General features: G+C 39.7%; 1 protein-coding gene across 1 annotated transcript; it reads left to right on the forward strand.

The window, feature by feature from the left end:
• The first annotated feature begins 919 nt into the window (after positions 1-919).
• TMEM178A (transmembrane protein 178A) lies at positions 920-112,105 on the forward strand. The gene is made up of 4 exons (XM_063443639.1): positions 920-1,596; positions 90,835-90,948; positions 108,757-108,894; positions 110,982-112,105. The coding sequence occupies exons 1-4, from the start codon at positions 1,107-1,109 to the stop codon at positions 111,221-111,223; spliced, it is 984 nt and encodes a 327-aa protein (XP_063299709.1). The 5' UTR covers positions 920-1,106; the 3' UTR covers positions 111,224-112,105.
• Positions 112,106-144,179: the final 32,074 nt, after the last annotated feature.

The following is a 144,179-nucleotide window of genomic DNA, read 5'->3' on the forward strand; positions in this document are numbered from 1 at the left end:
GGCATACTGTCTTTAATAGCCGTACATTGCCATAACAAAATCTGAAAGCTGTAAGACCATAAACTCCGGGAGCAGTGGCATAGTTCTAATAATTTTTGCTAGAGGTATTTCTAAATTGAAAGTGCCATTGTAAAAAAAAAAAACCTGGAAAGCCCTAGACTATCTCTATTACCTGAAGAACAAAATGAAGGAAGTGCTTAAAACCTATGCCATTTCCAAGTGCTCCATCTTGTACTTCCAGACACTTAGTATAATGGAAGAACTTTTAGAGTGCCACAGGGTGAACTATTTTCTTCTTTTATGTTTGTTACCACTCTATTGTCACAGAAAAAAAAGTTTTAGACTCAAATATGAAATTCCTAAAGTTTTAGGAGAACCCTGGATATACTGTTTGTTCAAATTGTTAATAGACATTGAAATATGATTCAGCTGTGCTATATGTGTTCATGTGATGCATGTATGGATCTTTCTACTTTGTAATATGTGTCTAGGTGACCTTGTAGCAAGCAACACAAGGCCTGACAAGGGCACACACAGTGGGGAGAAGATCATTATAATGATTGATCACTACATTATTCATTCACTTAGCAGGTACATAAATACCCAACTATCCATAGCTTTTATTAACACAAAAGGGGCTTTATAGACACACTGCATTGACTGCTGCTCATTCTGAACATGTGACTATAGGATGTGGAGAATTCTAAAGAAAATAGAAAGGGGAAAAAAAGAAGTCAAGGGAGAGAATTAGACAGAGGGGGAGAGAAAAAGAGTGTGAGAGAGGAGACAGGGAGACAGAGAAAGAGAGAAAAGGAATGTCAGAGAGGAGAGAGGGAAAGACAGAGAAAGAAAAAAGGTGGGGCAAGGAGGAGTGAGGAGATGAGGTTAGGAGAAAAAGGAGGGAGATAGAAAGAGAGGGGCTGAGAAGGATAGCTGGCTGTGAGTGTGGCTGAGTGGTGCCAAGCAGGCCAGCACGGTGCGACCTCCCAGTGGGTCTGATGACATCCTAGGAGATGGGAAGGAAGCAGAGAGCTGGCTGCGGTGCCTGCAGATCACAGAAGGGGTGGCTTAGCGTTTGGTGTGAGAGGAGGGAGTGCTCTGCCTGAATGAGAGCAGCTCCCTGCCAGCCCGTGCCACCGCCGCCGCCGCCTGGCTGTGATGCTGCACAGGGAGCCATGGACACCCGGGGCTTGGTTACCACTGTCAGCCTGTCTCTCAGCCTCTGCTCGCTGATCCTGCTGGTCACGGCCATCTTCACCGACCACTGGTACGAGACGGACACCCGCCGGCACAAGGAGATCTGCGAGAGCCAGGGGAACTCGGACCCCAATGACCAGAAGAACAGGCTCATGCCGCTCTACCAGCTGCCCTTCCGGGGGGACTCTTCCAAGACCCGCAAGATGGGGCTCCTGTCCCCGGCGCCGGCCGGAGGGGTGAGGGAGCCCGAGGATTTACTGGAGAACTGGAGGTCCTTACTGGGACTTGGGGTGCTGGAGTCAGACTGCGGGCGCCCAATCTTCTCCACCTACTCCGGACTGTGGAGAAAGTGCTACACAATGGGCATCGACAAGGACATAGACAACCTCATCCTGAAAGGTGGGCACAGGGCATCCATGGGGGGAAGGGGGACAGGGCAAGAGGGTTTAGAGGGCAAGTACATCCATAAACACCTCCACTGATATTGTGTACATTTATTACCGTCTCTACAGTGTGTGATACAATTACATTATAAATACAAATTTATTTTATCTAGCCATCTATCTATCCATCTATCTATCTACTCTTTTTATACATGTTCCACCCTTTATTTTATGATTCTTTGTATCACATTGTCAGTGTAACAGAAAGCAACCATGCCAACCATATCATTATAATTCCCCAGTATCCCCACACCTCCTATTTCATTGTGCTCCTGTGTATTCCTTCAATGCAGATTGCTGTCCAAAATAAACACTGTGGGAGTAAAGGAGGCAATCCATATGGTGTGTCATCCCATGAAGACACAAGTTCACAATATCACTTTTAATGCGTCTATGGGAGGACAGTGCAAAAAGCCAATTCATTAATTCATTTCAATTCCCTGGTTTAAGCCAATAGGAGCAGAAGGGAATGTGATTCTTAGCTGTGTATTATAGCCCAGGACGGCTATCAGTATGAAAAATAGCATAAATATGTTCACAAAAAAATATCTGTATTACCTTTATTTCCGGATACAGTCCCTCTAGTAGAACACATTCCCTTGGGAATTATTATGAGTTATTCTTGTGACATACAGAATGAGGTAAGCTCACAGGCACTACATCTCCCTTTTTGTGTTCAATAGTTGTTTCACTGCATGATTTCCATAGAGAAGGAGACAATTCCATCACATGTCTAGCTGTAGATAGACAGACAGACAGACAGACAGTCAGACAAACAGTCAGACAGTTGTAAAATCCAAGGAGCCATGTTAAATGCCAGTGTCTATGTTATGGATTATTTTGTAAAGAGGTCTGTGATCTTACTTTATCCCCAATGTCAGAAAATTCTGTTTTACTGCAAAATCCTAATGAACAATTGTAGAGAAAAGTTCTAAAAGTGGAGCAGAAACCAAGAAGATTCGATTAGCTTATTTAATGACTGCTCTACAACTGTTCCTTACTCCTTCTATCCTTTTATCTCCCTTATTACCTTATTGTAAGCTAGTGCTTGCCAAAAGTCAATACATATGTTCACAATTGAACATTTTCAGTATAGAAATGATTGTAAATAATAGGCTGTGTATGAAATAACCGTAAAGTAGGTTAAATAAAGGAGCTGTTCATTCTATTGTAAGAATGTGAAAGATGGAAAGAAACAGGGTGGGTTATTCACTAAACTGAGAATTTTCAGAAATAGAATTTTAAATTATATTACGAAATACCAAGCAGGAACATTTTCAGACTTTGAAAATTATTTCCAGTGTAGCTATTTTGGCCTTAAAATGTTTTATTTTCTGGTCAAACCTTGGCTTAGTGATGAATCTTGCTTGTTTTTTTTTTGTTTTTTTTTAACATTTACAGCCATCATATTGCATTTAAAGTATGCATAGCTTTTTAAAAAATATATATTTACTGCCATCATACTGCATTTAAAGCACTTTAAGCATTATCAGTATTTCTAAAACACCAATATATTCTATGTCGCTGAACAACTGACTAATTCATGGGGTATAATGAATGTATATACCTGTATTCATTCATTTATTCATTCATTCTATTTATCTATCTGTCACCTATCTCAAAATGATAACATATTCCACGGTTTATTTTTGAAACTTGATTTCTCTACTTAAAAACGGAGGAATATGATACAAAATGCAATTATACATAGCAATTTTACTGACGTGTACATGGCAGAGCAAATAAAAGTACACAACATAAAGTAAATAGTATTATTAAAAAAAAAGCGTATATTATTAAATATAAGCTTATAAAATAAAATACTAAGTGTAAGATATTAACCTATTTTTCCTGTTATGATTTCTGGTAGGTCTATAATGTGCTGTTTTACATCCTTTGTGAAATTGTAAAGCACCGCAGAATATGTTGTCTTCATAATAATAATAATTATATGTATATCAGCTGTCATGATAAATGCTAGCAACAAAGACTAGAGGTGGGCTGGCCGTCCCCGGCCTTATGTTATATTACCAGGCAATATTACCAGGCAAGCCACTTAGTCTGAGTAGTGGAGTGAGTAAAGGCAGGATTACGCAAACTCTGGAAAGACATAGAGACGCACCAAGTGGGTAGACCATTATCAGCACTCCTGTGGTTAAATCCCAATGTGGGCCAACAACTATCCCTCTCCCAACCCTTTGTTAGGACCACAATGCCGGTTTGGTATGCCCTGGCACCAAAACTAGGTCTTCCCTCCTTCCCTTCCCCCTTTTGCCTCTGACACACAATCCAGACTTTGCCCCAGGCGAGAGCAGGAGAGGATTAACTGACATATTAAAACCACTAGACAAACTTACAAACTGCCCTAATGCCACCTTCCTGATACGATTCAGGTACGCCCAGTTAAGGGACTATGTTACCAAGATCCCACAACAACCCAACATATTCAGAGACCTTACTTCATTTGAACTCATCTGCCAGGATCCTGACACCTTGCCCCATGGCATTTCCTACCTATAATTAAAAATAAACAAGGTGATTTGATACACATAGTGTAATCTGTATACAACATGTATGAATATTTGACGATAATCAGCAAACACACACTTTTCAGAGCCTATTAAAAGTTGGCTTGGGACTTGTAGCGCATTTCATCTCATCAAGGAGATATTAGATGGAATTTCCAGTGATCACACTTCTCAGGATCTCGGTGCTACCCTTAAACAGGAACTCCAGAGTCCAAGGGGAACATTTTAAAAGGTAGGTATTTATTAACAATTACTTAAAAAAACAAATTAAGCAACGCAATTAACGTGTTTCAACCTGTGACAGGTCTTCCTCAGGTGCAGATATCCTTTGGAATGAACATGTATGGCTTTATATATCATACAAGTAATTTAAAAAACATTTACACGTGTGTAATACGGAATTAGCAGACCCTTCCAAATAAGGTCCAGGCCGGATATGCACCGCCATCCCCAATATGGCGGCATATCTGGTCTCGAACATTGTCCTTATCCCACTCCAATATGTCAGTTTGGTTTTATCACCATTTTCGGCGTATACGCCGATACGTCACCTTATGTGACGCACTTCCGGCATTGTCTGTCGTCGCGTACTTGTCTTTTTTTTGGTACTAACAATTCGTCACTTCCTCTGACGTTCTTCTAGCACTTGACGTATGACATGATCGGGCTGATAATGGTGGTTATGGATCTCTTGCTCCATTTTCATAAAGGGCATCGAAGCCCATAGTTCATCTTGAACAAACAATTTGCGATGCAATAAAAAATAGTAAGAATAAAAACAGGCAATTAGTGAAATCTCTTTCATACACTTAGGTTTTTTTGTTTAAAAAAATAGGAAAACTCAATAGAATATATACACTAGTGGTGACAAGAGGCATAAACATATATAATATAAATATATATAAAATTATATATTTTAAAAACCCATACATTTAGGGAAGGTAGGTCTATCATAAAGAGGGGGATAAAACATAATAAACAAAATTTTATAAAAAATGGAATGTAGCAAGTATTAAAAAAATATAACAAGTATTAAAACGCTTTTAAAACCAATCATTTTTATAAAACACAGTTAATTTCAAAATCTACATTGAGACCCATGGGGTTAGAGTTCATATTTCAAAAATCCATTTTGCCTCCTGGGGACTCAATTTTTTTGCTAAGTCACCTCCTCTCATTTTTGGGTCTGATCCATGTTTTTCTAAAAAGTGTTTTCACACACTGTGGTTAATGAACCCCCTTTTTATATTTCTAATAGGTCTTGACATTTTGCATATATGTGGATTAGCCGCATGCACATTTTAGTAGTACTAGAGTGACAAGTGATAAGTGATTTGATTTTGTGGCGGGCCACCGCCACTAAGTACCATACCCACTGCTTATTTGTGTGTTCCCTCTGTGTTTTTTCCCATTGTATTGTGTGTTCCCTCTGTGTTTTTTCATGTATCTGTATGTATTTCATGTATTTTGCCTGTTCCCTGTTTAGTAGAGCTCATACGAACGGAACCCATTCGTCTCCCGAACGGGGACCACAATGATTTCCCATTTAGAACGCTTATTAGAACATTCTGAAACCGCAAAGTAAATAATTTACGAATGCTCCCCTACCAGGGAGGCATTCATCTCCTGAACGGGCCTTTTTTTTTAAACAAGTAGATGTAAACAGCTACATTGAAATAAAAAGCTGCCATTATCAGCCCTAGCTTTCTAATATTCCTAAGGTGCAGTTCTTAAGAATGCGGAGGAACTGCTCAAACCAACAGGATTTCTTTACACAATCATGCACTTTAACCCCTTAAGGACACATGACGTGTCTGACACGTCATGTGTCCTTAAGGGGTTAAAAGAGCAATTTATACAAAAGGGGTGGGACAGTGAAATCCTTGAGCAACATATCAAAGAAATTGCACTTTTGGATAGATCCCCCCTTTTAGAATACAAGAAAAGTAATACTGAAAAAATAAAAGATCAAATTCCATTTATTTTTAACTATTCAAGTAATGCGGGTATTATGAAAAAAAACTCATAAAAGAGAATTGGTAAATCTTGAAACAGGAAGATGAAATAAAAGTTTCTTGGTGAAAAAACTAAATTTGTTTTTAGGGGGGCAAAACAAATGATTTTTTTTTAACTAAAAGATTTTAGATAAGGAAGTCCCTAATAATATTTTATCCAACTGGTCACAAAAACAAAACATTTTTTCCACTGTGGTATGTGCAATGCATGGAAATACTCTAATATATTGAACAAAAAATGTAACAGAGTTTAGTTCATTCTTGACAAAAAAAAAAAATATATAAAATCTGTGGTAACCCGACCGGTAACCCTTGCTAAAGCCTTCCTTCAGCCATTCAGGAACCCTTACAACAAGCAGGTATCCATTAACCCCTCAGTAACTGGACAAAACACAACTCTGGAGGTTACAATACTGCGAATCCTTTATGTGGTACACACAGCTTTTAAAACATGGACTCCCCAAGGGTTTTCCTCAGTACAATTTCCTTTGTCCCGGGCAGGAGAAGGGGAATGAGTTACAGATGACCATCTCCCGCTCTGGGAGATACCAACAGGACACAGTTGAATACATTAAAACCTATTACAAACAGTAAAACACATTACATAAATGGGGGAACACTTAGGGGCTCTGCGCCCCGGGAAGGGAATGGGGTACACACATAAAACACACATCACCTGGATAGCCCCGGGTCCCGTCTAGGATCCCTGCAAAAACGGGGCTATTGGATGTACAGAGCCCGAGAAATCATCATCATCTAAAGTCTGAGGCTTGACACTCTGTGCATCCTCGTAATTAGTTCCATAGAGTTGATTGGTTTAGTCCGGTGAATTCAAACTTTCCGCCTAAACCAAACATCTCATACCCCTGCATTGGAAAAGGGACATAGTTCCTCCATCCTTGTGAACCAAAGTGACATTGGTGGCATTAAGGGCTTTAGAGGACTTATGGTTCACCGCACATGACAGGACAGGACGGAGGCTTATAGGGACATCTTAACACCATGGCTAATCATGGCACTTACCCCGAATTTAACAACCAACAAATCGAGGAACCAGATGAAATATAGAGATAAGCACCAAATAAAGGGTTTGCTCCCCTGGGAGGAGGGGAGCCTTGGCACACAAGAGACGGGACACAGGGCACAGCATCTCCCCATCTTTCTCCCCCCCTTTTTTTAATTTGCTTTTATTTCCCCCACTCCTTTCCCTTCCCCTCCATCCCCTCACTCCCCACTCCTTTCCCTTCCCCTCCATCCCATTCCCACACTCCCTTCTCTCTCCTCCCTGACCTCAATCCATCCCAGATCAATCCAATGATAGATTCTACACGACGGATGCCGTTAGCTCCCTCATTCCTTAACCCTATAAGCGCCCCCTACCGAGAAAGCAGGAGAGTGGAGGTAGAGGGCATGAACCAGACCACACATATCACGAGTAGAGACCATACTTCTAGGGGAAAGGTGGACACAGTACATACACAGGCTCTGGCCTTGATAGGCATGTGGTCAGTACTGATTATGGTTATCGTATTGTTATGCTACTACCACAGAGACCTGCGAGTCTCATTGTTACATGCTTGTTATTTTCCATTACAAAAAAAAAAAGATATTTAAAAAAAACAAAAAAGGCACACTAAAGTGCTAGGAATACAAAACTGTAATCCTAACACTACAGTGTTCCCTTGTTACTGCTGCCCTTTCCTGGTCCCACCCAGTCATGAAAGCATTCAAAAATCCTTTAAACACTTACCTGATCACTCTCCGCCTTCTCTGACCTCATCACAATCTAGGAACCTAATGCAGATGAGTGCCGAGCTTCACACATGCATTAAGCCATCCCACATGCATTAAAGCACTGCTTTCCTATAGGGTTTTGTAAGACGCTGGATGTCCTCATGCACAGTATGTGGATGTACAGCGTCATTTCACTGAGTCAAACTTGTGGTTTTCCATGAAACTAGTGGCTTTCTGGGAGACCGCCACTAGAGGCTGTCTTAACCCTGCAATATAAACTCTGTAGTTTCTCTAAAACTGCTATATTTTCAATTGCAGAATTAACCCCTTAAGGACACATGATGGAAATATCCATCATGATTCCCTTTTATTCCAGAAGTTGTGTCCTTAAGGGGTTAAAGAGACTAGGATTCTACACCCAGACTTTAGTGAGATGAAGTGGTCTGCATGCCAATAGTGTCCCTTTAACACTCACTGGATGCTGCTTACTTACCAGAAATCTCTTGAAATACTTGAAGTATGTAACATTCATTGGCTCCTTTCTGCTTCCTAGTAATCACTTGGAATGTTGGTAATGTAATGCTTACTGGATGCTCTATAGTTCCTTGTAACATCATGGAGCACTGGTGATATTTAACATTCTTTGCTGTTTACTTCACAATACTTTCTTGGAATTTAGTTGATATTTAATACTCATTGGCTGCTGTCTACTACCTAGTAATCTCTTGGAATACCATTGATATTTAATACTTATTGGCTGCTTTCTTCTTCATAGTGATCTCTTGGAATACTGTTGATATTTAATATTCATTGGCTGCTGTCTACTTTCTACTAATCCCATGTAGTACTGTTGTTATTTAATACTCATTTTCTGCTGTCTACTTCCTAACAATCCCATGGAATACTGTTGATATTTAATATTCATTGGCTGCTGTCTACTTCCTAACAATCCCATGGAATACTGTTGATATTTAATATTCATTGGCTGCTGTCTACTTCCTAACAATCTCATGGAATACTGTTGATATTTAATATTCATTGGCTGCTGTCTACTACCTAGTGATCTCTTGGAATACTGTTGATATTTAATATTCATTGGCTGCTGTCTACTTTCTACTAATCTCATGTAGTACTGTTGTTATTTAATATTCATTTTCTGCTGTCTACTTCCTAACAATCCCATGGAATACTGTTGATATTTAATATTCATTGGCTGCTGTCTACTTCCTAACAATCCCATGGAATACTGTTAATATTTAATATTCATTGGCTGCTGTCTACTTCCTAACAATCCCATGGAATACTGTTGATATTTAATATTCATTGGCTGCTGTCTACTTCCTAGTAATCCCATGGAATATTGCTGACATTTAATACTCATTGTCTTCTTTCTACTCCCTAGTAATCTCTTGGAATATTGTTGCTTGCTATTTAATATTCATATGCTGCTGTCTACGTCCCAGTGACCTCTGGAATACTTGTGATATTTAGTGCTATAATTAGTTAATAGCCGAGATGATTTGCATATATTAGTAAGAGGTGCCAAGACAATCAATGGGAAAATACTATCTATACCCAAATAACACCAGGAAGAACATAAATGCCCACAATGCCACAATAGCAGCAGCAGGCATAGTAATAACATTTAGAAACATAGGTATGGCATAATAAATAATGTTTTTTAATTTTTTTTGTAGTACAATGGTTTCAACAATCTAATTTCATAGCATAAACTGGTTAATTAATAAAGGTATATTGTACTTAAGTATTGAAGTGGTTATAGTGTGCATTCTATATTTTATATATATCCAGATATTTTAACACTTGAGGAAGTGTTTGTATAGTTTGCACCTGGTTGATTCAAATATAATTGTGTCTCTTCATGTGATTTTGATTTTTGATTCCGGCTTTTATCCCACAAATGTATCTTTAACACTAATTCAAAGTTAAACACTACAGCTACAGCTTGATGCAGTTGTTCTGCCGAGTAGAATCTTTCCCTTCAGGCATTTTCAGTAGTGTTTACCTTGACCACTAGGGACACCTCCAGTTACCACTCCTCAGATGGCCACTGAAGGTGCTTCCTGGGGCAGTGCTGCACAGTGCATGGAGATGCTAAACTCTCCTCATAGAGATGCATGGATTCAATACATCTCTATGAGGAGGAGCTGACTGGCCAATTTGGCTTTTGGCCCCGCCCACTCCGCCTCCTCGCCAATTTCTCTAGGAAAAGGCACTGGATTGGCTAAAATTCATAAATTCTGAAGATGTCAGCAAGGAGGCGGATCAGGGTGGCGGGGGCAGGTCTAGCGCCAGCGGACCCTCGCTTCTTTGGAAATAAGTATGTTTTATTATCTTACGAGGGGGAGGTGGGGGCGGGGCAAGCCACCTAAATGGTGGTTTTAACATTAAAGGGTCAGGAATACATGTTTGTGTTCCTGACCCTACAGTGTTCCTTTAATGGGGTATGTGGAACAATGCATGCTTTAAAGTAAAATCTACAGTTAGAACCCATCGGAAACAGAATGAATACTGGAATAGAGAAAAATAAACTTGTTTTATTTATTTTAGCATTTTAATTATAGCAGCTTTTTTTAACATAAAGCATAAAAAATATAAAATATGAAATGGTTTTCAATGAAGAATAAATAAATTAATGTATGTTGCCCTGGAGATGGTCACACAATTAAATCTACAGTATAATAAAACAATCTATTTTTAAATTATAAATGCATGAAATTGGTATATTGTCTTGCATTAGTTATATGCATTGCTGTTTAAGCAATTTTTTCTTTCAACTTTTAGGAAACTTAAAAACAGAAATAGAAATAAAATCGCTTTGTTAGAGCCCCCCAAAGCTTTCCCTTTTCTCAAACACAACCACATACGGAAGCAAGGAGATTGTGTATTGATGTATTCAGCAGTTCTAGAGGTTGTTACAATGTCGTACCAAGCAATTATGAGAAGGATTAACCCCAAGAATGCTGAGATGGTTTAAAAAAAAAATGCTGAATTCCTTTGATACGCTAAGACTTTTTCAGTAAACACTCATGAAAGACAGAGCAGGATTCAATGATTATACAATATGACATCTTACATACTTTTGTTTCCAAATTAAATGTAAATGGTATGGGCATATCAAACAGATTGCTGTTATTACTAATAATTTATTTCAAAGCATCTGCAAGTGTCACAGAACTGTAAGATGGGTAGGCAGAAAATGTAAAATATTGAAAATAATAGAAAAACTATGTGTGACTAGCTGCAACTCTTAATCATCTTTTATTTAAACATTTAGTTAACAATTTTATATATCAATGATATATAAAACATTGTAGAAGGAAGAGGGAAATACAGATCTAACAGTTACTGTTAAACACAGACAGTTGGGAAAAGACTTTAGAGTTTTGCAGAGCTTACAATTTAGCTTGTAATTTGGTTAAATTGCATTTTCCTGTGTTTTTTTTTTTTTAATTCTTTTTTTTGACAGATCCTAAGCAATTAATTAATGTGTTGATGTCTTATCATTTCTGATGGACATATCATATTTGGTCATATTCTTCATTACCTATGTGGGCACTCTGCAGCCGCTGTCAAATCAGGTCTTTATTTATTTAGAACCCAAAGCGTTGCACCTGTTTTTAGCAACCCCGGACCTAGAATCCTAGGCCCATGACTTTTTCTCAAGCTATGGGAATGTCCTTTATGCAGAAATGTTCCATGACCCCATTAAGAAGCTTCAGCTAGTGCAGAATACAGCAACTGGAGCTCTATAGCCCCTTTGGTGATTTAAATATATTAGTCTGCATTAGGTTTCATTAAGGTCCAGGCCCCAATAATATTGCCCTGTTGGGATCTCAATGATTAGCTTTCTCATCAATTTTTGGTTGAAACCAATTTTTCCTTAAGTTGAGTAAATTTACTCCTCTCACTTTCCATACTGAATATATTAATATATTAATTTTGAAATTCAATGTACATGTGGCGCAATGCTGTACTTGGGAATAGCAAAAATCCATAAATTGTTGTTTTTTGGAGAAGTAGGACACATAGGTAATATTGTAAAGCGCTACGGAATCTGTTGGCGCTATATAAATGGCAATAATAATAATAATAATAATAATAGATCTTTGATATTCACCATTATAATACATGATATAAGGGATTTGTATTAAAAATATTTACTGATACATTTAGCAGAAATTGGCTATAGAATGGCAAAGTGAAAAAAAACTGCAATTTTGGAAGAAGTTGGTGATAAAATGGTTACATTAATGGTTACAAAATAATATTCTTAAATAACCTAATATTTTTAATTTCTACAAATATATGTATATATTTTTGTGTAGCATTTCTGGATTCTGCATATCCACAATCAGGGCTAATAAATCTATTTTAAAGTATTTTTCACTCAAGTTACACAAGTTGTGTAAAAAATAGCTAGGCTGTGAAATTATTACTTTATTCACACCCAATATAGTGATCTTATAATTTATAATGGCATTAGAAAAAAGTATTTTCTGTCCTTTAACCCCTTTACTACCTAGCATTTTTTTAATTGGAAAAATATTAGTTTAACATTTATTTGAAGCAAAAAGTATATAGCTAACATATAAGGATATCATAACACAGCAGTCTTGTGTCCAGATTGCTTTACAGACAGACAAACTGAAAAAAAATATGTAAATTAAAATATGTAAATTCAAAATTCTTTATTTTTAATACTTCGTAAGAAATATTTAGGAAATTAAAAGTGTTAGACAGTTTACAGTGTCCTTTTACTTGCAATATTCACCCATGCTGAAATGTTAGTATAAAAGCAAAAATGCATTTTTTTTCCCTCACATACCGTAGGTGTGACAAAAATATATAAATAAAATAGTCAAAAACCTTGCACCCCGACTGCAAGAAAAAGCAGTGTTTACATCATAAAACCTGCTGGGCCCGACTATACTCACCAGAACAACTACATTAAGCTGTAGATGTTCTGGTGACTATAGTGTCCCTTTAAGGATATTTATCAACATCATCGTTTAGTTTATTTGCCACCTGATTTTATTTGTTTATGTCAGAATGATGAGTCTCAGATTTTCTAGTGTGAAAGCTCTGTAGCAGGGATTAAATACGTTACGTTATTATTACGCTGACATGTGAAGAACTAGTGAATGTGGTCACTTTAACCCCTTAAGGACACATGACTGGAATATTCCGTCATGAATCCCTTTTATACCAGAAGTTGTATCCTTAAGGGGTTAAAAATATAATACTAAAACGTTGAAAACACTGCCTAATATATATATATATATATATATATATATATATATATTTTTTTTTTTTTACATAATTACACAACTTGAAAAAAAAGAGACATGCCTCCATCAAGTTCAGCCTTTCTTACATCTGTTTTGTTGATGATCCAAACAAAGCCAAAAATCCCAGTTTGAAGCGCTTTCCAGTTCATAAACAAACTAGGAAAAAAAAATCCTTGGATCTCTCCTTGGATAAAGAAGCTGTTACCCCACATATCAAAACATTATATCAGTGAATATAATTTTTTTCAAGTATTCATTCATTTGCTGTCTATACATCTGTATAGAGTCTGATAAAACCAACTCTTCAGGCAGAGAATTCCACATCCTTTTGTTCTCACTGTAAAAAAAAACCCTTTCATTTGCCTTAGACTAAATCTCCCTTCTTTCAGTCTAAATGCATGACCTTGTGTCCTATGTATAGTCCTATTTATGAATAGATTTGTAAAAATCTATCATATCCCCTCTGAAACTCCCTTTTTCTAAACTAAGCAGATTTAAGTTTGTTAACCTTTCTTCATTACTAAAATGTTCCATTCCTTTTAATATTTTTGTAGCCTGCCTCTGCACTTTTTCTAGTGCCATTATATCCTTCTGTAGAATAGGTGCTTAAAATTTCACAACATATTCAAGGTGTGGTCTTACCGTTTATTTATTAGGAGGCAAAATTATATTTTTGTTCCTAGAATCAATTCCCAGATTTTACTATTAACATGATGTAAAGTCATGATTTTATTAATGACACAGAGACCAGTTTTATGCTGCACTTTTTCTTTAATTCCCTCAGCAGCAAGAAATAACAAAAGAAAATCAATAGAAAAAACAGGCATAAACATCATAATCACAATATCCGCCTAGTAACACGAACAGCCAATCAGCGACATCCTTATCCTATAGCAGGCAGTACATAGGTAAACACTTCCCCTTTCATGTGAAGCAAAAGGAGAATGTAACACTAGAAGCCGGAAAACAACCAAAAAAGCAAGAGACCAACAGGGCCGGAACAGAGAATAGGATCCAGAAGGGTCTTGCAAGCAAGGTCAGTCTAAAAGAAACAAGAAAAATATGGTAATACCATGTAATTATGGAACGTCAATATAATAGAAACACAATTGTCTGGCTTATCAATGACAATGACTCTGGAAATTTCTAATACAATGAGAACCATCTAACTGTACTCTAGATTAAACTGTACTAGACTTAAAGGTGAGTAACTTACCTTGACATACAACATAGCCGCCTAAGGGCATGTGGGTGGGATAATACTCACCTCATTAATCCTGGGAAAATGCATTCGTAGCCAATGCAGCAGGATCCGGACTACAACTGAAAAAATTCTGAAGCTGGGCATTCAACCGAGACGCGAACAAGTCTATTTGCAAAGGACCTCAAACATCCCAAATGCAGTGAAAAATTTGGGGATCTAGTTGCCAGTCGCTGGAATCTCGAAGATGGAGGGAATACCAATCTTACGTAATGTTGGATAGTCCTGGGATGTATTCTGCACTGACGGTGATATTGTGCTGAACAAAAAATTGCCAAAAATCTTGGGCCAAATTTGCCAGAACATTGGACTTTGTGCTTCCTAGATGATTGATATAAGGAAAGCCAGGATGTTGTCCATCTTCAATATGATAGAACACTAGGATAGAGCTGGAGACAGGCTGCGAACCGCAAAGGATCCTGCTAGGACTCCAGTTCCGACCATCTTCCGCCTGTGGAGACATCTCCAAAGCATTCACCCCAGCCGTAAGAACTTGCGTCGCATTCTATGACAACGTCTGGATTCGAGATGAAAATGGCCCTGCCATTCTACTCCTCCATGTGTAGGAGCCACCAATGGATTTCTTCCATCGCCTCCGCATCTAGTATCATGATATCCTCGTATGAAGCGCCGCCCCCGAAGTACGATGCTTGTAGATGTTGTAGGGCTCTGTAGTGAAGAGGGCCCTGAAAAATGACTTGTATGGAGGCAGCCAGGAGCCCGATCACACGGGCCAGGTGCTTAAAGGAAAATTGTGCAGTGGGAAGAATGTGTCGTATCTCTTTTTTCATGTTCTTCAGTCTCGACATCTGAGTCTTCAGAGATGAGTCCACAATAAGACCTAGAAACTCTGTTGAGTGGGAATGAGTATGGGCTTTTCCCAGTTTATAATGAAGCCCAAATTCTGCAGTAAGGTTGTGGTCCAACCGAGATGAGTATGAAGTAGAGGGACCGACTGGGATAATAGAAGGATATTGTCTAGATCAGTTTCCTAATTGGTGTTCCGTGAGAACAAAATTGGGGTTCCGCGGCGATTTGCCCATTCGGCGGCCCTAAGGGCCACCCGATGGGCATTGCTGCAGAGGGAGGGACTCTGTCAGCGCCGCAACCGATTAATTGTGTGACCGGGTCCCCATAGTATGGGATGATGAAAGGAAGTGACAGACGATCATTTCCTACCAGCTTCATATAGAAAATGCCCCACACACGCACCAGCCTCAGCCAGCAAGTCACCCTCCTGCAGACAACAGGTATGCTTACAGGAGGTTGACTGCAAATATAAAAAATTACATGTGTGTGTATCTGGCAGTGTGTGTATCTGTGTGCAATCAGTGTGTATCTGAGTGTGTGTATTAATGTAAAAAGCTGAGTATCTGAGTGTGTGTATCTGTGTGTCAGGGTTTTTGTCACTGTGTATCTGTGTGTATGTGTCACTGTGTGTACCTGTGTCAGTGTGTATCTGAGTGTATGCGCCAGTGTGTGTGTATGTGAGTGTCAGTGTGTGTATCTTTCAGTGTATGTGTGTATTTGCCACTGTGCATGTGTTTGTCAGTGTGTGTGTGTGTCACTGTGTGTATCTGTGGATCACTGTGTGTATCTGAGTGTCAGTGTGTGTATCTGAGTGTGTGTATATGCTAGTATGTGTGTATGTGCCAGTGTGTGCCTGTGTGTGTGTGCCAGTGTGTATCTGTGTGTCAGTGTGTGTATCTGAGTGTCACTGTGTGTATCTTTCTGTGTGTGTGTGTGTGTGTGTGTGTGTATCTGTGTGTTAAAGGGACTCTCCAGTGCCAGGAAAATAATCAGTTTTCCTGGCACAGCAGGTCCCCTCTCCCTCCCACCTCCCATCCCCGGTTGCTGAAGGCTGCCTTCAGTCACTTACCAGAGGCAGCGAAATGTCCCATGTCGCTGCTTCTTCCTCCGCCGCCGCTCCTCCCCTTCATTACGTCAGCCGGCGGGGGAGACTGATCCCGTCCGCCGGCTGGGGAGACCTAATGCGCATGTGCGGCAATGCCACGCATGCGCATTAGACCTCTCCATAGGAAAGCATTGAAAATGCTTTTCAATGGTTTCCTATGGGGATTTTAGCGACGCTGGAGGTCCTCACACAGTGTGAAGACGTCCAGCGACGCTATAGCACAGATAATCTGGGCTATCATCCGGAAGTGCCCTCTAGTGGCTGTCTAGTAGGCAGCCACTAAGGGAGTACTTAACCCTGCAAGGTAATTATTGCAGTTTATGAAAACTACAATAATTACAGTTGCAGGGTTAAGGGTAGTGGGAGTTGGCACTTAGACTACTCCAATGGGCAGAAGTGGTCTGGGTGCCTGGAGTGTCCCTTTGAGGTGTCACTGTGTATCTGAGTGTGTGTATATGTCTGTGTATATGTGTGTATCTGCGTCAGTGTGTGTATCTGTGTGCCAAGATGTGTTCTTGTGTCAGTGTGTATCTTTGTGTTAATGTGTATGTATATCTGTGCAAGTATGTATGTGGCAGTGTGTGTGCATACATCCCAGCAATCAAACACCAACACAACATGCAAACACACCCCTACAAACACAAACATTACATACAAAAACACCCCTGAATTTATATTCCAAAATTATATACAAACACACCCTTCACTCAAACGCCAATACTACACATATGCATTTAAAAGCCAACACTACATCCAAATCACACCCCTACATGCAAATGCAAACATTACATACAAACACTAACTCTACACACAAAAGCACACCTGCTCCTAAGTACTACAATCTGTTAGCCATCTGTAAAAATAATTGTATACATACCAAAAAAAAGACATTTGAAAAACAAGAAAACATTACACTCTGCTAATTAAAGGTGATTGTAGTAACTTACCATAAGGACGTCGTCCCAAAGGAGCACCTCCTGTGCCTCTTGACACCCAGGGTCTGCCTCGTTGAGGGAAAAAGGTTGGTGTGACCTCTGTTCATAAAAGGAACCTCTGTTCAGGAACCTCTACTAACTCTTCCAGACAGACGGCCCCTTGTTCTGCTGGCCCCAGCAAAAACCTTAGGTTGGAACACCCTCCTCATTTGTTTTTGCCTTGTCTAAGGCCGTGAATGTTTCGACATAGGATCCCAGGTCTTTCACCAAAGACTGATCAAACAGGAAACCTTTCGCCTGACCTCCTGGCTCTGTAATTGCCAAATTAACTAGTTTTGGTAAAAGTTTTAAGAGGATTGATTTACGACGCTCTGTGGCACGCGCAGTATTTGCATTGCCAATTAAGCAACTCAACCTCTGGGTCTAACCTCTATTGGTGAGACGAACTAGTATATCGTCTTGAGGCAAAGATTCTTCTACAGCTTCGAAAATCTTGGTCGCTGGACCCAAAATATCTAAAATTTTGACCTGGCAAATGTGCAGGGAAAAATCTAAATCATTCTTTGGCTTCTACCCAGTCTTGCCCAAGAATTGAACAATGTTTGGGTCAACTTAGGGTGTCTTACAGACATCGTCCGGTACAGTGGGACGTGGGCATTCCAGACGCAATTTGTTACGGGTCACCTTATCAAGAAGCTTGCGGAACCGGGCGCCATCCATGACAGGCTTTAAACTGTCCATCATCATAGGTTTGGGGAAGTGCTTAGTTTTAGCAAAGGCCTTGCAGCCAGAGCGTGGGGGTTGAAAGGTAGGAGGTTTTGCAGCTGGCAGAGTGTCAGGGTGGCGGTCCGGTGCCCGGGACCCAGACACTGTCCAGGCGGCGGTGCAGGACCGGGACCCAGTATGCCTGATGTTCAGAGTGGAGGTGGATTAGCAGGGTCTGGTGCAGGGTAACCGCACGCCCCCTGGTGTTGAGCACCAGCGTTTGTGCAGCCACATACCAAGACCCTGAATCAACTTCAGCGGATACCAGGAACTAGGAGCTTGGAAATTAAGCAGACCTCCCAGGAGCTTAATAGGGAGGCTCTGCAGCAAGATTGTATCCAGTACTAGAAACAAGGCAAGACTAAACATGAAAACAAGTCAGAACTAATAGAACCCAGAACCAGAGAAGGATAGTAAGCTAAACCCAGAACATATACACAAGACATGAGGAAAACATGAACATAACTTGGGCATGACTGAACAGGACTGAGTATACAAACTAAAACAAGACAGGATAACATAGGCAAAACAAGGAGATATAACTAAGTACTACATATGAAAATCATGGGCATTTAGTCACACTATATGATCATACATTGCATAAGCCTGACAACAACGCCAATGTACCCCATATCTGGCAGGTCCTACACTGCCTAACGTATGCTAAAACAACCACAGATTCAGAACACATATATAGCACTTACCTGCAATAAAGGGCAGAAGCTTTGAGCAGCTGCCTGCAGGAACTCTGACACATAATGAATGACTGAAAACAAACGGGTGTGTCACCATAATACAAACATTTAAATGAATCCAAGAGACTGGGAAATCCAGGGGTGGATTATAGGAATGAACCCAGAAACCCAGCGTAAAGAAAACCAGACAGACTAGAAAACCAAAAAACCAAGGAAAACTAAGCAAGAATTGTAACAAGAGTACTGGATACTAGAAGCCAAGGCCAGACATCTCCACAGAACAGAGCAGGACGTGACACAGAGAGGCCAGTGGGACCGACAGCTGGGCCTGTAACAAGACTTGTTTAAAATAATTGGATATAGATGAGGACATATTGGACATGGCAGATGCCAGGGCTTTGGACATAGACTTAGACACAGTAGTTTCCATGATCACCAGAATTTCCTCAGAGGCCAGGAAATCAGCTTCATCCCCAGAAATCCCCAGAAATCATAGGGGGGGAAATCCCAAGGGAACTTGGGGATCAGTTTGTGACCCAGAGGGTCCAGGCAAATCTTTAGAAGATTGCATACTGATTTAGGTTAGAAATACAAATATTAGAATTGTAAAAGAACAATAGTATAATCACAGAAATCAATGGCTGAAACCCAAGGTTAAGTAACCCACAAGAAATAATATTGATGTACAAAAGTACTCACAAAGTTCACTAAATAGTAAAAGGGGGGCAGGAAAAAACAGGGAGCTGTCTGAACACTAACTAATCCTGGACACCAACTCCAATAGGAGGAGGCAATCCAGAGAAAAAAGGCAGGGGGGAAAAAGATGCTGAAAAAACGGTCACCGCGAGGACTTGAAACCAAAAAGATGGCTCGGCTTAAAAAGCGCTGGAGCGTGCGTTCGGGAACGGAACTAGCGCGAACATCGAAAATGTGAGAACAGTGGCCTGCAATCGTGTGGCCTGAAAGGTGCAAATGCAGCTAAGTTCATTTGGGTTTTTATGAACACGAATGCGACAAACAGCCAAATCACAAGATGTCTGCCAGACATGTTCCTGACTAAACGCGTACGTGCGGCTGAACGGGAAGGACCCAGAGAAACGGAGCAGAGAACAGGCAGAGGAAAGTAAGGGGAAAATAGAAGTGGAGAGCAGAGTAGTGCAGTGGAGGTAGGGAAAACCTCCCAAATAACTGTAATGTCCCAGAGGGACAATAAGGAGAGGAATGAAACCCCAATAGAGGGTAGGGAAGAAGAGTCTACATAAGATATACTGCAAATACACAAATATACAGTCAAAATAACAGTACTATAAAGGACCAGAACTTAAGGTACCAGTCACCTGTCAGGATCGGGACAGGGATCCAACACGCAAAGTACAAACAGGTACAGGGTACGTATACCGGTCCTTAGAATGGCCGGGCTAACGTACAGAGAGTATAGAGAATGGTCAGAGACAAGCCGAGGTCGAGGGAACGAGAAGACAGGTAAGCGAGGAACAAGCCGGGTCAAGGATAACGGAGGTAAACAGAGTAAGGAAACAAGCCGGGTCGAAACCAAAAGGATAACTGAGAAACACCAGAGCACTGTGTGACTAGACAGGCTAGAACCACGACAGGGCAATGAGCAACAGGGCGAAGTATGTTTAAATACCCTGGCTAGAGAGGATAGACACGCCTCCGACGAAACCTGATTAGTCTGTCTCGGACTGAGTGACAGGTCGTTCCGGATTGGCGTGATGACGTCGGCCTCCGGGCACCATGCTACAAAAGGAAGAGACTCCCTCGCGGCCGGCGTTTGTGTGACCGGGTCGACCGCGAGGAACAGAGGAAACATGGCGTCCGGACGGATGAACGTCTAAGTCTCTACCTCTCTCGGAGGTAGAGACTTCAGGTACCCTGACAGTACCCCCCCCCTCAGATACGCCCACCGGGCGGAAAGAACCGGGACGAGATGGAAAGCGAGAGTGATACGCCCTGCGGAGACGAGGAGCATGAACATCCTCCTGAGGTACCCAACTCCTCTCCTCAGGACCGTATCCCTTCCAATCGACCAGATATTGTACTTTCCCCCGGGAGATACGAGAATCAATAATAGAGTTAACCTCATACTCCTCCTGACCCTCCACCTGAACAGGACAAGGAGGGGCTGTTGTGGAGGAGAACCTGTTACAAATAAGAGGTTTCAGCAACGACACATGAAACGAGTTAGGGATGCGTAAGGTATCAGGGAGAGCCAGACGATACGCAACTGGATTGATACGAGACAACACCCTGTAAGGTCCAATATAACGGGGAGCGAACTTCATGGAGGGCACCTTTAAACGGATGTTCCTCGTGCTCAACCATACCCTATCACCCGGAACAAAGAGCGGAGCCGCCCTTCTACGTTTATCAGCATGTTTCTTAACCAGCATAGAATTGTGCGTAAGGATTTGCCGAGTTTGATCCCACAACTTCCTCAAATTAGCAACATGAACATCAACCGACGGCACCCCCTGGGAAGGAGAAGCCGAAGGAAGAATAGACGGGTGAAAGCCATAATTCATGAAGAAGGGGCTTGAATGAGTAGAATCGCAAACGAGATTGTTGTGTGCAAACTCTGCCCAAGGAATCAAACCGACCCAATCATCCTGGTGTTCGGAAACAAAACATCGCAAATATTGTTCAATTTTCTGGTTGGTACGTTCAGCAGCTCCATTAGACTGAGGGTGATAGGCAGAAGAAAAGTTCAATTTGATACCAAGTTGCGAACAGAAGGACCTCCAAAAACGGGAAATAAATTGGGAACCTCTGTCAGACACAATTTGAGAGGGTATCCCATGTAGGCGAAAAATCTCCCTAGCGAATATCTCGGCCAATTCGGGAGAAGATGGAAGTTTAGGCAGAGGAATGAAGTGTGCCATCTTAGTGAATCTGTCAACCACGGTGAGGATAACAGTCTGTTTTTTAGAGATAGGTAGATCGACAATAAAGTCCATGGCCAAGCAGGACCACGGCTTCTCTGGAACTTCTAAGGGGTGCAGGAATCCACAAGGAAGCGTATGAGGTTGTTTGGTCTTAGTACAAACCTCACATGCAGCGATGAAATCTTTAGTATCCCTACGTAAAGCAGGCCACCAGAAATCCTTAGAGATCAACGCAAAAGTCTTGCGAATACCAGGATGTCCCGCCATCTTGCTGTTATGGAAACACTGCAACAGTTCCAGTTGAAGAGCAGGAGGAACGAAATGTCGACCCACAGGAGTCTGTCTAGGTGCTAAATGTTGTAGCTTAACGATCTCGGCCAGTAACGGAGAATGAATCCTGAGATTCGTATTAGCAACAATATTGCATTTCGGAACTATAGAGGAAAGGACCGGCTCAGGTACAGTAGAAGGTTCATACTGGCGAGATAAGGCATCGGCTTTAGAATTTTTTGAACCAGGCCTATAAGTCAGCACATAGTTGAAGTGAGTCAGGAATAAGGACCAACGAGCCTGCCTAGAGGACAGGCGCTTAGCCTCCCCAATGTAGGACAAGTTCTTGTGGTCCGTCAGGATAGTAATAGGGTGTAAGGTTCCCTCTAATAAATGTCTCCATTCCTTTAAGGCTTTAATGACTGCTAAGAGTTCTCTGTCGCCGATGTCATATCTGCTCTCAGGGCCCGAAAGTTTCTTAGAAAAAAAACCACATGGGTACAATGGTTTATCTACCCCCAATCTTTGTGACAGAACCGCCCCTACTCCTGTCTCAGAGGCATCGACCTCGAGCAGGAACGGTAAGGTCGTATCCGGATGGACTAGTATTGGAGCAGAAGCAAAAAGTTCTTTGAGACTCTTGAAAGCAGCCAGAGCATCAGTAGACCATGTCTTAGTATCCGCCCCTTGTTTGGTCATATTGGTGATGGGCGCAATAATAGACGAGTAGCCCTTAATGAAGCGTCTATAATAATTAGAGAAGCCAATAAATCTCTGAATAGCTTTGAGTCCCTGAGGCAATGGCCAATCTAAAATAGACTGGAGTTTGTCAGGATCCATCTTAAAGCCCTCCCCAGAAATCACGTATCCAAGAAAGTCTATCTGGGTCTGGTCAAAACTGCATTTCTCAAGTTTACAGTACAAACCATGTTGTAAAAGTTTGTGTAATACCTGTCTGACTTGTCGATGGTGGGTCTCAATCTCTTTAGAGTGTATGAGTATGTCATCCAGGTAGACAATAACACAATCATGTTGAAATTCCCTAAGAACTTCGTTAATCAAATCTTGGAAAACTGCAGGTGCGTTACAGAGACCAAAAGGCATGACCGTATACTCATAATGACCATAGCGGGTATTAAACGCTGTCTTCCACTCATGGCCTTGCTGAATTCTCACCAAGTTGTACGCCCCTCTGAGGTCCAACTTGGTGAAAATCTTAGAGCCCTTTAACCGATCAAAGAGTTCTGTAATCAAGGGGATAGGATAGGCATTCCTGATGGTTATTTTATTCAACCCTCGATAATCGATACAAGGTCTGAGTGACCCATCCTTCTTCTTAACAAAAAAGAACCCAGCCCCGGCAGGAGATGAGGATCTCCTGATAAATCCCTTGTCTAAATTCTCCTGAATATACTCCTCTAAAACAGCATTCTCTTTAGTGGATAGAGGGTATACATTGCCCCTAGGAGGCATGGTACCAGGTAATAGGTTAATTTTACAATCAAAGGACCTGTGTGGAGGTAGAGTATCAGCGTTCTTTTTATCGAATACTGCCTTTAAGTCCATGTACAAAGGAGGTATCTGTCTCTCTTTAGGCTGGGTAGTAGTGTCAGGTGTGTAAATTACAGCCAAAGGGGATACCTTCTGTAAACACCTCTCCTGACAACCCTGACCCCACGAGAGTATCTCCCCTAACTCCCAATCGATAGTAGGGTTATGTCTCTTTAACCATGGATACCCCAGGACTATGGGAACGGAAGGGGACGAAATAAGCATAAGAGATATACTCTCCTCGTGTAAGATACCAACAGACAGGCTCATGGATATAGTCTCACGAGTAATAACAGGCTCGAGTAGTGGTCTACCATCAATGGCCTCAACGGCCAAGGGGGTCTCTCTTAACTGGGAAGGAATAGTGTGCTTAGTGGCAAAGGCTTGATCGATAAAATTCTCAGCAGCGCCGGAATCTATCAATGCCACGGTCTTAAGTACTTCCTTCTTCCATGTTAAAGAAACTGGTAGTAAAAGCCTGTGACTTTTGTAATTATGCGTAGAGGACAAAATAGAAACACCCAAGGCCTGTCCTCTAGAGAAACTTAGGTGCGGGCGTTTCCCGAGCGAACAGGACAATTCAGGCGTAAATGACCTCTGACTCCACAATACATACACAATCCCTCCCTTCTCCTGTACAGTCTCTCCTCTTCTGAGAGATGAGTATTGCCTATCTGCATAGGTTCAGGAATTAGTGAGGTATTGGACTCAGGACTTAGAAATGCAGGTGCTAATTTAAAGGCAGGTCTTAGGTTCCTCTCTCGAGTGTTCTGTCTTTCTCTTATACGTTCATCAATACGAGAAATGAACGAAATTAAGTCCTCTAAATTCTCTGGTAGCTCCCTAGTAGCAATTTCGTCAAGGATAACATCTGATAACCCGTTCAAGAATACATCCATATAAGCCTGTTCATTCCACTTAACTTCTGACGCCAGAGACCTGAACTCTAGTGCATAATCCACTAATGTTCGGTTCTCCTGTCTCAGGCGCAACAGTAATCTGGCTGCATTGACCTTTCTACCAGGGGGGTCAAAAGTTCTTCTAAAAGCAGCTACAAAGGCAGTATAATTGTATACCAACGGGTTATCGTTCTCCCATAATGGGTTAGCCCATCTCAGAGCTTTCTCAATGAGTAAGGTGATAATAAACCCAACCTTTGCCCTATCGGTAGGATAGGAGCGAGGTTGCAATTCAAAGTGAATGCTGATCTGGTTTAAAAAACCACGACACTTCTCAGGTGACCCACCATAACGTACAGGTGGAGTAACACGGGAAGAGGCACCTACAGTAGCTACCTCTAGGCCTGAACCTACAGAGGAAATAGGAGTAGGACGAGTCTCCTCTGGAGGATTATTAGCACGAGACAACAATGCCTGTAGTGCTAAGGCCATTTGGTCCATTCTGTGTTCCATGGCGTCAAACCTGGAATCAGAGGAACCAACCTGACTGTTTGTACCTGCAGGATCCATTGGCCCTGTCGTAATGTCAGGATCGGGACAGGGATCCAACACGCAAAGTACAAACAGGTACAGGGTACGTATACCGGTCCTTAGAATGGCCGGGCTAACGTACAGAGAGTATAGAGAATGGTCAGAGACAAGCCGAGGTCGAGGGAACGAGAAGACAGGTAAGCGAGGAACAAGCCGGGTCAAGGATAACGGAGGTAAACAGAGTAAGGAAACAAGCCGGGTCGAAACCAAAAGGATAACTGAGAAACACCAGAGCACTGTGTGACTAGACAGGCTAGAACCACGACAGGGCAATGAGCAACAGGGCGAAGTATGTTTAAATACCCTGGCTAGAGAGGATAGACACGCCTCCGACGAAACCTGATTAGTCTGTCTCGGACTGAGTGACAGGTCGTTCCGGATTGGCGTGATGACGTCGGCCTCCGGGCACCATGCTACAAAAGGAAGAGACTCCCTCGCGGCCGGCGTTTGTGTGACCGGGTCGACCGCGAGGAACAGAGGAAACATGGCGTCCGGACGGATGAACGTCTAAGTCTCTACCTCTCTCGGAGGTAGAGACTTCAGGTACCCTGACATCACCACAGTTAATACAATTACAAATCATAATAATCACAATAACAAAGATCCCATAGTTAGGAAACCATGAGACAGGTTCTACTTAACTGAGGGAGCAGCAAAGAAAGAGGAAGTGTTTACCTATGTACCGCCTACTATAGTATAAGGATGTCGCTGATTTGCTGTTTGTGTTACTATTCCGATATTGTGATTATGAAGCTAATACGTGGGTTTTTTTTAAATTGTTTTTCATTTGTTATTTCTTTGCTGCTGGGGGAATTAAAGAAGAAGTGCAGCAAATTAGAAGTGTCCATGTCTTTAATAAAATTCCAAATTATTATACATGACAATACCTTACTGACTTTAGCACCTGCTTATTGACATTGCACATTTTGCCTTTTTGCCTTGTTTGTTATCTTTAACAATTCCCATGTTCTACCCAAAAACAAGAACTTCCATCTTGTTCAATCTCTACCTCACATCCTCTGCAACACACCTTCTGCTTACCTCGTTGTAGAAAACAATCAAGTTAGTTTGATATGACCTATGTTTCATAAAACCATGCTGATTTTTGCTAATAACATGTTCTTCACAACAAAATTCCTGAGTTATCTCTTAATAGCCCTCCAAATACTTTCCCAGTCATAGTTCTATAATTTATAAGCAATGACTTTTAAACCTCTTTGAATATAGGAATCACATCTTCCGTCCTCCAATCCTCTGGTACAATTCCTGAAAGAAACAAATCCTGAAAGATTGAAAACAGAGGTTCACTTATTTCCACACTTAGCTTAAGTACTCGTGGCTAAATGCCAACAGGTCCTGAGGCCTTGTTTACATTAACTTTCTTCAGTTGCTGTAGCACCCTGTCTTGATTCATCGAATCACAATTCTTCTGCATATTTTTAAGTAATCATATCATATCTCTTGCCATAAGTTCCTCCTTAAAATATACTTTAAAAATTCTACCTTTTTTTTTGTCTTCATTTACTAATGTTTTCAGTGTGCCTTTTTTAATTTATTTTTTTTTAGCTTTTTTGTGCTTTTACGTTCTTATTTTCTAGTTTAGCCTATCTAATCGCTTTTTTGCATGCATTATTGTCTTCCTTGTATCTTATATGGGATGCCTCTGATTTCTCTGACTTTAGTGCTTTAAATGCCATTTTCTTATTTTTAAATTTCTTGGTTTACCTTGCCACTTAGCCACATTGGTTTCAATTTATTTCTTTTATATTTATGACTCGATGAGAAGTGTACATTTCTAATATGGTTTAAAGATATTCCACTTATCTTTGTTATCAGTTTGTTTTACCAGATTTTATGCCAGTCAATGAGTTGCAAAGCTGTCCTAATCTTATTGAAATTGTTCTTTTAAAAATTATCTGATTTAGTATACCCCATGTGAATCAGCTTTTTTGAGTTTATTTCAAAGGACATCATATTGTAATCACTATTTGCCAAATGCTCCCCTACTTAAAGGTTTGTCAAAAGATCAACATTCTTTGTTATAACCAGATCCAGACAAGCCACATTTTAGGTGGTGCTTGTACTAATTGTGACATGAAGGGGTCATTTAACAGGCTAAAGAACCTGATTCTCTTTTCTGAAATACTAGTCCCTCTATCCCAATTTATGTCCGGGTAATTAAAATCTCCAATAAAGAATATGTCACCCATAAGTGGTTTTCCTAATTTGTTCTAGCAGATGTTCTCTGATCTTCCTCATCAATATCAGCATATCTTTATCAGTTGGTTTATAACATATCCCAACCAATAATTGCTTTTCCTTCTTTAACATCCTTTAATTTTTGATTTAGGGCCACCTATATTTAGTCTTAATTTTTTTTATCAAACTTGATAAAGTTCCGTGATAGGAATGAAATGCGTAGACCACGTCACGAACGTATGAGCTGTTTCTTGTTTTCTCTCCATCCACTGAGAGACTGAGTTATTGCACACCGCATCTTTTTTGAAGATACCGACCACGGTGTTCACTGAATCGGGATCCAGCTAACAAGCCCCTTATCCACCCTCCAGCGATTCTGTCAGTGGTACGGAGATTCTCCACGGCTGAGCGCTCAGTCACCACAGTCAGCCTTCCATCGGAAGTTATCTACAGTTTTTTCTATGACCCATTTTTTGCTGTGGCAGGGGTTTTTCACCTCAGGTGGGTGCCCACACCGAGGTTAAGGTACTTAATACATAGTATACAGAGGTTTTACCATGATGGTTCTGTATTAAGTTGCTGGTTTATGTGGTCTTTTTTCCTATTATATTTCCTTTTTTATTTATCAGTATATTATTTTTATTATTTGTGTGTATACACTTACCCAGCAACAGTATTTATTTTTTGTATCTATATTTGGTACAAACCAATGCAGTGCACCCACACGCCAGGTTGCAACACGCTGCTTCATTTTGGGGAACTGTTGCATTTTTCCTGACGTGAGGGGCTCTGTTAGGAGTTTCTATCTCATGTTTTACAGTAGCAGCTATCCTAAGCCATGAGCACTATATCAATTTATCACAGTGTCATTATTGTTTGCAGTATCATCTAGTGTATATGGAGTGAATTTTAACACTGGTTACTTAGTTTCTATTGTGTGAGAAGCGTAGATTCAACGATATTCTGTAAATTATTGATTTTATCCCTTACAACTAATGTTTCTTGAGAGACATTGTCTGTTATTGGTTCTATATATTACTTAGGAGCGCACATTCTATTTTAGATTAATTTTGGAACTTTTCTTTTTAAGTTGCTTACATATGTATGTAGCTGCCCAAATTATTTTTTAACTTATCACCTTATTTACCAACGATTTACCTTTTTACCTTCTTGCCTGTAATCCAGCACTGTGACTGATGTCCAATCAAGAGATGCATTGGAGACCTCGGGTGCATGCATGGCAACTGCCGCGCTGTAAAAATCCAATGTTATCCTTTTCACAGGGTACAATGCTTTTCTATGAGAAGTATTGACTGTGAGCATCATCACACTGTGTGAGTGAAGACCTTGGATTTTCTATGGTCTTAAGGAGGAAGTGCCTCTTGTGGTTATCAGTATAACTGCCACATTCCCAGACAAATGTAAACATTGCTGTTTCTCGGAAAGGGCAATGTTTTACATTGACCAAGAAAGTGGACAGCATCTATGAATAGAGTGTCCTTTTAAATATGCTATTCTAGCTGAAGAAAACATTAACCAAATGTAAAAAGAATAAAATAAAAATATCAAGGAGCCTATTTCTCATAATCATGTTTCTCGCTCTTTTTAGACACACAAAAAGAACAAAGATTAATTTTCTTTCATCTGGTCAGTAACCTTTCTAGGCATCATGTGACTGCAGGTTCATATCTGACTTAAAGGAAATGTTGTACAAAATTTGACGTGATTTATGTATTTAGTCTGACCAGGATCTAGGCATTAAAAATGAAAAAGGATGATGCTCTCAGTACTATACTTAGTTAAAAACGATTATATTTAGTATCTGGACTGATGCGTCCATAAAAGAACAGTAAACCTCATGTTTTTTTCTCTTGGGGACAGTTAAGTAAATCACAGTCTATCAATGGATTGCAAAGCATGTATGTCTTCTTGAAAGCAAAGGAATAATATTAAAGTAAAGGAGAATATTAAAATGCGAATTTTGTGCTTGACATTTTTTTCTCACGCAACCATGGCAAGAGGAGGTGATGGTAAGGAGTGAAAAAAAAGCTATGCCTGCTGGACCATAGTTGTCCTGCTTCTCAGTTGAACCCAGATCTCACCACTCTTGAATTTGTAAACTATAAAGGTGGGAGAGGAAATCTGGCATCATTTGGGTGTCCATGAAATTACGTGCATGGGGCTCCCACCACTTTTAACACCCAACGGTCCAAGCACCAAAACTACTTTAGCTTAATAAAGTGTTTTTGGTGTATAGATTATGCCTCTGCAGTCCCACTGCTCTATTATCTGCTAGTTCTCCAGAGTTAGATACATTTGTTTATACAGCCCTAGCCATCAGTGGTGGCTGGTGAAGTTTAAAGCTGGTGGGGGGCTATCTCCCTGACTAAATGGGCTCTACCCACCTTAGCCCATGTAAATTGCCCTTCAAGGGCATTGTACATTGAAAAAGAGACAGGAGTCACAAATTGTCTGTCATTATTGTGCTCTATAATAAATATTTGGGGTTTCATGAGTGGCCCATATCAACTAAGCTGTGCATTGTGTATTTCTATTTTTTTAGTTCATATTTCTTCCTGATGATTGAACCAGAGTAGTGTTTGCTTATATGCTGCACTAATTATTTATTTATGATTTTGGCACAGCGTGAGCACACTTTTGCTCATTTTTTTTTACATTTAACTCTATGAGATGACAGCAAAGAGTGATGCACACTGCATAACTGCTAATGCAGCTCTGCTATCAATCATAGCAAAGTGTGACTGGACTAAAGTATACACAGGAGGGCGATTACATTGCAAACAACCCTTCAAACTCCACATGCCCTAAAAGACCCCATTTTCCTTAACTCTAAGTATAGCCCTTTCTAAAACCTAAGAAACCTTATCTTTAGTCCTAAATTCTTAAAGCTTAGACCTAAACAAAACATATTATCTTAATCCTAGGTTTACCTTCTCTTAAAAACTAAACACCTCATATACTCCAAATTTAACTGGTTTCCCTTTTGCCAGCTTTAATGTCGTGCGAAGCTAAAAAGGTGCATTAAGCAGTGGTGGTTCTGCTGCAGAGAGCGCCCCTTTAAGTGAGTGTATCTTTAAAGAAATACATAAATTATCTAAAAATCATTACTCCATTTTTCAATATATTGCTCTTTCCTTGATTTTACATTACATATACATACTATTCTACACTGCCTTATAAAATTATTAGATATTGGTTTTCAACACCAATATATTATCAGATTATCATGTTTTTACAGTTAAAATTACACATTTAATTCTTCCCTCTCCCTCGGCGCTGAACCCCTTCAGCCACTTAACTGAATCCAGCACCTATGTCCCTCTGTGCTGGGTCAGGCTCCGCCCACGCTCCTCCCCACGCTCCTCCTTCCGCTGACGTCAGCCGGTGGGGGAGACTTAATGTGTATGCGCGGCAATGACTGTGTGCGCATTATTCGATCTGATGTTGGAGGTCCATGAGGACGTCCATCAGATAACGGACCAAAAGTCCGTTTGGATTCCGGAACCCTTCTAGTGGCTGTCTGGTAGACAGCCACAGAGGGCATACTTAGAGCTGCAATGTAAACATTGCAGTCTCTCTGGAACTGCTATGTTTTACATTGCAGCACTAAGTGCAAAAGGGTCAGAGCACCCAGACCACTTCAATTAGCTGAAGTGGTCTGGGTGCCTACAGTGTCCCTTTAATGAAAAAACAAAGACAAAGATTACAGTACTGCAGAAAGCCAAATAAGGAGTGATATAGTTGGAACATTAAATATCAGTGTTTCATGCCCGTTATTAATTGTGGGATACATTTTAGAAGCAAATTGTTTCTCACTGTCTGCTTTATGTACAGTTTTATGGTGAAGCGTGTTATGAGCAGCTGTTAAATCGAAGCAAAAGTGCATGAAGGTTGTGAAAATTCATGAGAAATGTGGAAGGATGTTTCTACTGCTATAAATATGATACATGATACACATAGAGTAAACTCATCATATTACCTTTCAATTTGAAAAGTAATGTAACGTAACCTCAGGCATATATTTTGATGGCGGCAGTAAGTATTTTTCATCATCAGTCTTTTCATATAATATAGTTTTATATATATATTATTTAAGAAATCCTATTGCATTTAACACACTACACAGATGTAAAGCATTGGTTACTCTTAATGAAACTTACGTTTGGTCCATTGCCAATCGGTATGTAAAGGTATTACCAAAGGCAAACATTGGGAGAATTGAAACCAGGATATGGGTGGATGGGCCTATAAGAGGTGTGCTAGTGGCATGGCTTGCATCATTGTCAATGCTCGAAAAGAAGGCTAATTGACACATTTATATAGGCCTGGAAGCCTGTTTCTACTTTCATCTACCATACGGTTTGCTGACCATACTTTACTTAGTGTTCTTTCCAAAGACATATGTGGGCTTCCTTGTAGACAGGCCGGTGTTCTATCAAATTCCCCTACCTCGTAAAAATCCCCTACCCTCGTCACTTTCGGTGAGGGGAATCAGCTGGATCCTGTGCTGCACATGCGTGCTAGCACTCTTGCTACTTCTTCACAGCAAGGAAGGTAAGTAAAACTAGTTTTACACTTTCATTATAGTTAGTGCATTCACTAAGCTTAGGACATGGGACATTTAGGTTTAATGTTAGGGTTCAAATTAGGGTTAGGTAAGTGATTTTAACCTCTCTCACACTCCATTCTAGCCCTAACCCTTGGGGAAAGGGTTAAAATAGAGTGTGAGAAATCACAATTAATAGATATTCCCCTAATGTGAAATATCTCTAAATATAAACAAGTCCCTAATCCTAATCCTAATTTGAACCCTAACATTAGCCCTAAATGCCCCATGTCCTGCAAAATAAATTCAGCCTGGTCTTTTTTTTCTAAACACAGTTGCAAGGGGTGGGGGCAGACTCTGAGCTGTCCAGGAACTACCCTCTGGCCACCAGAGGGTAGTTCCTGGACAGCTCACGTGCAGAGCCCTGCTCACATGGGAAAAGGGCACTGCACAGCATAAGCGAATTTAATGACACCTTTGCACTGCATTTGCTTTTGACTAGTCTCTGGTTTCTCCATAAGTGGGATTCCAGAAGACTAAAGGGCCAGGAAAAATTACTGTACATGTGTTTAGAAGCTGCTTGTGGGATTGCATGTGTGTAGAGTTAGCTGATTGACTAGTGGTCTTTTTGTGTTTCGGTTTCAGGTGTGTTTTGTTTGTGGTGCAATGTGTCTGGTTATAGTGACGAGAGAGTTTGTATGAATAGGTGCTGTAGTGTGTGTATAGGGAATGCAGCAGGTAAGTGCATAAGGGCTGTAGTATATGTGTGCATAGGTGACGTGGTGTGTGTGTAGCGACTTTGATAGAAAGGCTGGCTATGCCTGGCTCGGCAGAGGAGATGAAAGGAAAAACCCTGTCGGCCTTTGCACATGGCCATCGCGGCCCACTGGGCATTTGCCCAGTTTGTCTAATGTCCAGTCTGTGCCTGCTTGTAGGCATCCACAGTGCTGAATTGATAAGTCTTCATCATAAAGTTTTCATGGAGTAGATTTGCAAAGTGGCTATGTGGCCCCTCTTGAACAATGTTGTCAGATTTTATCATTTTTATGTTTTTGTGCCCATTGATGGGCAATCTATGGGAAATCATTCCTATTTAGTATTGTGAACATTTTTTTTGCCCATCCTTGCTTATTTGGCTTGTGTTCATACTGTTTGGGCAAAACTTATATATATATTTTTCTCTGATTATTTATTTATGGAGACAGTTTTACATTTAGCACAAGGACATACTATGCAGTAAATGTCACATGCTAGGTCTTATTCGTTTACACATGAAGTGTATTTGCAGTGAATTGAAAAAAAAAAAAATTACATTTATGATTTTAATAGTTCTCCAAATCAGCTATACGTCATAGATTGGCTATTTTAGTTAAAATCGAACACACTGGTTTTCAATGGCAGCTACAATTTGGGTTTAGTGTTTAGCACATTTTTCCATCATATTTCCAGAAACAAAATCAAATATAACTTTGTTTAAAGTCCAATCACAAAAGAAAAGTTCTGTCTTAGCAATCTTGAATTGATGCTTCCACCCTCCGTCCCACTTGAGCTAGAAACATAACTAATATTTAAGGTAACTTTAAAAATTAGATGCCTTTGCTTGCACATCTCGTGATACGCTCCTGTTACAAAATTCTCAAGGCAGCCAGTGTTTGGTAATTTTCCCAGTGACAAATGTCAAAGGTTAGAATCCATGTAATTACAGAAAAAAGTAAGGAGTATGATTTACTTTTATTATTTAAAAGGCATTAACCCAAGAGGCCTCTTTATGCACGACTAACCTCATTTCATATTCCCGCATACACATTCCCACGGTAATGCTTATTTGCAATGAGAAGATTTACCACGCAATACCTTTTCTGCATGCAAACATGGTTAGGTTTATTGCTACTCTGATTATATCACTAACACCTGTTTAGAAGAACAGATAGGACAGTAGGAGCTATGTCAGCAAGTGCTGGCAAATGAAAACATCCCCGAAAAGCTCAAATAATTATTTATTAATTCATTTATTTTTTAACCCCTTAAGGATTGAGATAGCTGTCCCAGTTCTAAAACCAAACCTAGAATTTGTACTATGTATTTGTTCAACTGTAATTTAAGACTTTCTCTTTAAGTATCCCTCACATTAGGGATGTGCCTGGGCAAAAATTTGGTACAATTCGGAAATTCGGTTAAGTAAAAAAAAATTGTCTACTTTGGCAATTCGGACCAATGGCATAAACTGTTTTAAACAAACTATATTTGTTTAAAATTTGTTTAAAATTAAACATGCTATAATTTGTTTCTAAAACCATAAAACATGTACATGGGGGTTACTGTTGTACTCGTGAGACTTTGCCAAGTACAAATATGTGCATTGATGATTTTGACACAGAAAAATGCTTTCCTATTGACACTTTGAATGTGCGCGGCACATTCAAAGTGTCAATAGGAAAGCATTTTTCTGTGTCAAAATCATCAATGCATGTGGGCAGAAGAGCTACTGTAGCTCACATTGCTGACATGCTGGGCATGATAGGTGTCAAAACACACAGTGCATCACAGTTTGCTATGTATGGGGCTGCAAAGTTGCAGACCGGACAGAGTGCCCGTACTGACCCCTGTCCACCACAGTAAAACACCTCCAATACTGAGCATCAGAACAAAACCATGGAGCAATGGAATAAATCATGCTTTTTTTAGATCAGGTGGATGGTTGGAGCTGCGTGTGGGACATTTACCTGGGAACGAGATGGCAGCAAGATGCACTATGGAAACGCAGTTTTATATTCAGGGCAATGTTCTGCTGTTAAACTTTGGGTCCTGGAATTCATGTGGATGCTACTTTGACATGTACCACTTACCTAGATATTGTTGCAGATCATGTACACCTATTCATGGCAATGGTGTTCCTTGATGACAGTGGCCTCTTTCAGCAGGATAATGCACCCTGCCACACTGCAAAAAACGTTCTGACAAAGAGTTCATGGTGTTGCCTTGGAAACCAAATACCACAGATCTCCATCCAATTAAGCATCTTTGGGATGTACTGTAACAACTATCACAATCCATGGAGGCCCCACCTTTCAACTTGCAGAATTTAAAGGATCTGCTGCTAATGTCTTGGTGACACAGGACATGTTTAGAGGTCTTGTTAAATCCATGCCTTGATGCATCAGAGCTCCTTTGGCAGCATTAGGGGGATCTACATGATATTAGGCAGGTGGTTTCAATGTTGGAGCCTGGTCTGTAGGTAAAGGTATAATGCTCCCATCCCCAGTTTTTGTTACAAAAGATTAAATACATCACATTTAAGGTGCACCTACATTTACCCAGACTGATAATGTAGGCGCAAAAGGACCTCTCTGGTAGAGAGTGAATTTAGGATCTGACTCTTATATTATATGTATAAGCCACATATGCCAAAATGTGTCTTAGTAAAGGTTGACATGTTGACATACTGCATACAGAGGCTTTTTAAAGACTCCCTGAGTAGCGAGTCACAGCAGCAGATGACAATTATTAAGAAGCCTGCCATATGTGGGACTATTGTTGGATGTTACAGTTGTGTACAATAAAACAAATAGTATCATTTTCATTACATAGTGTCACTAGGATGCACAATGGATGAATGTCAAAATTTGGACAGGTCTACAATTAAACCAAGACTTCAGATGACGATATGTTAATTAAATATGTAGGTGCATTCAATGAGGAAAAAATGCCAAAAATTGTTTTGGCCACTAGCAGCAAGATAGCTAAAAATAAAAAAATCTTTATTATAAATGGTTTTCAAGAGTTAAACACTATGCTTTAACCCCTTAAGGACACATGACATGTGTGACATGTCATGATTCCCTTTTAATCCAGAAGTTTGGTCCTTAAGGGGTTAAAGAGCATAACAACACATACATGATGAAAAAAAGATGTTGAGACTCTGCAGTACACTGTTAAATCACCATAGGAGCTGCCCAGTGTCTGAAATATAGTTGAAAGAATGCAGTAGGATAGAAGGCAAAAAATTGTATAAAGCAGAAAAGCTAATTGATTCTGAACATTCAAAGCCATCTCTTTTGCTTAGGTCTGCCACTTTAAATCTCCTCCGCCAGTGCTTGGGGACCTGCTTCTCTGCATCACTAATATGAAATATATATTCCTAGTGCACAATCTCCCCCAATGGGCTGTTCTTGGACCTGGCATATGACGCTTAAAGGATGAGATTGTGAACAACACAATCAGCTCACATTCATGTGACCAATTGGGTATATTCTAAGGAACTAAAGGAAATTTTACTCTAGTCATTGAGTATTTAAAATGAACACGTCATCCATAAATCATGGGGATAACAAGTTCACCTTGAGGTAGATATAGATCTAATCTATGTATTGTCCTGAATTTTCAATAAATGTATAGATCGGGGTAGGCAAGCTTCAGTACTTTAGTTGTTGTGGACTACATCTCCCATAATGCTTATACAGTCACAATGCTGGCAAAGTATCAGGGATCATGTAGTCCAGAACATCTTGAGGGCCAAAAGTTGCCTACCCCGGTATAGATCAAACCAGTTACATATCTCTTTTCTATCTGCAGGATGGTAATCTGTAATAGTCAGTGGCTGTACCATTGGCCTCCATAATAAAAATGAGAACATTTGCTACTATCTGGCTAGCACAATGAATAGATTAAATGTTGCTCTTTATACCAATCAATGTTTCAGAAAGGGTATAGGGATAACATTGTTATTCAATATACCAATAATTCTTAAAAATAGCAAAATTACAAACATTTACCCTTCATAGCTACTGTTCCAGCTTTAGCATGAAATACCAAACTCCCTTGTTAATTCTACTTTTATGAATAAACTAAAAAAAGAAAAGGACCCTTGGAAAATTAGGTGTTCTACTTAATTAAGACCTTTTGTTCTCAATTTCAGGGTTATTCATTAGAGTGCACACCTGTGAATAACCCTAAGCATATGTCAGTGGGTCTTTGTATTTAGTTTATTTAGTTTTAGTTTTTAAGAACTACAGAATTTGGGGGGAAATAATCCTTACCCTACTGCACACCGTTTCATCTGATTTGATCTAAAAAAAGAAAACGGAGACAAAATGTTCTTTCTTTTGCAGTTTTCACACAGTAAAATATGGAAAGCAAACAGAATATATATTAAAAGTCCAATGACTGGAAAACACAATCCCACAGTTTATCTCAGTGATGTTTCGTCAAGAATCATTTGTCAAATGTGCCATGTAAACTGCACTGTACATTCCTAGTGAAACAAATAGATGTTAAATAGATGTGAATTCCATATCACCCAGCTATTGTTCTGTATACTTTAGGAGCAAGAGAATGTATTTCATCAGTCGCATCAAAGAACAAAAGGAAATGCGCTTACTGCACGCAGAGCTGGCTCATGCCCTACATCTTGTATCACAGCCAATTGTGTTTTATGCATCAGCTGGATGTAGTAAGGTCACCCTTAATGACACGTTTGCCAGCAACACACATTTTTTTAAAAGGGTAAGTAAAAAAAAAACCCCATGCTACAGGAAGGAGCTTTAATCTGTGTGTATTAAAATACATGTAGTTTTGTATACAAACCCAGATGAATAAATATAATTTAGCACATCATTTATTTGATCTGTAGAATTTGTGACTGAGTTCTTCTAGCTTCCTGGAAAGTAAATTGTCTATCACATTAATAAAATAGTTCCATGTTATTACCCGTTTTCCCTTCAGAGCTATATATTTATATATATATATATGTGTGTGTGTGTGTGTGTGTAAGCATATCTATATACACTGGTCAGCCACAACATTAAAACCACTGACAGGTAAAGTGAACAACATTGATTATATTGTTACAATGGCCCCTGTCAAGGGATGGGATATATTAGGCAGCAAGTGAACAGTCAGTTCTTGAATTCCATGTGTTGAAAGCAGGAAAAATGGGCAAGCGAAAAGATATGAGTGACTTTGCAATGGCCAAATAGAGATGGCAAGTCTTGTGGGGTGTTCTTGGTATTCAGTGGTACGTACCTACCAAAAGTGGTAAAAGGAAGGACAGCCAGTTAGTCGGCTTCAGGATCATGTCTTGGTGAATGTGCATCATTTACCTGGGAAAGAGATGGCAGTAAGATGCACTATGGGAAGAAGGCAGACCAGCGGAGGCAGTGTTATGCTCTGATCAATATTCTGCTGGGAAATCTTGGGTCCTGGCATTCATGTTACTTTGACACATACCACCTATTTAGAGATTGTTGCACACCACGTACACCCCTTCATGACAATGGTATTCCCTGATGGCCTCCAAATTCTCCAGATCTAAATCTGATTGAGCATCTGTGAAATGTGCTGAAACAACAAATCTGATCCATGGAGACCCCACCTCGCAACTTGCAGGACTTAGATGATCTGCTGCTAATGTTTAGGTGCCAGATACCACAGGATATATTCAGAGGTTTTGTGGAGTCCATTCCTGGAGGCATCAGAGCTATTTTGGCTGAACAAGGGGGCCTACACAATATTAGACAGGGGCTTTTAATGTTGTGGTTGATCAGTGTACGCTCTAGGTAAGCAGATCTATGGATATTGAATACCAATTTCCCCATAGAAGGCATGAATCAACTGGTTTTAACTTCCCTGAGTCACTTTTATCTATAAAAGAATCCATCTTTAGGTGTGATATTTTGTGAATCTTTGATATTTATTAAAGAGCTACTCCAAGCACCATGACCATTTCAGTGATTTAAAGTGATCATGGTGACTGGTGTCTGTATGTGCAATGCTTCACTTTGATAATCCGCACCTACAGAGTAACCCCTCTGCTGCTGAAGGTGTTACAGTTTGAACACATAGATTTCACTATTTGTCTATTAGTATTTAAAGACCTGCTGAAGTATACAGCTATACAGCATTTTTTATACTTAAGTCAAAGTAATAACAAAAGGTAACCTTAAAGCTACTGTATGAAATACTCATCTTAACTACTTGGAACTTCCCTTCAACTCCAACGTAATCAAAAGATATCAGGCATAACTACTAGTTTGTCTTATGGGCAAAGCCTAAGTTGTCAAAAGGTGGAGCTTCCACTGTCAACTTTTTTTGAAAGGCTTCTTCTTGTGCATTGTAAGAGTTTGGCAATGGAGAATGATGTGGTCTTGCAGGATTGGCTATAAACCTCAGTGTTGTACTCTCATAATTGCACAAAAATACAAGAGTGACACTTTTCCTGGTGGATGAATCGCTAGGAGCTGAAAAAGATGGTTGCACCAGTGGGGGGAGATCTTTAGATAAGTTATAACTTCTTTAAACTGGGCTGAATGGTGGTCTCCTTAAAGGGTCTTTGTTAAACATTCACAGATCCCAGAAGGTGACAAAGCTGCTTTAAATCACAGTCTCAGTTGTCTTGCAGAGGAAATCAGATTTTCCTCAAGGACATTGCTGCATATTGTTCCACTCACAATAGTTGTAGTCTCTGCCAAGGCGAAGTACAATGCTGCCAGGATCGTGCATTTAGGCAGTGGGGATGATATCTGAGTGATGTGCGTTAGTTTTCAGTATGTGCCAAACAATACACTGCATTGAATGCCAAAGTTCAATTTTAAATGTTGTTAAGAAACAATACTTTTTTTTAATTTTTTTGTTGTGCATGCTAAAATTGCACAATATACACTGGATAGTAATGGATTAGCTTATCAAAGATGGTGAGTGTACATATTCCTCAGCACTTTTTATAAAAAAAGATGAAAGACAAGAGAAGCATAGTGCAGATTAAGGTGATGATTGTAGTATGAGGTGAACAGATTGAATGTGGTAGAGGTAAATGGAAAGTAAATAGCTCTAGAGGGTAACAGGTAACTTATCTGCAAGTAAGACCCCCCAGAACGGCTGATGAAAGTACTGCAAAGATATAGATATAGATAGTAGCAATAGGTGAGCTGCTGACGAAGTTGGATCGGCAGGTCTCTGAAGGAGTCAGAGTGGCACACGGCGTGCACCATTTAGTACATGCTTTAAAGAAACATAGACACATAGAATGTGACGGCAGGTAAGAACCATTCGGCCCATCTAGTCTGCCCAATTTTCTAAATACTTTCATTAGTCCCTGGCCTTATCTTATATCTAGGATAGCCTTATGCCTATCCCATGCATGCTTAAACTCCCTACCAGTTGTGTGTTCAGCAGGTATGCTGCATGTACTCTGCTGTGTAGGGAAGCCTCTACGCTAGACCGGGATCACCTCCACCGGTCCAGAGAGGGGGGGGGGGAAACATGGCACCTATCGTTAGCGCAGGTCAGGAATGGAGATCAACTGCTTCTCCATTCCTCTGGACTTACCAGGCCACCAAGCCTACTCTCAGTGAGTCGGAAACGTGGACCTCCGGGGGCATCAGACACACTTTAATGTCATCCAGATTGGTTCAAGAGCACCCCAAATTTAATAAGATTCACCGAAGAGGGTATACTTTTCGGCAAAAGCTGTGTTTATGAGCGTATACTCCAGGGCTAATGCATGCAAGATGCATGCGTCCAACTTGGCAGACAAGCCCCGCCACCCCAAAACAATACTTTATGACATGCTTATGGAACCTACTGCTAAACTGTTGCTCTGCCAAGATTATCAGTGCCCGTAGATCGTCTGGTCCACTATACTAATCTTCGTGTTGTTCAGTGTTTCTGTTTAGATAGGCGTGGAGGCCTCATTAATGAATGATATTGGCAATAAAATACATTTACTTTTTTTTAAATAATTAGACGGTGGTTAAAAGGCTTTCATTAACTGTTATTAATTAGTTATTTGTGTATCAATAGTTGTCTCCTAAAGCAGCTGTGGCTGCTCTCTGCTAACTAGAGGCTCCCAGAAAGCCTTTTTATGACATCATTTTTTTTCCTAATCAATTACTTCCAGCCATTATTTTCTGGGGCATCCAAAGAAGGAGCTAGCTCCACTCAGCACAGACCATGCAGAGAGTGCTTGTGAAGAGCTCTGTACATGGCCTTAGTGCCCTCAGCGCAGCATGATGTTCTCATGATGCTCTTGTGCTGTGCTATGCTATCTCGGGACACCAAGGATGCCTGACATCAGGATATCAACTGAAGACAGTGTGATAGAAGCCTAAAATTGGCATGGTTATGCTGGATCTTGACTGTACTGAGGAATGTGCACAGCACATACATGTAGAGACTTTTGCATTATTCATTAGATGTTAGAATTGAGAGCTCATTGATATATGTGTGGCATAAACAGAAACCTGACACCTTATCTTGCTATTACAATTATTATTTTCATCTGTCTTATTGCTTGTGCACCGTTTCTGTACGCCACTGTACTTAGGTGCTCTAACTATGCTTCATATTTGTCTTTTTAATCTTTCCTAACACTGGCTCACTGCTGCCTCTCTTGAATTCAGCTTGTAATTATGCTAGAGTAGCTATACTGCCCATATTAAAGAGACACTATTGGCACCCAGTCCACTTTAAAATCTCATGGACCTGTCCACATAGTCCTGCAGCTGCAACTGCAATGCTTACATTGCAGGGTTAGGACAGCCTGGGAGATAGCCACTAGTAGTGCTTCGTATTCCTAACACTAAAGTTTTCCTTTATATCCAACTAGTTCTGTCTGAAACCCTATTCTGCCTTAAAGAGACACTATAGGCCCCCAGACCACTTCGCCTCATTTTAGGGAAACTGCAATGTTTTCATTGCAGTGTTAAGACTACCTCTAATAGCTGTCTACTACACAGGTACTAGATTGACTCCATGAAAAAATGCTGGATGTCCTTATACTTTGAATGAGGATATCCAGTATGTTAGAAAAAAACACAGGAAAGCATTGAGTCAGTGGTTTCTTATGTGAAAGCTGGAATCAGATACGTTTATTAAGTTGTTTTTTTAACCCTTCACATGGCTGGGGGGACTGGAGGGGAGGAAGGAGGGCGCTGGGGCCAAGGGATACTATAGTGCAGGGGAAGACAACCTTTTAGCAGTACTGTGCTGAAATAAGATTGTGATGTCCCGTTGCGTGTCGGTCCTATTTTTTTTACATTGAGGTGTGCATGTTGCCCTATTCTGCTTGTGCTATTTATGCTGCAGCTGCTTTTTATCATGCATGTATGAGCAATTATGTTGTATATGTTCACAAGTAGTTTGTGTTGTTGTGTGTGATATCTATGAATGTGGACTGTGTATGGTGACTGCTGTGTGGATGGAAATGTCACATTGTGTGTTTGGTAGTGTGTGTATGTGTGGGGGCTGTTTGGGAAAATGCATGTGAGAGGCTGCATGTGGGGTTGTGTGCATGTATGTGGATTGTTAGTGGTGTTGAGTTTGTGAGGATTGTGTATATATTTGTGTGTGGGCTGTTCGTATTTATTTAGGGTTATTCTGCATTTCTGTGTATATCTAGCAGTGTGGGTGGCTTCCCTGGGTTCCAGTGGGGACCAGACTGGCCAGGTACAGGCCAAGGAGAGGAGCTGCAATAGGAGCTGCGGTCTGCTCTACTACAGTGTGGATTCCCATTCACAAATGCTGTGAGGAAGTAATCTGAGATTACTTCCTCTACGTGCTGCAATTTCATAAATTGAGGATTGTCCTTCACCACCTTTTCGTATTAGCACATATTAGAAGTTTCCCTGGGACTCCTGATAGGCCAGAGCCTGTTTGGCTCTAGCAGCCTTGAGTGCCGTGCAAAGACACCTCGAGTGCCGTGCATGGCACACATGCCACAGGTTGCCTACCCCTGCTATAGTGTTAGAATCTGTTTGAATGGTCTGCATTTCTTTTCTGCCAGGCATTTCGGTATAACTGGTCATGCAATCCAGTTTCAATTTGGTGTATCATCAAAAACTTTCATAACCCAATAAATGTTTTTCACAGATAGATCTGTTTACATTATGTTAATAATAAGGGTTAATTAAAATAAATATATTAAAGTAAGTATAGTAAAATTTTTGGCTCTACATTTTTCATTCTAGTTTCAACACTATCATTTGGCCGAGCTACCTTACATATTTATTTCCATTATAAACTTATTGTAGCTGTAATTTTCATTATATTGCCAAATTACCATTCTATGTTAAAAATTGCATTACAACTAAAATACATCCTGTGAAATGTAGTCCCTAACGAGAGAAGCAGTGAGACAACAATAGTTTTACCTTCTGGAGGTTGTCTTTTCTTCTCAGGCACACAATACTAATTAGAAAGATATCGCCCAGCTATGGAATGGACTATTCATGACAACAATTAAGTCCAGTGCCAGGAGGTGCCATATTAATTAAAATCACGTAACAATGTAAACTAGTTTCTATTGAAGTACTCATTCTTTTGTCAATATAGAGGCCTTTTCTTGTTCTTTAAATGAGAACTGTCAACTCAAAAAAAAATGTTTTAGATATAATAATCCTTTGATCAAGTATTAATAGGAAATATACCATTTTAAAATGTCAAATATATGTAAAAAGGGAAACAAATCATCCCTACCTTTGGTACATTAAAAGATCCTTCAGCCGTACTCATGCACCTTGGGTCAGACAGTGATAGATTTTAACAATTCGTCGTTGTGATGATGTCAATGTGCTGTGCGGGTAGTGAAGCAAGGAAGACTATAGACACTATATAGAGTTTTTCAAACACTAATTGTCTGAAGATGCATGTGTATGGCTATTAGAACCCAAATATATAACTCCTACCAGCAATGAAAAATACTCACTTTACTGGTATGTGAAACTCAGTGTTAGTCTACGCAAAGAAACCCCCCAGTAGGTCTTCCTTTAGATACAATAGTACACCATATAAAATATATGGGACAAACGATGTTACCTAGAACACAAGTGGACCTAACAGTGTAATACTGCAAATACATATGAAATTTTGTCAAATATATTGTACTCACAGGATTAGAATTTATAAATCAGCATAAATGACAAATAACATGATATTGGGAGACTTTCTAGATGTCTCCAATCCACCTTCTGAAAGGGCTGATCAGCTAGATGTAAGCAAGGACTTCCAGCCGGGTGTAGTTATAAAAATGGCTTCTATTTTAAAAGATGAATAAACAAAAGTGTGGTCCAACGCATTTCTTCTCCTTAGGGACTTCCTCATGGCCTCCTCATACACATGTATATGGCAGAAGGATATGGTATAATACTAAATGTAGAGACGTGTTTTTTTTTCGAATTTATTTTTCATATACTTAATTTAACAAATAACCTATTTATTTTCAAAATTTGATGAAAGGATCATTATATAAAAAATAGAATGGAGGAGACAGAGTCCTATAATTGAGCATCTGTTTTGTGCATACCCTTATAATGCACACCTTAATAATAAATAGGAGTTAAGACATATATAAAATAAACAGATAAGCCCATGGTGGATGTGTCTGGGGTAGCTTTGTGTGTTGTACGTTATGTGGGGACCAGGGTTGGATTAACAGATGGGCCGTCATGCCCGTGAAATAGGCCCACCGCTCCTCTTCTTGCTCTAAAATGATGTGCAGAGTGAATAGAGAATGGTAGCCTAGGAGCGATGTGAACAAAATATTTGTGAACTGTCTAACTAAAAAAATAGCGTACACTGCACTCTGCAAAACCTATTCTTAGATTTAGAGAAGAGAAAAGAGAAAAATATAAAAAAGACGTGTATGTGTGATAAGATGACATTTCATGTATAGTGCTCATCAAGCCAATTGAAGATAGACATAGAACACAAAAAAGCTCCTATTTGCTTAAATGCTTTGTTCATGGTGTGTTACACTGATTGGGATCTACTTGTTCTGGTAAAATATTTAATACAGTTCACTACAGAACATTATGCATATTCTTGGATTGAATATTGGTTTAACGGGACAGTATAGGCACCCAGAACTCTCTGTCTCATTGAAGTGGTCTGTGTGCAGTGCCACTGTCCCCTTAACCCTACAGCTGAAAACATTGCAGTTTTAGAGAAACTGCAATGTTTACTTTGCAGGATTAAGGCTGTGTCTAGTGGCACTTCCTGCAGTTTCATGGAGTTTAACTCCATGAACGGACACTGGACGTCCTCACACTTTGCATGAGGACATTCATAATCTTGCAAATCCCCATAGAAAATAATTGATTGAATGCTTTTCTATGGGGAAGGCCTAATGTCGGCTTGCTGCGCATGTGCATTAAGTCCCCCCTCGCGTTGATGTCAGGCAAGGGTTTAAAGGGTTTTTAGCCCTCAATTGCCATGGGTGGAGCAAAGAGACACTATAGTTTTTGGAAAACAGCTTTGTTTTTCTAGCAATATACTGTTCTAGTGTGCAGAGAATAGTGATTAATGGTTGTAGAAGGTTGATAATGCTCCAGTGTTCTGTTCAGCGTCCACTTCTCTTTAAAAACTCTTTAATCTGCTTAGCAATGATATCGCCACAGAGATGATAAATTGTATATCATTGTTTTCAGGTGATACAAAACTAAATAAGGTAACACAGTCTATACAAGTTGTAATTACAATAAATAAATTAGGTACTAGGCATGCAATTTTTTTTTCGAATTTTGGGATGCGCAATAAACATGCAATATATAATATAAAAATGTGGGCATTGAAACAAGAAGGAGAGAGGATAATTAAAGGAAGCAGAATGAAAAACATTATGACATGTTAGTTGTAAAAACTAGTAACTGTCATGTGTGAAAGGGGTATTAATTCATGTGATGAAAATGTAATATTGACATTTTCTAAATCAAGGTTAAGACCTCACCAGGAAAATGAGGTGCAATTTTGAGCCCTGGTTTTCAAGAAAGATATCATATAACTGGATACAAAATGAATAAGAAAATTGCAAGATTTTAATTATGAAGAGTGGCAATTAAAATGTAGCTGATACTTTTGTTTATTAAAGAAGGAAATATCGAAATATTATTCAAAATATATATTTTTGTATTATTTGTATTGTAAATACAATATCACCATTTTACCAACAAATTATATTTGAAAGAATCTTTTAAAGTCCTTTACAAAACAAAAACAATTGTAACATTTCTCTTCTATTACTCTTTACGAGTGACAAATTATACATACCTCCAATAATGTTTTTTTCACTTAAATTTGATCTAATCCAGGCATCCTAAGTACCACTTACACTATCTGTATTCACTGTCTTAGTGTTCCTAAAAACATGCTAAGTGTAATGGTTTGAGTGTATTATAAGAACAAGAAGTGGTTTCTGAATGCTTTGATCTGTTTTTGTTTTCTTAAAAGCCACAGATTCATATATATAGCTATATGTAATAAATACATTTAGATATTTGTAAGTGTAGGTTTTGGAGTCATTGTCGGAAGTCATAAAGTATATTAAAGGCTATTTTGAGAACAGCTGTGGAAACAATCAATAAAAATGGCAATGGATTCAAGTCAGATTGAATGAGTCAATAGGCAAAGCACAATTAGAATTCAAATAAATTGATGGCTTTTTTTCTTTTTTAATGTATTTTCTTCTAATTCACTTAAATTATGTGCTTTTGTGAGTAAACATTTATTTAAATGTGGTTTTTGAAATATTTCCAGAACGACAAACTTCCATTTACATAAACTTTAAAGCTTTCTTTTATAGTTCAATATTTTGTCTAGTATTAAAAAAAAAACTGAAAAATAAATACACAGCTTGTCAAAAAGAGCCATTGTATACAACAAAGTCCACTGTTCAGAATCCTGCTCCATGAGAGTTTGAGGCTCTCACTAATTTTTCCTACTTCATCCCAGAAAGACTACATTTGGATACACAGTTGGTGCAAATTTCTCCAGATGTGACTCAAAGTAGTCCCACTTCTGAAGAAGAAAGGGACCTATAGGTTTTCAGAAAAGATGGCAGCCCATCTCTCCCTCTAATTGTCATGTTCAGTGACAGGTACCATAAAGCAAAAAAAAAAAAAAGGCAAAACAAGAAAAATATCAACAACAAAACAACAACAACAGTGCCATTCCAGGCCCCCACAGTACGCTGGAAGGGAAAAAATTCTCCTACTTTTTAAAGACCTGAGTGTAGGTGAAGGTGCTCATGAAGGCTTTCAGTGTACCAACAGTTCATCCATCTTCAAGTGTGCAGGTTCCCATACCATGAAAGTAAAGGAAGCGCCTCTAAGGGCATCTGTCTGGGGAATTAAGTTGCACCTCAGGCTTAATGGATTTTCACCAGCCCTGCTGCAGTCAAGGGTATTTTGCATGATCTTAGCCAAAAGGCAGAGAAGTAATTTCATATTATGATAGCTATTACAGTATAGTAAAGGGATACAGCTGTGTTTCTTCAGACACAGTGGACAAAGCATACATGTCTGAAATAGGCTTGTAGCTAATGTTATGGCAAAGTCACCACTCATTACCAATTTATATTCTTCTGGCTAACCTGTGTCATTACAGATGAGAAAATTCCACAAAGTATCAGACTAATTTCATTCACAGAGTAAGTCTATCAACCAAAATCATCTATAAAACTCCATACACATCAAACTCAGCAACCTCTACTATGAGCAATTATGTAAATCATCAGCAAAGAATCCATCACTAGATGTTATAATTTTAACGGGACACTTTGCTATAGCAAATCTAGCTTATTGTAGTGGCTATAATACAATTAGCCCTTCTCCTGGTTTTCTGTCAAATTGCTAAATAGGTTTGACAAAACTATCCTGCACCCAAAGTGCAACCCCTCTGCACCCATCCAGATAAATAGAAGTAATATGTTTGCATTATTCATCCAAAGCAGTCAAACCTTGGATGGCAGTAATGGAGCATTTACAGAGATCTGTGCGTGCCTAAATGTCTGTTCTCCACAACTTTCTTGTCACCAAAACTGCTGTGGTTAAGAATGTCAAGAGCACAGTCTTCTATCACTCTGCAGTCATTTTGAAACAACTCCAGGGACATTATATATATTCACCTCTGTCTGTCAGGATATTCAGTGTCAGATAGTAAAGTCCACCAGGAGGTATCCTAGTGGGCCAGTCCAGGCCTGGTAAGCTTTAAGAGCACAGGCCACCTGCTTATGCAAAAACCTACACAGTGCCAGGTTAGCAAAGGCCCTGGCAACCTCAATCCTGCAGTACTGTAGCAATGCACCATCACTATTTTAACTAGCATAATGGTCTCAGACTACATCCCACATCCCTATTAGCCATCCCTCCCTTCTAATGGCCTAAGGGGAAATGTATACCATCCAATTTGCCAGGCCTCACAGGGCTTTGTCTTTTATATGTACTATTTTTTAATCAGTTAACAATTTGTTTAAAACAATAAGTTAAAACAAAAACAAATTAAATCAACCACTCACAGATGTTTATATCACCTGAATAGAGAATGTCTTTTCAAACCTTTCATATCCCATCATCTAACTTTAGGAGGAAGGATGGTTTTACAATATAAACATATAAGTGATTATTTAGTGTGGATAAGTGTCAATTTACAATTTATTTTTAGTGACAAGAATGTCAAGCTGTGGTTTGAAAGAATGGATAGACAAATAAAATGTGCTTTTACGTTTAGAATTTATCCCTGAAGAGCCATATAGTCAGTCAATCACTGAACAAAATGGATTTAATGTAGAAAAGTGTTTTTAAAAGTGTTTGAAGCTTGTACTTCAGTAATATAAAGACATTGAATCTATGACATATTCAGGGATGCTAAAAGCAATTTTAAGTATCCTATAATTATTTAAAGAGACCAGGCCCACACTGGCCATCTTGCACACCACACAATGCTCAATGGGCCTTCATGGCCATAGACCGAGGCTAACAGGGGAGATCCTTCGATCCAAATGCCGACCTCACTATGTGCCTTCATGGGTAGTCAGTTTAGATTATACATCTCCCTCACTTGCTCTGGGCACTTTTCAGCAAGAGAGAGGAGGACCTGGCCTGAGAGCTGCAGGCCAGCATCACTGAATATCACTGGACCACCAAGGTTGTGGCCACAGTTAAGAACAAGAGAGAGAGGAAGTAATGTTTATTTAAAAAAAAATTAAGTCAATAAAATATATATAAATATCTTAAATGAACACTATACGGTCAGGAACACAAACATGTATTTCTGACCCTTTAGTGTTAAAACCACCATTTAGATGGCTTGCCCCCCCTTAGTCCCTTTAGAAGGGGTTAAAACATACCTTATTTCCAGCGCCGCACAGGTACGCCGGTGATTGCACCGCCCCTGAACTGCCTCATTAGTGACATCATCAGAATTGCCAATTTTTTGCCAATCCAATGCTTTCCCATAGGAAAAGCATTGGATTGGCTGAAATCGGCATGGGGCGGTGCCAAACACCATTTTGGCCAATCAGCACCTCCTCATAAAGATGCGTTGAATCAATGAATCTCTATGAGAAAAATTCTGCGTCTCTGAACATCTGAACAACAGTGCTGCCTACTGTGCAGCACTGCCCAAGGAAGCACCTCCAGTGGCCATCTGAAAAGTGGCCACTGGAGGTGTCCCTAGGGGGCAATGTAAACACTCCTTTTCCCTGAAAAAGCAGTGTTTGCATGAAAATGCCTGAGGGTGATGATTATACTCACCAGAACAAATGTCCCTTTTAATTGCTCTGAGACAAGAAATTGATGTGCCATTTTTTCCCCCAGTCTAGTCCTAAAAGGGACTCAAATAATAGTATACAAATAATCTACACAATTTGTTGGTGCAATTGTCAAAAAACGTGTATTATAATTGGACCTGACTCCTCCAAGGTAGGATAGGCATCGACTTGCAGAGAAATGTTATGGATTGCATCTCAGCACTAACATGAGTCCACTCACTAGTAATTTTGAGATATTGTGTTCTGCATTTAAACAGATGCTCACATGTCTACAATTTTGTTTAGTTTATGGTGTTTGCTAGTACGATATGATACAAATTATGCGCTCCATTAAAGAGGAATCATATTTGTCATTAAAGAGTCCCTATAAGCATATAGTTTGATGTACTAAGAGGAAGTTAAACCTGGTGTATTTGGACTAAACTCAGTCAAGAGCACAATACAATTTCACTGTTCACAGAGTGTTCTATTTTAAAAAGAGGTGCAAAAATGAAAAAAGGGGCTGGAGTCACAATGGAATGTGGTTGCTGGTCCTGTTGCTTTCCATGGTTGTTAACTCACTTTTAGTACTTCAGACAATGTGTTAGAACAGAACGCCTGTACATCTCCCCTTGGGTACCTGACAACTTTCCCATGAATTCAATGTACATAATGTTTTACATAGTTACATAGCTTAAATAAGACATGCATCCATAAAGTTTGGCCCTTCTCACTTCTGTTTTTACTATGGAGCTAATGTAGGCAAATAAAAAAGAGCTTCCAATTTTACAACAAACTATGAAAAAAATCATTGTCCCCAGAATGACAGATATTTTCTTGGATCAAGAAGCTATTACCCCATTCATTAAACATTACATATTTCTGAATGTCATGTTTTTGCAAATATGCATCAAGTTGCTGTGGAAACATCTTTGCCAACTTCGATAAAACCACTTATTCAGGCTGAGAATTCCACATCTTTATTGCTCTTACTGTAAAAATAAAAGAAAAACATCTTATTTGCCTTAGACTTCATCTCCTTTCTTCCAGTCTAAACTCATGACCTTATGTCCTATGTAAAGTCCTGTTTATAGATTTCCAGACAACGGTTTGTATTGGCCCCAAATATATTTGTATATTGCCATCATATCCACTTTTATTTATCCAAAATGAAGAGATTTTAATTTATTAACCTTTCTTCATAACGAAAACGTTTCTTTTATTCATTTTGTAGCCCGTACTTGAAGTGCAATAATATCCTACTTTAGAGCAGGTGTGGTCTTACTATTGCTTTAAAAAGAGGCAAAATTATATTTCCATCCAGAGAATTTATGCCCCTATTTATACATGGCAATACCTTACTGGCCTTAGCAACTGCCGACTGACATTGGCACATTGTTGCCTAGTTTGTTGTCTATAACCATTCCCAAATCCTTCTTGTGTGTTGTTTCGAGCACAAAATAATGATATACCAACTTAGATGAAGTCCAGGTTGATATACCACTGGTGAAGCTGCCAGAAAATGTATAGATTAAACAATATACTTATAATGACCAAAGGAAATTAGTACAAGAGTATGCACATGCAGCCAAACAAATGACTCAGAGAATCCTATAATAAATGATGAATGTATCAATTATAGGTTAGTGGCTGCGCACACAACTGCTGCAAAAACATGCCTTTAGTTTCTCAACTGCGATCTTCCACTGGAAGTGTGTCAGCGCCAGCAAGTATTTTCTATTAAATGTAAATTTTGTAAAAAAAAAATTATCGTTATGTTTGCTAACACCATACACAATTCATAGACAGCATTACACTTTGCAAACAGAAATGTAGTTAACCCCAGGCATTTCTGCTCAACTATGTTCATACTAAATAATCTCAAGAAAGATATCTAGGCACATGTGATTTTTAACAAATATTTAACGTGACATTTTGTTCTTCATGCTTCATATTAGTGGCAACTAATGTAGGTCATTGTTCTTTAAAATGTTTTTGATTGGACATAAATCCATTGGGAGTTATTTTAGAGCACAGGGATTAAGTAAGCATCACTTTCAAATACGATATTGCACAGTCTCAGAGGTATTGTTAGACTGAGCAAAATCCCTTCAACCACCACTTTTCATATTGATTTCCCTACAATCTAAACTTGCTTGGCATTTACTGCAATGCTTGAAAGCCCAAGGCTACATTTAGGGAGCTGCACGCTGGACAGAGGCAAGCACTGAAGAGTAAAAGTAGTTCAGAAATTGCATAAATTGTAGCGGCTAAAATGCTGATCCAGTCTGTACTGTGCAATAAAGGGCAAAATACTATAACATAATTAGACTCTATTTGTCCATAATTAGAAATAAAAGCACTGCACTAGTATTTTTCTGTTTACAAAACCTGGATTAATGTAAAATTGCAACAGACACACATAAAACGTGTTGATTTCAGAACTAAATAATAAACAGTCGATCTGGACCATACTAACTTGGTTCTTTGGGTAGAAGGGTGGAAAAATAAAATCACTCTTTGTCTGTGTAACGGATCACCTGGCACCCCGACCGGATACCTTCCGTTGATTGATGCTCCTAGTGCTTCCCGAGGACTCCAAGCACTCCGCCGGACACTATAACCACTGCAGACCCCACGAACCACCGCAGCTTGGTTGGTGTCTCGCCGTCTCCACCCACTCTGGACCCAAGACCAGGGTCCAGCTCCAGTAGGTCAACCTCTCCAATTCCAGAGAGCAGGAACAAGAACCAGCTCTTAGCAGAGCTTAGTGATTACACCCTGGGGAGTATAGTGATTATAGCAATCCCCAGAGTGTCGTTCTCCAATCCCCCAAACATGAGCCGAAACTTCATGAAGGTCCAAGATGATCTGACTTTAATTAACACTCACAGACTTTTATGCAAGTCCCCATGCAAGGGGACATCCCACAGGGAGGGACAACATGTAACCAATCCCGTACAGTAAAACATAAAACACACCCAGCACAAACACATAAAATCCTCCCCTCTGCCTGTGATATAATTACTGAACACAATGGGTTAATGTAATTTATCACAGGCAGGACAAATACACTTTTTCTACATATACTATAACTTTAAAAATATGCATCACATTCACATAAAAAATTACATATTCACGTCCAATCCATTCCAAATTGGCTATTAAGTTTATTGAGTTTAACAAACAAAACACCTTCATGTACTACAATAATGATGCCAAATCTTTTGTTTTAGTAAAAAAAGAGGGTATAAGCTATTTTGTATTCGCATACGTACACTACAAACATAGACAATATGTTTTCCTTCAAATACTGGACAATGATAGATAGAATTTAGGAAAGAAAACAAAATGCCAAAGAGAAAATAAAATCAAACTTTTGTCCATAGTCATAAACTGTATATTAAAGATTTATAGTAACAGTATGCATATTAAGATTAGCTACTGATCTGTTCTTCTTCCCTGTCTGCTATAAGTTCCCAGCAGTTGTTCCAAATAGATAGTTTCTTACTCATATTTTATTTACTTAGAATTAGTTTCATTTTAATCTGAAATTTGAGTTGGTTTTTAACTTTCTACCAGGGGATGGAATTTCTTGCTATGACGATTTTAGTAGCTAAAAATAGGTGGGTTATTATAATTTTTTTTTCCACAGGCATAAAGGCCAATTTAAATGAAACAGAATTACTTCTGGAGAAAGTTTCAGCTCAAAATTCAGATTTATTAAAATAAATGTATTTATTGCTTCCTACAGATTATTTAATTTCATACAATCCCACCAGATATGTTTGTATGTTCCTGCGGCCAGCCCACATCTCCACCAAAGATGGTCTGTTGTGGGGGACATTTTATTAAATTTTTCTGGAACCAAGTGCCATCTATTTAATACTTTAAAGTGGGATTCCATTAAATTTTACGAATGTGTAATTTTTTAAAGTTTTACGATTGAAGAAACCCAGATTTTAGTGTCTATATTAATATTCAGTTTTTTCTTCCAGATATTTAGAGCCGTGGGTGTTTTTTCCTTATTGCAGGATCTACTTAGAGATAAAGCTTTTGAAAGTGGTTTATCTACTAAATGTGCTTTAAATAATATGGTTATTCTTTTGGAAAGTTGAGAAAGTCCTGGTCATGAATCTAAGTTCAACCTATGCCCTCCTTGGGCTGAACATAATCCCACACTATGACAGGCAGCCAGCTGGTCATAGGTCCAGGTCCGAAGAAGAATCTTCAGGCACTCAGTGCCCAAACTGTTTTTTGTATTTTTTCTATTGTTTTTCATTATTTAAAAGTTTATTTTGGTTTATATATATATATATATATATATATATATATATATATATATATATGTTTCATTTTAATTTTTCCTTTTCTTTGCCATTATCTTATTTTTTAGGTCTACAATATTTTGCACAGTTTGGGAGCCATTTCTTAGTGCAATTATGATTTTTTTAACTCCTTTTTGAGTTATATGCGCATACTTTTAGTTACAGTAGTTGCCAAAGCAGCCTGTTGGGATGCTCCTCTGGTCTAGTTTGCCAAGAGTTCGACACTGCAGACCTGAGGAGTCAAGTAATGGCACTGCATCCATTTTAGGTAACGCAGGACATTTTTCTTGTGCTTTGAGCTGTGTACCTAGCCACAATAACCCGTTGGTTTGTTGGGATAACATTTACTGGTGGGTTGTGTGAATAGGTAGTGGAGATTCAGGCACAGGCTGCTGATAGTAGAGAAATAACGGGTGGGAGGATTGACCGCCTCTCTTTCGCACCTGTTTAGTAGGCCAATTGTAGGCCACAAGCCTGCCTCTCTTAAAATCCCCTGAATATCATCAGAGCTACTTCTAAAAGGTATAATCTGGAGTCAACAAGACTTCCAGGTAGCTTCAAGACACATTCTGTTGCTGAACGCAACAAGTCAGCAAAATGTGAGATTTTCAGCCAGTTCTTGCAGAGTTCTCATGAGGTGCAACTGATCAGCATGGAAGTCATTCATCATCATTTATCTGTGACAGAATGTTTGTGTATAAATTCTTTTAGAGATAGACTATCATTAGATTCTACTCTGTATTGATTGTGGTAGAAAACAATTTTATATAGCACTCTTCTTTTTTTTACTATACTGATACAAATGTATAATCATACGATTTTCCAAAAGCAGTCTTTCTAGATTTTATGGAGTAGGGATATCTTTTTCTTATAGAACCTTTGATAAATCAGGCCCACTGCATTGAATGTGAACGTTTTAATGGCGACAATTTTTCTCGCCACTGAGCTCACGTGAACTCATTTAACCTCAGTCCTTCCATTTCTCAAGCTGTTACAAGCCGACAGTGATTTATTTCTAGAAAGGTTGTCCTTCATACCTAAAGGGACACTCTAAGCACCAAAATTATTACATCTTAATGTAGTGGTTTTGGGGCATAGATTGTATTCCTTTTCTCCATCAAACTAATAGCCAATAGGAGCACTTCGTCTTGATAACATTAGCATGATAACATTGCATGACATTAATCCTTCTCATACAGAACCACTGTATTCAATACTTCTCTAGGAGAAGCATAGGATTGACAGAGATCATCTCAAATAATGACCTTAGAAAAGGCAAAATAGTGCTGAAAGAAGACTGTCCTAATTTTAAAAAGGGGAAGTCTGTAATGTATATGAGTGAACACTTTAAGGTTAAACATGCATTTATTTATTAACTTCGCTATTATTAACTATATATTCCTTTAACTGCATGTAACTTGCAAATTACATTCGACTGCAATGACATTTTAAAACAAGTTAAAAAGGTGAAAGTGAGACTCAAAGAAAAATATTCAATTTGTTTAGCAGCATGTGTTTCAATATGGTGCTAATGAGAATTTAACTCCATCTTAGCACAAATTATATAACAGAAAATGTTCATTATTTTAATTAATAATTTGCAGTTTTTTTTTTTTGAAAATCTATATCTACAAGAAATTACGGTAATTAGACTTTGAGAAAAAAAAGTATTTAACATTTAATGTTTCAGACAAAATATGAACCGTCACAAATGTTTCACACATTGCTTAGTTTGAACTTGATCATAAATAACAGATCAAAAATGACTAATGCATAGGAATTAGATATCCAATATGCATGTTTTCAGTGGCAGTAGCCATCATACCTACTTGAAATAGAATACATTTAAAGTTTATTCATCTGCAATAGGCTGTATCTTTTCTTGTGTCAGAATCTGACAAATTCTAGCAAGACAGAGAAGTATTAAGCCTACCAAGAAAAAAGAAAAAAGACCTTTCACCAGAATTTCCACTATTGGTATTTACTTCCCAGGGCTTTAGAGCAGTGCATTGATCTTCAGGAGAAGAAGAACGAAGGGTATTTCTCCTACTTCAGTAGCGATACGGTTTCTCTTTAATCACTCTCATTTTCTAGACCAGGGAAGACAAATTTTCCTTGTGACTACCATTTTTAAAAAACATATTTGAGGATGCAATGGTTGGTCTTGCAGCCACCATAGTTGCAAGGTTATCAGGTATAATTGGTACATGCGTTTTTATTTGATTTCATTAAAATATCATGGCATACAATTCGAATTGTAAAAGAAAAATTCTTGAAATCCTCAGTGATTGAAAAACAGCAAAAAATAAAAATAACACTGAAAGCATAAAAAATTAGATCCTACTCATGTTTTCCTTTGTTTGCTAACATATGTTCTTTCACTTAATTTGCCATGTTTCAGCCAGCCAATGTAAAACAATGATGATAATAATAATAATAATAATGCCATATTCTATTCGCCATATATAAATTGTTTATGTCATAATTATTCTCATTTCTCATGGTTCACCCCATTTGCTATACTGAATGTAATGTTCTACTGTACTTTATCCAGTATAAAACATGATCAATTGTATTTTCTCATAATTCCGCCAATATGCCATACTTCGTTCCATGTGCCATTATATGTTATAAATGATTGTGCAGTATATCTCTCCTATGCGGTATGACCATATGCCATGTATTATCCAGTCTGTAATGTCATCTCATTTGCCATATGGCGTTACATTGCTATCCCTGAACTAGAGTCACAGGAGGTTTTACAGCATTCTACATTGTAGCTATGCATCTATCCAATTCTGCTAAACAAACTTCTTGCCCCAAGTGTAATGGTGGCTATTTCATCTATACATGGTTCAGAAGTATGACATCATTTTCTATGATCTCATAGCTCTGCTCATTGTGTCATCCAGATAACATTATAAAGGAGACATAGGTCTACACATGCTTTATGTTTCACAAACCCTCTAGTGCAGTCTTTCCCAAACCTGTCCTCAAGACCAACAACAGTGTTTTGGTCAGTATCTCTATTGGAATAAAACAAGAAAATAAATAAATCCTGGACTGTTTGAGGGCCTTGAAAACTAGTTAGGGAACCTCTGCTCTAGAGCCTGTGGACTGCACAATGGTTGGTTGTTTATGAAGGGGGGGGGGGGGGGGGGGGGGGGATCTTCTGTAATAAATGGAGATGCTACAGCAGCCCCACTACTGACTAAACTATGTCATTTTGTATATTTCCTGAAATTTGAAAATAAGCTTTTTACTTTATTATAGAATATAAACAGCATCTACCATAAGTTTACATTTGCAGATAATAATAAAAAAAAAAAAAAAAAAAACAGTTTGGAACATTCTACATTGTGGTCCTTTAAGGGACTTTTTACGAATCTGTCAGCATGTTGGATTCCTTGAAACTCTTTCAACCTTGAAAACACAGTCTGTAGTTGTGCTGGTGTTCATTTCTACACAATAAACAGCAGTGAACTCTGAGAGTCTCATGCTTCGATTAGGGAAATATGTTGAATTGGCTGCAGAAAGTCATTAAATTGCTCAAAGTGAGAACAAGTACAGCTGCCAACTATGTGAAAGGCACATTTTCCTAGATAAGCGACATATTCCCTAGTGATTTACATTTTGGCAAAATAATCTATGTGAACGTAAACAATATCTGTGCTGTTCTGGAAAGTATCAACTTAATAATGTGTGCTGGCACACAAACAGCTGGGTAGGGGTTATAATTATCTTTTGAATGTATTACCCAACATTTCACAGCATATAGTCAGGGCCGTCTTTAATAGTGATTGGACCCTGGGCAAGCATTTGCTTGGGCCCCCTGGACCCTGCTGCCCTCCCACTCCCTGGCATGCAATCATGCCTTACACTCCAACCCAGTGGCGGAACTAATGCAGAGAAGCCCTGGTACAAGAACGTTGTTTGGGCCTCCCCCTCTAGCACAAGAGTGGTGAAAATATACACCCCCATCTGTCATACAACTCCCACAATGCTATGCCAGCTGGGGATCTATACTTTGCCCATCCTTGTAGGGTTGTATTTGTGTGCAGTGTTTGTGCATTTGAATGTAAGCCTGTTTTTGTATAGAGTATATGTGTGCATGTAGAGGTGTATTTGTATGTACTATTACAATTGGAATGCAGAGGTGTACTTGTGTGTAGTCAGGGCCGCCATGAGGGGGTGACAACCGTGACAGTTGTCACGGGCCCGGCGGCCCTGGGGGGCCCGGACTGCTCTGGCAGTCCTGGGCCCCACTTTCCCTCTCTGCACACATAGATAGCGAATATCGCTATCTATGTGTGCAGCCCCGGGCCCCCGGCTTCCCAGTTACCGCAGAGGGGGCCCAGGCAGCACACAGCTTCTCTTCTTCTCGTTTCTGCTAATAACTCTCGCGAGACCCGGTTGCCATGGCAACGCTCCGCGGGTCTCGCGAGAGTTATTGGAGGAGAGAAGAGAAGAGGCTGTGTGCTGCCTGGGCCCCCTCTGCGGTAACTGGGAAGCCGGGGGGCCCCACCATGCCACCGGACCACCAGGGATGGAATCTCCCCCCTCCCTAGACACAGGTAAGCAGGGAGGGGGGAGAAACAATTTAATTTTTTTTTTTATTTTATTATGTTAAAATGCCCCCCCCCTCCCCCACACCCCAGCACATTTACACACACACACACTGCATACACTGACACAACACACACACACACACACACACACACTGCATACACTGACACAACACACACACACACACACACACACTGCATACACTGACACAACACACACACACATACACTGCATACACTGACACAACACACACACACACTGCATACACTGACAACACACACACACACACTGCATACACTGACACAACACACACACACTGCATACACAGACACAACACACACACACTGCATACACTGACACAACACACACACACACTGCATACACTGACACAACACACACACACTGCATACACTGACACAACACACACACACTGCATACACTGACACAACACACACACACACTGCATACACTGACACAACACACACACACACACACACACACTGCATACACTGACACAACACACACACACACACACACACACACACTGCATACACTGACACAACACACACACACACACACACTGCATACACTGACACAACACACACACACACACTGCATACACTGACACAACACACACACACTGCATACACTGACACAACACACACACACACACTGCATACACTGACACAACACACACACACTGCATACACTGACACAACACACACATGCATACACTGACACAACACACACACACACACTGCATACACTGACACAACACAAACACACACACTGCATACACTGACACAACACACACACTGCATACACTGACACAACACACACACACTGCATACACTGACACAACACACACACACACTGCATACACTGACACAACACACACACACACACAAACTGCATACACTGACACAACACACACACACTGCATACACTGACAACACACACTACATACACTGACACAGCACACACAATGCATACACTGACACAACACACACACACTACATACACTGACACAGCACACACACACTACATACACTGACACAACACACACACACTGCATACACTGACACAACACACACACACACACACTGCATACACTGACACAACACACACACACACTGCATACACTGACACAACACACACACACACACTGCATACACTGACACAACACACACACACACTGCATACACTGACACAGCACACACACACTACATACACTGACACAACACACACACATTGCATACACTGACACAACACACACACACACACACACACACATTGCATACACTGACACAACACACACACACACTGCATACACTGACACAACACACACACACACTACATACACTGACACAGCACACACACTGCATACACTGACACAACACACACACACACTATATACAATAACACAACACACACACTCTGCATACACTGACACAACACATTCTGCATACACTAACACAACACACACACTGCATACACTAACACAACACACACTCTGCATACACTGACACAAAACACTATGCATACACTGACACAACACACTCTGCATACACCAACACACTCTGCATACACCAACACACTCTGCATACACCAATACAACACACTCTGCATACACTGACACAACACACTCTGCATACACTGACACAACACACACTGCATACACTAATACAACACACACTGCATACACTAACACACTAACACAACATACATACTGCATACACTAACACAACATACATACTGCATACACTAACACAACAAACACACTGCATACACTAATACAATACACACACTGCATTCACTAATACAACATGCACTCTGCATACACTACACACTAACACACTCACTGCATCCACTATACTGACACACACTCTGCATTCGCTACACATTAACACACTCTGCATTCACTACACTAACACACACTCTGCATCCGCTACACACTAACACACTCTCTGCATTCACTACACATTAACACTCTGCATTCACTACACTAACACACACTCTGCATCCGCTACACACTAACACACTCTCTGCATTCACTACACTAACATACTATGCATCCGCTACACACTAACACACTCTCTGCATTCACTACACATTAACACACTCTCTGCATTCACTACACTAACACACTTTCTGCATTCACTACACATTAACACTCTCTGTATTCGCTACACATTAACACACTCTGCATTCACTACACTAACACACACTCTGCATCCGCTACACACTAACACACTCTCTGCATTCACTACACATTAACACTCTGCATCCGCTACACACTAACACACTCTCTGCATTCACTACACATTAACACACTCTCTGCATTCACTACACTAACACACTTTCTGCATTCACTACACTAACACACTTTCTGCATTCACTACACTAACACACTCTCTGCATACACTAACACACTCTCTGCATTCACTACACATTAACACACTCTCTGCATTCACTACACATTAACACACTCTCTGCATTCACTACACATTAACACACTCTCTGCATTCACTACACATTAACACATACTCTGCATTCACTACAAATTTACACACACACTACATTCATTACAATGACACACTCTGCATTCACTACACCCTAACACACACTCTGCATTTATTACACACTAACACACACTCTGCATTCACTAAACTATGCACACACTCTGCATTCACTACACTAACATACACTCTGCATCAACTGTGCACACAGCATCCACTACACAAACATCCTGTATTCACAGTACACACACTACATCCACCACAAATTGAAACACTCTGCATTCACTATACACAGACACTGTGTCTAACACACACACTACATCCACTACATCCACTAAACACATTTCATCTAGTACATACAAACACTACATTCACAACACAAACACACACTACATCACTGTACACACACTACATCCACTACTCAAACACTCTCTGCATTCACTACACATTAACACTCTGCATTCACTACACATTAACACTCTGCATTCACTACACTAACACACACTCTGCATCCGCTACACACTAACACACCCTCTGCATTGACTACACATTAACACAGTGCATTTACTACACTAACACACACTCTGCATCCGCTACACACTAACACATTCTCTGCATTCACTACACATTAACACACACTCTGCATTCCCTACACATTAACACACACTCTGCATTCCCTACACATTAACACACACTCTGCATTCCCTACACATTAACACACACTCTGCATTCCCTACACATTAACACACACTCTGCATTCCCTACACATTAACACACACTCTGCATTCACTACACATTAACACACACTCTGCATTCACTACACATTAACACACTCTGCATTCACTACACATTTACACACACTCTGCATTCACTGCACTAACACACACACTACATTCATTACACTGACACACTGCATTCACTACACACTAACACACACTCTGCATTCATTACACACTAACACACACTCTGCATTCACTAAACTATGCACACACTCTGGATTCACTATACTGACACACACTCTGCATTAACTGTACACACAGCATCCACTACACAAACATCCTGCATTCACAGTACACACACTACATCCACCACAAATTGAAACACTCTGCATTCACTATACACAGACACTGCGTCTAATACACACACTACATCCACTACAGACACTGCATCCACTAAACACATTTCATCTAGTACATACAAACACTACATCCACTACACAAACACACACTACATCACTGTACACACACTACATTGACTACTCAAACACACTCTGCATTCACTATACACACTGCATCCGCTACACAAACACACACACACTATATACAATAACACAACACACACACTCTGCATACACTGACACAACACATTCTGCATACACTAACACAACACACACACTGCATACACTAACACAACACACACTCTGCATACACTGACACAAAACACTATGCATACACTGACACAACACACTCTGCATACACCAACACACTCTGCATACACCAACACACTCTGCATACACCAATACAACACACTCTGCATACACTGACACAACACACTCTGCATACACTGACACAACACACACTGCATACACTAATACAACACACACTGCATACACTAACACACTAACACAACATACATACTGCATACACTAACACAACATACATACTGCATACACTAACACAACAAACACACTGCATACACTAATACAATACACACACTGCATTCACTAATACAACATGCACTCTGCATACACTACACACTAACACACTCACTGCATCCACTATACTGACACACACTCTGCATTCGCTACACATTAACACACTCTGCATTCACTACACTAACACACACTCTGCATCCGCTACACACTAACACACTCTCTGCATTCACTACACTAACACACTATGCATCCGCTACACACTAACACACTCTCTGCATTCACTACACATTAACACACTCTCTGCATTCACTACACTAACACACTTTCTGCATTCACTACACATTAACACTCTCTGTATTCGCTACACATTAACACACTCTGCATTCACTACACTAACACACACTCTGCATCCGCTACACACTAACACACTCTCTGCATTCACTACACATTAACACTCTGCATCCGCTACACACTAACACACTCTCTGCATTCACTACACATTAACACACTCTCTGCATTCACTACACTAACACACTTTCTGCATTCACTACACTAACACACTTTCTGCATTCACTACACTAACACACTCTCTGCATACACTAACACACTCTCTGCATTCACTACACATTAACACACTCTCTGCATTCACTACACATTAACACACTCTCTGCATTCACTACACATTAACACATACTCTGCATTCACTACAAATTTACACACACACTACATTCATTACAATGACACACTCTGCATTCACTACACCCTAACACACACTCTGCATTTATTACACACTAACACACACTCTGCATTCACTAAACTATGCACACACTCTGCATTCACTACACTAACATACACTCTGCATCAACTGTGCACACAGCATCCACTACACAAACATCCTGTATTCACAGTACACACACTACATCCACCACAAATTGAAACACTCTGCATTCACTATACACAGACACTGTGTCTAACACACACACTACATCCACTACATCCACTAAACACATTTCATCTAGTACATACAAACACTACATTCACAACACAAACACACACTACATCACTGTACACACACTACATCCACTACTCAAACACTCTCTGCATTCACTACACATTAACACTCTGCATTCACTACACATTAACACTCTGCATTCACTACACTAACACACACTCTGCATCCGCTACACACTAACACACCCTCTGCATTGACTACACATTAACACAGTGCATTTACTACACTAACACACACTCTGCATCCGCTACACACTAACACATTCTCTGCATTCACTACACATTAACACACACTCTGCATTCCCTACACATTAACACACACTCTGCATTCCCTACACATTAACACACACTCTGCATTCCCTACACATTAACACACACTCTGCATTCCCTACACATTAACACACACTCTGCATTCCCTACACATTAACACACACTCTGCATTCACTACACATTAACACACACTCTGCATTCACTACACATTAACACACTCTGCATTCACTACACATTTACACACACTCTGCATTCACTGCACTAACACACACACTACATTCATTACACTGACACACTGCATTCACTACACACTAACACACACTCTGCATTCATTACACACTAACACACACTCTGCATTCACTAAACTATGCACACACTCTGGATTCACTATACTGACACACACTCTGCATTAACTGTACACACAGCATCCACTACACAAACATCCTGCATTCACAGTACACACACTACATCCACCACAAATTGAAACACTCTGCATTCACTATACACAGACACTGCGTCTAATACACACACTACATCCACTACAGACACTGCATCCACTAAACACATTTCATCTAGTACATACAAACACTACATCCACTACACAAACACACACTACATCACTGTACACACACTACATTGACTACTCAAACACACTCTGCATTCACTATACACACTGCATCCGCTACACAAACACACACTCTGCATTCACTGCACAAACAGTATCTAATACACACAAACACTACATCCATTACACACATTCTAATTCACTTCCACTATACACACCACATTCAGTCCCGCATCATTGTCAGCAGACTAGGTAGGGCGTGGGCGGGCCCGGGAGGGAGGGGGCGGGGGGGCCCAGACCTTGTGCTTTGTCAGGGGCCCCAAAATTTCTGATGGCAGCCCTGTGTGTAGTGTTTGCGTTTGAATGCAGTGGTGTGTGTTTGTATGTATGGTTAACTTTTAAATGCAGGTGTGCAACTGTGAGTTGGTGTATGCATATCATTTTGGCATTTTAATACTGGGTTTTGTTTGTATGTAATATTTGCCTTCAGGGTTGTTATAGGACGTAGTGTTGTCTTCTAAACATTTGTGTATAGTATTGGTGTTTGAGTAAATGGTGTGTTTTATATATAATTTTGGAGATTGAAATCAGGGGTGTGTTTGTCTGTAATATTTGTGTTCTCAGGGATGTGTTTGCATGTTGTTTATGATTGCTCGGATGTATACACATACACAGTTACATACACATCAACACAAATATAAACATACTGACACATGCACATACCTTGACACACAGATACACACACTGGCACATGCACACAAATTCTGATATGCACACTGGCACACACATACACACACTCTGACATACATGTGATAATTTTTATGTTTGCAGCAGGGCAGAAGCAGAGAGTTGGAGGAGGCACAAAGCTTGTAAATGCTGATGCTGCTGTGGCAAGGCAAGCTGGTACTGTTATATGTAATGCACAACAAAAAAAAGAATTAAAACATAAAAAAAACACTGTGCTTAAATGCAACTGCAGCAATAATTAAACTTATCTAAACAGAAAAAAAGCAGTGAGTGGGGGCACATAGTAGAAAGGCAGTGAGTGGGGGCACAGGGTAAAAAAGCAGTGAGGGGGGAAGGCAGGAGCAGTGAGTGGGGGCACCGAGAAGCAGTAAGTGGGGGAACGCAGGGCAGGGGCAGAGAGTGGGGGCATAGAGAAGAGAAGAAGTGAGTGGGGGAAGGCAGGGCAGGGGCAGAGAGTGGGGGCACAGAGAAGAGAAGAAGTAAGTGGGGGAAGGCAGGGCAGGTACAGAGAAGAGAAGAAGTGAGTGGGGGAAGGCAGGGGCAGAGAGTGGGGGCACAGAGAAGAGAAGAAGTGGGGAAGGCAGGGAAGGGGCAGAGAGTGGGGGCACAGAGAAGAGAGGAAGTAAGTGGGGAAGGCAGGGCAGGGGCAGAGAAGAGAATAGGTAAATGGGGAAGGCAGGGCAGGGCCAGAGAGTGGGGGCACAGAGAAGAGAAGAAGTGAGTGGGGGCACAGAGAAGATAAGCAGTAAGTGGGGGAGGGCAGGGGCAGTGAGTGGGGGCACAGAGAAGAGAAAAAGTGAGTTGGGGCACAGAGAAGATAAGCAGTAAGTGGGGGAAAGCAGGGCAGGGGCATTGAGTGGGGTGTTTTTTCTAAAAACAATCCTAGCTGCAGCCATTCACCCAGAAGGAGAGGATCAGGGACTGGACACACTTACCTTCAATTCAGCTTAGAGCTGGCTGAGGCTGATGGGAGTGGGAATGAGCAGCAACTCATTCCTGCCTCTCCTCCCCATGCTGCTACCTGCTGCTGCCTCCTTCCTCCCGCGGTGCCCTCTTCTGAAGCTGGGAGGAAGTGATCGTCTGTCACTTCCTCCCAGCCAACTAATACTACAGGGGCCCGGTCGGCTCTTAAAGGGCCAAGGCACCCCACCGGGTCCCTGTTCAGAGATACCCATCGGGTGGCCCTAAATGCATGGGCCACCTGATAGGCCCCTCCAAATTGTTGTGGGCCCACAGGGCAGCTGCTTTGGGCCCCCCAGGAGTAACTGGGCCCAGGGCAGCAGCCCCGTTTGCCCTGTGTTAAAGACGGCCCTGCATATAGTTATTGAAACTCTCATCTGTCTTCATAAACATTAGTATCGGTGGAAAGAGAAACACTGACCAGCTCCCCATGAGTATCCCTGGTGCTCATCCCGGTCTCGGTAATTTGGGAAATGTAGTGCTTCAAGAAATTGTAACTTGTAGAACCAAGGTTTTTTTATGTGTGTCATCTGTGATTGATGGGCCTGGGAGATTTATACATTTATCGCCATATCTTCCATTTCTATTAACCAAGAACAATGGGGAATTAGAGGAATGAAACTATAAGTGGCATCCAGATGGTTTTTTTACTGTATTTTTGTATATAAAATGAGTAAATGTACTGCGATATGGAGGAGAGTAGTTTAAAGGGGAGATAATGTAACTAATAGAACTATGGAAAAAGGAACAATCTCCAGGTAACATCCCAATACACGTAGTAATGTCCCAAAATCTCCTGGGCAGCACCAACAATTTTTAGGTGTTGAAGATATCCTCACGTGTAAGTAGGCAGTATTGTAAAGAAGATTTTGAATTCTCATAGTGAATAACTCTGTTTGTTCCTAAATGTGGAACAGTCCACATTTCAAACACAAAATTAAAATCATTTTTTAGTAGATATACCAAAGTGAACCTATGCATGTGTTTAGTTATATATTTTATTATTGGGCTATATATCTAAAAACCGTTTCACAAACTGTCGATCTCTTGTTTGCAGCCTTTGCAAGCCTTTCCCTTCCAACACCACACAGGCTTTCCGTGGCTGTCCAATCACAGACTTTCCAATGCAGCTCAATGAGAAGTCACTGCAAGGCAGTTGTTCTGGGCAATTGCTGCTTCTTGAGTGTTAGAGCAGGTTACCATGGCAACGCTCTGATACAGTATACATGCAAGGGTTTCGGAGAGAAAAAATAACTGCTCTGCCGCCACAGCCTCTATCCTACACAAAAATGTACACACAAAACCCAAATTTCATCTACTACACAAACACACACACTGCATCCACTATGCACACCGCATCCACTGTTCAAGCACACTGCTATTGCACAGCAATAACTGACCAGTAGCTAGTCTTTTATCACAGCAAACAGCCACTGTCTCCTTGCTGTGTAGTAGACATGCTCCTTTGTGCAGCATTGTGGGTAGGGGCATGAGAGAGGATTTAACCTCCCTTATACAAATATGAGGGGCATATTGACCACCGCAGATTTAAGTATTAGGGTGAGGGGGGCATGGCATTTTTAAATATTACAAGGAGGGAGCCAGTAGCTACCTCCTTGTAAATAAATGAATGAACAAATTAATTGCATGGGTAAAATTTCATCCAACAATTATTCGTTCTTCATTTCAATCATTATAATATGCATTCGTCTATTGGAAGAATTACCAAAAAATTTTACGAAAATGATTTTGTTTGAAAATGATGCTTAAGTCTAATCTCTCCCTTTATAATGCAAAATGCTCAGGTATTACCGGTAGTGCCCACGGATTATTCTCCTTAAAATGCAATCATAACAATAAAAAAATCCCTACCTGGGGAGTGCAAATAAAGGAATCCCCTCAAAATAATGATAACTATTAGTCCATAACACAATAAAATAGAATAAACTATATAATGTGTGTGAAAATAAATCCTTTTGTGAATACTTACTACTATGTAGGATTAAACTTACCTCATAAATAATAAGGAATAAAAAAAATGGATTGTATATACAGCTAATTCCCTAACTCCCAATTCACATGCAGTTCAATACTACTTTAATGGAAGGTAGCTGTATGAAATCTTAATTGGATGGAAACAATTAACAGATGCAAAACAATGAGGTGCTAGTAGATACCTATACATAAAGACTAATAATTCTCTCAGAAAACAAGACAGAAATGGTCTAATTACAATAAAAATCACAGGTTTGCAGTACAGGATAAGTGCTACAATATATATACACCGCAAAAGGGTAGTGTAACAATTGGCTCATCTCACCTTGGGTAACACAAAGTAACAAACTTCTGAGCTAATTAATAGACACTATGTTCCTCTCACTAGACTAGAGACATCCCTTCTTCAGCAGTAAACCTTGTGATCAGCAACTGAAACAGAGTTTAGAATGAACAAAAGCGAACAAAACGCTGTTAAAATACTAGGATCCTGAAAGAATGAGAGCCTCAATGTCAAATGAAGAAAATATAGAGATTCTACGTCAAAGGGGATATCAGGTGGCTTTATCACATAACACTGCCAAGCTGCTAAAAATTGCAGTTCTGCAGTGCTTCAAATAACCACACTATTATCTCAGAACTCTGGTAAACAGTTGGTCAAGGCTTCTACGTACCCATGAATCTGTAAAAAAAAAAAACCTACATACTGGCTTGTAGTTAAAAACCTAAATTAAATCACCCATTACATGTGCCTTCTCCACCCCCCAAAAAAAATAATAGAAAAAAATGACGACTTGTGTTTCAGTGTTCGACGTGCACCTTCGTCTAGAGCATGAATTAAAGAAACCTCATCATTGTATAGGGAAGTCAACCTCCCCCTCTAGTAGAGAGCATGCCAAACTTAAGCAGCAGGGAGGAAAGAGAAGGGTAAAGGGGTGGTGTCATACTAGAGGAGGTAGTACCCTTCGTTTAGCAGCCTGTAAAGTTATGCAATTTATTTAACAATAGTTAATGGGACCACAATGGTTTATAATTATGAGCTCAACACAGAAGGGGCAAAAGATAGTTTTACCAATACTCAACTTTACTAAGGAAGGCCCCAGTATACTTCAATAAAAGAAACTCATGGAGTGACATGGCTCCACGTGGCAAGTATAATTGGTTAGCCAGCTGAAAACTGTGGTCAGCCCTGAAAGGGCTAAAACATTTCAACAAACACAGTAAAAAAATCAATTTGATCACAATTTGATCACACTGAATCTTAGCAGACTGATCACAGATATTGTACAGTGATCAGAAACAGGAAAAACAGATAAGAAAGGTAAAATTTTAACCATCCCTTTTCCCATACCCGTCTCCTCTGATTCCAAATTCCCTCTTCCAACCAGGCATGTCACACGGAGCTTACAACTCCTTTTACCTTGTCTCACAGCCTTACACTGGGAAACATGCATTGAACATCAGGATTTACTCCTCTCAAAGACCTAATACATCCAGCCACACCATCACCATCAGCTCTATAAGCATTTAGATACAACCAACTAACTCACTTGGCCAGACTTGACAGCCGAAAGGCGAACGCAATCAACATTCGAGACTCACTGTGCACTTCATAAACTCTCAAGCAAACAAATATCTACTTTTAGTGCTCTACTACATCAAGACCGGGCAAGACACACCCCCGTATGCTCAAGCATGGGCAAAGGACCTAAACATTTACATGACCTAAAAGGAATGGTTAGACACATTCAACGGAGTACACAAATAGACTATAAGCTCTAACATTCAAGAGAGAAACTTTAAAACAATAGCGAGATGGCACTATGCACCATAACATGTACACAAATTTCTTTCCACTACCCCGACCAATGCTGGAGATGCCTCCAACCGCAAGGCACACTTGCACACATCTGGTGGACATGTCCAACAATCCAACTATATTGGGTCAAACTTTAAACAATTATACATTCCATCACGTCCATCCTAATTCCCATTGAGCCTAAACTGATCCTCTCTGGCCTCATCAAAACTCTGCGATGCAAACCAACTTAAAAGTTAACTATAATCCTACTCACAGCAGCCAACCTCTTAATTCCGCGAAAAATGAGAAGCACCCACAATCCAAGAATGGATTAAAAAACTAGAATCTATACGTATAAGAGGAATTAAACGCTTCTATACTACACAAATACTCATTCTATCAAGCTATATGGAACCCTTGGTTAAAATACCTTCAACACACTCCAGGAGACCACTTACACAGGGCTTGATTTCATATGTATTTATGTATTTATGTATCTATCTATCTGTTTGATACTGTCAGGGTACTCACCTGTGAGACAGACGGCCAGACGTGGTCGCCCCTGGAATTCCCAACAGGGGACTTGAACCGGGGTACTTATCTATCCCAGTCCTGCTCTCTGCCTCTGAGCCACAGCAGCTTTACCAGAGACTTCTGATTCCGGTCTTGTTCATTCTGGCTTGGCTACTACACCGGGGGCTGCACCTTGTCTTGTCTGCTTCTCACCTGACTCTGATCTTCATTAGCAGGGTATTTAAACCCAGCCTCGCCCTGCACTCATTGTCAAGTCTTTGATCTGTGTTCCTGTGTCGTACCAGTGTTCCTGTTTATTCTGCTTCGTATATTTGACCTCGGCTTGTGACTACGTTGATTCTAACCTCTGGCATCCTTTGACCTCGGCTATCCCTCGACTATCCTGCTGGTTCTGTCCTTGCCTGTCCTGCGAATTTGGTACTGCATCCTGCACAGCCCCCGTGCACAGACCCACAGGCCAGGTGAATTCTTACCTGACCACCTCGGCCTGTGGCTATCTGCAAGGGTGAGCGACATATCTGCGCTACAGACTCCCAACTCAGGTAAGACCCTGACAAAAGACTTGACCAATATGGAGTCCGCAGAAATGTGCTCACCCTCACTCCAGCAAGTGTCCAGCCTGGCCCAGATTGTTTCGGAGTTGCAGCAGGAACTTTTTTCTCTTAAAGGCGCAGTACATCCAGCTCCGGAACCCTTTGTCATCATGCCCGACAGATTTGATGGTAACTACACGTCCTTCCAGTCATTCAGGATGGATTGCGAGGTATTGTTCTCTTTAAAGCCTCGAACTTACGCCACGGATTTCATCAGGGTCAGAGCGGCTATCAACCTGTTGTCTGGACGCATTAAAGTTTGGGCTTACCAAATGTTGCAGAGGAAGAGTCCTGTCCTTGTCAGCTGGGAGTCCTTTATTATTGCTTTGGACTCACAGTGCAGGACCACTAAGCCCAAGCCAGCTCCACCTACTAAAAAATCGCGGAGTCTACGTCACCACACCCCGGTGATACCCTCTTATGATCCAGTTCCCAGGAGAACTCCAGAGGTATCCTGTGTTCAACTTGATCCTGAGGAACCTATGCAAATTGGACGTGTCCACTGCAAAGTCACACCGGGGGAGAGGGACCGAAGGAGAAGCCATGGTCTGTGTTTCTACTGTGGAGAAGGTGGACACTTCATCACGCTTTGTCCTGTTCGCCCTCCTAGACCTCCTGCTCCAGAGTCGTCTGCCTTTCCTACCAAAGTTGCTTCCTGTATTACCACCACTACTTCCCGCCCACTTGAAAAGGATTTACCTAAGGATTGTGTCATTGCTTCTAATGGCACTACGGTCTGTAAAAAAGACCTGGAAGTGTTCGAAAAAGCACTGCTAGCTGCGAGCACTGTCCCTCCCGAAGTTGTGGAAGTTTTTGTCACCCCTACCCGGAACCTAGACCGAGCGTCAGCTGTACCAGAAGCTGGTACTGGGAAATCCCGAGCTAATCAGGGATCCCATACTGAGGACTTTCACTATGGGGACTCGACGGATTCTGAGAGTGACTCTGGTGAGACGGATTATTTCAATGAGGAGCCTACCTGCGCCCAGAGGTCGTTTTTGAAGGGGGAGGTACTGTCAGGGTACTCACCTGTGAGACAGACGGCCAGACGTGGTCGCCCCTGGAATTCCCAACAGGGGACTTGAACCGGGGTACTTATCTATCCCAGTCCTGCTCTCTGCCTCTGAGCCACAGCAGCTTTACCAGAGACTTCTGATTCCGGTCTTGTTCATTCTGGCTTGGCTACTACACCGGGGGCTGCACCTTGTCTTGTCTGCTTCTCACCTGACTCTGATCTTCATTAGCAGGGTATTTAAACCCAGCCTCGCCCTGCACTCATTGTCAAGTCTTTGATCTGTGTTCCTGTGTCGTACCAGTGTTCCTGTTTATTCTGCTTCGTATATTTGACCTCGGCTTGTGACTACGTTGATTCTAACCTCTGGCATCCTTTGACCTCGGCTATCCCTCGACTATCCTGCTGGTTCTGTCCTTGCCTGTCCTGCGAATTTGGTACTGCATCCTGCACAGCCCCCGTGCACAGACCCACAGGCCAGGTGAATTCTTACCTGACCACCTCGGCCTGTGGCTATCTGCAAGGGTGAGCGACATATCTGCGCTACAGACTCCCAACTCAGGTAAGACCCTGACAGATACAGTGCCGGCCTTGAATTGGGCCAACCAGGGCCGGCCTTAGGGGTGTGCGAGCTGTGCGGCCGCACAGGGCGCCATGGAGCAGGGGGCGCCCTGCGGCCACACAGCTCACACATGGCCGGAATAAAAAAAAAAAAAAAAAATGTGGTGGGGCGGGGCTTAGCGTGCGGTGGGGCGGGGCTTAGGGTGCGGTGGGGCGGAGCTAAAATGCTGTCTAACTGCTGCAGGGGAAGCAGGAATGAGTCCCTGCTTTCCCCATCAACCAGAATCCAGGAGCTGCACTGCCTGTCTGCCTCCACAAGGAACAGAGGTAACTATGTGATTGTCTGCTTGAGTGTGTGTGTGTCTGTGTGTTTGACTGTCTGCCTGTGTGTGTGACTGTGTGTGTGTGTGACTGTCTGTGTGTGTGACTGTCTGTGTGTGTGACTGTCTGTTTGTGTGTGTGTGACTGTCTTCCTGTGTGTGTGTGACTGTGTGTTTGACTCTCTATGTGTTTGACTGTCTGCCTGTCTGTGTGTTTGTGTGTGTGACTGTCTGTGTATTTGCCTGTCTGTGTGTGTGGCTGTCTGCCAGTGTGTGTGTGACTGTCTGTGTGTGTGACTGTCTGTGTGTGTGACTGTCTGCCTGTGTGTGTGTGTGTGTGTGTGTGTGGCTGTCTGCCTCTGTGTGTTTGGCTGTCTGCTCTGTGTGTTTGTGTGTGTGACTGTCTGTGTATTTGACTGTCTGTGTGTGTGGCTGTCTGCCAGTGTGTGTGTCACTGTCTGTGTGTTTGACTGTCTGTGTGTGACTGCCTGCCTGTGTGTGTGGCTTCCTACCTGTGTGTGTGTGTTTGTGTGTGTGTGTGGCTGTCTGCCTGTGTGTGTGACTGTGTGTGTGACTGCCTATGTGTGACTGACTGGGCAGACCAGATGGGCCGAATGGTTCTTATTTGCCGTCACATTCTATGTCTGTGTTTGTGTGTGGCTCTCTGTGTGTGACTGCCTGCGTGTGTTTGTGTGTGTGCTTGTGTATGGCTGTCTGCGTGTGTGTGTGTGTGTGTGACAGGGTGTGTGGGAAGGGGGAAGGAGGGGGGGAAGGAGTGGGGATGGGAGGATGGGAAGGGGGGCGCTCTGAAGATTTTTCACACAGAGTGCCCAAAGGCCTAAGGCCGGCCCTGGGGCCAACTGGCTATGGCCGCACAGAGTGACATCTCCCCTCTGAACTCTGGGGCTACTTTACCAATTCAGCAACTCATTCAAATACGCTAAAACGGACTAATCACGTTTTCCTATTGGTCCTTTTCCACCCATTGCCCCCCCCCCTACCCTTCCTAGGCAGGCAACGACATAAGATCCTAAGATTGTACGATTGAACATCCAACTGGCTGCTCTGAAACCTAAGATGCAATGCCTATGTAACTTTATGTTTGTAACAATCTATATGTAATTGACTTAACTGAGTACCTCTGCAAGGCCACTCAGCAGTTATGTTGTCCACTTATGATCTATGATATTTCAAAATTCTTGTTCATATTGACATTCCTTTTCGCAATTTCTGTAATGGAATTACTAATAAAAATGTAAATAAAAAGAAAAATAGGACAATTTGATCAGACACTCTTAGCAGACTGATCACAGACATTGTACAGTGATAAGAAACAGGAAAAACAGATAAGAAAGGTAAAATGTTAACCAAAAAAAAGGTAAAAAAATCCAACCCCAACATTTTTGAACAGTGCTACTGTACTGACCAGATTAATCTGGTGAATAACGTAGTGAACAGCAGTGAAATGTTTAAAACTACTAGTAGACCACTATATAGCAATGATCTCTCTGTCTCTCTAGCCAGAGTCGGTGACCACAGCCAAACTTTAAATTCATTGGCTGTGACATTGTATCTCTGACTGGGGTTTCAGACGGTCAAACCAATCAAGTGACTCGGTATGGTGCAATTGGCTTCTGGGAAATGTCTTGGTTGATCTGCATGGCCCCTGAACAAATCCAGCAAGTATGCCTGGAAGGGAGTGGGGGGGCAAGAATATTAGGATGTGCCATTATGTCCTAGTTTTGTTAAAGCCCATGCTTTCCAGGGTGTAATAGCATCTCCTAATGTTGGGTATAGGTTAAAAGATAAAAATAATTACAGTTGTAAATATGATAAGCAAGTAGAATCCTCAAATACAATTTGAAAAATGGAATGAAGATATGTATTAAATATAACAAATGTCTTAATCAATAAGAAATACTGATGTAGATTAAATAGAATTATAGTGTAAAAGAGGGATATAGTGAATATGTTGTCTTAAACTAATCAAAATAAAAAAATATAAACAACCCGACCTCTCCTGACTCGTCTGATTCACCATATGCATCACATATCTCCATTGTGGGCAGACCAGTCCTTCTTGTGGCTTCCATTCTCAAACTCTAGGATCTTAGATAACTCTTCAGTTAATTATGCTTTCGTACAGTAAAAAAATACGTCATGCAGCAGAATGTGTCCAGGGGTTAGATAGGGAATCGAGAACCATGAATTTGCTTTGCCCTAGTAACCTGCCTAGTAAACTGTTGGATCTTAATTTACCTCTGCCATAGTATACTATTTAAACCATATGAATTAATCCTAGATGCTAATTTATAAAGTTCCGATTTTAACGTAATATTTAGTTTTCACAACATGAGGTTTTGTATAGATGTTTTTAATAATGTTCTTTATTGTATATATTTTTTTAAGCATTTTTATATTGTGTCAATGAATATTAGACTTAAATATTTGTTTAGTTCAGAACTGCAAATTCTCAGAATCTAGGTGATTATCCAAAAATTCTGATTTCCCAACCGCCACGTACCAGAATAATGGGACAGACGACTTGCAGAATACAAAGAAATCAAGGTGTATTGGCGCTATCAATTATCACAAATATAAAATTGCTGGTACAGTGAAAAGTGTGACTTGCAGAATGCACGAACATGTTCATTTTGATTTATGATTTCAAATGTCATCCCTGGTGCTAGAAAAGGCTCGAAAAAAGGGGAATAGAAGGCAGAAGCAGGGTGTTTTTTTTTTGTTTTTTTTTTGGTGGGATCAAATAAGTAGCTTAGCTATGATGGACAAGAGGTCTGCATCTCCGGTACAATTAAAAGGTGTAAAACAAAAAATGATTGATGTTTAGGAGAAAAACCATAATGTTAATTTTATTTTTAGCAGGATTCTTCAGTGGTACACTTTGTAGCTTTTGCTGGCCTTGGAAACAACCCATTACAGGGCTCAGGTGAATTATTTCTTGAAATATCTTTCAGCAATAGACTTTTTTTTGCCATTTCAGTTTTCTTCAATACATACTAACACACTTGCTACCATACTCTTCATATTGATATTATCTTTTTCCCTTGACTAGTAGAAAGTCATTGTTTTTTTTATTATGATTGTCCCTTTTATTATTATATTTCTTTTTGCAATAAAGTTAGTTTAGTTTATATTCCTCAATTTTTTTGGGGGGGGGATCTACCTGTGCCTTAGGGCACATTTGACTTTTTTATGTTTGTATGTTGATTATTTGAATATCCCCAGTTATAGGTCTATCTAGCTCGTCAACTATACCCACTGGGGACCATTTTTCTTCCAGACACGTAACATGCAGCTACTGAGGGAAGTGGAAGTGTGAGGTAATCTGTGTTACTGATCTTAGTGAGAGACTAAGTTTTGTTACCTAAATAGTTACACTTGAAACAACTTTGAGCTGAAGATAAGAGATTGCCTGTGTCAGTAATCCTGGTATGAGACTATGTTTAAGGTACTGCTATATCTACCCAGCTACCAGTATTGCTACTGTCCATCAGTGGCACTTGAAACTACGTTAAGAGGGAGTCAGGAGATTCCCTGTGTCATCATTGGTCCTATTGTGAGACTAGGCTACTAATTTAAAGTTTTAAAACGTTTTTTTTTTTTTTTTGTCAAGGGTTTGTAGAAAGACATTTTTTTGGAGAATGTGTTCTGTAAAATAAAAAAATAAAATAAATTAAAAGCCCCCCAAAAAGTTCCTCATGCCTAGCTACTGACTGCCACAGTGGTACTCACACAAACTAGTAGATATCCTGCTTTATTCATCCTAGTGTGAGATTGGTGGCTATGGTTAGTGTTGTATGTACCTCTAACCACTGTCCCTTAACACCAACTTGGAATCACCAATTTATACAAAAGTTTTTTGTTTTGTTTTTATCAGTAGAAAAACATACTCACCATCTTCAATGTTAAGTTCTGATCCTAAAAGGAATTTGAGGAAGGGCAGAGAAAGGGGTTTGTAACGGATCCCCTATACTCCGGCTGAGTATATCCATTGTGAGTCTCCCAACTCCCAAGTAAACCAGTGATCAGAGCCCTTGGTTACCCAAACATCAGCCGAGACTTGATGAAGAGTAGAACAGGTATGACTTTGTTTATTTTGTCACATATGGTTTTACAGGCACAGACCCCTACGTGGGGTCTCCAACACAGAACAACAGGGGTTTCAATCCCAAGAGTCCAATGGAGGAGGAAGGAGGGACAAAGCGTCTAGGTTAAACTGGACTGGCAGTGTCTCTGAAAATGTCCTGCTAGGACAGGAAAGGGTAGAGAGGCCCAGACAAGCAATACATTCAACAAAGGAAGGGGGAGAGGGAGCGGCACAGACAGCAATACATTTCACTTAGCCTTACTTAACAGCTGTATAGAGCTGCTGCCTCCCCCCCCCCCACCCTATGTTGACCCACAATTGCATATACAGACACATGTACAACAGTCATAAAGATGGCACCGCAAGCTTGTGGCCACCGACAAACAAATCAAGTCATCTATCACATATCTCCCCCCCCCCCATAGAGATAGACAGATGATGGATCTGCAACAAGTCTCTTGGACCCCCCCTGAGTCCACAGTCCAAGTCCTTGGGGTCCAATGTGACTAGACAAGCATGTGGGCATGGTCCTCTGTGACAGCGGTTCATCACATGTTTTTTTTACCCTATCCACTTCATCAGTAGTAGTCCATGGCCTCTGAGTCTGAGCACCATTTCCTCGACCACAAGGACTGCTGACACCTTTGTCATCACTGTCTTGTTATTAGTTTGTTAAAGAAAACTCTTGTCTTTGTGTATCTAACACAATCTTGGACATACCCATATAACCGGTCCTCAGGTTTTACTATCAGTGTTGATTTTGGGGGGAATTTTATTACATTAAGAACTGATTGAATTCAATTGAGTTAGTGGTCAAAATAGTTATATTTCAGATCAAACTTTGAAAATGTGACATAATCTAAATTACAGATCTAAAAAAAAAAATAGATGTTTAAGCAGTTATCGTTGGGGCTTGCAATCAACTAAGTCTATCATGGAATGTCAATCTATGAAGTAATACAGAGTTTTTTTTTATAGCATCTGAGATTATGACTGCACACCTCCCAAGTATTCCTATTTAGGAGAGCCAGTCCTAATTTGGGCCTATATTCTATATTATGAGCTCTATATTGTTAACGTTTCTGAGTGTATAAAACAAGAGGTTTGGTGAAAATCTTGTTTCTTCAGTTGCATAAATTGTTGTACAATTTCACACAACAGCCCCGCTCCGCTCACACCCATAAGATTTAAGTGCCCCTCATTGTCCATTTGAAATGTTGGGAGGCATGTTGTTTATAAAGCAACAACATTTTCTGCAGCATTGCACAGTGGATCCATGAGACATACAAATAAATTAAATTCACAAATTAAACTAACAGGAAGACGAGGTTGCAAGGGCACCATTCAAACAAACTTACAAACTAATGTAGATAGGTGGCCTTGTATAATAATGATAAGATGGAATCCGCAATCACTTAAAGAGCAAACAAGTGCATTGAAAAATATATGGCCAATTAGATGGGATGTCATGAAAATGAGAGAAAAAAAAATTATTTTGTTATCTCACACAAACACACTCATTGACACATGCATTATCATTACACACCCTGCTACATAAACACCAGATGTACCAGACACACAAACATCTAATGTCTGCATTTAGGTTTTTTTTTGTCTGCTGGTTCTTGCAACTCCTCAGCAATAAAGCCAGTTGCCAGCTAATGAGTGGTTAATGCCCAGACTAGCACCCATGTGGTTTCTAGCAGTACTTGTTACTGATTGTTTTATGTGTGTATATGACTGAACACGTAAGTTTGTGTCTATGTTTCTGAATGTGTTTAAGATTGTGTCGTTGGGTGTATAAGTGATTGTATTGCTAGGTGAATAGTTAATTGTACAGTATATGCACCTATAGGTATGAGTTGGATGCATAGAGGATAGTAGGCCAAGGGCATCGAAAATCACAAAAACATCAATATGTATGTGTTGAGGGGTTTATAGCTTGCTCTTTCAAGAAGTCAAGGGATGATTTGATACTACCCGGACTAGAAAGGTAATTTATAAATTAATCCATCTAAAGAGGTATCTAACAAAATATATTTTGAAGTATGAACTGGATAAAGCCCTACCGGACATCTCAATAATAATATTGTATATAATAAGCCAGCATTTCCTCATTCCTCTCTGTTGTTGTCGAATGGATGTCATCACAATTTCTTCAAATTAAAACCGAAGTATTCTTCTTGCACCCATTTGAAACCACACTTTCCACTACTCACTCTCTCTCCATCACCCCCAGTTTGCATGGTCATCTTTGATTATGGATTACTCTTTGAGACACACATACTACTAATCAGAGCCGTCAACTGTCCCGAACAGCTCAACATATCTGACTATATCACCCTCTAATTATTCTCTGATCTCTAACTGTGTGGCCACCACCCAGATATATTCTTGTCATGTAGATGTAACTCTACCATACAAATTCAATTTGATTCTGGGCATATGACGCGAGTAGGTTAATTATCTTCAACAACACATTCCCTTCTCTGCAAACCCACTTATCCAAGGGTCCCTCCTTGCTTTTTATCCACCTAGATCTGTGGCTCTATATTATACTTTACATAATGTATATTCATTCACTGTCATGTAATTTAGCAGTAATTGTAAAACATTGCTTCTAGATTCCATCTTCATCCTACTCATTGTTTGTAGTGATCTGATTGTTAACCAGTGATCGTGTTGGCATAATTGTGGATACATTTCTGTTACAATTGTTTCTTCTCTCCACAAACTCTTTCCCCTCTCATTTGAAAATCATAGGCAAAGTTATCTTCATTTGTTTCATGTGTCTAAATATTCATCTCCTGTATATATAATTACAAGGGTTATTTTTGCATAAATTGTAAAGTACTCTAGATAAGAGTATTATATAATAACTGTTAAATATATAAATAAATAAATAGCACAATACTAATGTGAAAAATGTGACAGGTTATAACAAAGAGCTTGGTTTCAATGTTATCAAATAAGATAAGTTGAGTGTATTGAATAGTTTTAATATGGATACTATATATATATATATGAATGTGCAAGAGTACCACTTTGGAATCTACAAATGTAGCATTGAGGATTCAAAGTAAAAGTATTATGTTCTTTTGATTTGAAGGCGAGTTTTATTCTGTATGTATTATTAGGAATTTATTTAGCTTTTAATGGATTAGAAAAGTCTGAGAGGACTTCTCAATACATGATATAAAGTTTTTTGTTAATTTGTATTATTTAATATGCTGGTCACTTTTTAAATTAATTGACCTACCAAAACCGGCATGACTTATCTGAAATGGGAAGAGGTTAAATATTTTGATCCTCCCCAGTCCCACTCTTAAAAGCTTCATTTTTTTTATCTTGTTGTTTGCCCCATCACTACTCAGCGTGATGAATGGACAGAATTTACTGGAACACACTACCTGTCATGTATAAAACATATTACATTCCATTTATCATACCATACAGATCAAGGTGACTTTCAGACAAGTTAAACTGAAAGCCACAGTTCCGGACGGTCTCCAGGGAACAAACTTTCCAGTCAAAGCTCAATAGCATAGAGACCAACGCTCATTTGTACAGGCTAATGGTTATACATGCTATCATTAATTGAACATTCAACAATAACATTAGCTAATTACTGAGCTGTAATGTTCAAACATTATCAATTGTAAACTCATATTTTAATAGTCTTCTTTGTTATTGCTAACAGTAACTTCCTATAAACAAGGTAATTTAACTAATTAACATTTCCTAGCTTAATGGCTTTTATCAGAATTAACTATTAAGAGCGAAGCTTGGCCTTCAATCGCACAATGCAAGTTTTTCTAGTTATGTTTTTTTATTAAAACTGTAAATGAAAGTTTAACACCATGCAGTAGCAGCCTTAATTTAACAATGTATCTCAAGAAAACATATTTCAGAGCAGCATAAGTCCCAGTTCCAATGGAGACATATTGATAATAAAACAAAAGTTACCATAAGTGAGGTAATATATATATATATATATATATATATATATATATATATATATATATATATATACACATACACACACACAAATATACGTACATATGTCTATGGGATCTTTATCCGTTATACAGTGTCTGCTATCTCGGGAAAAGGGAGAAAAAGAATGAGACAATAATAGTGCAATACGTCCTTAAAATAATTAGAATAAAGTGCTGTGATGAAAGCTAACTCACATTCTGTAGAGCTACAAAGAGCTCTGCTGTATATATCTACAAGTATATAGTGAGCACCTAAGTTCTGTGTTTTTTAATAAAACAAAGTGCAGTAAACTTCTGAGAAACGTCTGCTTGATGATATGAAGGTCTCGCAAAGTATAGAGAGGTGTATACTGTTCAAGAATCGGGAGGTATATGAGTGAGGTAACTTAAGAAAATTTGATATAGTAACTATTGCTATATTATGTTCATTATGTGGTTTGGGGGTTAAAATTCAGTTCAAATACCAGGAGGTAAATTCAAAGGCTGTTTTGAATTTTTGTTGTATGGGTATGCCAATGGATGTTATGTATGACTTCATTACTTTAAAAGGGGTCTCTGTATCCAATTATGCAGTTTCCAGCCAATCCATACATTTTACACCTGACATTTTGATTTTTAAAAATCTGCAATGAAAATGAATGCAAGACAATCTTGATATGCTTGATAAAATTAACAATTGTATCATATTAAAATGATGTGAAATTTATTTGGTACTGGTACATGTGCTTCTATTTCTTTGCCCCTACAGGGCTTAAAGTAAAAAATAATCTATGCAAATGATGGTCACTACATATTATCTGCTAGGTAATATTGAATGGAAGATCTATTTATTGTGAAGTTCAGTAATATTAGTATAAGATGTCCTCCATTTCTCTTCTATATACTATGCAAATAGTATTAATATATCCAAGTTTATTTTTTTATTTGATTTAAATAATCAACTATTTTTACATAAATGTATTCCTTGCGTTAGACTCAGCTCAGATTATGCCCTTGTTTTGACATATACAGTTGTAATAAAAATTATTCAAGCCCCACTAAAAATCTGGTCTATTGTCAAACCTTACGGACTTTCAGCTGTTTGCAATGAGCAAATCAAACAAAAGCAATTGAAATAGCTCAACACAATGAATGCTTCAAGTGGTTTCCCCAAATTCAACTGAAAATGCAACTTGAAATGACTTCTCCATTCTTGCAAAATAATAAATTATACATCTGTATATATATTCATATGATTTTAATATTTAAAAAAAAATATATATTAACATTTTATCCAAAAATATTAAATAATTTGAAAAGCTTAATTTATCCAAAAATATTCGATCAAGGTCTATATTAATCGCAACTAAGAATTAATTTGTAGAAATACTAGATAAATAGTACATAAAAATGTATTTTTTAAAAGTGTTATTCACAAATGAGTGAGATGACAGGTTCACATTAGCTACAAAGTTGAATTCTATCCATGAATTCACCTGCATGAACTGCTAATATATGTAGAGAGAAATAGCATTGTCTTAGCTTCAACCAAGTGAGCAGTTACAATGTGCACCTAACATGTAAAATGCACTGAACATCTGAATGTAAAACACTGATTGTGATGGTTTCCAGTGCTTTTATGTAAATGCATGTTCCACCCATTAGCCAGCATGCAATGTATCTGGGCTTGTGAGATATATATATATATATATATATATATATATATATATATATATATATATATATATATCTCAAATCCCAAGTAGCCCCTGCACTCAGACTTTATCCATAAAGGTGCCGGGTGCTGGCACCTTTATGGATAAAAAAAGATAGATAGATAGATAGATAGAGCCAGGGCTTTTGATCCTGATGAAAGTTCCAAGCAGGGACTGAAACATTTGTATTTATTTTTTCATTCAGAAATTTTATTAAGGTCATGCAATAGTTACAGGTGGGTGTGATCACACAGATGTCCGAGTACAGTGACATGAAGTTCAGTATGGTATACAATGCAATAACAGGTTGAGAGCGTACTGTGCATACATAGTAAATTACATGTCTAACATCGGTTGCTTCAGTTGATAAGATATTTATGAGGTTATGTTACTCAGTGGGGTCAAGTTGTGGTTCGCAGCCCTCGCGAGCAGCGGGGTTGGTCTTTCAATGAGGTTTTGGTGAGGCCGCCTGGGGCCTAGCGTTCAGGGGCAAGGGGGGGGGGGGCTTGTGGCAACAGGGGGGGTGGTTGTCGGGGACCTTGCTGCATCCGGTACGTGGGAGGCGGAGGTAGGGGATTGGCAGTCTGTTCGTTAGCGTGTGGTGGGGGGGCCGTCTTTGGGGTGTTGTCACGTGTGTGTGTGTGCTGGGTGGCGTAGTTGTGTCTCCGGGGGTTAGTGGAGTTGTGTGTGTCCTTCCTATGTCCCGGGGGATAAGGTGGGGGGGGGGGGGGAAGTGTGTGTATCTTGGTGCATCGGTTGTCTTGTGCAATTACTTGTCTCGACGTTGCTTCGTCCCTAGCGGGCTGTGTGTGGTCAGAGTCAGCCTGAGGAGGGCAGGGGAAAAGTAGGGGGGGGAAAGGGTAAGGAGGGGTGGATAGGCTTAAGGTGAGCAGGGTAAGGAGAGGCGGGGTGGGGGTGGGCTGGGGGGGGTCCGGGTCCCGGTCCCACTCCAGCTCTCCCCGCCCCCGGCCCGGTGTCGGTGGTCGGGGCGGAGGCCAGCCACCTTAGCCAGTGGTACCATGTGTCGTGATATCTCTGTATACGTCCCGCCGCCGAGAGGACGAGCTCCTCAATACATGTGATGTCCTCCACTCTGGTCATCCACTCTCTCATCGTCGGGGCCCTTGTACGTTTCCAGTGTCTTGGAATGAGGCTTCGGGCTGCATTTAGTAGGTGCGGTATCACTGATTTTTTTTGAATTTGTTCATGGGGATTGGGGTCAGTTGGAGGAGGTAGGTTTCAGGTGTGAGTTGTAGGTTCGCTTCCGTTACGGTCTCCAGGGTTGTGTGAATTTCTTTCCAGAAGGGTTTGATGAGTGGGCAGGTCCACCAAATATGGAAGAGTGTTCCCAATTCTCTCCCGCATCTCCAGCATTCTGGTTCGCGGGTGGCTTTCATAACCAATAGTTTCTCTGGTGTGTTGTACCAGTGTGAGAGCATTTTATTTCCTGCTTCCTGGAATTTCGTGGCTATGGAGGCCTTATGTATAAGTGTGAACACAGTGGTCCATTGTTCCCTGGTGAGTTTGTGTCCTAGGTCTTTTTCCCAGTATCTAGTGAAGTATGGGAGAGGTGCATCGTTGGGGGGTGTGATTTGTAGGCGGTAGAGGAAGGAGATTGCGTGCGGTGGGGACATGGGGGCTTGAGCAAATTGCCTCAAAGGTAGAGAGTGTCCGTGATGCTGAGTCCAGCCCAGGTATGTTCTTCAGGAATCTCGTCAATTGGTGGTGTCTGAAGCGAAGTGGCCAGTTATGTGGGTTGTTCGGAACCAGGTCTCCCAGAGGCATGATCGTGCCTTGTTTGTATATGTCATTTATCCTACAAGGGTACGGCAGTCCCAGTGTCGTGGTATAGCGAGGATCCTCCGCTGGAGGGAATCTTGGGTTGTGTGATATGGGGCACAGAGGCGAGAGCTCCGGGGCTAGGTCTTTGTGCGGTGCTATGCGTCTCCAGACTTTCATTGTGGCACGTAGGGTTGGGTGTCGTTTCGGTAGTTCGCCGGTCATGGCCTTCGGTAGCCAAGGAAGGAGAGATAGAGGTATTTGTGAGAAACTTGCTTCTATCGGAATCCAGAGTTTGTCTTTTGTGTTGTGCGTCAATTCTATCAGGCGCTGGAGGTGGATGGCCCGTCGATATTTAGCCAGGTCTGGTAGTCCTAGTCCCCCGTGCTGCTTGGGTTTTGTGAGGGTGGCGAAGTTCAGTCTTGCTCTTTTGCGATACCAGACATAGTCTGTCATTATCTGTCTGGTTTGCGTGAAAAAGGTTTTGGGGATGTGTATTGGTAGGGTTTGTAGGAGATATAGAAGACGTGGGAGTATGTTCATTTTAAGTACGCTGATCCTCCCTAACCATGTGATGTGAGGGAGTTGCCAGGAGCTTAGATCCTTTTTTATCCGGTCGAGGAGGGGCGGGAAGTTAATGCTGAAGGTGTCTGAGAGGTCTGCCGATAGCCAAGTCCCCAGGTATTTGATTGCCTCAGAGCACCAGTGGAGGGGGAAGTCTTTTTGCAGTGTGGTTACCAATGCTTGGGGGCATCCTACATTAAGGATTTCCGATTTCGTGAAGTTTATTTTTAGGTTCGACAGCGTGCCATAAATGTCGAATTGATGCAGTAGCTCTCTGAGGGAAGATGCTGGGTTGGTGATAGTCAATAGGAGATCGTCCGCATATGCAGATACTTTGCTGTCTCCCCAGCTGCCTCTGATCCCAGTGATGTCGGGTTGGGTTTGAATGGTGTTAAGGAACGGTTCCAAGCTGATGGCGAAGAGCAGAGGCGATAGTGGGCATCCCTGTCTTGTGCCGTTTCTAATCTCAAATGGGTCAGAGAGGATTCTGTTTACTTGTACTCGGGCAGCTAGGTTGGTGTATAGGGCCGATATCCATGCCATCATGTGTGGTCCCATCCCGAGGTGTTCAAGTGTGGTCATCAGGAAGGACCAGTCCACCCTGTCAAACGCCTTTTCCGCGTCTGTTGAAACCAGCAAGGTGGGCGATGAATCCCTCCTTGCTGCGTGGATCAGATTGAGTGCCTTGATGGTGTTGTCTCTGGCTTCTCGTCCCTCAACAAATCCCACCTGGTCAGGGTGGATGAGGTCCGGCAATAAAGGTTAGATGCGCAGGGCCAGGATCTTGGCAAATAGCTTAAGATCAGCGTTTAGCAGGGATATTGGACGGTAGCTAGTGCAGGAGGACGGGTCCTTTCCTTCTTTTGGTATTACCACAACATGGGCTAGGAGCGTGTTGGGGTCCAGGGAGCTTCCGTTTTGGATGGAGTTATATAGGGTTAGCATATGGGGAGTGAGGACATCCGCCAAAATCTTATAGTATTTTGCCGTGTATCCATCTGGTCCTGGGCTCTTTCCTTGTTTAGCCAGTTTTATGGCTAAGCGTATTTCTTCGCTCGTGATGTCTTCCTGTGGATATGGCTTGAGGCGTAAGCTTGGAAGTCAAGTTCTGCACGATATATGCTTTCCTGGCGTGCTGTGAAGGTCTCCTCTGCAGTGTTCGCGCGTGAGTTGTTCGGAGGTATGCAGTACAGGGAGGAGTAGTATTGTCGGAAACCTTCGGCTATGGCTTTTGGTGTGAGCAGGGGTTTCCCCGCCGCGGAGATCTTTTGTACGTGACTCTTGAGCCTCTGCGTCCTCAGTGCCCTAGCAAGCAGTTTGCCGCTTTTGTTTCTAAATTCGTAGAATGTTTTCTTTGTAAGTTGGAACTGGAATTGAATCTTTGATTGGAGGCATGAGTTGAGTTTCGCTCTGGCCTCCAGGAGTTGTTTGTGGGTGTCGTCGTGAAGGGTGTGTTTGTGTGTTGCTTCTAGTTGGGCTATCCGGGTGACAAGGTGTGTGATTTCTTGTGCGCGTGATTTTTTCAGGCGGGTGCCATGTTTGATAAGGATCCCTCTAATGACACACTTATGTGCTTCCCAGATGGTGGGTTGTGTGGATTCAGGTGGCTTATTGGTGAGGAAGAAGTGCGCTAGGGCGTTACGTATTTCTGTCTGAATTAGTGGGTCCTCTAGGAGGGATTCATTTAGCTTCCACGTCCATTGCGATCTGAAGGGTTTGGGATTTTCAATGGTAAGGATCACCAGTGCGTGGTCTGACCAAGTCATGGGCATTATGCGGGCCGCTATCAGTGTGTCTAGGTCCCTGTGTTGGGTGAAAAAGTAATCCAGTCTCGAGTAGGATCTGTGTGGTGCCGAATAATAGGTATAGTCCCTATCTGCATGGTGGAGGATGCGCCAGGAGTCTGCAAACTGGTGGGTCGAGAGGAGAGTCCTTATCGTAGACGTGCCTTTTGATGTGTCCGTTCTGGGTTCCAGGGGGGCACTGAAGTCCCCTCCGAGTATAACGGTGCCTTCTCCGAATGTTTCCAGAGTTCTAAGGGCAGCGGCCAGGAACGTTCTTTGGCCCTTATTTGGGAGGTACAGGTTCGCAAGTGTGATTTTGGAGTCGCCTATTACCCCTTTGAGGAAGAGGTATCTGCCTTCCGTGTCCTTTTCTTCCGCTTCCAAGTGGAACTGAATATCTGCTGAAAATAGTATGGCCACACCCTTGGATTTAGTCAAGCGGTTGTGTGCGAAGTAGCCGATGGGGTAATGTTTGTTGGAGAACTTTGGGGCCTGGGGTGTATGGAAGTGGGTTTCCTGGAAGAAGGCGATCGACACTCCCAGCACCTTGATCTCTCGTAGCGCTCTGGCCCGTTTATGTGGGGAGTTGAGGCCCCTCGCGTTGATCGTGTAGAGGTTGAGGCCAGTCTTGTCGTATCTGCCCGCGCCAGGGGCGCGGAGAGCAGGAGGGGGCGAGCTCGTTTCGTGGAGCTATGTCCGGGCCAAAGCCGTTGGCGGGGTAGGGAGGGCAGGGGGAGGTATAGGCAGGTGGAAGTATCTGGGTTCTAGGAAGGTAGGAAGGGAAGAGAGGTCTGCGGGGTTATAGAGGGAGGGAGAGGGGGAGCAGATGTCAAAGAAGTCAATGGTGTGGAGTAACTCCTATGGGTGTTGTCGGGTTGCCGGGGCGACGGTAGTTAGGGGTAATGTGCCGCTGGTAGGTGGGAGTCTAGGGACGTTGTCCCTTGTGTCCACCTCACAGGTTGCTGGCAGTAAACCCGTGGGGATGGTGACACCTGGGGGAGGGAGGGTCGCCCTCTAGTGACTTCTTGTTGGACGGTGTGTCACAGTTGGTCCACTTCTGAACCTAGCTGCTTCCTAGTTTTGGTGCTTAGAGGATTGTGGCACCCATGTAGGGCGGGGCTGTGGGAGCGGTCTATGATTCGTGTGAGCGGGCTTCCGTGTCTGCCCCCTCATGAGTCGTATCATGAGGTATGCGTGGTGAGAGTATTCTAGGGGGTTTAAGGGAGAACATCATGCAAGGTATAAACACTCTGTATATAACATCATCAAAGAGAACATTTGTAACATTCAAAACATTTTTAAAACAATGTGACGGTGCCCGTATGACGTTGGGGTCATCCTGTGGTGTATGTCGTTAGGTTGCGTTATGTGGGTCACCCGAGGCCTAGAGGTACCCATCCCAGGTAGAGAAAATGAATAAATAAATAATAATAAAAAAAGAAAAAAAAAAGGGGGGGTGGGGAGGGGATCCTAATGCTATCTGGAGTACATCCCGGGTTTAGCTGGGGTTGTCTCATTGAAGCCGAAATGCCCTCCGTGCGGGGAGTCTCGTATCTTGCTCGGTTATGCGTAAGTCAGGGAGTGACCAGTGGTGGTTGGTGTCCTTGTGGGGCGGCAGTTTCGTACGGTCAGTCGGTGAGTTCGTTAGAGTGTGTAACTGAGTGATCCAGTTCAACTAGGGTGCTTGTCTTGGGTTCAGATTCCTAAGTCCTGGCTGCAGTCTGACTGTTCATCCTGTCATGTTTAGTCTTTGTCATCTGAGTGTCCCTGTGGGTTGTGTTTAGTGCTCTCCAGTGGCTGGCAGTCTCAGTGTCTTGGGGCGAGTACGTATCACATATCACATTTCACATATCGCCTATTCGAATTTAGTTTAGCATTTACAGTCCGTTTATAGGAGTATAGACAAATAGCTTCAGTCCAGTTGTAACCCAGATTTAACATTGCAATCATGTCGGAGCCCAGTGCAGGTGTCCCTGTTCCCTGTATTTCTAGTTTGTCACCAGTGTGTGGTGTGTAGCAATGTGTTGTGTAGGTGCGAGGGTGAGTGTGTCTCTGGAGATGGTGTGTGAGTGTTGTCTCTGTGTGTGCTGTCATGTGGTGTTGTATCTGAGGGGGTTGTGGTCCCCTGGGGTTTACTTGCGCTTCTGGTCCTCTTCCCTATTGTTTTCGTTCAGGTACGGTATCATGGTGTTCAGTCTTTATGGTTTGCGGATGGGGGGCTCCAAAAAAGGGGGATGGTGGAGCATGTTCGGTAAGGGGCAGTTTTCCATACCATCGTGGGGAGTGCCTTTGTTAAGGCAGTATCTGGAGGTAGCACGGGCAGAGGGATCTATTCCTGCAGATGGGAAAGAGTCCATACCTTCCTTGAAGGCTTGGTGGTTCTGGGACCCCTCAAAGAGGGACAGAGAGTATCAGGACAGGTCTAGATCACACATTGGGTGTCAGTCTACCCTCTTCCTGTGCACTGTAGAACTTTGTATTTTCATTTTACATATAGCAATCAGATTATGTGTTAGCGTATATATTTCTCAACTATCATTCTAGTATTATAATATTATAAAGGTTGTTTGTAGCATTATCTGAATTGTAGTCACAAATGAACCTTAAAGTCTAAAAAGTGGAGAAACAGTAAACAAGAAAATTAACAGCAAATCCATTAGACATTTTTCTAGAAGGTAATTCAAGTGAGCTATGAACAATCTGTCTTCTTTCTTGAAGTAAGCAGAAAATTAACTTTCATTGGAAAGAAGCAGATAGTTAAAAAAATATATAAATCTACAAATATGGAATTATTTGCAGTGACAGTTCTTGTTTAATCGTGAACGTTTCATTTGTGATGACTAACAGTTTAATGTATTCTCATACTACACCTGAACAAACTCTGATCTGTTATGATTTATCGACCTGAACACATGATTGTAAAACCAATGCAATAATGAACCGTTCAGATATGCTTTACAAAGAAAAAAATGTCTGTATTTTGCGCTGAATAACTTTTTAGTAACTGCATTTGATTAAATATATTGATTTTCTTTAAATTGTTCTAGCATTGCTGACAATGAACTTTTTGTTAAAGAGCTAAAATTTACTTTTAATATTAAATATTATGTTAGCCAAAGAGAGACAGAGCAGTATTCAATAAGTGCAAAGACATAGACTTATGAGAATCATTACACAAAATTCTACTTATAATGTATATTCTCTTCAACAGAAAACTAATTGAAAGAACTTCTGGGAAAAAACAACAACCCCCCCCCCCCCCCCCCAAACAAACAAACTAAAAAACTTACTGTTCATCATGTATGTAACTGTAGTTTTGAAGAGGTAAAGAACACTTTATTCGCCAGAACAACTACATATGGCTCTGCACCCAGCCCACCTGTTTGGCAATCTCAGCCAGTCCAATTGTTTCCTAAGGGAAAGCAGTGTGATTGGCAGAAATCCTCACTTCTGATGATGTAAGCCAAGGAAGCAGATTTGGGGCAGAGCCAGCACCAGGAGACTGAAGTAAAAGTAATATTTTACTAAATTTAGGGTGACAGGGGGATCCAGGTAGACTAGATAGTGTTTTTAACATATTTGTGTTCATTTAAATTGCACATAAAAAATAAAATAAAAAATAAAAACCATATTGATGACTTGTACCATCACAAACTATTTCAAATAACCACTATGGCCATCCACATTCCCTGCTAACAGATTTAAAAGCATGATACTTATTTGCTTTGTAGGACATCAGTACATATAAATATATGGGTGAGTTAACATTTTTATGGTGATATGATAAGCTAGAACCTATTTTGTTTGAGGTACTAGGCATGATAAAGACTCATGTATTGGTCCTTTAAAATGTTATTTAAATACCTCTATCCTTACCATGTTTAATATGTTTTATTCTGAAGGATACAGACACAATGAATTCTAATCTGAAATGTTCTTGTCATTTTGCATAAATAATATTTTGTTAAGCATATATCTTTATGTTCTTTCATTAGTGCCTTTTACTTTGCTGGTTTTATGAAGTATTAATTAATCAGTGGCAATCAATGTTTTAAGATCTTAAGACTTTGTGTCTCTCTGCGAGCAAATTACTTTTCCATCTCAAGCTTGAGAAATTATTGTTCTATTTTTATACACAGAAATATGTTAAGCTATTTCTTTTTTTCCCCTTTGAAGGAATTGCTCTGAAATGCACTGCAATCAAGTATCACTTCTCTCAACCTATACGCCTGAGGAATATTCCATTTAATTTGACCAGGACAATTCAGCAAGATGAGTGGCACCTTTTGCGTAAGTTAAAAAAAAAAAAAATAATATTTCAAAACAGTATTGAAACCAGTGAAGTTGAAGGAAAAGGTACACAATACAAAGTGGAAAATATATGATGGGTGGTTTAATAAGGGTGGAATAAAGATATATATTATAAGGATATCCGGAGGATGGCTAGCATAATACCCAAGAAAAATATATTTTTAAATAGGTACTTCAGGCTGGAATTGGCCATTATTATTATTAAAGCACTATAAGGATTAAAAAGAAAATCTCACTTTTTGAGTTCCTTCAAGGGATACTATAGTCACCAGAACAACTACAGCTTACTGTATTTGTTCTGGTGAGTATAGTCCATGCAGTCCATGCAGGCTTTTTTGCAGTAAACCCTCTTTTTTTTCTGAGAAAAGGCAGTGTTTACATAACAGCCTAGGGATACCTCCAGTGGCCACTTCACAGATGTCTACTAGAGTTGCTTCCTGGGGAAGTGCTGCACAGTGTGCCGCTCTGACATTCAGTGTCTCCACCCTCTGGGTGAAGACACTGGACATTCCTCATAGAGATGCATTGATGCAATCTAAAAGGAGATGCTGATTGGCCAGGACGGTGTTTGGCTCCGGCCTCATTGTCCGCCTCCTTTGCAATTTCAGATAGTGATTTTAACACTAAAGGGTTAGGAATACATGTTTGTGTTCCTGAACCTACAGCGTTTCTGTAATTTCCTACTATTCTTCACACATTACATCAGATTTGAGTTTGTCCAATAAAGGAAGTAGCCTGAAATTCTGGTATGTGGAATCTAAACGCCTAGGCATTTTAACCTAGTACTTACTGCTAGTGGGTTTTATTATAGGATATGGCTTATTATCACAAGTCAAAACTCTCTGTGCACAGCATCAGTTCTGCCAACAGCAGTGGTTTCTGGGACTTGTTCATTCACCGTCATTCTACTAAAACTCCATAAATCTTTGCTGTGCTTCTTGATGACATGTACTGCAATATTGGACACTGCGGGTTAAGAAGGAATGACAGGAACCAGCAAGAAAAAGTATTTTTGATTGGTGGTCGTAAGACAGACAAGGCATAGTTAATAGGTGGGAAGGTAGAAAACTTTTTTTTGAAAATTTTTGCAATAATTATACAGTATTACGAATATTTGTGGTTGTAATATTTTACCAAGTAGGTCTCGCACTTGCTAGAAGAATATATAAATGGTGTGATAGATGTCACTTTCACTCTATTTCGATGCTGATGGGTTGAAATTAAAATTTTATTTTCTTATAGCAATGTTCCAAACTATATATTTAGAATAAATGTTTGTTCTTTATTTGAAAATAATCTCATTAACACAAGTCATTTTCAGATGACCAACCTTGACCTGCAATTTCCTTATGAATTATCTACAATTTCCGATTTAATGAACTAGCATTTTTATGCTGGTCACCGAGTTAGAATTAGCTTTCTTCCTGTTCGTGAACCACACCAAACAGCTTGGAAGATTGAACACATGTAGAACAATATATTCAGAGTGACAAAATCTGAAATTACTTTAATGGCTGACTTAGGTGACCCTGGGAATTAATGGTTTCAGGAAGCACAAACAAGCCCCCAGACTAATAAGTTAAATTGAAGGTAAAAAATACATTGGGTTACAAATCCGTATATCTGAAGGTATGGTGTTCTACAAAGTACACAGGTTGAATTAATTGTCACTATTCATTACTATTGTGAACTCGACCAGAGCATTATTGTTATATTTACTTAATTGTGTATTATGTGGGTTATTTATCCAATTTTCACAAGAATAACTGAACTGTGTTTATATTGTTATATGTAATATCAATTTCATTAAAATATTTAATAAACATCTACCACTGATTTTTAAGAGACGTCATCAGTAAATATAGAGAAAATACTGTTGTTAAAGCCTTGCACTAATACTTCATGAATAATATTGCCCAGGGTGTATAATGTTTTCTTGGAATCAGGTGTGAGTCAGTCTATTTCAGTTTTTCATTTAAACAGCCATCAGAAAAAGGCCATCTCTGGCACTCCATTTTATTTTGAAATGGCTAAGCATGATGTGATTTGCCAGACACACAGTTCCGTTGTGTTTTACAGCATAATGTAGAGTGCTGTAATATGAATGCAAAAATGATTCATGTTAAACAGGTACAAAGTGCAGATATTGGACTGAATACAATAAAAATCTTCTATCTAAAAGGTCAATCAATAAACATGTTCACATTTAGGTTTCAAAAAGACTTGGGTCCTTCAAGTATAACATTTTACGCCTTCGTTTTGCTACTATTGACCCACAATAAACAGCCTTAAGCATTGTCTCAAAGGAAAGGTGGAGGGGCTTATTCTAGAATCCAAAACAGCAAATTGGATTTCTCCCTAGAGAAACAAACTATTTTAATAATATGGAGTATTCATTATTGTGATTCTGGTTTGCCAAGTATGTAGCTATTTTAGACCCTATTTAAAGCCATCTATTGATTCTGACAGCACAACTTATCAGGCAGTGAATTCCATTTTTTTTTTGCTTACTGTAAAAAAACCCTTCCAGCCACTGTATGGGAATGATATTTTTCTCCTGTCTCAATAGCTTGACCTGTTCTTTTTTTTAAAAGGTCACTCAAGGGCTGTTTAAATTGGGTTTGAATATGTATGGATTAATGGCATCCTCCAAACACCTTAAGCACTACAGTTTGTTGTTGTGGCTATGGTGCCAAGAGCGCCTTAGAACCAATGCTGTAGTAGTGGTGCTTGGAGGGTTCTTTTACCCCAGTGTCTTAAGCTTTCCTTCAGAACAAAATATATAATCAAGTATGTTGATTCTTTGTCAGTGCTTAGTGAATATCCCCCCAGAGTCAATAATCAGAGGTGTTACTAAATTGTATAACCTTCTACAGCAGGGGTTCCCAGCCCAGTCCTTAAGTACCTCCTACCAGTCCAGGATTTAGGGATTACCCTGTTGTGTCTAAAGTGTTTTTTTTTCTTTCTTTCTAAAAACACCTTAGGCTCAACATGGTAATCCCTGAATCCTGGACTGTTAAGAGGTACTTTAGGGCTGGGTTGGGAACCACTGTTCTATAGCAAGGGTTATAAATCATCCAATCCACATCTAAATTTAATGTTGTATGAATCAGGGATATTGGTGTTATCTTGCCAGTCTTAAGAGTATCCAAAATGTATCCATACTCTTGAGACTGGCAGGAGAACACCGATATCCCTGATTTATACAACATTAAATTAGATGTGGATTGGATGATTTATAGCCCTTGCTATAGAATGTGTAGCAGGCTGGCTGGGTTTTGGGTCAAAAACAACAGAAACGGTTCTTTCTTCCAATATGAGGAAAGCTTTATTATTTATTTAGCAAAACATTGAACAAAAATAAAATCCTACAACACACTGGAGACTAACTAACAAAGAGTACCCGTTCTATGCTACTGGGTAGCTAAGCTAACTCCAGTAGTTTAACAAATAACTAAATAAAAGGCTTGCAAATTACCTTTACTTTCCACACAGTTTCAGCCGTCATTTTGACTCAGTCTCTCTGTCTCCGTCCCAGCTCTTCACAGGAGAGACTGATTCCCCTCTGCATAGGGTTTATGTAGCTCCCTAATTGGTGTACTAGAGCCAGGGGTGTAAGCGGCACTATTTAGGGGGTGGCATTTTTTGCCCACTGAGGCGTCCCATGTGATTCCCCTGTCATGGAGTGGGGGTGGGCAAAAGCTGACCTGCTGGTCAGCTAATAGAGACCTCCCGCCCCCTCCCTCCTACACTCCCTCTAGCAGGTGACTTCCCATCCGGGGCAGCAAGGAAGCTGTGATCTGTCTGCTCTGCTCCCTCAGGCACCGTTTACTGATACCGTGGGATCCGGAATATGATGTCATATTCCTGCTCCCAGCATCAGTAGACAGCCTGCGAAGGAGCAGAGCAAAGAGATCACAGCTCCCTCGCCCCCTTGGATGGGAAGCCGCCTGCATCACAGCAGCCCCACTGGACCTCAGGGATCCACGCCAGCTCTCCATGTAGGGAGGCTTGGTGGAAAATGTTTAATTACATTATTAAGTTGTGTGTGTGTCTGAGTGTGTGTATGTCTGTAAATGTATGTGTGTGTCTGTGAGTGTGTGTGTGTATGTGTCTGTCACCTATCCTTTACATGCTTGTCACAGAACCTGTGATAATAGGAAATTACTAGTGGCCAGTGATCAAGTAGTTTTTCTCTAGAAAACCTTACATGGAGCGTAAAGGTCTGATCATTAAATCATGACTGTGCTGATCTTTGACCAGGGTTTTCCTGCCCATTTACTTATCACCTACGGGCTGCTTTCCATGCTTGTCACACTCATTTAAAGAAAAGTTGGTCATCGCTAAAATCATATTACTGTTAATGTATGTGATAGAAAATTTAACGTGAACAGAATGATGATTAGCAGCTGCAGAAGGTCTTCCTGTCACATTGAGATTAATGGGAGTTGCAAAGCGCTAATCGGTGATCAATACTGAGCACAGTTAAGAGGACAACGGAACTGCAGCATGTGAAAAAAATACATTAAAAGTCCATATGTTCTTCCCACGTGCGTCTTGAAAGGTGGGTTCTCCACCCACTGAAAGCAGAATGGAGCTCCAAGATTCCTGGGTCCTAATAAGCAAGGATGTAGATACAGCCAGAATTAGAGGTGGATAAAAAGTCGTTTCTTTATTATAGTAAATCAAACATGAAACATGAACACACACGGTAGACAGTACAAAGACAGAGGGTAACTCAGGAAAGATGCTTTTGTGCTGATATGGCAATTCTTTAGACATTTAAGCATCTTTCCTTTGTGTTAGCTCCCCCCACCCCCTCCCCCACAGTACCCTGTCTGACAACCATGTGACTATGTGTGAATCTTCATGTTTTACATTTGATTTACTACAATACAAAAATGTAATTTTTACTCCACCTTTGTGTCTATTTAAGTGCTAATTAGTACCTGGTTTCCATGCTAATTGGTAGAAATTACCACCTGTCACTATCTGACTATAAATTACACCTGCCTCATCTAAGAATTGAATGTGAATTTGAAGTAAATTCTAAATTTAAGGCAAGAGTAGCTCAACTGAAAGCATGGCTGACCTAAAGCATTTTTTAATTGCAGCTGTTTTGATGTTAAATTTGAAATTCACTCTGAATTCTCACTTTACTAAATAACCCTGAAAGTGTAGAGAGAAACAAAGGATTTGTAAACTTTCAATATATCTTATATTAAAATATTTTTATTGTATATTTAAGTAAATTTAAAGTAAACCTTTCATCAAAATGTTTACTCTCTGTAGATATTTTACTGCATAGTGTTGGAAAATAGTGATTTTTCATCCGCCTTCGATGAAGCTTCATATCTTTTTCATCATACTCATTCAGAGGAACCACTAGACCGTCTTCGTGAGTGGCAACCTTCCTCTGTGGGCAGCCTCTGTTTGAGAAGCTTGCCAAGTTTTCAAAGGAATTGTGGTGAAATTGATGACACGCATGTAATGCATGCGCGCTACACTATTGAAGCAGGGCAAGAGAACACCCTACAGATGTGTTCTCTTACAAATGGACATCGACATAGAACCTAGGCCAACAGTCTGTCTGTTAGTGATTTATATAGCACAACGTACAGCTAGAATAGGGAGAATATTTAATTTATGGAGAGCACATAGTGGCATGACAGGTACACACTGAAAGCTGTCTATAAGCATGGTATATCAATAAATAACTAAGATAAATTTGGCAAATCAGGTGTATGCAGATTCCCTCATGCAATCACAGATAAGGTGCACACGTGATAGGTAAACATTTTATAGTGCCCTGCTAGAATTTCTAGGTCAGGGGCAGGCAACCTACGGCACTCAAGGTGTCTTTGCACGGCACTCAAGGCTGCTAGAGCCAAACAGGCTCTGGCTCATCAGGAGTCCCAGTAAAACTTCCAATCGATAAATGCCATGTGGTTGTCAGTTTCTGTGTAAATGGACGTATGTAGTGTATATCTTTTTGCTTTGGGAGCAGTTACTTTTTTTACTTACCTGCGGCCCTTTGTTCCATTGCCACCATTCTCACATATTTTCTCATGCAGTGCTTTAGTACCCAAACTTCTTTGTTGCTCTATGCTTGCTGTAATTAGGCAAGTAGTAATAAGTATGTAATAATAAGTAATAAGGCACTAGTGAGAACCAGCACCCACTGACCCCACACTAGGTGCCCAAGTTATAGTCTCGAGAAAGTCCTGAAAGGCAGTGGGATTCCCTAGTATGTAAGTGGTACACTGGTGTAAAACCCCTTGTAGATCTCAGACTAGGTAGGGACTAGGAAGCATGGGCTCTGCCAATTCTCAAGATGCCTCCAAAATCTTGTGCAGAGGTAATCAAATGCCTTACGAAAACTATCTACCCACTTCCACATTATAAAAGAAAGTACAATAATGTGTAATATATAAATAACGATTTTCTATTGCTCCTCCTTTTTTCCTTCTATTGGTCACTTCTCACTTGATCTGTGTACTGGAAAATAAATGCATTTTATTTATATTTTGCAACATAGTGATTGGCCATTTTTTGTGACCTTTTTGGTTTGTCTGAATCAGTTTCCTGAAAACATAGCATGGACAAAAAATTCATTTAAAATCGACAAATTGAAACTCCACAAAATTTATTTTTCAGATGAACCAATTTGGACCAACTGAACTTTTTCACCATGCATTATAGAAATACATTCACAGTTTTTTTTTAAATGTATATTTAGTAGTCTGAAAAAAAAAAATAAGAAAAATATATATATATATGTATAAATCTTGACAATAAACCTGATTTTCAATGGGGGATGAATCATTTTGATTACAACTATATATATATATATATATATATATATATATATATATATAAATATATATACAGTTGTAATCAAAATTATTGCAAATCAGGTTTATTGTCAAGATTTACAGACTTTCAGCTGTTTGCAATGAACAAATCAAACAAAAGCAATTCAAATGACCCAACACTATGAATGCTATGACCCAAATGACCCAACACTATGAACTATGAGTGGTTTCCCTTAAAGTCAACTGAAAATGCAACTTATAATGACTTCTCCATTCTCAACACCCCCTGAATAGAATCCCTCATAACAGCACAAATGTGCAAAACAGGTGTTGCCTCAAGCACACCTGATGCAGTTAATCAATGGCTTCATTAGTTTCACCAGGTGGGCTTCAGCTGGAAAACTTGGAATACCTGAACTGGCTATGGGTTTGTTAAGTACATGTTTGACCTCATGTTTGAAATATGGCAAAAGAATGGTACACAAATTTAAGAGAAGAGATCATCGCCCTTCACAAACAAGGAACATGATGCAGAAAGACAGCAAAGCCACTAGAGACACCATTGGAAGCATAGTTCGCAAGTTCAAAGTTGAAGAAACAGTGGTTACACTACCTGGACAGGGCAGAAAAAAGAAACTATCAATGGCTGCAACCAGATATCTGAAAAGGTAGGTTGTGAAAAACCCTTGAGTGACTCCAAAAGACTTGCAGCAAGTCTTGATGGCAACAGGCACTGAGATTTCAGTTAGCACAGTAAGGTACCGTACTAAACGCAGAAGATTTCTATGCCAGAACTCCAAGACATATACCACTACTGACCTAAAAAGAAGAAAAGGGGGGCGGGGCCTAACCATCATGGCGACAAGACGTGTCTCTCAGGAGCTCCCGCTCCGTGAGCCCGAAACAAGCGACCTAAGGCAGTATCTCAGAGAAAATACGGCGACAAAATATACCCACAGGCTCCCTACCACTGAGGGCATACAGGGTGAGGGTGAGAGACTCACTCGAGACCTGCCGACACGACGACTGACAGCGCGGCCTAGCACACACCGGGTGGAAGAGACGGCCGCTCTCCCGAGCCGGAGACGCTCAGGCGACAGGATGAGCAAGCCCCGTTACCCCCCCCCCTCCTGGACCGGCGGGGGAGATCCCGGTCCACCCAGCGGAGACAAAGCAAATCAAACCTTACAAGCGACAGGCAAGTGCAGAGCTTTGCCCAAGATGGCGGACACTGTAGGCGCTGAGAGCCCCACAGACGAGATATCGGATGTCCTGGCAAGGATCAACGGACACTTTAAGCGGTTCTGGAAGCAGCTGGAGTGCAGGCTACACCAACCTGCCCAGCCACGCAGCACTGACCCGTTCACACAGAAACCGCGGCCGACCGGACGGCCGGTGACCCAGCGCCAGGGCACCCGAGCTACAAAACGGAAGGCGAGTAAACCTCACTTGCAGCAGAGCCACCCACACACGAGCCTTAGGCCAACCATCCACACTAAACGAAGCAGAAGGGGTCCCTCGGTGCCAATGCCTAACCTCAGGAAGACAACACACATGCCACCAGGGCCGCCACCAGAAATTTTGGGGCCCCTGACAAAGCACAAGGTCTGGGCCCCCGCGCCTGGCCGGCCTCCCCCCGCAATGAATGCAGTGTGTGTTAGTGTAATGAATGCAGTGTGTGTATCAGTGTAGTGGATGCAGTGTGTGTGTCAGTGTAGTGAATGCAGTGTGTGTGTGTTAGTGTTGTGGATGCAGAGTGTGTGTGTTAGTGTTGTGGATGCAGAGTGTGTGTCAGTGTAGTGGATGCAGAGTGTGTGTCAGTGTAATGAATGCAGTGTGTGTGTCAGTGTAGTGGATGCAGTGTGTGTTTTTGTCAGTGTAGTGAATGCAGTGTGTGTGTCAGTGTAGTGGATGCAGTGTGTGTGTCAGTGTAGTGGATGCAGTGTGTTTGTCAGTGTAGTGAATGCAGTGTGTGTGTCAGTGTAGTGAATGCAGTGTGTGTGTGTCAGTGTAATGAATGCAGTGTGTGTGTGTCAGTGTAACGAATGCAGTGTGTGTGTGTCAGTGTAACGAATGCAGTGTGTGTGTGTCAGTGTAATGAATGCAGTGTGTGTGTGTCAGTGTAGTGAATGCAGTGTGTGTGTGTCAGTGTAGTGAATGCAGTGGATGCAGTGTGTGTGTTAGTGCAGTGGATGCAGTGTGTGTGTTAGTGCTGTGGATGCAGTGTGTGTGTGTTAGTGCTGTGGATGCAGTGTATGTGTTAGTGTTGTGGATGCAGTGTATGTGTTAGTGTTGCGGATGCAGTGTGTGTGTGTTAGAGTGTTGCGGATGCAGTGTGTGTGTGTTAGTGCAGTGGTTGCAGTGGATGTGTTAGTGCAGTGGATGCAGTGGATGTGTTAGTGTAGTGGATGCAGTGTGTGTTAGTGTTGTGGATGCAGTGTGTGTTAGTGTTGTGGATGCAGTGTGTTAGTGCAGTGGATGCAGTGTGTGTGTGTTAGTGTTGTGGATGCAGTGTGTGTGTTAGTGTTGTGGATGCAGTGTATGTGTTAGTGTTGTGGATGCAGTGTGTGTTAGTGTTGTGGATGCAGTGTGTTAGTGCAGTGGATGCAGTGTGTGTGTGTTAGTGTTGTGGATGCATTGTGTGTGTTAGTGTTGTGGATGCAGTGTATGTGTTAGTGTTGTGGATGCAGTGTGTGTGTTAGTGGTGTGGATGCAGTGTGTGTGTTAGTGGTGTGGATGCAGTGTGTGTGTTAGTGTTGTGGATGGAGTGTGTTAGTGTTGTGGATGCAGTGTGTGTGTTAGTGTTGTGGATGCAGTGTATGTGTTAGTGTTGTGGATGCAGTGTGTGTGTGTTAGTATTGTGGATGCAGTGTATGTGTTAGTGTTGTGGATGCAGTGTATGTGTTAGTGTTGTGGATGCAGTGTGTGTGTTAGTGTTGTGGATGCAGTGTGTGTGTTAGTGCTGTGGATGCAGTGTGTGTTAGTGTTGTGGATGCATGTAAATGTAATGAAAGTTATTCCCCCCTCCCTGTTTCTTACCTGGTTCAGGGAGGGGGGAAGATTATTTGATCCCTGGTGGTCCGGTCCGGTGCCATTGTGGGGCCCCCGCAGAGGGGGCCCAGCGAGCTGCAGCTATACTTTCCAGCATTTCCTCGCTCTAACTCCCGCGAGACGTGGTGTGCGCGGCGCGCGGAGCGTTGCCATGGTAACCCATGGCAACGCTTTAACGGCCGCACGTCTCGCGGGAGTTAGAGCGAGGAAATGCTGGAACGTATAGCTGCAGCTCGCTGGGCCCCCTCTGCAGATACAGGGAGCCGGGGGGCCCGCGGCTGCACCTATATATAGCGATCGTCGCTATATATAGGTGCAGAGAGTAAATGTGGGGCCCTGGACTGACAAAGCAGTCCGGGCCCCCCAGGACCGCCGGGCCCGTGACAACCATTATGGTTGTCACCCCCTGATGGCGGCCCTGCATGCCACAGCACACTGACCTTCATCAGCAGGGAAAATGGCTGCAGCATAGCGGAGGCCCCGAGTGGAACCTGGGAAGCAACCCACTGGACATCGGCACACACCAGCAACAAGGCGCGACCAACCAGCCTCACCAACCCACTTACCGATCTCGAACGGGCAGAGACACTACTTACAGGGTGCCCAGCCAAGGCATCGGTTGAACGCCCTATTAAAAAGACTGGCAGCCCCACGGAAGCAGTACAAGCAGATCCAAACAGCATCAACCACACGGAACCTGCTGGGATACCTACTACGACTCCCTTTAGGCCTACTGCTCACCAGATAAGACTGTCAACCAGTTTACTATAAGCGATGACTATGTCTTTATTTAGTTCGTGTTATTCATGTGATAATCTCTCAGAGCCTAAGCATAATGTATACAACAGCATGGAGCAAACATGAGGTTTATATGTTTTACTGCAACATAAACAGCTGCACTATTAGCGAGACACAGGGCCGGCCTTAGGCATTTGGGCGCCCTGTGCAAAAAATCTTCACAGCGCCCCCCCTCCCCCACTCCTTACCCCTTCCCACACACCCTGTCACACACACACACACACACACACACACACACACACAGGCAGGCAGACAGCCATACACACACACACACACAAACACACTCAGGCAGTCATACACAGACAGCCACACACACAGACATAGAATGTGACGGCAGATAAGAACCATTCGGCCCATCTAGTCTGCCCAGACAGTCACACATAGGCAGTCACACACACACACAGGCAGACAGCCACACACACAGTCAGACACACACACTCACTAACAGACAAACACACTCACAGACACACACTAACATACACAGACACACACTAACATACACAGACACACACTAACATACACACACACACACTAACATACACAGACACACACTAACATACACACACACACTAACATACACACACACACTAACATACACACACACACTAACACACACACACACACACACACACACTTTTTTTTAAATTTATTTAGACACCCCCCCCAGCCTCCTTACCTTTGGGAATGCTGGGGGGGGGTTCCTATTTCTCCCTGGTGGCCCAGTGGCTGCTGGGCGGCGCTGGCGGGCGGCTGGCGGCTGGCGAGGGAGCACTTCCTCTGAGCTGTTTGCTCAGCTCCCTCGCGCGCCGCACAGTGAGGCTGTGGCGGTATTTTATGTTGTGCATTCATAGTAGAGCCACGAAAGGTTGCAGGGACCGTCTTCACTGCAGTGTGTAACCAGACATGTCTGCATAAAAGGACAGAGGCATGTTTTCAAAGTTGTATGAGGTCGCCTTAGGTCCTTGAGTGTTGTGAAGTGCAGTTAATTTTTGGCCTGCTGCAGTTTAAGTGTTTGCACCTAATGTTGGAGCTCAGCAATGGCTTTGGTGTGTTGTGTGGCAGTATCTTCCCAATGCGGCTGTCCAGGCCTGTGAGGTCCACATGGAGTTGAGTGACATCTGCCTGGAGGACCTTCTGTAAGTCTCCCAGCATGGTTTTCAGCGTCTCTGCGGTCACTGGTCCGGTTTTGCCAGTTCTTTAAACCTTCTGTGATGACTTTAAGGAGGGTAGATCGTAAAGATCCTCGCTGAGGTCCAGGTCTTTTTGCTAGTATAAGTAATATAGTTGCTGAGCCCATGTGCCATGACACAGACACACACTAACATACACAGACACACACTAACATACACACACACACACTAACATACACAGACACACACTAACATACACACACACACTAACATACACACACACTCACCCACATTAACACATTTTTTAAAATTTATTTCTCCCTGGTGGTCCAGTGGCTGCTGGGCGGCGCTGGCGGGCGGCTGGCGAGGGAGCACTTCCTCTGAGCTGTTTGCTCAGCTCCCTCGCGCGCCGCACAGTGAGGCTGGGAGGCGGAGCCGGAATATGACGTCATATTCCGGCTCCCAGCCTCACTCTGCGGCGCGCGAGGGAGCTGAGCAGACAGCTCAGAGGAAGTGCTCCCTCGCCGGCCGCCCAACCGACCGCCCAGCCCATCAGCCCGACCGCCCAGCAGACCAGCATGTCTGTTAGCCGCAAGGCTAACAAGACATTTGCCTTGGGCATTTGGGGGCGGCTTTTTTTGCCGCCCCCTGGAAAATGCCGCCCAAGGCAAATGCCTTGTTAGCCTTGCGGCTAACAGACATGCCGTGTGAGCTATGCGGCCGCAGGGCGCCCCCTGCACCATGGCGCCCTGTGCGGCCGCACAGCTCGCACACCCCTAAGGCCGGCCCTGGCGAGACATACTAACATGTTATTCACACCAATGCGAAGTCTTCAAGAATATGGCGGCTATGTTAATTTTGCTTATTAACCGCATATCTACGCTAACGCATATTAAGCGATGTTCTTACCGCTACTTATTATACTTTAACCCCTTAAGGACCAAACTTCTGGAATAAAAGGGAATCATGACATGTCACACATGTCATGTGTCCTTAAGGGGTTAAACATCACACCAAAGAATAGGCCAAATTTAGCAAAAGCTTCTTACAACTCCCATCACTCGCAGCCAACATGGAGGTCTGCATATTAAGCTAATATGCTAATGTAGCTAGGGGGCTTTACTTTAACTTTAGCTGGAACCACTGTCTCAGCCACAACCATGCCACTAGTTCATCCAGAATAAATAGCCCTCTATTGAAATAGCATGGTATAAAGGCGATGCAACTAAACGTGTGTCAATCATCTATGTTTTCAACGTTAATTTCTATATCTCCTTTCTTATAAAGCATTGTTCTGCGCCCTTGCAACCTCGCATATTTTTCTGTAAAATGCTGATGTCAAGCGTAACGTTTATCATTTAATTTACTTTATCACCTTAAGCGCAGCTAGCTATATCTCAAAGCATGTTATACCATAAAAGCGATGCCTAATAGTTTGATACCTTCATGTAATTTGTAATCTCAATTTACGTTTAAGCCTGTTTACTATGTAATATCAAACAAAAATGTGCTTTGTCTATCTACTACCCACTGTAACAAATGTTTAGCAATCAACGTATGGAATGCCGTTGGGGTACCATATGTAAGCCTGTAACCATTATAAGCACTGCAAAAATAAAGAATTTAAAAAAAAAAAAAGAAGAAAAGTTGGCTCCAATTTGCTCAAAATTATATAAATAAGCCACAGAAGTTTGAGGATTCTGTTCTGTGGAGCGATGAAACAGAACTTTTCGACCTTATGGATCAGCGTTATGTCTGGAGGAAGAAGAATAAAGCATATGCTGAAAAGAAGACTCTGCCTACAGTTAAGCATGGTGGTGGCTCGGTGATGTTCTGGGGTTGCTTTGCATCCTCTAGGGCTGGAAACCTGCAGTGTGTGTAAGGCAAGATGGATTAATTGAAGTATCAGAGAATACTAGGAGAAAACGTCATGCCGTCTGTGAGGAAGCTGAAGCTTTGGCATCATTGGACCTTCCAACAAGACAATTATCCGAAACAAGGTTTGGTTGCAGAAGAAATCCTGAAAAATTCTACAATGGCCATCACAGTCACCTGTCTTAAACCCTATAGAAAATCTCTGGTGGGATTTGAAGACGGTGGTTGCAGCATGCAAACCCAAGAATATTACTCAGCTCTTGAGCAATGGGCTAAGATTCCTTAGGAATGATGCCCGAAGCTGGTGTCTGGCTATGCATCTCATAGCCACTTGAAGCATTCGTTGTGTTGAGCTATTTCAATTGCTTTTGTTTGATTTGTTCATTGCAGACATCTTGAAATCTGTACATTTTGACTATAAACCTGATTTCAATTGAGGTTGAATAACTTATATATATATATATATATATATATACTAATTAAACAGTCATGACTATGCCATTCATTTTTAAAACATTGATTAATTCATTATGAATTATGAAAATTCTGAACAAGTGGTATGAAATCAATCAAGGATATTAAATGTAATGAAGGTCCATCATATGGTATGAAATCAATGCTCGTATTGCAAGCACAGGATGATATCAAACAAAAACATTTTCTGATGTCAATAGGAGTCTTAAAAAGTAAGCTTCTTTTCCATGCCAGACTTGGTACATTGACTCCATTAATAAATCATTTTGAGAGTCTACAAATTCCTCATGAGTTTTATGTACACACATGGGATGTTCTGCTTTTAGGGAAAAAGTTATTTACAATCCCTAACAATAAATAACTCAGACATAGCATTATGAATTTGAAAAATAAACAAAATGCTATGTGAATAAATATGACTTCCATTAGTACTGGTGCTAAGCAAAAATGTTTAAACAAATATTAATTAACATTCAATATATTAAAAATCTCTCTCACATAGTACTTGCTGGGAGCATAATTAAAACCAAAGGGGAAACTACGCAGGAGTTAAGTAATTCAACTAAACAACATAACATTTTAAAATAAGTAATGTAGGTGGCTTACAAGTAAATAGTAGGTTCTGTTTGAATGATATTTTTTAAAAAAATATTATTTATTTACAATATATATATAACACATCACAATATGTAACATATAGCTATAAAGTGCTATGAACTAGAATTGAACATAGTAATTTAGGGTGAAAACAAAATTTAAACCTTTCTGTTGCTGGTCAAAATGAGGTCAAATATATTCTGTGTTCAAGTGATTTTCAATAATGTTTGAAATACAGTCGGTAATTTAGTTTTGCCCTGGATCTACTGTGCGAATTCCTAGCAAGCTAATTTCATACTTGACTGTTCGTGATGTATATAATCCTTTCCACCAATGTGGCTAAAGTCTCAGTGAATGGGACAGTTTGGTTAAGGAAACACTCCAAGTACAATAACCACTACAGAAGGGGTAGATTCCAAGATGTTTTAAAACTACAGCTTCCATGATGCTTTGTCATTCTAAAGACATTCTAATGGCATTCTAAAGGCATGCAAAGCATCATAGAAGTTGTAGTTCTATAGCATCTGGGAACTAACTTTTGAGCACCCCTGAACTACAGTGTGCTGTAGTTGCCATGGTGCCAGGTGTGACATGGCTCCCTCCAAATGTTAGTAGTCATACAGTTTTCTAACAGTTTGACCTCTTCCTTGCAATCAATAGGGCACAATTTCCTGCCTTTGCAGATGGAGGTAAGAGCTGGAAGCTCCTGCTAGGCCCTCTTGAACTAAGCCCTGCAGTGCAGCTGTATGACCATCAGATAATTGTTCTCAACCAATGAACTAAGCATTGCACCAAAAAAAAGCCTTTTTGAAAAAATAAATTTCAACATTTGCATCTTTTCCAGCCTCTCTTCATATATTAAATCTACCATACCTGAGGTGTAGGTAGTGTTCAGTCCAAATTACATTAGTATTACATTAGTCATACCAACAAGGACCCAAATACCAAAAAAGAGCGTCATAGGAAAGATTAGTTTAATTCTATAGTACTACCAGGGCCGGACTGGGGATACAAAGCAGCCCTGGAAAAAACCTATGCCAGCCCCATAATTCAAAATATTGGTCCTTTCATGGTAATTCAATTATACAATAAAGCATACTCACATGCAGACACAGACAATCCCACTGAATGAAACATTTCAAGGAGCACTCCATGCACCATAGCAATTTATGATGTTTGTATATGTAATGGTAAAAAAAATGACTCAAAGTATAAATCTATCCTGCACTTATTAACTTAGTTTTGCCTGTCAGTCTATGTACTTATCAAGGCTGTATTTACATGTGTATATATATTTACAAAAAGCTTGACACTCACCTATTAAGCAAAGTTTTGTTAGTACCCTGTTGCAGGCCAGCGTCATAAATATAATCCAAAAAATTAGACAATTACTGTGCACTCCACAGGTTTTTCAATCCCTGTGTTACTTTAATTACTTCAAGAAACCATACAAAGTCCCGATCAACGTTTCGACCCCAAGTCTGTCTTTCTCAAGATCCTTGAGAAAGACCCACTTGTCCAGACATCCCAGCAATCAAACACCAACATAACATGCAAACACACCCCTGTAAACACAAACATGACATACAAAGACACCCCTGAACTCCAACTCTAAAATTATATACAAACACAGAGAAAGTGTCAGGTTACTCAAATAAAGGAGGGGGGCTAACCCCCAGGTAGAATTTACTATAATGCAAAAGAAACAAGGGTAAACCGTTTAGCAGATAAACCCTTTTGTGCAACGAGTAACCCAAAGATAAATAAAGAAAACTTCACTTTTAATATGATTATTTAAAATATTCTATAAACACTAGACATAAATAAAATTAGTATCTATAATAGGATAAAAATCCTACAAAATATAATGAAAAATATATATCTGTTGTTAAAGAATAAATAATAAATACAAATAATAGTCTAAGTGAAAATACTAAGGTAACAAAAAAGAATATAAATAGGTGGGTAATGGTTTGGTGATCTCACCATACGTAGCAATATGAAACAGAAATGTAACAAAATATATAGAGGTTACATTTGTAACATATCGTATTTGCCAGGAGGGGAGAGATATAACGTAGTAGATTGTAAAGAGAGCGGGGAGCAAATCCAGCAGGTAATAAGATTCCCTACTCTCTTGTGCCTTTGAGGGCACCCCTTAAAAAATTCTAGTTGCCCCTCCTCCTCTTAATAAACTGCCTGGTAGACTTAATAAAGCAAAGTTGCATTGACGATGTCTCGTAAGACTGAGCGGCTATGGTGGAAAACAATCCAAACTAAATAATAAAAAATAAAAAAAACATGAATGAAAAAAAAAAAAAAATATATATATATATAAATAAAGTATGGCTGGTAGTGTCAGAGAAGGTCTTAGTTCATATTGTCCCATATCTCTTGGACCAACATCATACTATGTAAACGTCCCGACGCGCATTGCTGAAAATATTCATTGGATAACTAGGATTGACTGACAGGCTGATTTATGCTACTGCAAAAAGTTCCATGGTGAATAGTTTTCTGTTTTTTAGTTTTAATTTTTTTTTTTTTTTCATATTTTTGTGTATCTTTCTAAATATATAATTCATAACAAGTCTAGTCTGGATTGTTCAGTCCTGTTATAATGCTGCCATGCTTTTTCACAGTTTAACTCACAGCAGATGTTTGGGTTTTTTTGGTGGTAGTTCATACCACTACAACGTATTATATAATTATAATATAATTATATTGTTTTTACAGAAAAAACGTGTTCCAGTATGCTTAAGTTTGAAAATAAATTTCATTTATATCTGAACAGAAAGAATACATTTGGCAAAACTCAAAAGATAAATTGCAGCCAAAAAGCCAGTGACTGTTACAAAGACTCGCATCAATTGGTTTTATGTTTTTGAAGTTTTTCTTTGTAATCGGATTTGAGTAGTTTTAGTATTATTTTATAAACGTGTGAAGAAATTAAACTTGTTTTGAAATTGGTACAGTTGCCAACTGTTATAATTACTATTCCCAAAGAGAGAAATGATGCCCTGTTTTCTTTATCTATACTTACACAGATTTACGAAGAATTACAGCTGGATTTCTGGGCATGGCCGCTGCTGTACTCCTGTGTGGATGCATAGTGGCTGCTGTGAGCTTTTTTTGGGAAGAAAGCCTCACTCAACATGTGTCTGGACTTCTTTTTCTCATGACAGGTATTCTATATAAAACTAACAAAAATCATACGAATAAAAATTCATCAACTAATGCAAAAACCAAAATAGATTTTAAAGAGCAATGTTTTAGTTTTCCAGGGCAAAATATTTCCTAATTATAAGAAATGCTATATAAAGTTAACGAATATAGGAAAGACTCTCTTATTTAAAGGGACACTATAGTCACCTGAACAACTTTAGCTTAATGAAGCAGTTTTGGTGTATAGAACATGCCCCTGCAGCCTCACTGCTCAATCCTCTGCCATTTAGGAGTTAAATCCCTTTGTTTATGAACCCTAGTCACACCTCCCTGCATGTGACTTGCACAGCCTTCCATAAACACTTCCTGTAAAGAGAGCCCTATTTAGGCTTTCTTTATTGCAAGTTCTGTTTAATTAAGATTTTCCTATCCCCTGCTATGTTAATAGCTTGCTAGACCCTGCAAGAGCCTCCTGTATGTGATTAAAGTTCAATTTAGAGATTGAGATACAATTATTTAAGGTAAATTACATCTGTTTGAAAGTGAAACCAGTTTTTTTTTTCATGCAGGCTCTGTCAATCATAGCCAGGGGAGGTGTGGCTAGGGCTGCATAAACAGAAACAAAGTGATTTAACTCCTAAATGACAGTGTAGGGAATGATCTATACACTAAAACTTCTTTATTTAGCTAAAGTAATTTAGGTGACTATAGTGTTCCTTTAAGGTTCTTAAACATATGTTTCTCAAATGGTGTTATAAATATCTCTGTATTATATTTATTGAAAGATTAGATATATTCATTGTATTATATTATTTTGAGGTATACATTTAACAGAATTATGACAAACATTATGTTTACCTACACATATCGCAGAAAAGTGCACAAACGGTGTACAACAGTCAGAGTTCTAGTTTCTAAACTATTATCCTCTATATTCTGCAAAGTTTCTAACTAGCTGTATTTTATTGAACGAAAGAGGCAAAAATGGCAGCTCTAGAAGGACAAGAAGAAAACTTAGAGGGTGAAGGACAAATATGGTAAAAGGCAAATAGGGACAGGACGAAGAAATGAGACAGAAAATGGTAGATTGATGTTATCAAGCAGACAAAAATTATGGTTCTGCACTATAAAGGATATGAGCTTACATTTCAACTGATTTAATCTCATTTTGTAATTAGCAGTCAAAGTAGCTTATACCTTTTTGTCTAATGTATGAATATTTGTTCAGTGCTATAATTGAAGAAGGCATCAGGCATTGTGTTTTATACCAATAGTACATTTCCGTTCAAATTTTCATTCATATTCCAATATACTGCTGCAGTATAGAACTATGTAGCAATGGAACAATGCTTGCTCCAGGACAATATCAGTTCTGCATCTCATTGCCTGTTGTAAATGCTTACATTTTTTATACTAGGCACTAGTAAGATATTCTTTTTAAGCTCTTTATTAGTCATTAATCTATTATTATTATTGCCATTTATATAGCGCCAACAGATTCCGTAGCGCTTTACAATATTATAAGAGGGATTTAACTATAAATGGGACAATTACAAGAAAACTTACAGGAATGATAGGTTGAAGAGGACCCTGCTCAAAAGAGCTTACAGTCTATAGGAGGTGGGGTATAAAACACAATAGGACAGGATGTATAGGATTTAAATACCCTCACTATTTTAATAGCCTTGCTAGAGATGTCATGCATTGTCATTTATCTCACTGTCATCAACCTTTGACCTTCTAGGTTTTGCTAGACTAGAATTTCCACCATCCTAACCCAGCGTAGAGGCTGCTAATCATGACCTGTATCTAAGTAACACAATCCCTGAAATGCCAAAATTTACCTACTTGACATAGTATGTGACTTCTTCGAGACCTTTGCATTAATACATTTACTACAGAGGGTTATTTGTTGCTCTATTAAAATTGATCATTATGTAAACTAAAAGGTACTGACAAAGACTTTCTTTGTAACAAATGTTTTCATTTTTGCCATCTGCTGCCCCACAGGACCAATTATTTTAAAGGAATGCAATTAAATGTCTCTCGAAAACAATGAACGTTTTTATTATTCATCTTTAATAATGCATATTTGATCTATTTTCAGGAATATTTTGTACAATATCTTTGTGTACATATGCAGCAAGTGTCTCTTATGATCTGAATCGCCTGCCAAAATTTATTTATGGGCTTCCAAGCGATGTGGAGCATGGGTACAGCTGGTCTATGTTCTGTGCCTGGTGCAGTCTGGGCTTGATAGTAGCAGCCGGCTGTTTGTGCACGGCCTATCCGTTCATCAGCAGGACCAAGATTTTGCATCTCAAATTTTCCAGAGACTCTTGTGTATGACTGAGAAGTGCAACCTATGCCAGTTTCCATCCTTAAATTGCTCTACACACTCGAAATCCAATTGCAGTGCAACAATGTAGAGACTACAAATTCATGTTTGAAGCACAAGTACATTCATGGAAAAAAGGTTACTGAGAAGGTACTTTAGCTTCCCATTATGTAGAAAGGACTGTATTAACGACCCAGTGGCCTTCCATTTAACCACTGTTGGACCTAATTAATTCTGTGTGTTCCGGACATGTGATCTTCTTCCCCAAGTCTAATAGGGTTCTGGGAGACTAAAGCATTGATGAACAGTGGTTCAAGAAGAGAGGTATTGTGTTTCTATAGAAAGTAAAAAACAAACAAACAAACAAACAAACAAACAGGACCTTCCATTGCATGGAAATACTGTGCAATCAAGTGCTTTATAAAATCATTCTTTATGCAACATATCTATGTGTGTCTTCAAGTGAAATGTCACTGTAGGAAAGAAGAAGAAAAAAAACATATGTAGGAGACATGTTTACTGTTGGTTCTGCTCTAATTTATTTTATACATTTGCCTGTTGTCATTGTGCGAGAGGGAAAAAAGATACATTGGTCTTGTGTGAAAGCTTGGAGGCTCTTAATAATAATGTTAATCTCATGCTTGGTAGCCCTAACATGCAGATTCTTTTGAAATCAGCAGATTGCTTGTTCCAGGACAACATAATTCTTGCATCTTATTGCCTATTGTGATTTCTTAAATTCCTGTGTGCCATAAAATACAATTTAAATAATGAAATGAGGTCTTTGTGTATTTTAGTTTTTAACAGTTCAATGTAAAAGTATTGAACACAATATTTATTTAAGATGAGGGGGCTTTTTTAAATTCCAACCTCAAATTTATTTGATAAAATAATTGAATTTACTGAATTAAAAAAAACAAAAAACATATACACAGTTTATTTATTGGGGTACTTACTAAACTCTGAATTTTTTGCAAACTAAATCCGAATGGCCAAACAAGTTGTGACTATGACGAGTTGGACAAGTTTTCCAGTTAAGCTATTTTTGCCTCAGTTTTTACGTTCAGATTTAGAACTCAGAAAATTCAAAACTCAGAGTTTAGTGGATAACCCTGTGATTATTAAGCATAATATGGCAGTATTAACTAATTGAAAAACAATATAAAGATGTGCTCATTTCTGACAATCAAAGTGTTTTTTAAAAACAATAACTTGGTTCTTTTTGTGAGTAAGGAGTCACTGTCACTTCTCTAATTTGGGCACAACCAAATACTGAAAATTAACAATGGGCTATTAGTGTTTTTTTTTTTTTTAACAAATAGCTTTTTTGTTAATTACATCATATTCAGGATGTCCTGGCACAGCCTGATCATATGACACAAACTTGCTAACCCCCATGGTGTGTGCTAGTGTATTCCTGTGAATATCACTTTAGAAAACTGTATGTGATATTGCCCACACGTGGAAATTATATAGTGATAAAGTGTTTTGTTGGGGTAAAGAAATGATGAAATATCACTCTCAGAATAGTAACATCACTACTATAAAATATAGAACTTTACTCTCTTGTAAAAGCTTCCATGGAATAGTACCAAGCTTGTACATCCAACAATTAAAATTTGTTGTAAATCACAGTCGTACAATGGGTAGTCCATGGGTTGGATATGGCTTTTGAGTCATTTTGATACTTTTTTTTTGCTTCAGCATCCTGAGAAACAAAATCCCACATTCTACATAGCTGATTCATTGATTTAGTCCCACCACAGTCAATGTCTTGCTTCAAAGGAATCTATCTTCATTTTTATATCCAGAATTTGATTGATGAATAGATAACTGATTAAAAAGCGGGGTCGGTGAATCCTAGCATAGAGAAATCACACTGCTTCTAAAAGATTTGCATTACTGGGTCAATGTGATTAGGCACTCTTTAACTTTGGTTTAGTTACATCATTGCTACAACATTCTTTTAAATCCTGCAATGGTTCGAAGAAAAAGTCCTTGTAATAATACATTTGGATTTGCTGTGTTAATAAAACCTGTTCCAAAAAAAGTGTTCTCTTTCATGGAGTAAAAATTAAATAAATGCCTTTTATGTACACAATGTTTATGTTATTTGTAATTTTATTTAATTATTTATAAAGATTTACATTTTTGAATGTAGTATGCCAATAATCTGAAGAATCTTGGGGGTTCACTCTTGCACTCTAGGGGCTGAAAAGCTTGAAATATCAAAATATTGATACAATTAAGCCACATCTCCTTTTAGATCACAAATCTGATTTTATTTGTAATTATTTATTTTAATGAACCACAGATTTTCATTAAATAAAGTATATTTCCAGTTAGCGTGGTGCAATGCCATACATATTTTGTGATATTCTGTTATTACATGATTTCCTCCTTACATGACCCATGTGTTTAAGGAGGAGACATAATTAAACGGGGGAGGACCCCTGGATTTGCTTTCCTTGATAATGTACAATATTAAAATAGGTTTTGACTTTCTTGTCACCTGTTCTTCACGCTATTGCATTTTGGCTATATAGATGAATAAATTTGCATATGTGTGCATGGGTTCATGAGTTTCCATATGACTCAGAGTACACAAGTGTATATCGGTTTATGGTTTTAAGAAATAATGGCAGAAGCTCTCTGAAAACCTTAATCGTAGGTGCATATCCAGGCAGGAAGAGACCATATTCTCAGTCTTTAAATTAATCCTCAGAACTTCTCTTGAAAGGTTGTGATCTATAGAATTTTGTAAACTGTGGGTTACAAGGTTTTTACACTAGCCAAAGTCATGTCTTAAAAACATGCTTGTTAGTGTTTACATGTTGCCACCTATATAGTTTGAACAACTCAAAAAACAAACACTAAATCACAAGTGGAGTGCTGAAGATTAATTTATCTATCTACAGGGAGTGCAGAATTATTAGGCAAATGAGTATTTTGACCACATCATCCTCTTTATGCATGTTGTCTTACTCCAAGCTGTATAGGCTCGAAAGCCTACTACCAATTAAGCATATTAGGTGATGTGCATCTCTGTAATGAGAAGGGGTGTGGTCTAATGACATCAACACCCTATATCAGGTGTACATAATTATTAGGCAACTTCCTTTCCTTTAGCAAAATGGGTCAAAAGAAGGACTTGACAGGCTCAGAAAAGTCAAAAATAGTGAGATATCTTGCAGAGGGATGCAGCACTCTTAAAATTGCAAAGCTTCTGAAGCGTGATCATCGAACAATCAAGCGTTTCATTCAAAATAGTCAACAGGGTCGCAAGAAGCGTGTGGAGAAACCAAGGCGCAAAATAACTGCCCATGAACTGAGAAAAGTCAAGCGTGCAGCTACCAAGATGCCACTTGCCACCAGTTTGGCCATATTTCAGAGCTGCAACATCACTGGAGTGCCCAATAGCACAAGGTGTGCAATACTCAGAGACATGGCCAAGGTAAGAAAGGCTGAAAGACGACCACCACTGAACAAGACACACAAGCTGAAACCTCAAGACTGGGCCAAGAAATATCTCAAGACTGATTTTTCTAAGGTTTTATGGACTGATGAAATGAGAGTGAGTCTTGATGGGCCAGATGGATGGATTGGTAAAGGGCAGAGAGCTCCAGTCCAACTCAGACGCCAGCAAGGTGGAGGTGGAGTACTGGTTTGGGCTGGTATCATCAAAGATGAGCTTGTGGGGCCTTTTCGGGTTGAGGATGGAGTCAAGCTCAACTCCCAGTCCTACTGCCAGTTTCTGGAAGACACCTTCTTCAAGCAGTGGTACAGGAAGAAGTCTGCATCCTTCAAGAAAAACATGATTTTCATGCAGGACAATGCTCCATCACACGCGTCCAAGTACTCCACAGCGTGGCTGGCAAGAAAGGGTATAAAAGAAGAAAATCTAATGACATGGCCTCCTTGTTCACCTGATCTGAACCCCATTGAGAACCTGTGGTCCATCATCAAATGTGAGATTTACAAGGAGGGAAAACAGTACACCTCTCTGAACAGTGTCTGGGAGGCTGTGGTTGCTGCTGCACGCAATGTTGATGGTGAACAGATCAAAACACTGACAGAATCCATGGATGGCAGGTTTTTGAGTGTCCTTGCAAAGAAAGGTGGCTATATTGGTCACTGATTTGTTTTTGTTATGTTTTTGAATGTCAGAAATGTATAAACAAACAAGGTGAATAAAATCAGTTAATCAAAATGAAAATACAATCAATTACACTTACCCTAAACATAAGGGATGTCAGCTGTGTATAGGAGAGTCAAATAAAAACTCAGTTTTTTGGGGTAAAATTAGGGGTCTCGACTTATATTCGGGTCGACTTATACTCGAGTATATTCGGTACACATATTTACATGTTATCAATCAGATATTACAAAAATCATATTAATTTATACTTGTATACACGTCTAATATATAGACTTTCAGATCTGTCTATCCCCTGTCTCATGTATTCCACAGATTTATGATGTACACCAAATAAAGAAGGAAGTTCCATCTATCTAATCCATGTTGCATTATATAACTAGTGGTACTTATGTCTATAGACTTGATAAACCCAGCATTAGGTGTCATCAAAATTTCTGTGGTAAATGACATGAAAAAGTGGTCGGACGAGCAGTCTTGGAAGACTTCACATCTATGTACGTATGATAACATAAAGTGACCTATCGTCTATCTAGTACTGGATGAATTTAGAATAAGTGGCAAATACCATCTCTCTACTTCTAGCATATTCAACTCTAATTATGGCCTAACATAACAAAATAAATACACTAGCTACACAATTTTGAGACCTGTGAGTGCTTCCTAAATTCCATTTTTGTATAAATATATATATATATATATAAATGTGTGAGTGTGTATGCCTATATCGGGGTGGAAAAGTGTTCAGGTTGGTGCCAAAATGCTGGAAGAGCTAAAAACATAATAAATATGAATATTTCTACTGCAGTTCCCTTTAAGGACGGAGACAATTTTACATGTTCTAATCAAAACAAAACCTGGACTTTGCGCTATATATTTGTTCTACCGTAATTCACCTCTTTCATATTAAGTGCACCCACACTTAATTTATATAATTTTGTTTAGGAGAAATAGGGCTTTCCTTTTTACATAAAATATTTCTATATGAAACATAATTTAATATGAATAGAAAATTGCGAGAAATTAAGATTTGTTAATCTGCATGACATTTTAACTGTGAATGCAATAAAATACACATATTTGTGTTCAGCGATGTCTCACGAGTTCAATATGATCCCCCATGTACAGGTATTATAGGGTTTTGGAAAGTTACAGGGTTAAATGTAGGGCTTCCCCATTTCTGTTTTTGCGCATTGCAATTTGCAGGCTTTGTTATGCTGCCTTTGAGACTGTATGGCAGCCGAATAATGAAAATTACCCCTATCATGGCATACCATTTGAAAAGGTAGATAACCCAGGGTATTTAAAATGGGGCATGTGCAGTATTTTTTATTAGCCACTTAGTCACAAATGCTGCCTAAAATTAGCGTTTATATTAGTTTTTTGGATATTTCACAAAAAACTGCACTTTCACTGATTATATCATCGTTGTGATATGTTTTATTGTTTTGAAACACTAATAGTTGTGTTCAGTGAAGTCTCCCGAGTACAACAGTACCCCAATGTACAGGTTTTATGGTGTTTTGGAAAGTTACAAGGATAAATATTGGGCTTGCAAATTAAATTCTCTGGACTTTCTGCCTGGATTGTCAGGCATGTCTCTCAAAATGTAATTAATAAAACCACAAATAAATGAAAAATTATTATATAAATATACACATTGAATTTATATATATATATATATAAATAAAATCAAGGATGGCCAGGTCTGCACTCACCCGAACTTGCATATATTATATGGTGCTGTTGGGGCCCATTTATACAACATACAAAATACACAATCCAGTGCACCCGCTAATTCACTAAGCAGCATTTCAAGCATCACAGATTGTAATAGTTTTATTTAAAAACACCTTACCTAGGCAAAAAAATAATTGGGGGTTTAGTTACAGTATATGATCATACATTACAGAAGCCTGCCACAACGTCAATGTACCCCATTCTTGGCAGGTCCTACTCTAGATGCCTAATTCCTGCTCTTATGAGATTAATCCACATACTTGGGAAAGACTTCCTCCTAGGACTCTCTGCAGGTCAAGGCTAAATAGGATCCTGGAATGAGGCACCTGTGACAGGAAAGGGTGCAAAAGCAAGCAGTTGGCCTGGACTCCCAAATATATAAATAAATAAAACCAAGGATGGCTAGGGCTGTACTCACCTGAAAAAGCATATATTATAGTTTGCTGCTGGGCTGGGGCAAATTTATACAACATACAAAATACACAATCCAGCACACTCACTTATTCACTAAACAGCGATTTCAAGTCTCACCGATTGTAATAGTTTTATTTAAAAACACCTCACCTAGGCAAAAAACTAATGGGGGGGTTTAGTTACAGTATATGATCATACATTACATAAGCCTGCCACAACGTCAATCTACCCCATTTTTGGCAGGTCCTACTCTAGCAGCCTAATGCCTGTACATATATATCTATTTAAATTCTATGTGTATATTTATTTAATTATTTAATTTAATTATGTTTATATTTACTTTTTTATTTTATTTATTTATATATATATATATATATATATATATATATATATATATATAATACACAAGATCCAGCGCACTCACTTATCCACTAAACAGCAACTTCAATGTTGGCAGATTGTATTAGTTTTTTTTAAAAACACCTAATCTAGGCAAAAATAATTGGGGTTTAGTTCCATTATATGATCACACATTGCATAAGCCTGCCACAACTTCAATGTACCCCATATTGGCAGGTCCTACTATAACAGCCTAATATCCGCTCTTATGAGATTAACTCACTGACTTTGGGATTAAATTCAGTCTTTTGTAATAGTTTTCTATGAGGCCCCTAATTCTTTCAGGTGGTATAGCTGCCCATTCGTCTTGGTAAAATGCCTCCAGATCACACAAAGTCTTTGGTAATCTTGCATGAGCCGCACGTTTGAGATCTCCCCAGAGTGGCTCGATGATATTAAGGTCAGGAGTCTGTGATAGCGACTCCATATCTTTCACCTTTTTGTGATGTAGCCACTGGAGAGTCAATTTAGCCTTGTGCTTAGGGTCATTGTCATGCTGGAAAGTCCAAGAGCATCCCGTTCGCAGCATTTGTGCAGAAGAATGCAATTGTTTGGCAGTATTTTCTAATAACATGCTGCATTCATCTTGCCATACATTTTCACAAGATTTGCTGTGCCTTTAGAGTTCACAACCCCCCAAAACATCAGTGAGCCACCACCATGCTTCACAATGGGGATGGTATTCTTTTAACTATAGGCCTAGTTGACCCCTCTGCTTTCAGGTCTAGTAGCCACTGGGCCTTGGTGTTATGATATGCTTCTTTCTCCCAGATTTTCTTCCAGTACTGTTCAGTCTCAGCTCTGGGTGGGTCCTGCGAGGAGATGTGGTGATTACCCTGTAGTTGTGCATACACTTTGGATGGTTCTTTGGTGAAGAGGTCATTGATTCTCTTAGCCCCTGCTTCTCTGGTGTATCTGCTTAGTCTGGTTGCCAGTGCTGTCAGTCTTTGCTTAGCTGTTTCAGGCACCTCTGGACATATCCTTGTACTTCCGCAGCAGCCAGCATCTATCTTTGACATTTCCACCTCTGTTAAGTTGATCCAGTTTACTAACTTCCTTCCGTGTTGTCTTTTTCTTGGCTTCCAGTTGTAGTCTCCATGGTGGGCATTGCTTCTCTTTGAGCCTGATCTTGTAGTCAAGTAGCTGGAGGACCACTAATGCTGTGGCATATATGAGCCCGTTGGTCTCTGTGATGGTGATGGTTGGGATTGTGGACAATGCTTCATTAACTGCAACTAGCATGCTGTCTGGTGGTAACTTTCCAGTGATCTTCGGTAGTCCTGTCCACTGGTCAAAGACTGCTAGTTTTTCTAGAATAATTTCCCTTCTATCTGTTGTTAGTCCATCTTGTGGTATGGATTCCGGTTGGCAATTCTCTGCAGGTATATATACACATATATATATATTTATATTTATACATATATATATATATATATATATATATGTTCCATATATATATATATATTATTGTATATGTATTTTTAAATGTATTAATTATTTTTATTTTATATATATTTTAAACCCAAAGGCCTGTATTTGTGGGAGGAGTCAGAAACTATCTTGACCTATAAAATCCCCAATCACTCTCTCGTTTTTGTTTCACGTGATATGTTACCTTGGTTTGCACTTGGACTTCCGGTTCAGCAATTCTTGACAACATTTTTCCTGGACTCACCTTGTTCCAGTGTTAATACTGTCTTCCAAAAACTCAACCACTTTCTGTACTGCCAGTTGCCTCCATCCGCTTTGGAGCCTTGCTGCTGGTAGTTTCCTGGCTCCAGTTTCGTGGATTTTGCAGGTACCGCAGGGCATTCACTCGGGCATCCACTGCTGGGGCTTCTCCCAGTTATCTTTTTCACGAACGTTGTTCAGCACAAACAGGAGCTTTCGTGCCTTACCGTCGGTTCGCTGGTCTCAGGCTTTCGTGAGATTTAGTTAGTTTCCCCAACGTTCCTACAGTTGAATGTTCTCATTTCCCTTTTCGTAAGGTTCCAGTTGTTCCGCACTCTGCCACCTTGCATTCGTATACTTAGCCCTGTCATCTACATTCACATGAATTATAATTAGTTATGTTTTTTGTTTGGGTCTTTGTATTTCATTGATTCTCCTTGGTGTTCAAGGGTTTTGGCTCTGGTCAAGGGGAACTTTAGACTGTTCATGAGTAGTATGTGCCAGTTGGTACTTTTCTTTCGTTATGTTCCTCCTGAACAATCGAGCATTGCTCAGTTCGGGAGAAACTTCCAGTTATTTAGGTAATTGTGGAGTAGGATCATTTGGCACTTTAGTGCTATGTATACTGAATCAGTACTTTAATGTTGAGTAAATTTGTGTTTTTCAGTTTATTCTGGTATTCATTTCATTTAGTTCACAATACTTGTTTGCTTGATTTTGCGATTTATGTACTGATTCTCTGATTGTTTAATTCACTTTAACTGAATGGTTTATCTACTAAAATGGGTTTCCTGGTTTAAATTGTACTTTAATAATTTCATTGCCTACATGACAGTTTGTTATGTTCATTATTATTAAACATATAGGTTATTAGCTTGTGGGTAATTTCTAGCTTGTATAATATGTCTCCCCAGTATTCCATTTTACCAACTGTTAACTGTTTATACTATGTACACCTATCCGACTCAGTTCCCCTGCTGAGTCACATGTCCCTGACACTCCCGGGCTACCGAGGTCATGGACTATTCCCAAATTAGCCGCTGAGTTGGACCGTAGGTGCATCCCGTTCCCAGCCGCCACTGCAAGGAAAGTGGAACAATCTAAGCTCTTATCCACTCATTCCAATGACCTCAGACCTGGCACGAGTTCAGAGGGCAGCAGTTTTGACTGCATGGGAGAAGTGCAGGGCAGAATGAATAGCTTCCCTTCAAGCCATTAATGACCGCTTGACAGTGCTGGAAACTGCTCACCATAATCCCCCTGTCTCTGCAGATATTCCAGCTGTTAAGGATGTCAGCTTGGTGTCACTGTTGATTTCTTTGCAGAACCTTATAGAGAACAGGACTTGCAACTACAGGGATCAGTCTGTGGTCTTTAAGGCCAGGGACCCAAGACTAAATAAAAAACTATCTATCCCCGATTTCGGACTTGACACTGAACTGTTTTGCAAGCATTTTACCAGCTTGAAGCCTTCTGTTTGTGCGGTTTGTTCATCTTCCTCTCATTCTACCAACTTGTGCTCTTGCAAAGCTGACCCATCCACAGCCCCAGCACGTATTACTCTCCATCTGTGAGAGTGATCACATGGCCTGTGAGGGCAGTCCCCGAGAAGCGGAGCGCCGGGGATGTAAGCTTGCTGGCGGCTCCTGGGACCAAAGCATTTTATGCCGTAATAGCAGCTTTAAAGCTTATTATAATGTGGACGGCATAGAATGCTGTAAGGGGTTAGTAATTTTTTTTCTAACTAGAGTACCCAATGTTTTTTGATTGTTCTGACATTTTGTTCCTCTTCTCATCAGAGGAATTTTATATAAATGGTCAGTGAACTTCTAAACATTTGTTTGGGTTCAGATTGCAGAGCTGTAATTAGGATGTAACCTTGGAAATATATATTAGACTTTAAATAACTAGAATGAATTTAAATCTAATTTGGCTTTAATTGACAATTAAAGCATAATATTGGCTTAAAGTTAAGTTATTCTGTAATTTCTAGCTACAACATCACCGTATTGTTACAAAATAATTAAATAAAGGTATGTGTTGCTCTCTTACAGTGCTAACCATATGAACTCCCCAAATTTTCAAAAATATATATCAAAACGTGGAAAAAGCGCAAAAGAATATTAAGTGAACTTTAGTGCTACCAATTTTAATGAATAATGAGTAATTGGAGATTATCCACTTAAGGACACAAAATAAATTTTCCGTCATGATTCCCAGTTATTTCTGAAGCTGTGTCCTTAAGGTTTTTTTTTACTAAAATGGTAGCACTGAGGTGCACTGAATATTCTGTTTGTTCTTGGTTTGCTAGTTTTTTTTTTTTTTTTTTTTTTTTTTTAATAGTTGACCCTTTTGGTATAAAGAAGTGTAATCCAAGGTTAGGAATCCTAAAATGTTTAGGAATTACAAGCCTATCATGTTGTAAGGTACATGAAGTATAGCCTTTCTCCATTGTAATTATAGTTATGTATTATTAGTGTAAACATGTTTTCGGACAATACTTTCTTGATACATAGAATATTCTCAAATTAATCAATAATGAATAATGGATGCATGAACAGGAACTCAATGAAAAAAGCACATTAATACAAATTATGTTTCAAGCCAATGACAATAAATATAATAGGTCATAAATCACAAGCTACAACTCAGATATGTCAGTGACATAAATTCAAGCATTCCTTCACTGTGCTATTAATTCTATTTAAAAAAAAAATAATTGATATGAGCACAAAACAAAGATATCATGATTTGATATCTGCTGTATTCAGATGCCTCCTGAATGCTCAGGCTATAAGGACACAACTTGATTATTGGGAAAATGATAATATAAATGTGGTTATATTTCCTATATCCTATAGATGACCTGCTTAATAATGGATACTATTTTGGCCCTTTTGTTATAAAATGTAAAGAATATTCAAATTTAAAAACACCACAGAAAAAAACACATCACAAAATATCATACAAGTCAGTTGACGCTCTAAGTCCATCAGTTGCTCCTAATACATGAAAAAAGTGAATACTTTTTATGAATGGTAAACTACTGATTGGCTTAGATCATAAACTAACAACTCTTAGCCAATCAGCAGTGCTCCTGCAGCAGTCCTCAAGCTGATTTTCCGAAACCAGATGTGAACAGGGACACAGAGAAACAGCGCTGGAAAGCCAACCTTTGGGGTAAACCAGTCATGGACGGTTTAACCCCTATTGGTACGAAATTGCCAGGGACCTCCTGGCACCATAACAACTTAATTAGATGAATTTGTTATGGTGGCCAAACTATTACTTTACAATCCTTCACACGTGTTTTTAAAATAAATGCCATCATCAGCATGATTTAAAAATTAGGAGTCATTGGTTACCCTGGTCCAATTAGATTAACATCCCAACATGATTCTTATACCAGACAAAAGCAGTACCCAATGAAGAAACATTTATGATGAATAAAATATAGTCACCATGCATAAAAATAAAATATATAACAAGTGATCTACACCAAACAAATAAGGAATAATAAGCAGAAAATCCTTTTACTCACTGTCCTATTAACATAACAGTATTTTCTGCCCCAAAAGAGCTTTTGGTGAGGAAATGTGACTACATAAAAATGAACCCTAAAACCTTTGTAGTTTAATTTGAGAGTCAATTCACTTATTGACTTGTTTCAGGTTCCAGGTCAGCCTAGTGATGAGGAGCCGGGAGGATGTTTTTTTTTTTTTTTTTAAATGTATAATCTTTATTGAAGGTTTTTTTTATTTTTCTACTGACATTGTTTAACCCCTTAACACCGCAGCCAAATGTACAAGTTGTGAACGAAACAAAACGTAAACAAAACCTGGCATTTGCGCTATATGTCTGTCCAACCGTAATTCACCTCTTTCATATTAAATGCACCCCCCCTTATTATATATCATTTTATTCAGGGGAAACAGGGCTTTCATTTAATATCAAATATTTGGCTATGAAACATAATTTAATATGAAAAAAATGGGAGAAAATAAGATTTTTTTTGATTTTTTTCGTTCTTCATGACATTTTAACTGTCAATGTCATAATACTGTTTGCTTTTACTGCAATAAAATACACATATTTGTATTCAGCAAAGTCTCACGTGTAAAACAGTACCCCCTATGTACAGGTTTTATGGTGTTTTGGGAAGTTACAGGGTCAAATATAGCGTGTTACATTTGAAATTGAAATTCGCCAGATTGGTTACGTTGCCTTTGAGACTGTATAGTAGCCCAGGAAATAAATTTACACCCATAATGGCATACCATTTGCAATAGTAGACGACCCAAGGTATTGCAAATTAGCGATGTCCAGTCTTTTTTAGTAGCCATTTGGTCACAAACACTGGCCAAAGTTAGCGTTGGTATTTGTTTGTGTGTGAAAAATGCAAAAAACGCCAATTTTGGCCAGTGTTTGTGACTAAGTGGCTACTAAAAAAGACTGGACATACCCCATTTGCAATACCTTTGGTTGTCTACTATTGCAAATGGTATGCCATCATAGGGGTAATTTTCATTCTTGGGCTACCATAGGGTCATAAAGGCAACGTAAGCAATCTGGCGAATTTTAATGTGAAAAAAATTAAACACAAGCCTTATATTTGACGCTGTAATTTTTGAAAACACCATAAAACCTGTACATGAGGGGTACTGTTGTACTCAGGAGACTTCGCTGAACACAAATATTTGTGTTTCAAAACAGTAAAAAGTATTGCAGCAATAATATCGTCCCTGTAAGTGCTGTTTGTGCGTGAAAAATGCAAAAAACGTCACTTTTACTGGCGATATCATGGTTGTAATACATTTTACTGTTTTGAAACACTAATATTTGTGTTCAGCGAAGTCTCCCGAGTAAAACAGTACCCCCCATGTACAGGTTTTATGGTGTCTTGGAAAGTTATAGGGTTAAATATAGTGCTAGCAAATTAAATTCCCTATACTTTCGGCATGGGTGGTCAGGCAGGTCCCGCTAATTGTAATTAATTAGGATACCTAATTATGTAAAATTATTACATAAATATATGTGTAGAATTAATATATGTATATATATACATATGTGTATATATACGTATATATATATATATATATTTTTTTAATATTTTTATTTATATATAGGTATATATATAGTGATATATACGTATATATTTATGTATATAGATATATATATTATTTCGTTATAAGTGTATTTTGATATAAATATATATATATTAATATCAGAATACAGTTTGTCACGTTTAAACATTTGTTATGAAGGAACACAACTGCAGATTTCGTATAGTTGAATATTTATTAAAGAAAGTAAAAGGTAAAAACTTTAATTCCAAATTACAGGCACTGTAGCTTAAGTAGTAAATGATAACTGAAGTCCACAGTTAAAGGCACTGTAGCTTTAAGTAGCAAATGATAACTGAAGTCCACAATTACAGGCACTGTAGCTTTAAGGAGTAAACGATAGAAAATTGCAGACACTGAATCAATAAAGAGTCTCTTAATAGAGTTAACGGTTTAGGTGAGCAGTAATTACAATAGCTGTTCCATACTTTAACTTAAGCAAGCCAGATGCAGATAACTGATATGAAGTATGAGTTGAGTTTAGCTGTAACAGGATTGTTTTTACCGAAGGACTTTTGGAGACAGGTAATAACAGCTTTTAGATGCAACTCTTATCACATTGGTTTTACTTAGCTTCCTGCACATAGAACACTGGTTCCCGAGATATCCTCAGAGGCGTATGAAGATTGTTTAATCTTTAGTCTTGGATGAGGAGAGGTGAAGGGAACTTTGCAGAGTCTTTCAGTCCGGTTTGGTAGCAGAGGCTTTCACAATGAAGTTGTAGCCTGGTTGTGAGTAAGGAACGTAGTTCAATAATCCAGCCCTGATCAGCTGGTGCAGTCAGATTAAATAGGCAGACCGTGTCATAAAGGGGTGTGGCTAGGCTCCGTGGAACCAGGAAGTAAGAGGATACCATAGTTAAGACATGACAGTACCCCCTCTTTAATGAGCAACCTCTGGGTGCTATTGACTTGGTTTAGAAGGGTAACGCTTGTGAAATTTGGAAATCAATATGTCAGCATGAACGACAGAGGAGTTTTCCCATGTATCTTCATCAATTCCATATCCTTTCCATCTGATGAGGTATTGTAAGGAGCCACGATGGATCCTTGAATCCAGTATACTTTGAATTTCGTATTCTTCTTCACCCTGGACCAATATGGGATCAGGAGAAGTAGTGACATTTCTTTGGAAAGGGTCAGTATGATGAGGCTTCAACAAGGACAATTGATTGGATCTTTGGCATACAGAACAAGATTTGACATAAGATTCGATAGTTTGGTCTTGACGAGGCCACCAACAGTATCTTTTAGACAATTCAAGGGTCCTTTTCATACCTGGATGACCTGCCAGAGGAGAATCATGAATAAATTCAAGTACTTTAATTCTGAAAGAGGGAGGTACATAAATCCGGTCTTTAAAATAGTAGAGACCGTTTTTCTTGGATAATTTACTTGATTCAGGAAGTTCAAGAGCGTCTTCACTGAGACCTTTAACGACGTCGATAAGAGAAGATAAGATTCCAATGACTGTAGGAGGAGGAGACTCCAGTTCGGTGTCAGAACAACATGAGGTTTTAGCTGGTTCTTTCGTAGACTGAAGAATTGGAATTTGCTGTAAACATGTTTCTTTACAATAATGTGAGTTAAAGGTGAGAGAGAAAGGAAACCATGAGATTTGAGGGTTGTGGTTCCTTAACCAGTTGATCCCTAATATAATAGGAAAAAATGGTGATGAGATAACATCAAATATAAGACTTTCCGTATGAGTATGATTGATGGTTACTTTTAGAGGGACGGATTCATGAAGTATTGGTCCCGATGAGATGAGGGACCCGTCAATCACTTTAACAGGTACAGAAGTTCTTTTACGAACACAAGGAATTTTATTCTTTGTTACAAAGGCTGAGTCGATGAATACTCCATTTGCACCGGAATCGATAACAGCCTTGGTTATGATTCTTTTATTGTCCCACTGTAATACAAGAACGATAGGGGACATTTGAGTATTTGCTGTAGAGGGAAGTACACTTAGGATGGAAGAGGCATGAGACTGCCTACTGCCTTTTATCCGTTTTAATGAAGGACAATCAGAGACTAAATGAACTTGAGAGGCACAATACATGCAGAGGTTTAACATACGTCTTCGATTTTTCTCTTCAGGAGTGAGGGGACTTCTTATTATCCCTATTTCCATAGGTTCACTTGGTATGGAATTCTTATCTGGAGCTTTTGAGGGAGTGAAAGGTTTGCGGTCTTTTGAATGTGAAAGGGCTTTTTCGGCCTTTCTTTCTCTTAATCTTCTGTCAATGCTGATTGATAGGCGAATTAGAGCGTTCAAATTAGTAGGGAGTTCTGTTCTAGATAATTCATCTTTTACAGCTTCCGATAAACCAATTCGAAACTGGTTGCGCAATGTGATGTCATTCCATTGCGTTTCTATAGCCCATCTTTTGAATTCAGCAATGTAATCTTCAACGGGTCTATTTCTTTGCTGTAGTGTTCTGATTGTTAAATCAGCTGTAGCTTGTTTGTTAGGATCTTCATAGAGAAGAGACATGGCTTCAAAAAATTCATCTAGTGAATTTAAAATGGGGTCATCGTTTTCCAGAAAGGAATGAGCCCATGACATAGGTTCACCTCTTAGAAAAGAAATAACCGAACAAACTTTAGTTCTTTCTGTAGGATAGGATCTAGGTTTCAAAGCAATTAAAAGTTTGCAAGAGTTGAGGAACTCCCTGTATCTGGAACGATCTCCATAGAACTTTTCAGGGTTACACACAGCAGGATCACTAGCCGAGTGCAGAGTAGTATGAGGAGTATGAGTTTGTAAATCTCTGATATAAGTGAGAAGTCTTTCATTAGTAACTTGCAGGTCTTGCACACTTTGGGCTAGTGCATTAACTCTTTGATTCAGCGTAGCTATAGTAGAATCGAAATCTGCTGGATCCATTACAATGGCTGGATTATTCTGTCACGTTTAAACATTTGTTATGAAGGAACACAACTGCAGATTTCGTATAGTTGAATATTTATTAAAGAAAGTAAAAGGTAAAAACTTTAATTCCAAATTACAGGCACTGTAGCTTAAGTAGTAAATGATAACTGAAGTCCACAGTTAAAGGCACTGTAGCTTTAAGTAGCAAATGATAACTGAAGTCCACAATTACAGGCACTGTAGCTTTAAGGAGTAAACGATAGAAAATTGCAGACACTGAATCAATAAAGAGTCTCTTAATAGAGTTAACGGTTTAGGTGAGCAGTAATTACAATAGCTGTTCCATACTTTAACTTAAGCAAGCCAGATGCAGATAACTGATATGAAGTATGAGTTGAGTTTAGCTGTAACAGGATTGTTTTTACCGAAGGACTTTTGGAGACAGGTAATAACAGCTTTTAGATGCAACTCTTATCACATTGGTTTTACTTAGCTTCCTGCACATAGAACACTGGTTCCCGAGATATCCTCAGAGGCGTATGAAGATTGTTTAATCTTTAGTCTTGGATGAGGAGAGGTGAAGGGAACTTTGCAGAGTCTTTCAGTCCGGTTTGGTAGCAGAGGCTTTCACAATGAAGTTGTAGCCTGGTTGTGAGTAAGGAACGTAGTTCAATAATCCAGCCCTGATCAGCTGGTGCAGTCAGATTAAATAGGCAGACCGTGTCATAAAGGGGTGTGGCTAGGCTCCGTGGAACCAGGAAGTAAGAGGATACCATAGTTAAGACATGACACAGTTAGAACGAAATAAAACACATCTATATATTTTTTAATATTTTATTTTTAATTATTTTTTTTATTTAATTTTTTTACGTATTTACATATTATTTTTTTTATATTATTTATAAATATATATATAACAATAATTATATATATATTTAATCAGTATCAGTCTACGTGTAATTTGATATTAATATATATATATAATTATATATATATTAATATTAAAATACACCTAGACGGTGTATGTGTATGTGTGTATATGTGTATATATATACTTAGATCATATATATATAATATATATATATGATCTAAGTATATAATTATTTTTTTTTTACACTGTTTTAAACATTTTTTATTTGATTTTCAGCCAGCAGGGGGACCAACTGTCATTACAGTTGGTCCCCCTGCTGGCAATGCAGCAGGCAGCTATACCGGCCATGTGATTGTGAGGTCCTCGCAAGGACCTCACTCTCACATGGCCGGGAGGGCTCCTGGAGGGCGGACGTGCCGCGGGGGGCTCCCTGGGAGTCCCCCGAACCGCGATCGCCGGCGTGGGACCGCCAGCGACCGGGTAAGTTACTAAAAAACGGAGGGCGTACTATTACGTCCGGCGGCGTTTAGAGCCGCTTTTAAAAGGACGTAATAGTACGCCCTCCGGACTTAAGGGGTTAATAAAAAGGTAAGCACATAGGTTACATTGTATTTAAACAACAGAAAAATATATATATATATTTTTTTATAAATTCTTTATTTTGAAAGATTTTGTTTGTTTTGTTTAGGGGTAAGGGGTACAGAAAATAAGCGGGGGTAAACATTTGGTGAACATGAAAAAAGAATATACATTGCTTGCACATAAAGTTATTTCAGCATTTCGTATATTTTGACAGTTGCAATATTCTTGTAATTATGGATCTCAGCATTGTGATACATATCATTATTCTATTCTTGCGTGATACATCCTGGTCTAGTGGTTTGGGTAGGGTACAGAAGATTAAAGGGTAGGGGGTAGGATGCCCTGTCCTAACACAGGTGTGCAGTTGTGGGGTACCTTTGTTTGCACTCTGTGCTTTCGTGATCTTACTGTTGTACCCTTTGTGTTTGCGTACTTCAGTAGTCGAGTCGTCCCGCTGGGTTTCGGGCTCCTCTGGGATGAGGGGGGTCGGGGTGGGAGATATCCTGAATTGTCGGCTTGTAGTGTCTGTCTCTGCGTCTTGCGCTTTTCCGTTCTAAGCGAGTTATTGTCCATTATATGTCATCGGTATGGGTGTGATTTGTGGGTCGTTTCGGCGTCTTTTGTGGTGTGGTGTGGTGTGTGCGTTGTGGGTGCTGTATCGCTTTGTTAAGCGTTAGTATGAGTGTGTGTTCTCTGCGTATTGCTATTGTTTGGTCATGTGTGTCCTTTGTTTTTGTTAGCATTTGGTGCCGGCGTGTAACGCAGCTTGGTTGGTAGGAGAGTGTGGTTTGTGTAGGGGTGTTCTGGCGGTCTACTGACTCGGGGAGTGGGATATATGTGGTTGTCGCGCACGTGGGATGTAATCTTGTGTGGGTGTTCATTAGTGGTCTAGGCTGTTGGTGGGAATTCATAGAACCATGGGTCCCAAATTTTATTGAAATGTGTAGTCGTGTCGTGAACCAGTGCGGACAATTCGTCCATTTTGATTGTGTCCTTAATTTTCCTTTTTACTGTGTCTAGCGTGGGTGTGTCTGGGCTTCCCCATTTCTCAGCGATAGCTCTCCTGGTTGCGAGTGCAATTTTGGCTATCAATTTGTTTTGGGATCTTGGTGTATTGGCCATGGGTTTGGATAGTAGCCATATCCATGGGTCGTGTGGTATGTTAGTGTGGAGGATCTGTGATACCATGGTTTCTATTTGGTTCCATAGTTGTGTTGTGTGTGTGCATTCCCACCACATGTGTATGTAAGTGCCTCTGTGTCCACAGCCTTTCCAGCATAGGTCATTGTCCGACCTGGCAATATTCAGTCCGGAACACTCTTTCTTGATTAGTTCTTCCTTGTGAGTCCACTCATATGTAAGAGACAAGAAAGGGAGCCGGATAGTGTAGTAGGTTAAAAATAAAGAGGTAAAAATAATATAAAACTCTTGAATGCAAACTCACATTTGGGAGAGCAAGAACTTGCTCTGGTGTGAAGGGCGTGCAGCGGTATAATCCCCGCTTATGGGATATGCAGTGAGTGTTCTTCGTATTCGGTGTGTTTCCTCCATCCTATATACGTCAGACACTCGGATAGAGAGAGACAACCAATAGTGTACACTGATAGGTGACTAATGAGTAAAATAAAAAAATAAAATGGATACTCACAAGAGGGGAGCAGGTCAACTGCTCCCTTTAAATAGCGCTGGTGGTATTATCCCCACCTAGGATTACTTGGAGTCCGGAATAATGATAAAAAGGCCAGGTACAAAGTAAGATAAATGGGTATAAAAATTCAATATTAAAAAGTAGTAAAATATACTTTAATATTAAAAATACACAATATAATAACCATAAACGCGTTTCGCCAATACGGCGTTATCAATATGGGGAAAGAACCTGATACCTGGCAATGGAAACTTTAAATAACAAACACAGTATTTTGAAATTGGCGGCAAAAAATTGGGCAACCAATCACAGCAAGAGTTAACAATAAAAAAATAAAATCGATTTAAAACAGTGTGAATACAGTATAACAGGATAGAGAGCCATAATAGCAGCATAAGTGTATAATTATATATGTAAAACGAACTATATGTACAAAGGAACAATAGAATATAGCACGGTCACATGACCGGCATAAATGCCCAGGGGGATGTTGGGAACTGTAGTAGGACGCCGGTGGGCACTGCGCAGCCGCCGGCGTCTTAATAGGGATGCGCCTGGGGGGGGCGTGTATGAAATCACGTCAGCTCGCATTGGACATGCGGCTGACGTGAATGAAAGGAACGACGGCCAGCACAAAGCTGCGGCCGTCGATATGAGAGGGGCGGGGGGAAGATGGCGCTGCGGGTGTCATGGCAACCAAAATAACAAAGCCGGTCGGCTCGCACAAAAGTGCGGCCGGCCGGCCAGGGCATAAAGCAAAAATAAAAATGAAATAAGAATTGGGAATAAATGGAATAAAATAAAAACATAAGTTACACATCATGTCTGATCCATAAAACAGTGTGATCAGACATGATTGTAATAAAGAAGGGAAGCATAGATAAATAGTATATAGTGTATAAAAAAAGGAGAAAGAAAACAACTTAATACAGCATATAATAGAAGCATGAAATGGATAATACAGCATATCTGGTTGGGCATGATGGTATATAAGAAGAAAAAAAAAAAAAACGGAAGCATATAAAAAACAGAGGACATCTTAAAGGGACAGTAATCTCAAAAAATATTAACACATAAAATATTAAAAATGCAATATATACAGAAATTATAAGAAGTTAAACAAGTCAAAATCAACATTGAGGCCAAGTGGGGCAAGGGTTTGGAGTTTGTAAACCCACTCCATTTCTTTTTTGCCTAAAATATTCTTAATATTTCCACCCCTCCATGGGATGACACATTTTTTTATCCCAATACATTTTAGCATTTTCGGGTCTTTGTTATGTATAATAAAATGTTTGGATACAGAGTGATTCTGGTATCCATTTTTAATATTTCTGCAATGCTCGCCCAGGCGAGTCTTTAGGCACCTCGTGGTCATTCCAACATACTGGAGGCCACAGGGACATTCGAGCAGATATATAACATTTTTTGTAGAGCAATTAATAAAATCATTTATTTTATAAACCTTATTCGTCCTATTTGATACAAATTCGGTAACCTTTTGAGGGACATCGGGGTTGGTGGTTCTGCATACTATGCACATTTTACACTTACAAAAACCTTTAATTTGTGGAAAAAAGGATACGGAGGGTTTTATTTTTTTATCTCTAGTAAAATTCTTAGTTAGGATAGACTTAAAATTTTGTGCTCCCCTAAATATAACATTTGGGCGATCGGGTATAATTTTGCTTAGTGTTTCATCTTGTTTTAAAAGATGCCAATGCTTCCTTATAATCTTTTTTACATTGTTACTTTTATTATTAAAGTTAAAAATAATTGGTAAGGACATAGCCGTACCTGTGACTTTAGGTTTGTATTTTAAAAGTTCAGTTCTGTCTCTTTTTTGAATATCCCTAATCGTATTCTCAAGTTCTATTTTAGAATAATTTTTTTCAACAAATTTTTCTTTTAGAAGGTCTGCTTGTACATTAAAATCTGTTATTTCTGAACAGTTTCTTCTGAGTCTGAGCATTTGACTTTTTGGAGCGCTGTCTAACCAGGGTTGGTAGTGACAACTACTTTTATCTATAGCTATATTTACACAGACCTTTTTAAAAAAAGTCTTTGTGTGTAGCTTACCATTTGTTATAAAAATATTAAGATCTAAAAAATTAATTTGTTCTCTGCTGTATTCGTGGGTCAGAATTATACCTCTATTATTTGTATTTAAATTAGTGATAAAAGAGTTAAGATCATCCTCAGTGCCGTCCCAAATAAAAAAGAGGTCATCAATGTATCTAAAAAAGGAGACTAGGTTTGCTCTCCAAGCGTGATTACCGAAAATGGCTTCAGACTCCCAATCAGCCATCAAAAGGTTTGCATAGCTGGGAGCAAACCTAGTCCCCATAGCGGTCCCTCTCTTTTGTAGGTAAAATGAATTAAAAAACCCAAAATAATTGTTTTTTAAAATAATATTAATACCTTCTAAAATAAATTCGATTTGTTTTTCGGCAATTCTACCTTCTCTCGTTAGTATATTCTTTACAGCCTGGCAACCTATATCATGAGGTATGATTGTATACAGTGACTGAACATCGCATGTCACTAGTATAAAGTTAGGTTGCCATATAAAATTGCTTAAAAAGTTTAAAAGAGCCATGGAATCTTGTAAATAAGATCTCATGAGCCTGACTGAAGGCTGTAAAAGGATATCTATATATTGTGAGAGATTGCATAGGAGAGAGCCTATGCCGGAAACAATAGGTCTCCCTGGGGGGGAGGTCTAGTTTTTATGAATTTTCGGGAGAAAGTATATAACAGGAGTGACAGGGAATTTGTTGTTTAAAAAATTAAATTCATGTTTGTTTAAAATACCTAAAATTACACCATTATTTAAAAATTGAATAAAAGTATTTTGGATTTGTTTGATAGGATCAGATAAAAGTTTTTCGTACACATTTGTGTCATTTAATTGTCTATATGCCTCGTTTATGTACATTTGTGCTGATTGGATGACTATCCCTCCACCCTTGTCGGCAGGTTTAATCACAATATTTTCATCTTCTTGGAGTTCTTTTAATGCCAATTTCTCCAAATGAGTAAGATTATGGGGGTCGTATTTACTATTTTTAATTTTTTCTAAATCTTTAGTAACTAGTTTCTCGAACATAGTAAGGGGGGCAGATTTAAAATGGGCAGGATAAAAAGTGGATCTTTCTCTAAGAGAAGTGTTAGTAACTTGTTGGTTTTGAGGAGATATCAGAGGGGATAAAACTGGATTTTGCATAAAATTCTCTTCATTCTTTTCCATAAAAAATCTTTTGAGCGTGGCTTTCCGAACGAATTTGTTAACATCAATGAAAGCTTCAAATGGCTTAAAAGTATTAGTGGGGGCAAACTTAAGACCTTTAGTTAAAACCGCTATATGAGCACTTGATAAAATTTTTTGAGAAAGGTTAAAAATGCCACCACTAGTACTATTTGGAGGAATGATTATCTTTCCAATCTTTCTCTTTTGCTCACGTCTGCCACTTCTTCTTCCTCTAAATTTAAAATCCTTTTTTTTGGGCGGGAGGGGTGTGGTGTCTGGGCTAGTGCAGTGTGGTGAGTTCGGATTTCTAAAAAATGATCATCATTTTCGAATTCAGAATCTAGTGACAATAATTGGTATCTGTTGGGGTGATTGGGAATGGGGGGGGATTTGGAATAATTAGAGTATTCTTTGTGATTGTTGATATACTTGGATCTTTGTGGTTTGGGAGACAGGTGTTTATATTGGGGTCTTGTTGTATTGTGATATATTGGTGGTGGTGAGGTGTTTTGGTGAGTGCGATATGAATTGTATCGATATCGTTGAGGGAATGAATTATATTGATTGGTGTTATTGTGATGTGATCGTTGTGGTGGGCCACGATGATAATTATTTTGTGCCCTATGTGTATACGTATTCTGTGGTGAATACAGTGGTTTTTTAGTGTTTTGATATTGGTATGACTGGTGTTTGGAATATTGCCTTTCTGGATTTACATAGGGTATTTGTTCTCGGTAAGTGTTGGTTTTTGTAAAGTGACTTCTTTGAACTGGGTACTGGGAAGAGTATTTCTTGTTTAGATGATAGGTTCTGACTTGTTTGTTTGAGTAGTCAGTTTTATCTCGAATATATTTTTTAATTTTTATGTGTTTGGTTTCAATTTCGACTTTTTCAATTTTACAGTATCTGTAAAAGGTTGGAGCTTGTCTCGAAGGTCATTGATTTCTACATCTAAAATAGACAGTTTTTTGCTTTTTTTTATTATTAGAGTTTCCATAAGCCCTAAAGTGCAAAGTTCCAATTTATTGTTCCACTCTTCCATAAACTCTAAGTCATCCTGATCAGAAGTGGGTAATTTAAGTAAGCGTAAGCCACGAGGGGTAATTTGTTCGTCAATATATTTTTTGAGAGTGGCTATCTCCCATTTTAGCTTGATTTCTTTACTTAAAATATTCTCTAATTTAATGAATAATTCCTCTTGGCTTATCTTTGGGTAATTTATGTGCATGGGACTAATGACTTCTGTATCAAAAGCATTTTCTACATCAATAATATAGTTGTTTCTAAACTCAAAAATAGACATAATAAAGGTTAAGAAGCAGCTAACTCAAGAGGGAATAAGAACAGAGTAAGAACAGAACAATGAGTGAGCGCTAGATAACAACAGTGGGCAGCAACTCTATAAGGGAAACCCTCAAATACCCTTAAGAAATAACACAGTAGAAAGCAAATAAAAATAAGAGCTGCGCCTATAGAAACTCAAATAAAAAGTCCAAAATTAGAACGAAGGATAAAAAGTCTTATCTAGATATATTTGGTGCAGTCGTCTGATATGGCAATATTCAGTCCGGAACACTCTTTCTTGATTAGTTCTTCCTTGTGAGTCCACTCATATGTAAGAGACAAGAAAGGGAGCCGGATAGTGTAGTAGGTTAAAAATAAAGAGGTAAAAATAATATAAAACTCTTGAATGCAAACTCACATTTGGGAGAGCAAGAACTTGCTCTGGTGTGAAGGGCGTGCAGCGGTATAATCCCCGCTTATGGGATATGCAGTGAGTGTTCTTCGTATTCGGTGTGTTTCCTCCGTCCTATATACGTCAGACACTCGGATAGAGAGAGACAACCAATAGTGTACACTGATAGGTGACTAATGAGTAAAATAAAAAAATAAAATGGATACTCACAAGAGGGGAGCAGGTCAACTGCTCCCTTTAAATAGCGCTGGTGGTATTATCCCCACCTAGGATTACTTGGAGTCCGGAATAATGATAAAAAGGCCAGGTACAAAGTAAGATAAATGGGTATAAAAATTCAATATTAAAAAGTAGTAAAATATACTTTAATATTAAAAATACACAATATAATAACCATAAACGCGTTTCGCCAATACGGCGTTATCAATATGGGGAAAGAACCTGATACCTGGCAATGGAAACTTTAAATAACAAACACAGTATTTTGAAATTGGCGCCAAAAAATTGGGCAACCAATCACAGCAAGAGTTAACAATAAAAAAATAAAATCGATTTAAAACAGTGTGAATACAGTATAACAGGATAGAGAGCCATAATAGCAGCATAAGTGTATAATTATATATGTAAAACGAACTATATGTACAAAGGAACAATAGAATATAGCACGGTCACATGACCGGCATAAATGCCCAGGGGGATGTTGGGAACTGTAGTAGGACGCCGGTGGGCACTGCGCAGCCGCCGGCGTCTTAATAGGGATGCAGCTGGGGGGGGCGTGTATGAAATCACGTCAGCTCGCATTGGACATGCGGCTGACGTGAAGGAAAGGAACGACGGCCAGCACAAAGCTGCGGCCATCGATATGAGAGGGGCGGGGGGAAGATGGCGCTGCGGGCGTCATGGCAACCAAAATAACAAAGCCGGTCGGCTCGCACAAAAGTGCGGCCGGCCGGCCAGGGCATAAAGCAAAAATAAAAATGAAATAAGAATTGGGAATAAATGGAATAAAATAAAAACATAAGTTACACATCATGTCTGATCCATAAAACAGTGTGATCAGACATGATTGTAATAAAGAAGGGAAGCATAGATAAATAGTATATAGTGTATAAAAAAAGGAGAAAGAAAACAACTTAATACAGCATATAATAGAAGCATGAAATGGATAATACAGCATATCTGGTTGGGCATGATGGTATATAAGAAGAAAAAAAAAAAAACGGAAGCATATAAAAAACAGAGGACATCTTAAAGGGACAGTAATCTCAAAAAATATTAACACATAAAATATTAAAAATGCAATATATACAGAAATTATAAGAAGTTAAACAAGTCAAAATCAACATTGAGGCCAAGTGGGGCAAGGGTTTGGAGTTTGTAAACCCACTCCATTTCTTTTTTGCCTAAAATATTCTTAATATTTCCACCCCTCCATGGGATGACACATTTTTTTATCCCAATACATTTTAGCATTTTCGGGTCTTTGTTATGTATAATAAAATGTTTGGATACAGAGTGATTCTGGTATCCATTTTTAATATTTCTGCAATGCTCGCCCAGGCGAGTCTTTAGGCACCTTGTGGTCATTCCAACATACTGGAGGCCACAGGGACATTCGAGCAGATATATAACATTTTTTGTAGAGCAATTAATAAAATCATTTATTTTATAAACCTTATTCGTCCTATTTGATACAAATTCGGTAACCTTTTGAGGGACATCGGGGTTGGTGGTTCTGCATACTATGCACATTTTACACTTACAAAAACCTTTAATTTGTGGAAAAAAGGATACGGAGGGTTTTATTTTTTTTATCTCTAGTAAAATTCTTAGTTAGGATAGACTTAAAATTTTGTGCTCCCCTAAATATAACATTTGGGCGATCGGGTATAATTTTGCTTAGTGTTTCATCTTGTTTTAAAAGATGCCAATGCTTCCTTATAATCTTTTTTACATTGTTACTTTTATTATTAAAGTTAAAAATAATTGGTAAGGACATAGCCGTACCTGTGACTTTAGGTTTGTATTTTAAAAGTTCAGTTCTGTCTCTTTTTTGAATATCCCTAATCGTATTCTCAAGTTCTATTTTAGAATAATTTTTTTCAACAAATTTTTCTTTTAGAAGGTCTGCTTGTACATTAAAATCTGTTATTTCTGAACAGTTTCTTCTGAGTCTGAGCATTTGACTTTTTGGAGCGCTGTCTAACCAGGGTTGGTAGTGACAACTACTTTTATCTATAGCTATATTTACACAGACCTTTTTAAAAAAAGTCTTTGTGTGTAGCTTACCATTTGTTATAAAAATATTAAGATCTAAAAAATTAATTTGTTCTCTGCTGTATTCGTGGGTCAGAATTATACCTCTATTATTTGTATTTAAATTAGTGATAAAAGAGTTAAGATCATCCTCAGTGCCGTCCCAAATAAAAAAGAGGTCATCAATGTATCTAAAAAAGGAGACTAGGTTTGCTCTCCAAGCGTGATTACCGAAAATGGCTTCAGACTCCCAATCAGCCATAAAAAGGTTTGCATAGCTGGGAGCAAACCTAGTCCCCATAGCGGTCCCTCTCTTTTGTAGGTAAAATGAATTAAAAAACCCAAAATAATTGTTTTTTAAAATAATATTAATACCTTCTAAAATAAATTCGATTTGTTTTTCGGCAATTCTACCTTCTCTCGTTAGTATATTCTTTACAGCCTGGCAACCTATATCATGAGGTATGATTGTATACAGTGACTGAACATCGCATGTCACTAGTATAAAGTTAGGTTGCCATATAAAATTGCTTAAAAAGTTTAAAAGAGCCATGGAATCTTGTAAATAAGATCTCATGAGCCTGACTGAAGGCTGTAAAAGGATATCTATATATTGTGAGAGATTGCATAGGAGAGAGCCTATGCCGGAAACAATAGTTCTCCCTGGGGGGGAGGTCTCGTTTTTATGAATTTTCGGGAGAAAGTATATAACAGGAGTGACAGGGAATTTGTTGTTTAAAAAATTAAATTCATGTTTGTTTAAAATACCTAAAATTACACCATTATTTAAAAATTGAATAAAAGTATTTTGGATTTGTTTGATAGGATCAGATAAAAGTTTTTCGTACACATTTGTGTCATTTAATTGTCTATATGCCTCATTTATGTACATTTGTGCTGATTGGATGACTATCCCTCCACCCTTGTCGGCAGGTTTAATCACAATATTTTCATCTTCTTGGAGTTCTTTTAATGCCAATTTCTCCAAATGAGTAAGATTATGGGGGTCGTATTTACTATTTTTAATTTTTTCTAAATCTTTAGTAACTAGTTTCTCGAACATAGTAAGGGGGGCAGATTTAAAATGGGCAGGATAAAAAGTGGATCTTTCTCTAAGAGAAGTGTTAGTAACTTGTTGGTTTTGAGGAGATATCAGAGGGGATAAAACTGGATTTTGCATAAAATTCTCTTCATTCTTTTCCATAAAAAATCTTTTGAGCGTGGCTTTCCGAACGAATTTGTTAACATCAATGAAAGCTTCAAATGGCTTAAAAGTATTAGTGGGGGCAAACTTAAGACCTTTAGTTAAAACCGCTATATGAGCACTTGATAAAAATTTTTGAGAAAGGTTAAAAATGCCACCACTAGTACTATTTGGAGGAATGATTATCTTTCCAATCTTTCTCTTTTGCTCACGTCTGCCACTTCTTCTTCCTCTAAATTTAAAATCCTTTTTTTTGGGCGGGAGGGGTGTGGTGTCTGGGCTAGTGCAGTGTGGTGAGTTCGGATTTCTAAAAAATGATCATCATTTCCGAATTCAGAATCTAGTGACAATAATTGGTATCTGTTGGGGTGATTGGGAATGGGGGGGGATTTGGAATAATTAGAGTATTCTTTGTGATTGTTGATATACTTGGATCTTTGTGGTTTGGGAGACAGGTGTTTATATTGGGGTCTTGTTGTATTGTGATATATTGGTGGTGGTGAGGTGTTTTGGTGAGTGCGATATGAATTGTATCGATATCGTTGAGGGAATGAATTATATTGATTGGTGTTATTGTGATGTGATCGTTGTGGTGGGCCACGATGATAATTATTTTGTGCCCTATGTGTATACGTATTCTGTGGTGAATACAGTGGTTTTTTAGTGTTTTGATATTGGTATGACTGGTGTTTGGAATATTGCCTTTCTGGATTTACATAGGGTATTTGTTCTCGGTAAGTGTTGGTTTTTGTAAAGTGACTTCTTTGAACTGGGTACTGGGAAGAGTATTTCTTGTTTAGATGATAGGTTCTGACTTGTTTGTTTGAGTAGTCAGTTTTATCTCGAATATATTTTTTAATTTTTATGTGTTTGGTTTCAATTTCGACTTTTTCAATTTTACAGTATCTGTAAAAGGTTGGAGCTTGTCTCGAAGGTCATTGATTTCTACATCTAAAATAGACAGTTTTTTGCTTTTTTTTATTATTAGAGTTTCCATAAGCCCTAAAGTGCAAAGTTCCAATTTATTGTTCCACTCTTCCATAAACTCTAAGTCATCCTGATCAGAAGTGGGTAATTTAAGTAAGCGTAAGCCACGAGGGGTAATTTGTTCGTCAATATATTTTTTGAGAGTGGCTATCTCCCATTTTAGCTTGATTTCTTTACTTAAAATATTCTCTAATTTAATGAATAATTCCTCTTGGCTTATCTTTGGGTAATTTATGTGCATGGGACTAATGACTTCTGTATCAAAAGCATTTTCTACATCAATAATATAGTTGTTTCTAAACTCAAAAATAGACATAATAAAGGTTAAGAAGCAGCTAACTCAAGAGGGAATAAGAACAGAGTAAGAACAGAACAATGAGTGAGCGCTAGATAACAACAGTGGGCAGCAACTCTATAAGGGAAACCCTCAAATACCCTTAAGAAATAACACAGTAGAAAGCAAATAAAAATAAGAGCTGCGCCTATAGAAACTCAAATAAAAAGTCCAAAATTAGAACGAAGGATAAAAAGTCTTATCTAGATATATTTGGTGCAGTCGTCTGATATGGCAATATTCAGTCCGGAACACTCTTTCTTGATTAGTTCTTCCTTGTGAGTCCACTCATATGTAAGAGACAAGAAAGGGAGCCGGATAGTGTAGTAGGTTAAAAATAAAGAGGTAAAAATAATATAAAACTCTTGAATGCAAACTCACATTTGGGAGAGCAAGAACTTGCTCTGGTGTGAAGGGCGTGCAGCGGTATAATCCCCGCTTATGGGATATGCAGTGAGTGTTCTTCGTATTCGGTGTGTTTCCTCCGTCCTATATACGTCAGACACTCGGATAGAGAGAGACAACCAATAGTGTACACTGATAGGTGACTAATGAGTAAAATAAAAAAATAAAATGGATACTCACAAGAGGGGAGCAGGTCAACTGCTCCCTTTAAATAGCGCTGGTGGTATTATCCCCACCTAGGATTACTTGGAGTCCGGAATAATGATAAAAAGGCCAGGTACAAAGTAAGATAAATGGGTATAAAAATTCAATATTAAAAAGTAGTAAAATATACTTTAATATTAAAAATACACAATATAATAACCATAAACGCGTTTCGCCAATACGGCGTTATCAATATGGGGAAAGAACCTGATACCTGGCAATGGAAACTTTAAATAACAAACACAGTATTTTGAAATTGGCGCCAAAAAATTGGGCAACCAATCACAGCAAGAGTTAACAATAAAAAAATAAAATCGATTTAAAACAGTGTGAATACAGTATAACAGGATAGAGAGCCATAATAGCAGCATAAGTGTATAATTATATATGTAAAACGAACTATATGTACAAAGGAACAATAGAATATAGCACGGTCACATGACCGGCATAAATGCCCAGGGGGATGTTGGGAACTGTAGTAGGACGCCGGTGGGCACTGCGCAGCCGCCGGCGTCTTAATAGGGATGCAGCTGGGGGGGGCGTGTATGAAATCACGTCAGCTCGCATTGGACATGCGGCTGACGTGAAGGAAAGGAACGACGGCCAGCACAAAGCTGCGGCCATCGATATGAGAGGGGCGGGGGGAAGATGGCGCTGCGGGCGTCATGGCAACCAAAATAACAAAGCCGGTCGGCTCGCACAAAAGTGCGGCCGGCCGGCCAGGGCATAAAGCAAAAATAAAAATGAAATAAGAATTGGGAATAAATGGAATAAAATAAAAACATAAGTTACACATCATGTCTGATCCATAAAACAGTGTGATCAGACATGATTGTAATAAAGAAGGGAAGCATAGATAAATAGTATATAGTGTATAAAAAAAAGGAGAAAGAAAACAACTTAATACAGCATATAATAGAAGCATGAAATGGATAATACAGCATATCTGGTTGGGCATGATGGTATATAAGAAGAAAAAAAAACAAAAAAAAAAACGGAAGCATATAAAAAACAGAGGACATCTTAAAGGGACAGTAATCTCAAAAAATATTAACACATAAAATATTAAAAATGCAATATATACAGAAATTATAAGAAGTTAAACAAGTCAAAATCAACATTGAGGCCAAGTGGGGCAAGGGTTTGGAGTTTGTAAACCCACTCCATTTCTTTTTTGCCTAAAATATTCTTAATATTTCCACCCCTCCATGGGATGACACATTTTTTTATCCCAATACATTTTAGCATTTTCGGGTCTTTGTTATGTATAATAAAATGTTTGGATACAGAGTGATTCTGGTATCCATTTTTAATATTTCTGCAATGCTCGCCCAGGCGAGTCTTTAGGCACCTCGTGGTCATTCCAACATACTGGAGGCCACAGGGACATTCGAGCAGATATATAACATTTTTTGTAGAGCAATTAATAAAATCATTTATTTTATAAACCTTATTCGTCCTATTTGATACAAATTCGGTAACCTTTTGAGGGACATCGGGGTTGGTGGTTCTGCATACTATGCACATTTTACACTTACAAAAACCTTTAATTTGTGGAAAAAAGGATACGGAGGGTTTTATTTTTTTATCTCTAGTAAAATTCTTAGTTAGGATAGACTTAAAATTTTGTGCTCCCCTAAATATAACATTTGGGCGATCGGGTATAATTTTGCTTAGTGTTTCATCTTGTTTTAAAAGATGCCAATGCTTCCTTATAATCTTTTTTACATTGTTACTTTTATTATTAAAGTTAAAAATAATTGGTAAGGACATAGCCGTACCTGTGACTTTAGGTTTGCATTTTAAAAGTTCAGTTCTGTCTCTTTTTTGAATATCCCTAATCGTATTCTCAAGTTCTATTTTAGAATAATTTTTTTGTCCAATGCGAGCTGACGTGATTTCATACACGCCCCCCCCAGCTGCATCCCTATTAAGACGCCGGCGGCTGCGCAGTGCCCACCGGCGTCCTACCACAGTTCCCAACATCCCCCTGGGCATTTATGCCGGTCATGTGACCGTGCTATATTCTATTGTTCCTTTGTACATATAGTTCGTTTTACATATATAATTATACACTTATGCTGCTATTATGGCTCTCTATCCTGTTATACTGTATTCACACTGTTTTAAATCGATTTTATTTTTTTATTGTTAACTCTTGCTGTGATTGGTTGCCCAATTTTTTGGCGCCAATTTCAAAATACTGTGTTTGTTATTTAAAGTTTCCATTGCCAGGTATCAGGTTCTTTCCCCATATTGATAACGCCGTATTGGCGAAACGCGTTTATGGTTATTATATTGTGTATTTTTAATATTAAAGTATATTTTACTACTTTTTAATATTGAATTTTTATACCCATTTATCTTACTTTGTACCTGGCCTTTTTATCATTATTCCGGACTCCAAGTAATCCTAGGTGGGGATAATACCACCAGCGCTATTTAAAGGGAGCAGTTGACCTGCTCCCCTCTTGTGAGTATCCATTTTATTTTTTTATTTTACTCATTAGTCACCTATCAGTGTACACTATTGGTTGTCTCTCTCTATCCGAGTGTCTGACGTATATAGGACGGAGGAAACACACCGAATACGAAGAACACTCACTGCATATCCCATAAGCGGGGATTATACCGCTGCACGCCCTTCACACCAGAGCAAGTTCTTGCTCTCCCAAATGTGAGTTTGCATTCAAGAGTTTTATATTATTTTTACCTCTTTATTTTTAACCTACTACACTATCCGGCTCCCTTTCTGGTCTCTTACATATGAGTGGACTCACAAGGAAGAACTAATCAAGAAAGAGTGTTCCGGACTGAATATTGCCATATCAGACGACTGCACCAAATATATCTAGATAAGACTTTTTATCCTTCGTTCTAATTTTGGACTTTTTATTTGAGTTTCTATAGGCGCAGCTCTTATTTTTATTTGCTTTCTACTGTGTTATTTCTTAAGGGTATTTGAGGGTTTCCCTTATAGAGTTGCTGCCCACTGTTGTTATCTAGCGCTCACTCATTGTTCTGTTCTTACATTGTCCGACCTGCCCATCTGTTTGAGTTTTAGCGGGGTGACGTACCATCTCAGTAGTGTCTTGTGTGCTTGTTCCTTGTGATTCACACATATGGATATGAAAGCCGTGGCTTCCCATA

This window comes from Pelobates fuscus, chromosome 2 (genome assembly GCF_036172605.1).
Source record: "Pelobates fuscus isolate aPelFus1 chromosome 2, aPelFus1.pri, whole genome shotgun sequence".
NCBI classification, from domain to species: Eukaryota; Metazoa; Chordata; class Amphibia; order Anura; family Pelobatidae; genus Pelobates; species Pelobates fuscus.

Excerpts from the sequence above, each read along its gene's own strand:
- TMEM178A (XM_063443639.1), top strand. The coding sequence starts at position 1,107 with ATGAGAGCAGCTCCCTGCCAGCCCGTGCCACCGCCGCCGCCGCCTGGC. Across the intron at positions 1,597-90,834 it reads AGACAACCTCATCCTGAAAG|GAATTGCTCTGAAATGCACT; the intron begins GTGGGCACAGGG and ends TCCCCTTTGAAG. Across the intron at positions 108,895-110,981 it reads ACTTCTTTTTCTCATGACAG|GAATATTTTGTACAATATCT; the intron begins GTATTCTATATA and ends ATCTATTTTCAG.